The sequence below is a fragment of the Cynocephalus volans genome, chromosome 1 (genome assembly GCF_027409185.1).
Source record: "Cynocephalus volans isolate mCynVol1 chromosome 1, mCynVol1.pri, whole genome shotgun sequence".
Classification (NCBI taxonomy): Eukaryota; Metazoa; Chordata; class Mammalia; order Dermoptera; family Cynocephalidae; genus Cynocephalus; species Cynocephalus volans.
In genome coordinates this window covers 203,158,823-203,303,001 of record NC_084460.1, presented here as the reverse complement: position 1 = coordinate 203,303,001, position 144,179 = coordinate 203,158,823, and the positions used below count along the sequence as shown (strand labels likewise).

General features: G+C 37.5%; 1 protein-coding gene and 1 pseudogene across 2 annotated transcripts; one reads left to right on the top strand and one right to left on the bottom strand.

Annotated features, from left to right (window-relative positions):
- Window positions 1-27,918: 27,918 nt before the first annotated feature.
- ACTR3 (actin related protein 3) lies at window positions 27,919-94,125 on the top strand. Of its 2 annotated transcripts, XM_063091769.1 has the most exons (12): window positions 27,919-28,194; window positions 54,514-54,569; window positions 58,271-58,395; window positions 63,608-63,718; window positions 66,450-66,545; window positions 68,744-68,851; window positions 73,680-73,823; window positions 75,975-76,148; window positions 87,384-87,476; window positions 87,674-87,799; window positions 91,727-91,810; window positions 92,938-94,125. In XM_063091769.1, exons 1-12 carry the CDS (start codon window positions 28,151-28,153, stop codon window positions 93,031-93,033), a joined length of 1,257 nt encoding a protein of 418 aa, XP_062947839.1. In that variant the 5' UTR covers window positions 27,919-28,150; the 3' UTR covers window positions 93,034-94,125. The 2 variants fall into 2 exon arrangements, with proteins under 2 accessions (XP_062947839.1, XP_062947846.1); XM_063091776.1 differs by lacking the exon at window positions 54,514-54,569.
- On the bottom strand, window positions 48,830-54,272 carry LOC134387834 (chromobox protein homolog 5-like; annotated as a pseudogene).
- Window positions 94,126-144,179: the final 50,054 nt, after the last annotated feature.

Here is a 144,179-nt window from a genome sequence, read left to right as displayed (position 1 = left end):
TGGGGGGGAGCTGGTCACTTCAGGGATCTGAACTGAGCTAAACCTGACTCTGCTTTTTGTCTCTATGTATTTGTCATAGGCATGTTTTAAATCCAGTTGTACTGTAAGACCCTTCCTTATTTCATTTAACGATCTCTCAGAAACAAGCTTTCCATAAATGAATGGTCTTCAAAGTTTTGTATAAAGAAATCATTTCTAAACTGTTTGCAGAGGGCAAAAAATAAAAGAAATGAAACAGAAAGAAAAGAATAATTCCAGGATACCAGTGAAAAGATGAAGATGTAAATAATTTATTAGCAGACATGCAACATAGCTCAAGAGGTGAATAGTAACTTGGTCTATTATTGAAGACAGGGACATTTTCTTGGGTCTGATGATTACATTACCTTTAAAAAAATTATTTTTTTAAATCAAAGCAGTACTTGCACACATTTACAAAAAAGTCAGTGATGCTGAAGAGCTTATTGAAAAAAGGTAAGAATGCTTTGCTGTTGCGTCCTGCTCCCACCCCACCCCTCAGCCTTCCACTCACACCCCGGGACCAAGTCTAACTTCTTAACAGCTACAGTCTTTTAACTCTTGTGTGGTTACTTCCCTATCTCTAAATAGTAGTCGTATCGCCACTTCTTTATTTATCAAGCGGACAGACTTTATCTGTGGACTTCCTTCCAATTCTGACAGATGAGATTACTTCACTTACAGCCTCCTCACTCCCAAGATGAATGTCTCATTATTTTTAGTTCCTCTATTGTAATTTTAGGTAATTCACTTTAGTTCCTCTTTGTAACTTTCTTTCTTCTTCTTTTTTTTTAAAGAACAGACATTTATTTCTCGCAGTTCTAGAAGCTGAACTCCAGTGCTCAAAGTTGTAACTTTCTTAATATATGTACTTTTTTCCCCTGCTCTGTTAACTATAACCTGTGTCTCTCAACTCTGCACTCTATATAGGTCCCTTCCCCTTCTAAAATTCTCTCACTGCTGTTTTCTGGAAGATTTCAAGAGTATAGGTGAAAAAAGTTCAAATGACCAGCAGAATGGAATAATTTTTTTTTTTTTTTTTTTTTTTTTTTTTTGTGGCTGGCCAGTATGGGGATCTGAACCCTTGACCTTGATGATACAAGGCTGCTCTCCAATCAACTGAGTTAACTAGCCAGCCCTTTGGAACAAGTTTTAACAATGACATTTTTTAAAAATTGTGAAATAGTTGACTCACACAGGCAAGAATAGAAACTAATATAGCAACTTACACCATCAGCCTCTCAGCTTTTTCAAATCTTAACATTATATTTGTTCACCTTTAAAAAAAGAAAGCATTTCTGATCCATTGAGGGCCCATGTACTATTGACTGACTTTATTTCTCTTCCACTTCAGTGTTTATCGTTATATCAAAACCTCAGTCATTTACTCAGTATTTATCATTTTACCACATGATTTTATATTTTTGATACATACTTTGGCATCCATAAATATTATATATTAACAATGATATTTTCAAAAGTAAAATGGAAGCTACTGTGAATTGGGGAGCACTAATATATTTCTAAATTCTCACACATTTTTTGTAAATTTTACTGCAAAGCAAACAAAAAGTTCCTGGAGCATGACTCACAAAGCACAATGCCTACCATAAAAGGGCAGAAATGAATATCTTGGTGGCTAAAAGGGAATTATGGAATACACCAAAGGAGGAAATTGGAACAATTATTTTTAATCTATTTTAGATCCATGTGAAGAAATGCAGGGCTGAATTTTTTTCTTTTTCTTTGTTTTTGGCAGCTGGCTCAGATAAGGATCTGAACCCTTGACTTTGGTAGTACAAGGCTGAAACTGAGGAGGACGTTACCTAGCAGAGTCTCCTCTCCTCAATGATGGGATGGGTAAAAAGAGAGAATCAAGGAACGGGAGACAAGGCTGATCCTCACGGTCCTTAACAGTACAGATCACACTTTAGAGAAATAAAATTTAAAGAAGAAGGGACAATGATTTGCGTACTGATCCTGCTTTCAGCTTATGCAGAATTTATAGCTGGAATATATTGCAGAAGAAGCATAGCTACAAACACTTAACACTTGAGCACATGCTAGAGAAGCAGGAGCAAGACTCACAAAGCCCAGCACAAAGGTAAAAGAATGGGAGGAAAAGGAAAGCTCAATGACTTGAAGATATCGACCTAAAGCTAATCATTTTTCTTTATCAGTAAGTATACTTTAAATTTTTACGTGGGATTTTAAAGTCACCCACAACTCCCATAATACTGTACAATAATGTTCTGGTTCTTCATTTTCCTTCCCAATTTTATCCCCTTATATACACACACACAAACACACATATGTATAGTATATATTCAATGTTTATCTAATTTTAAGTATAGTACAATATACAACTTGATATGCCATATTTAAAATTTAACATTATTATTGACACAATTTCATTGATTAAGCTTACTATTCTCAATATTGTTTGATATTGTTCCTATCATTCCCAGTTGCCTACTGTGATAAATGATGCCACTGTAAGTACAGTGAGCATTCATAGCAAAAATGGGGGAGGGGATGCTAAGACAAATTAGAAAATAAAACACTTTTCTAAAAAAAAGGTAAATGTGGGAGATTTAGAGGTCACTTTTAGGAGCCATTGTTTCAACAGAATTGGGTCCTGTTTCTTGTACATTAATTATATGTTTTAGCCTCATCTAGTAGGTATGCAGTTATGCTCATGGACATTTTTTAAAATTTGGAGACATTTACAAATGAAGACAACCCTAGATGGTAATAAAAATACACATGCAGTGAAAATTAATCAATGTTCATCACATGCAGTCACATGGGTAGCCTCATAATGACACTAAGGAAAAACAGGACAAGTTAGTCCCAAAGTAGTTCACATAATTGGTGATAAAGGAACGAGGAATGAGTGTGATGTGCGCAGAAAGACTTTACTCTTTAATGAGTTGCTGTTTCTAACATAATTGCAATAATACCCTGTATTTGTATGAGGCACTATAGTTTGCAAAGTGCTTCTGTGGCCTATATAAGAGAGGGTATGTGAAGTAAGTTTCAATCAAGGCTGTTCTGCTAATCAGGAATGGGTATGAAATGGTTATAAAAATTAAATTACACATAGGGATTGTGCATGGCATTCAGCAAACACTCAGTGAGTGTTAGCTTACTCTTATCTACTATTTTGCTATAGGAAAAGGTGGGAATCATTTTTAAAAAGCAAGAATGCTAAAGTAGTCACCAATCTTTTCACATGGGGTCAAATCTAATGTATCAAGTGCTTGGCTTTCTGTCTTAAAAGTCTGAGCTACCTATGGGAAGGTCATCCTGTGGGTTAGTTAGGCACTCCTCCCGAACATATTTTGCAGTATGTGTGTTCACACCAGATACCACAAACACATGAGTCATGCCTTACACTGTGCCTTACAAATTCTTCCTATGTTCTGTTAAATAAAAAATAAAGACTATGAGAGACTTAAGATTGAGACCAAATGGAAAAGTTTTACTGCCAAGTGGGGAACCTGGCCCAGAGAGAGGCACAGGTCTAGAAGACCCTAAGATATGAGATTTAGGAGAACAGAAAAGGGGTAGGTTTCAAAGCCCAAACATCTCAGTGATGTTGATTGGCTGGCAATGTCTGTTGTTACATAATTCCAGGGCCGATTGGAAAAGGACGGCTGCGATGTCACTATGCGATTGGAATTTTTCAGCTCCATTACAATCTTATGTGGTTTGTTGTTGACCAGAACATAGTTATGCAACACGTGACTGTATACCATTAAGAGAAAATGCTCCTAAGGGTTAACAAGAGAGCAATGCTGGAAATAGAACATCTCTTCTGAGTAAAGACAGCAGAACTTTCTAAGGTGCAAACCTACGAGGATACCCTCATATTTTGAAGTTGCTGAATTACATCGAGTTTTGAAAACTAAGAGGGAGCTACATATAAGATAACACTGGGCCCCTCCTGTTCTCTCTTTTCCAGGGATCCTAGTACACTTTGCTGTTTCTCAGGCTGGTTGATACTGGCAAACTATAAGACAAGCATGGTGAAGAAAATACAGAGTGGAAAATAAAGATGGCGGTCTTAGAAAAGAAGAAAGAAAGGTATTTTTGGAATTAATGTCAAAGGAAGTACACACACACACACACACACACGCATGCACGCATGCACGCACGCACGCATATGGTCATCCCTCGGTATCCACAGGGGTTTAGTGCCAGTTCAGCATCCTCTCCACTGCAGATACCAAAATCTATGGATGCTCAAGTCTCTTATGGTGTAGTATTTGCATTAACCTACACACACGCTCCTGTATACTTTAAATCATCTCTAGATTGCTTTTAATACATAATACAATGTAAGTGCTATGTAAATAGTTGTTATACTGTATTGCTTTTTAAAATTAGTATTATTTTTATTATTTTTTTCCCAAATATTTTCAACTTGTGATGGGTTGAATCCACACATATGGAACCCATGGATACAGAGGACCACCTGTCCATATATATTGCTGCAGATTGGATGCCCCCAACCTCAATGAGGCTTGATCCCCACTGTAACTGTTGAAGTTGGGAAATCCTATTATGATAATACAAAGGTGGAGCCTTGAAGAGGTGATTAGATTCTGAGGACCATGCCTAGTGAATGGATTAAAAATGGTGGTCAGGGGTGTGATTCTGAGGGCTTTAAAAGAAGAGCACATGAGAGCTTCTCTCTCTGCTCCACCATTTTCTGCCATGTGAGACCCCAGGGTCACTGTTGCCACCACCAAGCCTTCACCAAATATGTTCCTTGGACTTTGGACTTCCCAGCCTCTGAAATTGTAAGCAATGAATTTTTTCTTACAAAGAACCCAGTTCCAGGTATTCTGTTATAAGCAACAGAAATGGACTAATATATATACTGTGTATGTGTGTATATATATATATATATATACTATGTGTATATGTGTATATATGAACATATATATAAGTATACTGATCCCAGTTTTAGCATATGCAGAAAAAATCAGCATTTATATCCACAATGTATAACAGAAGAAGCATAGCTTCAAGCATTTAAACACTTGAACACATGCTAGAGAAGCAGGAGCAAGATTCACAAAAGAAAGCACCGTATTTCTACTATATATGCACACTATATATGCACATATGTATGTATACATATGTCTGTATACATACATTCACACACATACATACACTTGTGAATATATACATATATACACATTTGTAAAACATACATTTGTATAGAAATTTAAAAGATCATTAAGAGAAAATTAAAGAATTAGGACAAACTTGAGATGTCAATAACCTCCATAACCTACTTTACTTTCACATAATAACGGCTGGCTAGAACCAAAATGAAGACCCTAATAAGTATCATTGTGTGAAGCCTTCTCTCTTACTCCCTAGTAAGAGTTGACCACGTCCCCTCTATGACAGCAAACTACTTTTCATTTTGGGGTCTTTTTAAGCTTTGACCACAATCACGATATGTCACATTGTATATTTCATTTGTCCTTCCCCACTAGGCTCTGAAATCCTCAGGATAAGGACCATGTTCTACTCATCTTCATATCTCTGCCATCCAATGCATTGTTTGGACAATGTAGGTACTTGGTACATCCTCACTGAAATGGAACCATTGTCAGTCATAGAGAGATTAGTTGTCCTGTTGAAGCAACTTCTTCCTACCTTCTTGTGCTGTTCTGGTAGATTTGTTCTCTCCTTTAAACAACAGCTATCATGTCAAGTTCAGAGGAGTTTTCTTTTATTTTCTCCCATAGTGGAAAAACTGCCATGCCTTTTCTGCCAAGGCTAAGAAGCGAATTCTTCCCATCTGCTGTTAAAGAAAAAATAAAGACTATTAGAAATTTAAGACGGTGACTGAATAGAAAGGATTTACTGCCAAGTGGGGAACCTGGCCCAGAGACAGGCACAGGTCTAGGAGATCCTAAGGTATGAGATTTAGGAGATCAGAAAAGGGTAGGTTTCAAAGCACAAACATCTCAGTGATATTGATTGGCTAGCAATGTCTGTTATTACATAATTACAGGGAATGATTGGGGTAGTCTGCTGTGTACCTCTGGGGCCATCTGGAGATTATGCCTCATGGCCTTCCCAAATGGGGACTATGTTGTCCACTTGGGTGTTAGCAGGTGCCCCTGTTTCAGCAGGCTTGGAGGCTGGTGAGAGTTCTATTGCATCAAGGAGCTCATACCCTAGCTCTTGTATCCTAAACTGTGGGCAACTCCTTTCCTTGGCAGTCCTCCTTTTATGAGGCAAGGGAGAGGAATGAACACTCATTTAATAATTATTATATGGCAGGAACTCTACTGCACATAGAAACTTTGCAAATGAGATTAAGGAGATACCACCGTCTACGGAGGATACCACAGAGCTACTGAATCATAAATTCAGGGCTCAAAGCCAGATTTAGTGTGGCTTTAAAAGTTTGGTTGAGGGGGCTGGCCAGTTAGCTCAGTTGGTTAGAGCGCAGTGTTATAATACTAAGATCAAGGGTTCAGATTCCTGTATTGGCCTGCTGCCAAAAACCCCCCAAAACCAACTTTGGGTGTAGCCCTGATGGCCCTATCAGCCTCAGTAGGCCACAGTGGCTCTCCCACTACCAATGGATAAATAACCTGGGCATCTCGCTGTGACACAGGGGGTCAGATATTTATTCTAACTAAACTTTTCCTAGGTCTTACGGGTCTTGTTTTACTTCGTGAGATGAAAGGCTAGCAACATGGCTGAGTCAAGAGAACTGACCATCAGCATAAAATGTACTCTAGTCAGGAGGAAGGAGAAAGGAAAAACTAAAGAGAAAACAGTGAATGGTTGAGAGTATTGAGGTTATAAGAAAGTAATTAACCATGTCTAACACTTTGATTTTGATAGTGGAAAAAGCAATATGTAAAAACACATGATGTAGAAAACGCCTTTTATGCTACAATTCACTGAAATTCAAACGAGATAATGCATCTGAAAGTATTTAAAAGTATAAAGTGCTATACAGCCATAAGGGATTATTTGTATAGAAAGCTTTTACAAGAAAAACTTGAAACATTGGTATTTTTGTATCTTAAGAAGTAGAATGGTTTTAAGAGTTATTTCTTGTTGAAGAAGCAACTCATGTCTATTTTCTCAGTTTGGCAGTATCAGGTAGAGAATAAAAATAGCCTTCAGGACAGCAGATTCTCTGGGACTAAATGAGGCTTTATAACCCTCCTCTGAACTGTAGCAAAGAGGTTGGGTAGAACTTTTTAGGGTATTTTTTAGAAAAATACATGGTTAAGTGTGATAAAGCTGTGTAATCTAAATTAAACATTAATAGTATGCCTAAAGACTTTGTACTAGTGAAATATTTTTACCTAAAAAGTCAATTTTTATTTTCTCTTGTAGACATTCAATCTACTTCCATCTCAGTTCTTTCTGCCGTCAAACCCTTCTCCCAGTCTTATTCTTTTTTCCCTCCAGCCTGACATCTCTCAGTGTACTACTTAGGAGAAATGTTATTTTACTATTTCATTCTCCTGGAACTGTTTCTTTGACTCTTTAAGGTCAATATATGATCAAATATTTTCCCTGTATATTTGAGAACACTGTGCTTTCTTCCTTTTATTCTCCCTCCTCCTTGTTCCTCTATCCTTACCCCTACCACCTTAGAACTTCAAGTTCCCACTACAATTTCAAATATAGAAAATTTTGCTGTTCCTCCCACTAAGAGCTTAAAATGCCTCTAATTACCCCGTTTTCCCTCCTCCTTCCTTTGCTTTGCAATTTAGATGTAGCACAGCAGTGCAGTTTGATGGAGTTCCATCTTACAAGAGTCTTGGTTAAAGAATGGCCCAGCACCCCATCTGTTTTTGGAAGAACTGCTTCACAGGCAAAACAAAAGGGCCACAGATCTAAACAGTGCCAGGCTGCTATTCAACTCTTGGTTGAAAAATACATTTTAGTTTCATTCGCCTAAAATATTTCCCTCTATTCTGTAAGATTGTAAGCTCTTAATTAAATTTGGACTTGTTCACAAATGTATATTAACACAACTGTATAAATTAGCCTGTGCCCATTGGTCCAGAGTAGTATTTTCCAAACAAAGCCAGGTCTGCGCATTTTAAGCAACTCCCCAGAACAATTTCTTGGACATCCTCAAGTCTGAGAACTATCTGAGAAGCTGAGTTGAGAAAAGAACAACAAATGTCTGTGCAGGGCAGTATTTTGAGCATTAGCTGTCGTTTTCCTCTCCTTCCACCTGTTATTTCTCATTAAACTTACCCCTCCCCTCATCTGCAATATTCAGGTAACTAGTTGTACTGCATTCATTGCCTCAAGAAAGGAACAGAAGATAACAGTTGATTCCCGATTTTTTTAAATTTAAAAATAGACTTTGAAACCAAAAACAGAGAAGAGTTTAAGAGAAGAGTCTTTCAAAGGCAAAAATTAAGCTTTTGATGTTTCAAAGTCAATGTCTTGAAGGAACTCAGGGCTTGGAGTACATACAGGGTGTCAGAGCCAGACTTTTCTCATTCCTGAGCCTAGGTAATGGTTTGGATTCCGGAGAGCCTTGGAGTTCTCAGAGAAAGTGGTCTGTGAGGCAGTCCTCCTGCCTGTGAGCAGCTGGGATGTGTGCTCCAAAGCTGAAGGAAGGCAGTGAGATCCCAGAGTTCCCAATATGTGCCAGCATCAGGCAGAAGCAGAAGGAATGTTTGGGGGAGAACAGGGCAGCTGGGCTCTGAGGCACCTCCCAGACAGGATCAGGAATGGGTGAGAAGTGGTGAGGGGTGAGAACCTTGACTTAACTTATATCAAGATTCTACCCCTTGGTGGCATTTAAGGTCACAAACTGGAAAAGAAAGTTATGCATTTATTATGATGCCAGAAATTCATACTCAGTGGAAAAAGGAGATCTGGATTCGGGTCAAATCTCTTTTACTAGTTGTGTGTGCCACTGGACAGTTGTTCAGCTTTTGTGAACCTTGGGTTCCTCATCATTAAAATGGGGATGTTAACATCAGGTTGAGCCTAAGAAATTACATTTCTTTTTGTTTTTTTGTTTTTGGCGGCTGGCTGGTAACAGGGATTAAACCCTGGACCTTGGTGTTATCCAACCATATTCTAACCAACTGAGCCAACTGGCCAGCCCCCAAATGAACATTTTTGTAGGTCAAAAATGGTTGACTATTGGCAATTTCATATGATTCAACCTAATACTTACTTCACAGGCATAAAGAAAAAAATAAACTGAATAATATACTAGCAACTGTCCCTGGCATTCAGTAAGTGAGTACATTAATAAGTAAATGATTTATAAAAAGATATGTAAATATGTAAACTCTTATGGTCTAATGGGCATAGTATAATGTGAACTTAAAATATCTGCCCCTCTGTAGCCTTGATCCTGGTGAAAAAAACCCACTTCCTGCTACCATACAGAACATGAAATGTCTATTAGAGGTTGTCTTCCTCTTCTTCCTCCTCCTCCTCTTCTTCTTCTTTCTTTTAAAGTTTAATTTTTTAAATAGTTCATACAGTCCCATGGTTCAAAAACAAAAGGATGTAAAAAGAAATAGAGTAAAAAACCTTCCATCTCATCACTCTCCTTTATGTGTCTACAGTACTATTTCTTATATATTTTCCTGATGTTTAAGCATATCTAAATGTGTTGTGTGAGTTTAAAAAAAAACCTGTGTGCATATATATATGTGCCTGTGTATATATATTTAAAATCTGTAGTCCAAGACTATTGGTTTATAAATAATAAGCTGAGGCCCACAGAAATCCAATCCTTTTGCCCAAGGTCACTCAGAGAATCCGTAGGAAGGCTGGCATATTAATCACACTTATCCAACACTCTTTGAGGTCTCACATTACAAATATAAACCTTAAATGTAAATAACCTATTTTGCTAGGCAAATAAAGCCCCTTTTTTTGGCTTCTGGGCAATTGAAGTCAGGCTCAAGTACAGTCAGTCCTCATTATTGATGGCTTCCATATTTGTGAATTTTCCTACTCATTAAAATTTATTTGTAACCCCAAAATCAATACTTAACAGCCCTTTTGTGATCATTTGCGGACATGTGCAGAGGGGCAAAAAATTTGAGTTGCTGATTGTACACATTCCTGAGTTCAAATGAGGTGACACTCTGCCTTCTTGTTTCAGACTTCATACTGTGTCCTTTTTCCATCTATTTAGTGCCACGTTTTTCACATTTTTGTTCTTTTTGGTGGTGATTTTGCTGTTTAAAATGGACCCTAAGCATAGTGCTCAGTACTCTCTAGTGATTCTAAGCACAAGACTGTTATATCTTATGAAGAAAATGTGTGTTAGATAAGCTTCGTTCAGGCATTAGTTTTAGTACTCTTAGCTGTGAGTTCAATGTTAATGAATCATCAGTATATATTAAATAAAGTATCTTTAAATAGAAACACACATAAAACAAGCTTATGTATTTGTTTGACAAAAATACTGTGACCAGAAGTTCACAGGAACATAACCTTGTATTTCCTCTAGGAGCAATGGTTCAGTATTTACTAATTCAGTGTTTGCAGCAACTTTATAGAATATAACTACACAAATAATGAAAATCAACGGTACTTTATTTATTTATTTATTTATTTTTGATGGCTGGCTGGTACAGGGATTGAACCCTGGACCTCGGTGTTACCAGGACCATGCTCTAACCAACTGAGCTAATTGGCCAGCCCTCAACTATATTTCAGATCACAAAACATGAAGTTAAGTTTTTCCATCTGTATTGGTCTGTTTTGTGTTTCTTATAACAAAATACATGGAACTGGGAATTTATAAGAAAACAAAATTTATTGCTTACAGTTTCTGAGGCTGGGAAGTCCAAAGTCCATCTGGTGTTGGTGACAGTGACCCAAGGGTCTCACATTACAAGATGGTGGAAGCAGAGAGCAAGAGAGACAGACTCTCTTCTTCTTTTAAAGCCCTCAGAACCATGCCCCTGACCACCATTTTTAATCCATTGACTACTGCACGGTTCTACAATCCAATCACCTCTTTAAGGCCCCACCTTACAATTACCATAATAGGATTTCCCACCCTCTTAACAATCACAGTGGGGGCAAAGTTTCTAATACATAAAATGTGGGGGATACAATTCAAGCTTCAATGAGTTTTGGGAGGACATAATTCAATCCACTTCATCATCACACTTTTTAGTTCTTATTGTCCATTTAAGTTTTTCTTAAATATAATAGTTGTGCTATCATTTCCCACATTCTGCAAATAAAAGTAGATCTTTTATGGGGTGCAAAAAGGCTCCTAAGTGCATTTTTGGAGGGGATGAATCTAAAAGGAAGCTGTTGTTAGTTTAAGCGGTTTAAATAATTTGCTAATTTCACCTCCTCTGAACTACTTATGAAACAATACTGATATGTCACTAGCTACCATGTTTACAGTTCCTTCAAGAATGTTTGCATCTTTTATTAGTGTTAAAGAAGAAATTTATAGTAATCATCAGTAGAGAATTATAACTGCTTATCACTGTATTGCCAACCTGGAACTCAACTTAAGTTGCCATTAATTTAAAAATGCAGTTTTTATGTTAACTGCAATGAAAATCAAAAGTTGCTTAGCAAGGTTTTACTCATAACCCCAAGTTTTGCTACCAGTTATGTTGTAATGAGAAATGGGTACAATTCCTTCTGATTTGTTAAAATGCAGATATTTCCAGGAGGGACAATATATTAAACTTCATCAGTTTCTTATCTTTGCTTTATATCCTTTTGGAGGACTGTATGTGATAGATAGATAAAGAGAGTTTTGACCACTTACACCTAAGTGTGAATGAGTTGGTCAGATGTTTTCCTGGCCACAGGTTCTGCCAAAAGACAAAGATGAAGAGAAATGGGTACGTTGGTATGAAAAGAGTTCAGAAAGAAATACTGAGCTAATTTGTATAAATGGCCTGTTATGATTGAATTGTGTCCCCCCCACCAAAAAAACAGACATGTTGGAGTTCTAACTTCACAGTATCTCAGAATGTGGCCTCATTTGGAGATAGAATCTTTACAAAGATAATCAAGTTAAAAATGAGATAATTAGGGTGGGCCCTAATCCAATATGACTGGAGTCCTTATAAAAAGGGGAAATTGGATGCAAATATAAACACACACAGGAAGAATGATGGGTGAAGATGAAGGCAGAGACTGGGGTGATACAGCAGAATGCCAGGAACGCCAAGTATTGCCAGCAAACCACCAAAAGCTGGAAAAGGAGCATGGAACAGATTTTCCTTTACAGTCCTCAGAAAAACTAACCCTACCTACACCTCGATTTTGGACTTCTAGATTCCAGAACTGTAAGACAATAAATTTCTGTCATTTAAGCCATTAAGTTTGTGGTACTATGTTACAGCAGCTCTAGCAAACATCATCTGTCACTGGTTAAAGAATAAAACTAAGCCCCCTAGTAGCTTGGAGTTCTGCTCCATTTTATCAAAACCAGAGAAGGGTTTGCTTAGAAACTAGACATGATGAACTGAATTCTGGCCTAAGGTCATGAAACCACAGCTTCAACTTTTCAGAGAACACAGAAGTCGATTTTTCAAAACGTGTCTTGGACACTTGTATGCGATAAGCTTGACTACTTTTGTGTCATTGTGTTACAGGGGCCACTCAGCTCCTAGCTGAGGCTCCCCAAAATTGTTACCAAACTCACAGGTCTGGCTGCCTACCCACAGACAAAAGCAAACCAATCAAAAGTCATATGTTGAAAAATGGAAGTCAGCTTTTATTTAGGAATACCAGTGACCTGAGGAGAGATGGTAGTCTAACCCATCTCTCTGGTAAATCTGAAGAATGGCTAAAGCCATCTTAAAGACTCAGGTTTACTGAAGGGTTTTTAAAGAGGGTGTTGAGGGAATGGAATGTGGGAAATGGAAAGCAGGAGAGAAGGAAATGTGAGCTACGAGGCATCTGTGTCTATGAGTCAGGTGTAAGGTCTTGCCAAGGCCTCTCCGGTTTCTGGTCCTGTCCTTATCTCAGGGTCTGGGTAGTATGTGCGAGTCTGCAGCTTCACGATGGCTGGAAAACAACTTTACATTCATGTAAATAATGTCATTTTACCCTTTAACCAAGATCAAAAATACCAAATAACCATGGGAAAAGAGGGAACTCAGAGAAATGCATGCAAAGAAAAAAAAAAAACTGTCTTTTAAAAATCTTTTAGAGCCCATGTAGTTTTAGGTCCCAACATGGCTTCAGTCTTGCTCACTCCAACAACAGGATGGTCAGATTAATGCAGAGAGAGAGAGAGAGAGAGATTGATTATGATGAGAGAGTAGCAGTTTCTTCAAAGGAACAGCAGTGTTGAATGGGTTTTGTTATCTACTCTGGGTGCTGATTACATCTTTCTTTCTTCTGTGTAGGCATATCCCCTTGGAGCTATTTTGGGCTCAGTGTGGGCATCATTCTTTGTTCACTCTTCTCAATTCCCCATGGTTTCCCTATTGATGGGAGATTGCTAAAACATGAAGATAAGAATTAAATAAAAGTGGCTTTAAATAAATGAAAATGACTCTGTTCCATTGTACTTGTATATAGTATATTTTCAGTAACATCTTCATTATTTATTTTACATCTCCACTGGACATTTTGGGATGTGAACCTTCTGATACCTACATGATTATGACAGTTGTTTTGCTTTTGGCCTAACAATTTGCCAGGTGTTGTCATCTCAGTGCGTGATATGGGGTCCAGTCGGAAATCAGAGCCCAAATCTGGTAGTTCAGTTAAGGAAATTTAATACCAAGAACTAGTTACAAAGGTGTTGAAAGACCTGGAAAGCCAGACTCAGGGAGGAGGGCACACCAGAGAGTAGCAATAACAGGAAGCCTCTTCCGTCCATCTCTAGGGCTGGAGAAACCAACAAAGCAGCTGGATTAACAGAGCCTTGGAGCCCCTGGCTCTGGCTGGAAGAACAGTAATTGCAGAGGAAATGTGGCCATTTTGGAGAAGCTGCCTGAATCAAAAAGGGGGATGATGGAGTTTGGATGTGCTGTCCCCTCTAAACTCATGAGGAAATTTGATCCCCAATGTGGCAGTGTTGGAAACTGATTGAGTCATGGGGGCGGATCCCTTATGAATGGATTAATGCTCTCCCTGCGGTGGGCGGGGGGGTAGTAATGAGTGAGTTCTCGCTCTATTAGTTCCTGCGAGAACTTATTGTTTATAGGTCCCTGGCATCTCCTCTCTCTCTCTTGCTTCCTCTCTCCATGAGATCTGCTTGTACTCACTGGCTGCCTGCCACTTTCTGCCATGAGTAGAAGCAGCCTGAGGCCCATGCCAGATGCAGCTGTCCCAGAATCGTAAGCCAAATAAACCTCTTTCCTTTATAAATTACCCAGTCTCAGGTGTTTCTGTTATAGCAACACAAAACGGACTAATACAGGGGAGAAATATGTTCCTTTCTCTTATTGTACCAGTGCTCCTACTTTATCTTTTTATCTTTCACTGTCCTAATTCCTTTTGGGAATGGGCAAATGAGCCTTGGAAATGGAGTTGGTAGGAATCAGCTTCCTGCGATATAGATGGAGCAAGAGAAGGGCAGAGAATGAATGCATCTGGGAGAAAGCAGGCGAAAAACCAGGACATTAAGGCTAGTGCAGTATGTTTTGGGTTTTGGGTAACAAAAGGTCAAAGCAGGTCAGAAAAGCCAAAACCAGGGATTGGCAAGGCAAGTGAGGTACAACAGGTATTACACACAGAATAAAAAGGAGTGGAGTCAATATCAGGGTTTAATACATTCACATCACAAATTATGAGTAGAGAATCATGAAACAGTCTTCTGAAGATCAGAGGAAACAGGAAGTTATAGATTTTCAGCATAATTAGTCTATATCAAGGAGAAAGAACATCAGCCCATACAGGGAATTAACACAGAGTCAACTGGCTTAGAGAAGTACAATTCGTTACCCATATGTAGGAATTCATTCACAATAACTAGTGTGAAATGTAGACATGACAATCCAAAAAAGATTTTTTCTTAGTTTTTGCCAATATCTTTGCTCTTTTACATTTTGGGGGGTTATCCAAAGTTAACTCTCACATCTGCTTGGAAACTGTATTTTGAAATTGCTGATGTTCAATGATAAGCTTGATCTTTTTCATGACGGGATTATAAAGAAAAGCTATATTTCAATGTTTTTCAATTTTCTGTTGATTTGAAATCTCTATAAATAGGACATTCATATTTGGTATTCAGAGGGTACTTACTTGCAAGGAAGGCAGAGATTATAAGGAATAAACAAAAAAAGGAATCATCCAATCCATGAATAGAATAAAAGCATGTAACTTACAAATTTGTCTTACATTTTCTTCCCTATATTATTTTTTTATCATTCATGGTAGTGACTCCTTTGGGCTTGAGCAAAGTCTCTCTTATTTATCCCATGTAGCATTGCATGAGCGAAAGACAAATAGACACTTTAGAAGTGATCATAACACTCTATCTAAAAATAATCTCTCTGGATCCATACAAGCTTACTTGGATAACTGAATTAAAAATTATTCCTTGTCTTTAATTAATTCAATTGAAAGTTTCTAAATATATATATATATATATATATAATTAATCAAGTACTTTTTGGTGGAGTCTAAATTAATACATGTAGGAGATGCCTGTTTTACTAATTACACAGGCATCTTACAATAATTAATGTCTGGAAAAAAGGAATGTATTTTGCTTACTCTCTTATCACAAAAATGTGTATTTTTGGAAAGTAATAATGGAAGCATGTAGAATTTCAGAAATACAAATTTATATAATTATCCCCAAGAATGAGGCTAAAGGACTATTCAGGCTGTTGTAGCTGTAATTATCTAGGTAATTAAAATTCATCCACCTAGAAATTGTTAGTGAGCATCAAATATGCACAGGCACTAGGCTAGGCTCTGAGAACATACAGATAAACCATAGGTTCTGGAATCAGGGAGTCATTCAGTCTAGAGAGAAAAATCTAACGATAGGGCTATGAGAGATGACTACTGGCAGGAAGCCACAGGTAGAACAACAGGGAAATGTACCCAGGTGAGGAGTGGTCAGCAAGTCTCCAGCCTCAAGGTTCCCAGATTTGAAGTTCTCTGGATCTTGGGATCCAGCCCCAAGCTTTGGCCTCCCACCCCTAACAAGCTCTAGCCAGGTCTCCCACCTTGATCTAACACCATGCTGTTCACAGCCACGCCTACTGCTTACCTCTCACTCTGTTTTCAAGGGTGCCCGTTACAAAATAGAATCCACCCCACTTTACTTCCCACATCAAACAGATCATCTAATCTTGTGGATTACATTTCTCAGAAATGTCTTTGAACATTCACCTCCTCTCCACCCCCACTGCCTCTACTACAGTACAGGTGCTTACCATTTCTGATTTGTTCTATCACAATGCTCTCCTATCAGGTTTCTCCATCTCCTGTTTTGACCTGCTCTAATGCAACTTTGCATTGGCAAAACAGCTCCTTCCAAACCATGTTATTCTCTTTGCCAGCACCCTATGATAGATCCTAATTGCTTACACACCGTGGTTGTCAAACTTGGATGTGGTCCAGAATCACGTAGGGAAATTTTTTTAAACACAGATTCCTCCTGAACCAAAATTTCTCCATAAGTGAGGCCTGGGCAATCTGTATGTTTAACAACTTCTCCAGATGGCTCTTTACTATCGGCCTAGTTCTAGTTGGGGACCAGGGATTTGGAACTACAAGGTAAAGTACAAACTTAGCACGACTGTACACACCCTATACCACAGCCAGAGTTGTAATCCATTTCTTAAACACCCAGGGTTCTTTTCAGCCTCTGTGTCATTGCCCATGTTATTTTCTCCAGAATTGCCTTTTGCCTCCTTTTCCACCCTGGAAGGCATTCCCTAAACCTTCTTCTTTGAAGTCTCCCCTGATTTCCCAGCTGAGAATCCTCCTCTGCTTCTAAAGCCCTGTGTAAATTCCTTCTCATGGTGTTCTTTAATTTTTACCTGTTTGTTTCTCTATCTGTACTTTGATTTCTTCAAGGGGTGTGGCTGCAAATTACTCATCTCTTTGTTCCTGGTTCATAACTGGCACATAACATAAATAAAATAAAGGGACAAATGAATGTGTAGAGTGCTAGTTACACCATGATAAAGAATTGGCTATGTATGAGGCCATTTCTCTTTATGAAATGAATAATTATTTGCCTTCCAATAAAATACTGTTAAGTGTAGCCAGCATAGGCTCATCAGCATTTCAGGTGAAATGGAAACCAAAAAAGTAAATGCTACTTCAAAAAATATAATAATTGCTTTTCTCAGTGCAGGATTAATGGAATCATTAAACATTTAGACTAATGTAATGTCTGGCAGGTGTCCAATGTTTTTATTTTTCATTTGCCTTTGTGTTCATTTATGAACTGACAACATAAACACAGAGTATGTCTTTTCTTTTTCAAAGTTAACCATTATTTTAGTGCATTTCTTTGTTTGCTTCTTTTACAGTATCCTCTTATGTTAGTAGTTTTTTGTTTTTGATGGCTGGCTGGTATAAGGATTGAATACTGGACCTTGCAGTTATCAGCACCATGTTCTAACCACCTGATCTAACTGGCCAGCCCTGTTTCGTTTTTGTTTTGTTTTTTAAATAAAAATGTCACGAACCCCCAACCACTATGTAAAAAATTAAGCCTTAGTTGTATTAGTTTACAGTTCAATGTAAATGTAAATGAAATTTTTAACAGACTTCTTTTGTTTTTGCTTGCCTTACATTCACTACCCCTCTGTGGGTAATACACACTTATTTTTCCCTTTGTGACCACTCCTTGACTTCTGTCTATGTGGTTCTTTTTGACGGGGCTGGAGGTAGAGATGGGGCATGTGACCCAAATTTAGCCAATCGGAGTCACATCATTGTGCTCAGGAAGGACACCTGATCCAAGTTAGCCAATGAGAAGTAGTTCCAGGATCTATGTTGGGACTGCTGAGAAAAATGTACTCTTTGCCCTGGGGTTGGTAATCTGTTAGAACATGAGACATTGTTGCCACTGTGTGAGTAAAGCTGCCTGAGAACGAAGCCAACACAGTGGCTAGCTAAGCCGAGAAAGAAAGAAGGGCAGATTCTGATGGTATTTTTGAGCCTCTGCATCCAGACATACCTGAATCCAATTTACCTTTGGAATTTACACTTAGCTGAGCTCTACTCACTACAAAGAAAAAAATTCCTTTTTATTCTTAACCTGGTTTGAATTTGGTTTCTCTCATTTACTACCAAAAGTGTCTTGACCAGGAGGACATTATGCCAGATTTTATAGCATTATCAAATTTGCTATTTTCCAGAAGAGTTGTGTGGATTTTCAATGTAGCTTTTACCCTCTATGAATCTCTAGAAATATATTTCAGTAGAAGTACTCTATTAGTTTGTTGTGAGATCTTAAATAAGTCACTCAACTTCTCTGGTACTCCAGTTTCCTCATTTGCTAAACTAGGGAGCTATAATGTCTGTTCTGCAAAATTATTACTGCGAAATATCCTAGAATATCAAATTGATACACTGTTAGAGCAACTGACTGCTATTTAAGGATCATAATTCCCTAGACATAAATGCTGTAATGGCACAGGGGCTGGGGTGGGGTAAGAAAGTAGGAGGAGAAAGTTTGATAATCTTCATTTTGGATAAACCAAAACAATCAAGTAATTTATAATCTATCATATTATCATTATTAGCTTCTACTATTATTGGGAAAGTTGTTTCAGAAATGTGAGAACTGTCACAAGTTGTCAAATTTACCAAAGGATGAAAATAGATGTATTAGAAAAAAATGTATTTACAATCCAGTTTCTTCTCAATAGACCGGAGCCAACGGCACAGTTTTAGACTGAGATGAGAAGTGTCAACTTTTTCAAATGTGTTTACAAGAGAATGGCAATGCCTGAGGTAGAGGTAGGTAAACGCAATAAATATTTAAGAATCTGAGCTACTCTAAAACTAGAACTAGTTTTAAAGTGAACCACCTGATGTGCTAGACTAAACGAAATGTATACATTGGGCCACACTGTAATCTCAAAGAAGAATGCACTTCTTTTCATCTTTTATTTAAAAAATAATCAAGGTACCATTTTCTGGAACATACTTTTCTTCAAACTGGCAAGGATACGTTTATAAATGACTTCTGGCTCATCCACACCTAATGAAAGTCACTGCAACTTACTGTTTGTGTTCTCCCTTTCACATCTGTGTTTTCTAGTTTTAGATATTAATTCATAAATTAATGGCCTACTCCTAAGACAGATCAAACTTGCTCATATTGAATTATCCTAGAAGTGTTCGAGTTTATGTTGTGGCATTTGCATTGGATTTTCAGTCTGCGTAACTTCTCAGCAATTTTCCCCCTACCTCATTAGATTTTTTTAAGTTACAAAATTCATGTACATGCATTTTAATAATACAGACAATACAGAGTTGTAATGAAAAAGTTAATAACTTCCCCCTCCAATCTTATTCCTCTATGTTTCCATTATTTGGTGCACAATCTTCCATATCATCTCTATGCTTATACCACATATAAATATACACATATTTTGGGCCCACTTTTCCTTTCTTTCTCCCACCCAACCCACCCTTTATTACATTTTCCCAAATATTAGATCATATCACAAATCAAAAGTCACAAACTGTTAGCTTGCTGTCTAGACACAGCTGAGAAAATGTTTTGTTTGCAGAATACTGGAGAAATTTAACATGAAAGATTGCAAGATCTCGATCTATGTGCCTACATGGCAATAATATTATTGATGTTCCTTGGGCTTTCCAATTCAACATGTCCTCTCCATTCTCTACTACAACATTTATATGTTCACTAATCCACCTCTCTATATTATCACCTATAAATGCATGAGTTTTTATCCTTCTGATATTACTAAGCGACTTGTTTTTTGCATTTAACATTATATCATGGCATTATGATTTAGATTTAGATTTAGTGTATATAACCCAAAATGCCAAATTACAGTGGTTTAAACACTAAGAGTTTATTTTTCTCTCATGTAAACTAAGGCTGGAGGTGGGAAGTTCAGGGCTAATATGACACCCCGGGGTCATGCAGACATTGGTCCTTAGGACATTGTTTCTAGTCTCAAGGTCAGCTATTCAGCCATAATGGTTGAGGAGCTCTAGTCACCTTATCTGTGTTTCAGGCAGGAAGAAAGGCAGAGGGCAAAAACCAAAATGGTGCCCCTCCTAGTTGAGTCAGACTTCTTTAAAGATATTTTATTTTATTTTTTTGTTCTTGTTTTTTCGTGACTGGCACTCAGCCAGTGAGTGCACGGGTCATTCCTATATAGGATCCGAACCCGCGGCGGGAGCGTCTCAGCGCTCCCAGCGCAGCACTCTACCGAGTGCGCCACAGGCTCGGCCTTTTAAAGGTATTTTAAAGAAGTTCTACTTAACTACTTCTTCTTCTATTGTATTGGCTATAATTTAATCACACAGCCACACCCGCAGCAAAGGAGATTGAGAAATATAGTGTTTTGGCTGGGCACACAGGCATCTGAATAAAATCTAGGTACTGTTACTAAGGAGGAAGCTAAGTATCAATTGCTGCTCCACAACCCTATAGGTTAATACAGACACATGGAAGAGATTGCTAGTTGTCCCTTAAGATCTAGCCATGCCTTCTGAGCTAAGAGAGTCCTTGAGATTTCCCTGGCCATATTAGCACTTGGAAAAAAGGATATATCTCTAAACCTTCTATTTTTTTAAATAATTCTTCATAATTATAAGCTTATCTCTCTCCAACACCAGTATTTTTATTTCGTTAGGGTTCACCAAAATGGGATTCCCAAGTCTAATACATACAAATTTAAAATTTTTTTTTTTCTTTTTTTTTCAAAAAAGATGACCGGTAAGGGGATCTCAACCCTTGGCTTGGTGTTGTCAACACCACGCTCAGCTAGTGAGCCAACCGGCCATCCCTATATAGGATCTGAACCCATGGCCTTGGTGTTATCAGCACCGCACTCTCCCGAGTGAGCCACGGGCCGGCCCTACAAATTTAAAATTTTAATAGATACCGCTGGATAACTTTCCAGGAGGGTGTGTTTGGCAGTGTTCGGCCTATCCATTTCCCCATACACTTACCAGCCTTGGATATTTTTTCTCCTTTTAAATACTTTCTTCTAATTTGATGGAGTTTGGATGTGTTGTCCCCTCCAAAACTCTTGTGGAAATTTGATCCCCAGTGTGGTAGTATTGGAAACTGAATGAGTCATGGGGGCGGATCCCTCACAAATGGATTAATGCTCTCCCTGGAGGAGGGGGGATTAATGAGTAAGTTCTCACTCTATTAGTTCCCAGGAGAGCTTGTTGTTTAAATGACCCTGGCATATCCCCCCTCTCTCTTGCTTCCTCTCACCATGTGATCTGCTTGTACTTGCCAGCTGCCTGCCACTTTCTGCCATGAGTAGAAGCAGCCTGAGGCCCATGCCAGATGCAGCTGTCCCAGAACTGTAAGCTAAATAAACCTCTTTTCCTTATAAATTACCCAGTCTCCGGTAATTCTGTTATAGCAACACAAAACGGACTAAAACATAATCTTTAACTTAAAAAAATACCTTAGACAGTAGAAATTTAAATGTTCATGTAGCCAAATCTTCCTATTAATGGCTATGGGTTTCTTCTTTTACTTCAAAAAATCTTCCCCACCTTGATATTATACAAATATTCTCCTCCGATACATTTAATAAATTATTTAATCCATTCATTCATTCAATAAATATTTGTTGAACACTTCTTCTATGCCAGGGTCTCTTCAAATTCTGGTGGGAATATTTTCTAGCTGGGAGAGAGAGACTACACACAAATGAACCAATAAATAAATAAGACATTTTCCCTAAGGAATTAAAACATGGTGACAAGGGAGAGAGGCAGGTCACCTCAGATTGGGTGGTCAGGAAAGGCTTCTCTGAGGAGGTAACTGATTCAGGAATAACTGATAATGAGGGGGGACGACCAGGGAGAAGATGCAGGTGGCAATGGCCTGGTGTGCATGAAGAGCAGCAAGAAGACTGATGTGGCTGATGAATCACGGGAGAAGAGAAGACAAGTTGGAGAGGGAGGTGGGCAGCAGAACAGGGAGGGTTTGCAGGCTGCAACAAGGAGTATGGATCTCATTATACACTGGAGATTTGCAATACATGTAGGATTTGTCTTTTTTACGTAACATGAGATGCATGTGTCTGTGTATGTGTGGTATAACTTTTATTTCTTTCAAATTAAGAGTCACATTTTAAATAAACTGTTCATTCTATGCAGGCAGTGAGAGGACTAGGGTGCTATATCCCACAGAATCTTACCTCATTTCAAACACTGTACAAATATTTTCATCCTATAAAACATATTTTCAATTGAAATTAAACATATAATGAGTAGTTTTATCCTAGTGCATTAGTCCATTTGGGCTGCTATTAACAAACTACTATAAGCTTATAAACAACAGATTTTTTTCACACAGCTCTGGAGCCTGGCAAGTCCAAGATCAAGGTGCAGGCAGATTCCATGTCTGATGAGGGCCTGCTTCCTGGTTCATAGACAGCTGTCTTCTTGTTGTGTACTTACATGGTGGAAAGGGCAAGAGAGTTCTTTGGGGTCTCTTTTGTAAGGGAACTAAACTCATTCATGAAGGCCATGCCCTCTTGACCTAATTACCTACCAAAGGCCCCGCCTTTTAATAACATCACCTTGCTGGTTAACATTTTAACATATGAACTTGGTGGGAGGGACACAAACATTCAGTCTACACCGTCCACGATGTGGATCTTGAATAAAATCTCTCTGGAACTTCATTTTAAAACCATGTTAAAAATCCCTGTACCAGCTAGCTGCCAAAAACAAAGAAACAAACAAAAAACTTAAAACCATGATAGAGGCAGTCTATAAGTCACATACGAAAACCAGTTTTTATTTATAGTCTCACAAAGCTTTTGATCAAAAAATATAGCCCTACATAATCAGCCATTTTATTCACTGGAGTTGGACTTGAAGAAATGACTTTTGGCCAATTCCAAAAATTAAATCTACCCACAAAGGGCCAAGATTTGTAACCAATGAAGATAATTAAAGGAATGGGCTGTAGGCTTCAAAGGTAAGTCTGAAGGAGAGCTTCTAAAAGTATTTTGTGCCATGATAGCATTAAAAGAGTAAGCACACAGACCCCAAGATAATGTCTTTGAAGAGGAAGATAAATTTTTGGATCTTTAAGTATGTATGTTTAAGTAATAAGTACAAAAGTGGTTACTTTATAATTAAACCATATTCCTCTTGATCTTTTTATAATAAGATCATTCTATAATTTATAATATGATTTTTTTAAAAAAATTCATGTTTTACAGTAACCCTATTGGTTAAGTATTCCTGCCAGTTCTACAGATGAAGAAACAGAGTTATACTCAACTCAAGTCTCTTGAATCCAAAATCAGTGCTTTCTCTACATGCTTAGTTGTCTAGGATTGTATAACTTCAGAAGGGAGAAGCCAGGATTCACAGCCTCTCCCTCTGACCAGGGCATGAACATCTTGATCTGTTATTTAGCTGCTCTTAATCAACACTCTGGTTTGACTGGTCTGCCAATTTGCAAATAGTCAGCCCTCTAGTAAGTATCCAGACTGATTTATTTTTTTTATTTTTTTTTATTTTAAAAAGATGACCGGTAAGGGGATCTTAACCCTTGACTTGGTGTTGTGAGCACCACGCTCAGCCAGTGAGCGAACCGGCCATCCGTATATGGGATCCGAACCCGGGGCCTTGGTGTTCTCAGCACCGCACTCTCCCGAGTGAGCCACGGGCCAGCCCCCAGACTGATTTTTTTAATAATAATATTTCTCATTTTAAAGTAGTGGTGATTGAGTGACATGTGAATTTCTTAGACACTTTTTAAAGTCCTAAAACATTTGCTAAATTGGTCTTAAAGCACAGGAATAATCTAGGAAATCTTATGATAATTGGTAATCATTGTATCAGTCAAAATAAAACAATGCTTGTGGCATTACAACTAAAGAGCCCTGGGTCAGAACTGGGTTTTGGTCAGGACTCTATTCCTTAGTTTCTTTAAGATATTGTGAAAATCACTTAAACTCTCTGGGCTTCTGTACCACTTAGGGTTCTTAATTTTTTTTCTGGGGGTTGGGGGGCAGCCTGCCTATATGGGGATCCAAATCCTCAACCTTGGTGAGGGTTCTTAAATTTGATGTTAAGTAATGGGAACTGGCTACAGCTAACTAAAGCCAAAGGGGATTTATTGGAAGGATACTTCAAGATTTACAAACACCTGAAGGGCTGGGAACCAGGCTTAGAAACTGACAAAAACCAAGTACCTTGATGACCTGAACTAAAAGGAAATTGGGGCGTTATCAGGGATAACGGAATGAACGCAGGGCAGTTCACCACTGCTTCCCTTTTCACTCCTAACGAGATAATCTCTAAGAGGTCTTCTAACTCTGACATCCTCTGCTTCTGTGTTTGGAGAAGAGTGAGCAGGAGGGGTGCATATGCAAACAGGGTTGTCAAAAATGCTTTAGCTGGATGTGTACCTAAAGGCTCTGGGCAGCTGAGGAAGGCTAAGCCACCATAGTAGCACAGAGGCTGACCAAATTGGCATGCAGCAAACAGGAAGCAGAAGAGGGATCTGAAGCAAGCAAAGTGTTTGGGCGGACAGATTATGAGGAACATGCACAAATGTCATTTCTAACAAGGACTGGAAGCTTCTAGGTGCTTCTAACAGTTACTGCCTTTACAAACACAGCACAATCTTGACTATATGAAAGAGACTGGTGACTATGAAAGAAGGTTTCCTCATGCCTATGAAAAGAGACATAGTACCTCGAACTGACTTGAGCTTCATATTTCAGGGTAACACACAACTAAGCCGTAGATAGCTTCTGAAATCAAAAGTTACAAACTGGCAGCCCATAGAAAAATGGGCTGGCCTACAGAGCAAAATTAGTTACTGTCTTAGTCCATTTTGTGCTGCTATAATAGAAAACCAAAGACTTGGTAATTTATAAAGAACAGAAATATATTTCTCACAGTTTTAGAGGCTAAGAAGTCCAAGATCTAGGGGCTGGCATCTGGTGAGAACCTTCTTGATGTGTCATAACATGGTGAAGGACATCATATGGGCAGAAGAGAGAGGGAAGGGAGCTAAAGACATCCTTCTATAAGAAACCCACTCCTTCTATAGCAATCTCACTCCTGCGATAACAGCATTATTCCTTTCATGAGGGCTGAGCCCTCATGGCCTAATCACCTCTTAAAGTCCCACCTCCTAACAATATTGCATTGGAGGTTAAGTTCCCAACACATGAACTTTGGGGGACACAATCAAACCACAGCAATTACCAAAGATAAAAATTCAGATTTCTCTTGGGCCGGTGGGGGGGAAACTCTGGCAACCCCAGCCCTGTATTCTCACATAACAACAGTTGTCTACTGCCTTCTGTTGGGGTGTGGGCTCTCCACGTTGCTATACCCTCCTTATGTCCCCCTTCATTTATAAAATTACTTGCCTGGACTTGGAAGCACTCGTTTCTGACCATTGATGTACGTACTTCCATGACAACGACACAAGGCCAGAGTGTGGGCTGCCCTGAGTGACCCGTTAAAGGCCCTAACCTCTGTCTTCGGGATCCCTTTGGGAAGATCCCTACCCTCCTGACTTACTAACTGTAACTGCTGGAAACAACTATCTCTTCTACCCCTACTAAGCCACATCTGTCTTTTCTGCCAGAGCCAATCCTCAAGCATATGCTTCTCCAAAGGATCCTAATTACCTGATAGTGGAAGTGGCAGGAAACCATCCCCATCTAGCATCTTCTTCTAAAATGCAGGGGAAAAGCTAACAATGATGTATCTGAAAGAAAACCCCTTTTGTTTGACTTCTTTGATTACAACCTCTGAGAAAAACCTTCCCTTAGGATTACTTATTTAGTTTGAATCGTTGTGGATATGCTGGACACTAATTGATGATGACGTTCCTTAGCGAATCTCCTCTGCACCTATATGATCCCATCTGGATGCTGGCCCTCACGTATTTCTATTCCTGAACTCCAGCATACAATGTATGATTCACTCTGTACTCTGCTGGGTCCATTCTCTACAAAGTGGCCACAACATTTTCTTATCTAAATCCCTTTGACGGCTTCAAGTTGCTTTTAGGATAAACTAAAATGCTTGGAGCAGTCTACAAATTCTTGAACTATTTGTTTCTTAGACTTCGCCTACCATTGCATCTTCCCTGAGTCACTACACTTGGACCACTTGGGTCTTCCCTTCAGTTGGTGGAGGATCCCATGCTTGTTCCACCTGACCTCCTTGACACTTGCTGTTGCCTCTTCCTGAGGGGACTCCCCTACCTCCCCACTCTTTCCCCCATCTCCTACCATCCTTCGGGCCTCAGCTTTTGAAAGCCACTTGGTCCGAGAAGCCTTCCCTATCTTCCACCTCCCTGTTCTCACTCCTTATCCTCATTTCTCATGCTTCTATTCCCTTCTTTCATTGTTCTTAACACAATTTTTTCTTTTTTTTTTTTTTTTTAAGATGACCGGTAAGGGGATCTTAACCCTTGACTTGGTGTGTCAGCACCACACTCTCCCAAGTGAGCCACGGGCCGGCCCCATTCTTAACACAATTTGTCTATTTCTCAACTAATCTGTAAATTCTGAGAGTAAACATTATCTATTTTGCACCACATTGATTATTCAGGGTCAGCACAGTCCCTGCCATAATACAGTAGGTGAGAAAGTTATTTGTCAAATGAATGAATGAAAAAACCTTATTCCATCCCTCAGGCCAGTTTAACGCCATGCTACGGCATCTTCTGGACTGAATAAGACATCCTTTCTTATAAGAAATATTTTTACTTCAGCCTCATGTAAGCAAACTCAGGATGGTTTATCATAAGATAAGCCTCGTGGAGAGGAAAGCTATTAACCTTCTGGTTCCTGAAGTGGGAACCTTAGAACTTGTTAGAAATGCGAATTCTCAGGCCTCACTCCAGACCAACTAATCAGTAAACGCTGGGGGGGTGTGGCCCAGAAATCTGTTTTAACAAGCTTTCCAGGTGATTCTGATGCACCCTAAATTTGAAACCGTTGCTTTAGGCTTTCCAGTTTTAACATTAAAAAAATTATTTTGGGGCCCTTAATCACTGGTATTATCACTCCAACGGGAAATCTCTGTCATCCAAAAACCCTGAATAAAAGCCTATTTGTGTACGGTATATTACGTAGAATATATTTCCTGGGAGGTTTGCCTTCCTTGAGGTCACGGACGTGCCTGTGAGGGGCCCATAATCTAAAGTCCTGTAACAACGCACGAGTGTAACTGAATAAAACCTTGGAACAAAGGTTCGGGCCTTCGTTCATTCGTTCCCGACTGCTCACCACGTTCTGATATCGCTCCTTTTCACCCATAAAAGCAGCCACTCAAGTTACAGGAATGTTTGCATGACGCTGACAACGTTTTCAATTAGGTCGTGCTCCCCCGGCACTAGAGAAGATATTCGTGGCTGCGGGAGGCGCTTCCATTCCTTGCTCGGAAGTAATCTAAACCGAAAGGCTGAACAGATAAGCTCCTTCCAGCTTCCGAAGGAGGACTGGAAGCTCAGGCTGACTTCTCCGCCTCTACCCTCCTGGAAAACCCGAAGTGGATTCGCTAACGTCGGGACGGGAGCCGCGCACGGCGGCCGTACCTCACTGCGCATGCTCCCTCCCCCTCCCGCTCGGAGGCGGAAGGGGGAGCGCTCGCGGCCTGGGCCTGGCCTGGCCGGGGCGTCGGCACCGGCGGCCATTTTGGCTTCCCGGGGACAGGCGGCGTGAAGGGAAGAAGTTGTAGGGTGGGGGCCGGCGTGAGGAGGAGGGAAGAGAGAGGGGGAGGAGGCCGCGGCGGGGCAGGGCGGGGACTGCCTGCCTGCCCGGGTTGCGGAAGTGGTAGCCGCTGACCGAGCTTGCTGCTTTCTTGCTACTGCTTCGGCTTCCCGGCTCCCCCACGGACGGAGAGGGCGGCCCGGCTGTGAATGGTCAGATAGCCCCCATCTTCCGACGCCAATCTCTGGCCCCTACCAGCACGGAGCAGACGGCGGCAGCAGCAGGCGAGGAGGAAGATGGCGGGACGGCTGCCGGCCTGTGTGGTGGACTGTGGCACGGGGTAATGGGGGTGACGGGCTGGGGTGGGGAAACTGAGGCGGGAGAAGGAAAATGGCGGGGGAGGGAAGAGGCCTGGAGATGAACGGTGTGGCGAGGTGCCGCCGCCGGCTGTCAGTGCTAGCCTCGCCGGCTTGCGAGGGGTGGGGCCCGGAGTCAGGGCCTCCCTCGACCGCTCGCTCCCCTCTCCTGGGACTGAGGCGGGGGCCGAGAAACCCTCCCGCCCCTCAGGAGCGGCTTCCTCCGCTCAACCCCTCCTGGCCCTTCCCCCACTGCGGTGGGCAGCGCAGCCCAAGGAGGGGTGGGGACCGTCTCCTCTCCCGGAGCCGCGGTGGCCGTGGGGGTGGTCGTCGAGCCTGGCCCACCCGGCTTACTTTCCCCCCGCGCCCCTTCTTGGCTGTGGGTTTGGGAACCCAGGGCATCGACCGCGGGGACTGACCTGGCAGAGAAGAGAGAAAAGAGAAGCTCTCCTTGTAGGTTTTGCAAGATTGCTGTGACAACACTCTGCCCAGGGTGTGGGTGGGGAAAGGGAAGAATTGGACTCTGAAAATGAGAACCCAGAACGGGGTTTTCGTTTGACCACCCACCTCCTTTTCCCGATTACTGGTCATTTCCATCTCTCACTGTGTTTTTACCGGCGAACCAAGTCTCATTTTAATTCAAGAGAAAAAGATGTCATGTGTTACTTCTCTTGCCTCAAAAAAGTCCCCTAGTGAGCAAGCGCGCAGCAACTTCCTTAGTTTTGTCAAAGCCGCTTCCTGCTTTCAGTCTTTTATACCCTTATAAGGTAGTTTTTCGTTTCCAACCTGAACACATCTTATTAGAACTTTTAAAATTAAGCAGGTTTCAAAGAGACTGAGTTACAGGTACTAGGTATCAACTGATGTGAACTTAAAGAAATGTACTTGTGTTGCACGGAGAGGGAAGAAGGGAAACACCGTGGAAAATAAAGTAATTTAAGTTGTTCATTCCGTGATATCTTGAAACAAGAGGGAAGGTATAGAGGTATAAAGGAAGGCGCTTAATTTGCTAGTAGTTTCGGATAGATCTGTAGAGTAGCTCACTAAAATATGGAATGACTTTATAAACTGGTCGTTCCTTTTGTATTAATAGACATTTTTAGAAAGTTATAGCAACTCTGTATACTTACGTAGAGATTAGACTGTATTTTAATGTAGAATGACTGCTTTATGTTGAGATATTGGAAGTGTTCTTCTTTGAGCTTGTGTTTGTTGCATCTCTTTAATCCCCTAAACATTCCGGTTTTTTTGAGGGGTGGATTGCCAGCCTTTTCCCCCCTTTTGTTATTCACCATACTGTTGTTACTTAAAATATGGTATGTCCCTCACTCTTTATTTTTTCTATGTAAAATTTCTCTAATCTTCGTTCTCATAGCTTTATGTTAGTGTGGTGGTTTCTAAAATTCCAGTCAGGCAGAAGGAAACAACCGAATTCTCAAGACTTTGCCTTGGAAATCTCTAGCCTAGGTTAGCCTTGAACTTCTATTTATTTTTTTGGTGGACACGTAATTAAAGTTAGTTTCTCCTTAATGCAGTCTCATTTTCCTGAACCAGTATTTTTTTTCTTTCTTTCTCCCTTCTTAGTATCACTGGTCAGTAGTTTTATGTTTAGGGTCAGTTTTAAAATTAAATTTGGCCTGAGTGAATAGGATTTTTCAAGTGTGTTTTGTTAAAGTGACAAATACTGCTACATAATTAATACTTTAATTCCTTAGAAATAACTGGGTAACATCTTAGGTAGGATGTTACTTTTTCTTTCTTTTGGGGAGGGGGGCTGGCCTTGGGGACATGAACCCTTGTCCTTGGTGTTACAAGGCTGCGCTCTAACCAACTGAGGTAACCAGGTAGCCCAGATGTTACTTTTTCTTTCTCCATTTTTCCCATTTTGAAGTATACTTTTGGTTATTTTTGAATTAGTAGACAACACTCGGCATCTCATTGAGGTTAACTGTCCTTAAGTGACCTGTTTTCTGAAAGGACAGCCTTGATTTAAAATGCATGCTGAGTGGCTAGGGGGAGTAGGGAGAGGGTTTCTATCTATACCTAAGATATTTCTGTTTTAATATTTCAATTATAATATTATTACATTTTTATGTTATTACATAGGTCTCATCTCATAAGGAGAGGTTGTTAACTGGACACTCATGATTTGAATGGAACTGATTAGGAGTCCCCTTATCCCCTCACTTTCTTACAGATGATTTTACCATCTGTCACAATCTTTAGAGTTTCATTTATTTTGGTCTTCAGAAGGTGTTTTGGTCTTTCCAGTTGTCTATTAAATGCAACTCCTGGAAGGCTACACCTTCAGCTTTGTTGTTAGCACATAGAGAGGATGAGTCCTTGTGATGGGACCTGATACAAACATCTGTTAAGTATGGCCTTAACAAGGGGTTTTATGTTCCAAAATACTGTGGTCCCCAAATGCATTCTGTGCACCTATAGTTTATGTATTCCTTTATCCTTTAGAGAATGTATTTATCTCTTAGGTCTCTAATTACAATTACCCACTTAGTGTAAGTGAAAAATTATAATCTGAATCAGGCTGCTCATTCCATTTCACTATGTAAATTAGGCAAAAGGTGGCCAAAAAAAGTAGCCATCTATGTAACTTGGTGGTCTTAGATAAGAAAAGCTGTAAGAGTTAAGAAACAAGAAACTTAATCCCAAAACTTAAATTTAGGGATCCTCCAGCAAAAATCAACATGAGAAACAGAATTACCTAGGCTCAGGTTATACAAGAAAATACTCACTTTGAAAAGAATTTAGAAAGAAATGCTTTTTTCATATTGATATATCTATACAAATTTTTGGTCTGTATTGGAAAGGCATTGTAGAATAAAATTTGGGCATGTGTATAAATTTCAATTGATGGAGCTGCTTGCTTAAATATTAAATTACAGAGTTCAAACCTGCTACTAGTGATGAAGAAAGCATTCTTTTTTTTTTCTAAAGCATTTTTAAAAACATTGTAACACTTGTAAAGGTAAGATTATCCTAAGGGTTTTTTTGGTTTTTGGTTTTGCCTGTTTTCACTCAAGTTTCTCCAACATTCAAGCCAAATGAGGGAACTCTTTATGACCTGCTATTATGTTGGAGCTTGGTTACAGAGTTTTGCATTGTAAATTTTCTTTTCTCTTTTGTTAGTGTCTTTTTTTCCTTGATAAATACAGCATTGGAAAATTGTTTCCTTTGATTATGATAGCTGAGGTTAATCTAGCCTTATTGTAGAAGTCCTGGATATATTTAGATACAGGCAAATTAAGAAATTTCTCTAATTGACTTAAACTTTAAATCAGTCTTAAAATGTAGGCATAAATATTTTGTTTGCATCAGTGAGTGAGGAGCTTATTTTATTCGTCGTGTGACCATGTTCCGAGAATTAGTACAGGTAAGGATGATCTTGTTTAAGAGCACTGGGAAAGAGCTCGGTGGATGAGGGAAGGCATATGTGGGAAATTCATGTTTCTTACATGAATTCTGTACATAGTGTTTAATAATAATCTACTTCTCTAGCCATTTTGAAGAACGGAAACATTCATATTATTTTGTTAACCAAAAAGCATTCATTAACATTCTTATTCCTTGATAGGTTATGTCGTGCATGCTGTTTGAAGTAAGTATGACAGACATGCCTCCTGTTGAGAAGTCAGATTCTTAGACTTAGTTAAAATCTTTCTACTTTCCTGCCTGCCAATTTTGTGTTGAATTATTGACTTTGAATTGCATATATATTGTATATAATGAACTTTCCAACCTTATTGTAAAACACAGTTCAAAATTTTATTTTTTATTTTTTATGGTGAATGGTTAGTTCAGGAATCCGAACCCTTGACCTTGGTCAACACAGAATTTTTATTTTTAAGCACAGAAGGGAAAGGTCCACCAGTGGAGGACATGATGGCCAAGCAGGCTTTTTATTTACTTTATTTAATCTGTGGCAACTATTTTTACCTCATTTTACAAATAAGAAAACAGGATTAGAGAATTTACTTTTTAAATGTTATCTAATTAGCAGGTGGTTCCAGCTGCTATTTGGACCCGAGTTCTTCTGTATTTAAGCCCTGTGTTCTTTCTTTTTCACTACAGGGCCTTCTGTTTCACTACTGAGCCTCTTTTCAGCGCTATGCATGTTGCTTTATTTTTGTCAGTAAAGTTAACTGTACTTATTCCTGTTTAAAGTAATCTTATAAAAAACCCTAGCCTTATGAATTTGATTCAATTAATTAGAAAATTCTTTCTGTGTAATCTTTCTGTCTTGATTTAGATTTTTTTTTTTTTCTGAATATGTGAGTTCCTAGACTATTTCCTTGTCACTTGGCTTAAATTTAATCCTTAGAAAAAATTTACTCTGTAGGTTTTGTGTCCTAGGAGATAATAAAAGCTAGCATTTATCCAGAATTATGTGTCAGGCCCTGTGCTAAGTGATTTATATTATCTCATTAACTTTTCACATCAACCTGAGAAATATTTATCTGCATTTTATAGACGAGAAAATTTAAGCTTAGAGTAGTTAAGCTACTTGCCCAAGGCATTGTAGCAGATGTATGGCAGAACCACTACACTATATCCTGCTTATGTAGAGGATGAACTTTTGACAATTTTGAATCATTTAGATATTTTTGATTTTGGGGGAAATTAATTAATGATGTTATAAAGGTACAAAGCAAGGTTAGTAACATAAGGATGACTTGCACAGTAGAAAATGTGGTATTGTCATATTAAGGCTTATTATATACTTAGCAGCAGGCCAGGAACTCGTGGAATTATAATGAAAATGAATAATACGAACTACTCTCAAGAATCTTAATCAGCCAAGAGCTAAAATTATTAAAAAGTGAGAGGATGGTAGGAAACTGCATTTAATATAATGTTAGGATATTACTTTTCAGACAGTTTTAGCTGTTCTCTAAATGATAAGAAAAGAAAGATTATTGTGGTCAGGAAGTCAAGCAAGTTTTAGTGAATGTCGGTCCCTTTAAAGATTGGGACCGATGCACAGGAGAGCATTTAAGGAAGGGGAAGGAAAAGCATATGCAGCTGAAATGGAAGAGTAGCTGCTGCTTATGTTTAGCTCTTGTATGTTATACCGTTCCCCTCCCTTATGAATTGAGGACTATGTAATATAATGTGAATTAGGATTATGTAATGAGAAAGGGAAGTAACATTTATTGAGCACTTACTGTGTACCAGTTGTTCATTATATGTCAGCAAAGCTTTGATTGCAAAAAAAAAATTTGATGGGGAATAAAAATCTTCCAGTAGAGGAGTGAAAAGTTGAAAATCAGGCTTTTAAAGTATTTTCAGAATGTAATGCAGTAGGATCAGATGTAGAAGAGATATGTGGGATGAGGTTATGGGGCTTGGTGGGACTCAAATCTTTGTTGAGTGAATAAATGAATGAATGAGTAAACAGAAATTAGGAGAATGGTTTAAAAAAAGCGGCATCAGAAACACCCCATACCCAGTGGCACAGAATCTCAAGGGTTGAGCCTAGGAAGAGTAATTTAAATACAGCTTTCTTTTTTTTTTGTGGCTGGCCTGTATGGGGATCTGAACCTTTGACTTTGGTCTTATAACACTGCTCTCTAACCAACTGAGCTAACTGGCCAGCCCTGGAATAGTAATTTAATAGAACTTAATAGGTAATTCTTAAGTAGCCCACTCAGCACTAGTTTTGCAGAAATTCGGAAATAGGGTATTGGCAGTGGGATGGAGCCCATTCAAGAGATGAATTTGGAAAAGATTGCTTCTTTTGTTCGTACATTTCTTCTGGCATTGATATTGTTTTGTATTGTTTATTTATGTTTAGCGAGGGCTTTGTAGTCAGCTCTTTTTGAGTTCAAGCTTTGCCACTTACTAATCGTATGGCTGTACACATGAAAATCTGCAGGTCTCCTTTTCTCCCCATCTGTAGTTTGGAGAGGTTTGGAGATCATAGTATCTACCTTGTGTTTTTTCTGAGATGATGCATAAAATTGTTAAGCACAGTGCCTGGCACATAGTAAGAACACAATACATTGTAATTATTATAATCATCAGCTCCCTCTTTTTATTTTAATTGAAGTTCTAAAGGAAAAGAACATAGTGTCTTATGCTTATTTTCTTTTCGCCTACAGGCCTTGGCCTGCCTACCATAGTTCTTCGCACAGTCAGAATGTTTTTGCTGATTTGAGAGATTGTGAAGGAGGTATAGCTAGACTTGGCAGTTAATTCTACTGGATTGTAAATAGGCATCAGTGAAGACTTCAGGATTGTAAGAGAGTTTTAAGAAACTGAATAAAAGTGGAATTTGTTGTTGAATTTGGAATGATATATAATTGAAAATGTCCTAGAAGAAGTTAAAGATACAGGAATGAACTCCAAGAATGAAGATGGAGATTTGGGAATCACTATTATAATTTATAGATTAAAGCTAATAAAATGAGATTATTCAGAGAAAAGAACAGAAAGATTGAATATCAGAGTTCGTTCTTTAATAAATTGTGTATATACGATCCAGCTTCTTGAGCATCACAGTGAGAAGAATGCGTAAGCAATGTGGCTTGTGGTGACTGATCAGCTGTGCTGACATTCAGTCTCCTTTTATCTCATCCCACTTTCTAAGAGGCAAAATCCTTAACCAGGAGGAAAGTTTAGCTGAAGATAGGGCTAATTTCCCTGTCCAGCATGTTCCCTCTCCCCCAAAATGTGGAAACAGCTAAATGTTTGGACTAGGGGCAGAAGTGTGGAATGGTTAAAATGTAGCTTCAAGCAGTGTATTTCCTGAAACAAAATTCCACTATAATAAGAGCATTCGAATGCTCCCTTGTAATTCTGTTGGAATTTGTAGTCCCCCCCCCCTTTTTTGACACTACCTATCTGTAATAGCCACTTGCATAAAGAAGCAAGAGTAAAGCAATTAAGAAATCATAATACTTCAAAATGTATACTATAGTTTACTAAGCACTTATAACATTTATGTATTTTTAGATGACAGTGAGAGATAAGGTGATGTTATTGGATTAATGTTTTAAGTATAATTCTTTAATATAGGATAGTGTTATTAATATTACTTGGTGTGCTGGTTTTATTACTTTATGTGGGCCTTTCTATCATAAGACATATAAAAGATACTTATATAATTGATTCATATCAGAGCAAAAAGACAAATGATATCCGTTTTTCTAAAGGACCATTTTGTGGAATTTTAATAATTTGTTTCAAAATCTAAAAGATCTTTTTCAAACTGTTGATTTAAAAACTTGTCATTCTTACATACTCCTTGCAACCAGGAAAGGAATAACCTTGAATTTGTTATATGTATTCTTTTACCCTTCTACTCCTTTCCTCCCTAACCCTAACATACACTCAGAAGAATATTCATGTTCTGATGCTCAGCATTCTATCTTTTTAAACATTGTGTCCTTGCTTTAAGGCTTCTTGTCCTTTGTGAAAATGCAGTACTCTTGAGAAGATGTCTTTATGCCTTTTTCAGTATTTGAAAAGTGAATGTGGCGTTGCTAAGAGGCGGATAAAAGTCCTAAAAGGAGAATTAAGGTGCAAAAGACCTTACAGTTTAGGGTTGGTTTGAAACTGTGTTTTTAGTATTGGTCTGTGATAGAACACAACTATTTGCTTACCTGAAGTTTTAGAGATTATTATAATTACAGTGTGCTTTTCTTCTGCTGTCATCATTTTTAAAACTCACTTTGAGGATGCAAACAGCGTTTAATGTGTATTTATGAAACTTGCTTTAGTGAATTAAGGGAAGTGCCTAATGACTCACATAGAATTATAGAGCTGAAAAAAGACCTTAAGAGATAATTTAATCTACTCTTTATTTATAAACGAAACAGGTTCAGAGTCGAAATGTCTTTCAGGAGTGTTCCCAGTTATTAATTGATAGTATGGTTGAATTCTCTTAAATTTTATTATGAATTCACATTTATGAGTTACAGAAGTTGAAATTTTTTCTTAGTAGTTGGAGCAATGTAATATATGTTATTTATAGTTGAAGAGTTTTGGTAGAGGTGTGGTGTAACACATGTATCAGAATCCTTTAGTGTTTTGTTGTAATGCAGAGGCAATGGTGTATGGCACAAATGAAAAACTATAATTTTATGTTCTCCAACATAACATTTTAAACCAAGTTTAGAAACTTGGTTTTAAAAAAAAAAGTTGCATTCTGAGATGCCAGGACAAATTACTTACACAAAATAAACACTCTTTTAAAAGAAACATGCTTTTTTTTATTGTTTCAGAAATTTAATTCTTTGGGTTTCAGTTATTTAAAGACTTGTTACATAGTATGTGTACAAATCAGCCATTTCAAGGCCCATTACAAGGTTTGTTTTTGAGATAATTAGTTATTATCTTTTCAGAAACCTATGAAATAGGTACTATTCTAATCTCCATTTTAAAGATGAGGAAACTGAGGTTAAGTAGAAGTCTAGAATTTGAGCCCTGAGACAGTCTCAATCCAGAGCCCACTGCTGTACTGCCCCCTAGTTGCAATGTATTCTTCAAGGGTGGTTAAATTGTTAACCCAGTTTTTAAGAATGTTCGTCTTAAGCATATGTACTTAAAAAGATAAGTTTCTACTTTTAGAACTACTCATTTTTAGTACAAATATGAAATATATAGGGAGGATTAAGTGATCAGTTTATTGATCTGATTAACGTGATTAACCCACGAAAGTTAAATCATATAGATTTATTGGCCATTTGAATATTACGAGGACATATATTGTGTCTAACATGATAAAACTGACCATTGCTGATTAATTCAGGACAGCTTAATTAAGAAAATGATGTCGGATTACATATAACTTCAGAATGAAGGCATGCATACTTCTGATGCTGCAATTTGAAAATTAATCTGTACTGATACATTAAAAAAGTAATTTCTCTAATTTCTCTAACCACACAAACACAGAAATGAAAGTCAAAAAATAGAAAAACGTAAGAAAATAGATTGCTTTGAAAAAGGAAACTTTTATTAGACTCAGAGGACTAATAGTTGGTATTTGACTCTGAAAATAATGATTATAAGGAAACATGTGGGTTACCAGACAGTAGATTTTTTTCTAAAATAGAATTAAAGAGATTATCTCTGGAGTATATGATAAGTTTGAATGTATTTTATCTAAAAAGCATACAAAGTTTTGGTAAAAGCTTGCATGTTTTCTGTTTGAATATCTGCTTTACAATTTGCTTATTAATAAAAAAGGTAGAGGTGACAGGGCAAAGGAAAGGGACTTTATTTGGGCTTTTTATTGTGCCTTTTCTTGGTTAATTTGTTATTTATATAAAAGATTAGTTGGGAATTTTATTGCTTCCAAAATGCCTTTCAAAGGGAGTATCAGCTGCTCTTTAGATTTTGGAAATTAGTCTTTTAATGAAAGAATTCTTTTTGTTTTTTAGCTATTACTGTTGTAACTGGGGGGTGGGGGGTAAAAGTATTCCCTGATTGCTGTCAATATGTGTGAATGGCCTAACTTGTTTCAGGTTGCCTTGCTGTCAGGAAAGTTATTTAAAAACCAAAACAAAACTATGATTTAAAAAAAAAAAAAAGTGAAACAGGTTTTAAAATGGATAGAAAGACTCTGAGAAGTAGAAATGAGAGAAATGTAACTTGTAGCCGTATAGAAATCTTGGATGCCAATAACATCGGCAAAATTAGTATAAGCCAAAAAAAAAAAAAATTTTTTTTTTGGAAGGATTTGGTAGAGATTACAGAATAGACAGGAAGGCTGGAGAACCAGGCTTAGAAAAGGAGCAGAGAATAAGGTAGGTCAAGGTAACCAGCAGTCTACCACTAAATTGTGCTGCAGGAAGTCTTCAGGATGCTGCAGCTAGACACTAGCTATATGAATTCTACACTGTCTCTTCATCTTGTAGTTATTTAATCAGGATTTAAAGTCTGACCTAAGCTCAGATTGCTGGCCATAGATCATCTGTCGTATAATAGCTGACAGGAGTGTGATGGGTTAGTATCAGTTAGTATTTATAAAGGACTGTGTGGTTTGCCTCCTACCAAGACTTAATCAGTGGTGGGTCCCTCAGAATAGGAATGGGAATTAGATTCTGGAAGAGAAAAATGAGTGTCCATTGCAGGGGAAAAGATGAGGTTGGGGAAATATGTTCCCTATTTTTCTTTATGTTGTCTAAAGTTTTTTATTTGAGTTTGATAACTGCTAGACCCATTACTAGTTATCAGTTTGAATTAACACATTCTTTTCCAAAAGTGCAAATACTCTCATAAGTTTCACAAAGTGTTTAATCTCAATATCTTAAAGAGCAATTATTTATTTATTTATTTATTTTTAAAGATGACTATAAGGGGATCTTAACCCTTGACTTGGTGTTGTCAGCACCATGCTCATCCAGTGAGCTAACCGGCCATACCTATATGGATCCAAACCCATGGCCTTGGTATTGTCAGCACCACACTCTCCATAGTGAGCCACGGGCTGGTCCGAGAGCAATTTTTTTAAAAAAGAATAATTGATGGTGGAAATAATATAGAATTTTTCATTAGGACACAGGTATAACAAGTAATTTTGGGATTATGGAATATTTTGGAAAGTAGGACCCACTTGATAATGCAGTGATATGACAGCTATTTTTAAAGTTTTTTTGCTTTTTTTGCAATGAGCCAGAATTATAATTTAAAGAATTTGAGCTGCATTCATACATCTTTTTTCAGAAGATAATGGGAGACACACACACACAGAAAGATGCTTCACAAAGTTCATGGAAAATAGGATTAAAAGATAATATAGATCTTTTCATGAACTTTGTTGTTTTTTTGTTTTGTTTTTTGTTTTGGCAGCTTAAAGCAATATCCATTATTTGCTCACAGTTCTGTAGTCCAGGGATGGCATGGCTGGGTTCTCTACTTTAAGAGAAACAAAAGGCTGAAATCAAGGTGTTGGCTGTGGCTGTGGTCTCGTCTGAGACTTGGGGTCTCTTCCAAGTTCATGTGGTTGCACGACTGAGGTCCCATTTCTTTGCTGGCTATTAGACAGGAGCCATTCTCAGCATCTAGAGGTTGCCTGCATTTCTTACCACATGACCCCCTTCATCATTAAAGCCACTAAAGGAGAGTATCTCTCATGTCAGATCCCTCTCATGCTTTGAATCCCCTTTGCCTGGAAGAGCCCAGATCCTTTTAAGAGCTCACTTGATTAGGCTAGGCCTGCTGAGGATCTCATGAACTTTTTGAAGTATCCTTGCATATATATGTATATATGTTACTAGAAGAGGAGGAAGTATCTTAGGCAACCAGTTTGTTTATAGTTGGTTGCTGTGAAGAATATAAAGATGTGTAGGAACTAGTATTTGCCCTTAGGAAGTTCAAATGTACACAGATAATTATAAGACAGTATGGTAAGTGCTCTGGCAAGTATGGTTGAAACTTTTCAGAATCATTTTCAGAGAAGATGAAAAAAGGCTTTATGGTGGAGATAACAATCAAAGTGGGCCTGTAAGGATGAGTAAAGTGTTGATGGGTAGGAATAAGACCAGCATACCAGGTAAGAGACGAGTGGGAAAGACAGTGAGGTGGGAAGAATAAAGGTTGCATTTGGGGATGCCAGGTGGTTCCATGACCGAAATGTTGGATATAGTACAGTGAAGTAGTGATAGACTCAGGTGGTGGGTGGTTAATAAGTGCTTCTTGAGTTGAATTAAAGAAATGTTTTGGTGCTAGATTATGGAGGTATGGAAGTCCTTGAATTCTGCCCTTACTTTGGTTATTTATGATGTAGACAGTAGGAAGCCGTGATCTGTCATAACAGGCTTATGATAGTAGGAAGAATATTTGTTGCTTCATTCTGGTGATTTATGATGATAAAAACAGTTTTATAGTGCATACCGTGTGCCAGGCACTGTTCTAATTGCTTTACGTATATTAGTTCATTTGATACCATATCCTGTATTTAGGGACTGTTGTCCCTTTTACAGGTAAGGAAACTGTGGCACAGAGTGTAAATTGCGTACCAGAGATCACATAGCTAGCATGATAAACTATACTGTCAGTTCTTTTCCTGGTTTAGTATTAGATGTAACCACTCATGCCTTAAGCAGACAGTACAAAAGAGCATTAACTTTGGAGGTTGGTAGATACTTGAGTTTGAATCTAGCTGAACTGTTTCTTTGAAGCAGTTATTTCTCTAAGTTGTAGTTTCCTGGTATGTAAACAGAGATAGAACATCCATTTTGCAGGGTTATCTGATGAAGATAAGAGGTAATATAAAGCTCGCAGCAAAATAATTAACATTTAAAAACAATTAATGGTAGCTACAGTTACTATTATGATATAGGAGTATTGAAAATAATCAAGTACTTATTTCACTCTCAGTTCTGTGCTGAACACTATTGCGTACAAGTATACTGAAAACTAAGGGATTTTATACTTGAGGCTTACAGTTTAGTTCCAGAGATGAAACTAATGCATGTGAAATAATTAAGGATGGCTTATTAGTATTCAGTTGTTTGGGGAGATTAATAAGGACTGTAGTATTTGGAGGATGGTTTATGAAGGAGCTGATCTTGATCAGATCCTTGCAAAAAGTATAAATAAGATATGATAGATGTAAGCAAAGGAATACTTTTTCAATTGAAGATATGTGAGCTATCCCCGTGCTGGCCAGCTGCCAAAAACAAATAAGATATATGAGCTAAATTGAAAGTTCCATGATGGCAGGAAATTGTGTCTTTTTTGTTCATTCTCTGTCCAAGAGAGAGCCTTGTGCGTAGTATTTAATAATGCCTGGTATGTTGGTTAATACCAAGGTCATGGGTTTGGATCACTAGCTGAAAAAAAAAAATGCCCAGTAAATATTTTATTGATGAAGGGAAGTCAGGAAGGAGTTTCATAATATTTGGGAGAGGGGTGAGTTAGAAAATTGCCCTACCTGGAATTGAAATATTTCTGTTGGGAGTTGTGGGACAGCGAGTACTTTATTTTATTTATTCGTATCTTGCCTAATTTCGGAAGGATTTTGAATGGGGCCAGAATGATTTGGAATTGATTTGATGGGCAAAAGTAAGTTGTGTAGATCATTAAGCAGAAGAGTGATAAAAGTTAAATTTATGCAGTATTAGTCTGGCTCTAATATTTTATTTTATTATATTTTAAACAGCTTTATTGAGATATAGTTTACATACCATAAAATTTACTCTTTAAAAGTGTATAATTGAGTGGTTTTTGGCATATTTGCGAGGTGAGCAACCATCTCCACAGTCAATTTTAGGACATTTTAATCACCCCAAAAAGGAACTCCATAACAAGTAGCATTCACTCTCCATGCCCTCTAACCTCAACCCTTTGCAAATACTAATTTACTTTCTGTCTTTATGGATTTGCCTATTTTGGCATTTCATGTAAATGGAATCATATAATTTGTGGCTTTTTATCACTGGCTTCTTTCGTGGGGCATATTGACTGTTGTAATCTATGATTTTAGTGGTGATAGTTGGACTGGTGTTGTAGCAAAAGGGTTGGGAAAACGTTCAGAATCTTTGAAAGGATAAGTTCAGGAATGGATAGAGGGATAAAAGGAGGACTGTGGATAAAGGAAAATCATCTGGGGAAGGAAATGTTTACTGAATACTGAGTGCCATCCACTGTTTTCTCCTTTAATCCTTATGACAACCTTGTGAATTTAGTTTTATTTCTTATGCATTAGAAATAAAGTCTATGATCACAGGATCACAGACTAGTAAAGTGTAACACACATTTCACTCACATCTTTTTGACTCTAACTCTTTTCTCTCCACTAGTGAAAAGGTGTTAGATTTTAAGTATTAGGCCATAAAGAACTGGGAGAGTGTTGTTTCTGTTGACACAAAGGAGTCCAGGTTCTCAACTTCAGGCCTGACTTCTTTTAACTTTGTGTCAGGTTAAACACTGACTTACATGTAATGAGAAAACATTGGAGGGAATTAGAAAAGCTTTTTAAACAATTGCTATTTACCTTTATAATTAATATTGTCTTATTCTGCTTGGCAAATTTCCCTGTGAATTAGCTACTACATTCTTGTTCTAAAAGTTTCTAACACCAGATTATCTTTTTTTTTTTTTTTTAGATTTTATTTTGTCGATATACATTGTGGCTGATTATTGCTCCCCATCACCAAAACCTCCCTCCCTTCTCCCTCCCCCCTCCCCCCCAACAATGTCCTTTCTGTTTGCTTGTCGTATCAACTTCAAGTAATTGTGGTTGTTATATCTTCTCCCCCCCTCCCCCGGTTTTGTGTGTGTGTGTGTGTGTGTGTGTGTGTGTGTGTGTGAATTTATATATTAATTTTTAGCTCCCACCAATAAGTGAGAACATGTGGTATTTCTCTTTCTGTGCCTGACTTGTTTCACTTAATATAATTCTCTCGAGATCCATCCATGTTGTTGCAAATGGCAGTATTTCATTCGTTTTTATAGCTGAGTAGTATTCCATTGTGTAGATGTACCACATTTTCCGTATCCACTCATCTGATGATGGACATTTGGGCTGGTTCCAACTCTTGGCTATTGTAAAGAGTGCTGCGATGAACATTGGGGAACAGGTATACCTTCGACTTGATGATTTCCATTCCTCTGGGTATATTCCCAACAGTGGGATAGCTGGGTCGTATGGGTAGATCTACAGATTATCTTTTTGAGTGAGCTTTGGTATAGTATGAGGAAAGCTATGGCTAAACTGAGAATTGAGATGTTGTGGAAATAAGCATGGGGATTAATTTGTAGACCTCCATTTTCATTTAAAATTTGGTAATTTTATGTTATGTAAAATTGTATACAATGTACTTTATTTTTATGATATGGTGAGGGTCGAAGCAGTTAATTTATATTGGGATAGAATTCTTTCAACTTTAAATCAGTAGTTGTCAGTGATAAGAAATTTTGGAAAATTGGTTACACTAGATCGTTAAGGTCTCATCTAAAAGTTTGAGGGTCTTATTCATTTTGTTATATGGTTTAAAATGGTTGAAGCATTGAAAGTTAAAATTCAAGTTCCATTTCTCCCTTATGTAGGCTGCAGGGTCATATGCTATATTCAGTGTAAAAACATGTTTGTTCTTTTCTGGCATGATTTTTATCATAGCTTTTTATTCCAATTCATTTTTTTTTTTTTTTTTGGAATGCAGTAATTTTTTTTTTTTTTTCCTAAAGATTCTGTTCCCATTTAGTGGCTCACTATTAATAATAACCTGTTGATATCTTCATATGGCTTCTTTGCTGTGGGATGTTTTTCAAGGCAAAAAGAAATATGAACCATTGTATTAAGTAAAAGTACGCTTTGTCAATTACATGCTTTTAATAAGTAAACATCTGAATTGGTAGAATTAAAAATAATATTCAACACAAGGGATGTTAATGCTTTTATGTTACAAGCATAACTGGTTTTACTACTTAAAAACATTCTTTCTATAAATGGATTTGTTCTTTTAGAAAAGTATAATGAATAATATAACAGATACCTATATTTATAAGAATTATTATCTGCTAACACTTTATCATATTTATATTATCTCTTTTTGTTTTTTAAGAACAAGAGAGCATTATTGATGACTATCCCCAAATCTACTTCCCCCTCCCCAGAGGCAATTACTACTGTGACAGACTCACCATTTCTTCTGTAAAACTCATCCATCTTTTGCTATATATTTCTATCAGTCCAGGCCTCTCCTCTCATCTAACCTTATTACATCTGCATTACTATTTTTCTAGTCACTAAGGCTTTGATAACTTCAGATGTACTTTTGAATTCTCTCCTCTACATTCCCTTCTCTTAGTTTCCAAGTCCTCCCCTGACCCCCAGCCCAAATCAGCATTGTAGATTTTTTTCATTGCTTCTGTAGTCTAGAGAGATTTTCCATGAATTTATCTTGCTACCCCAGGTCACAGAGGAACATTTTTGGTTTGGTTTTCCAAAATGTTACATTGCCCTTTTGAGTTTTGTAAAATTGGATAGGATAGCTTCGCCTTTTTCATTTTATGGTGTCTTGTTTTAAACCATTTAGAAAATGGTGCTTTCTTTTCTCAGTATAGGAAAATATAAAGAAATAAAAGTGGATTCATAATTTGCCCAGATAAACCTAATGGCATGTTTTAAATTAAAGTTTTATATATATATATATATATACACACACACACACACACACATACACATATATATGCATGTCTATTCATGAAATAGGACACATAAAAAACCTGATGGTTATTGGCTCTTTGGGGTGGCAGTTGGGTGGTTAGGGGATAGGCATGGTAGGGAAACTTATCCTTTAGTATTTTCTGTGTGTGTTATCTATTAAAGTTTTTATCATGATCATATGTTACTTATCCAAAAGCTCTTAATTAAAAAAAAGTAATATATGTGCATGGTTAGGACATTTAAGACAGAATAATGTAAATTTAAAAAGCAAAATTCTTCTCTTCATCCTGCTGTTTAGAGATAACTACAATTGTTTCTTGTGTTTCTCTTCCAGGAGAGAAAAACTATGCATATTCTAACACTATATAATAGAATTGTTCTTGATGTGTAGTGTTATATCTGCTGTATATACATATGTAAATTTCCCTGTTTATAATTGACACCAAAAATTTGATGTGAAAATATCTTTGAGATATTTCAAGGTATTCTCAAAATGTAATTTCCCTGTTTAGAGTTGACATTAAAAAACACTACGCTTGAAAGTATTTTTGAGATATATATATTTTTTTGGTGGCTGGCTTGTATGGGGATCTGAACCCTGACGTTGGTGCCATAACACTGCACTCTAACCAACTGAGCCAACTGGCTAGGCCCTATTTTTGAGATATTTTAAGGTAACACAAAAATGTAATTTAAGCAATATCGAACCCCCCCCATTTATTAAGGAATAGCAAGTTGGAAGGCATTAGGACTCAGCTAATTTTGCCAGGGAATCATACTATGAAAATTAAATGCATCTAAAACGAATGGTTTTTTCCTTTTATTTCTTATTGTGTATATTTTAAAGTATACGACATGGTGTTTTGATTATGTAAGTGTACCTTCTGTAGTAATTCCCACAATCAAGGTAATTAACATATCTATTACCTGACATGGTTACCATTTTTTTCCCACTATGGTGAGGACACTTAAGATCTACTCCTTTAGTGAATTTCAAGTATACAGTACATTATTATTAACTGTAGTTACCATACTATACCTCAGATCTCTAGTACTTACTCATATTATAACTGAGAGTTTGTATCTTTTGATCAACATTTATTTCCCCCACTTCGCAGTCCCTGGCAACCATCATTCTACTCTTTTTTTTCTCTAAGTTCGGCTATTTTAGATTCCACATACAAGTACCCGATTTCTTCTTTATCTTTGATTTACAGTGTTTTGACTGTGAGGTGCCTAGGTATTTTTTTTTAATATTTATTCTTGGATTTTACCGAGCCTCTTAAATCCATAAATTTCTGTCTTTCACTAAGATGGGAAAGTCTTCAGCCATTATTTCTTCAGAAAAGATTATTATTAACCTCTCTTCTCCTGGGATTTCAATATGTCACCTTTTTGATATCGTCCTCCAAGTCCCTGAGGCTCTGTTCTTTTCTCTTTCTCTCTCCCCCCCCCTTTTAGAATTTATAATTTCTACTGATCTACCTTCAAGTTCACTGATACTTTTCCTCTTTCACTTCCATTCTGCTGTTAAGCTCATCCAATGAATTTTTCTTATATCTGATACTGCCTTTTTTACTCATAAAATTTCCATTTGTTCTTTTTGTAATTTTTCTTTCTCTGGTGATATTTTCTATATTATCAAATATAAGTGTATTTTTCTTTATTTCATTGTAATAGTCATAACTGATTTCAGGCCTTTATCTGATAATTTCAACATTTGGGTCATTTTGGGATTGCCTTCTATTGAATGTCTTTTCTGGGAGAATGGTTTACATTTTCCTAGTTCTTTATATATGGACTAATTTTGGTTTGTATGAATATGCCACTCTTGTTTATCTATTCTTTTGTTAATAAACATTTGTTTTGCTCTAGTTTTAGGCCATTATGAATTATGTAGTTGTGAACATATGTTCACACATTTGTGTGGACATGTTTTTATTTTTATTAAGTGTATATTGAGAGGTAAAATTGCAGGGTCACATATAGTAAGTGAATGTTTCACTGTTTTTCAAAATGACTATATCATTTTGCATTCCAAATAAGAATGTATGAAAGTACATCAGTGTATTCTTAATTTGCATTTTTTTTTTTTATCCCATGGAGTTGAGCATCTTTTCATTTAATAGCTATTTCATTTTCTTTTTCTGTGAATGGTTAGGATCTTGCCTTTCCTTCTTACTTTCTTTTGTTCCTTCTCCCTCCCTGTTGTCATCAACTTATAGGTATCCTTTATATGAGGGTACTTGAAAAAGTTCATGGAAAGATTTGTATTATCTTCTATTTTCCATGAATTTTTTGAAGTACCCTTGAATATTAAGTAAATTAACTCTTTGTCTCTGAGTGCAGATAATTTTTCTCTGTTGGTCATTTCTCTTTTGGCTACTTTTGGTATGTTTTTGTAAGGAAGTTTTTGACTTTTACATAGTTGAAATATTAGTCTTTTTTAGTGTCTGGAATTTAAGTTATAGTTAGAAAGCCTCCCCCTTTCCAGGTTTATAATGTATCTAAAACTTATGTTTGATACATTTAGATTTATCCTGCTTTAACATGTGTAATATGTACCCAATTTTGATTTTTTCTACTTAACTACCAAGTTTATATACCTTTTTTATTATAAAATATACATAACATAAAATTTACTATTTTAACTGTTTGTGAGTGTTACAGTTCAGTGGCCTTAAGTACATTCACGTTGTTGTGTAACCATCACCGCCATCCATCTCCAGAACATTTTCATCTTCCCAAACTGGAACTCTGTACCCATTAAACAGTAACTCCCCTTTCTCTCCCCCCACCCTAAGGCCTTGGCAACCACCATTCTACTTTCTGTCTCCATAAATTTGACTTTTCTAGGTATCTCATATAAGTGGAATCATACAATAGTTGTCCTTTTTGTAACTGGTTTATTTCACTGCTTATAATGTCTTCAGGGTTCACCCATGTTGTAGCATGTATCATAATTTATTACCTTTTTAAGGCTGAATAATATTCCATTGGATGTGTATAACACATTTTGTTTACCCATACACCTGTCGATAGACACTTGTGTTGCTTCTAACTTTTGGCTATTGTGAATAATGCTGCTGTGAACATACATGTACAAATATCTGTTTTAAGTCCCTGCTTTGAATTCTTTTGGATATATACCTAGAAGTGGGATTGCTGGATCATGTGGTAATTCCATGTTTGATTTTTTTTGAGGAGCTTGCATACCGTTTTGCACTCCCACCAGCAATGCATAATGGTTTTTTTGATAATAGCCATCCTAATGGGTATGAAGTAGTATCTCATTGTGGTTTTGATTTGCATTTTCTAAATTATTAGTGATGTTGAGCATCTTTTCATGTGCTTATTGGCCATTTGTATTTTTTTACCCCTAGAAATATCTGTTTAAGTCCTTTGCTCATTTTTAAATTGGGCTTTGTTGTTGAGTTGTAGGAGTTCTTTATATCTCTTATCAGGTACAGAATTTGCAGATATTTTCTCCCGTTCCATAGGATGCCTTTGCACTGTGTCGTTAGTGTTCTTTGATGCATAAATGTTTTTAATTTTGATGGAATCTTTTTCTTTTGTTACCTGTGCATTTGGTGTCATATCCAAGAAATCATAGCCAAATCCATTATCATGAAGCTTTTCACTCTGTGTTTCCTTCTAAAAATTTTATAGTTTTACCTCTTATGTTTAGGTCTTTGATTCATTTTGAGTTAATTTTTGCATATGGTGTAAGGTGAAGGTCCAACTTCATTATTTTGCATATGGATATCCAGCTTTCCCAGCACCATTTGTTGAAAAGACTGTCCTTTCCCCATTTGAATGGTTATGGCACCCTTGTCAAAAATCATTTGATCATATATGTGAGGGTTTATTTCTGGGTTCTATATTCTATTTTATTAGTCTTAATGTCTGTCTTTTTGCCAGTACCACAATGTTTTAGTTACTGTAGCTTTGTAGTAAGTTTCAAAATCAGAAGTGTGAGATCTCCAACTTTGTTCTTTTTAAAGATTATTTTGGCTGTTTTGGGTCCTTTGAGATTCCATATGAATTTTAGGATAGATTTTTCCATTTCTGCAAAAACATCATTGGGATTTTGATGGGAATTGCATGAATAGATCAGTTTGGATTAATAGTTTTCAAATGTGCAAATTTGTCTCAAGTCTGAATTCTGTGCTAAATGCTGTTATCTAGATGGCAAATTTAAGAAAAATCCAAACCATTTAATATCATTTTTAAAGCTTAATAGGAGGAAATGAGATCGAAATATGTACTAGATGTCCAAAGTAAATTAATTTAGTTCATATATCAAATACCAATGAATTGTGAGAAAGGAGTTTCTTTTTAAATTTTTTCCTCATGTGGAAAACAGTGATAAGCACTTTTTTTATGGATGTGTTTAGGATAGAAGTGGGGGGTAGAAGGGAGAGAAGGCAAGGAGGAGAATGTATTATGTACAGAGAGAAATGACAGAGACCAGCCCCTCTTTAGCTCTTTGCTGTTTCTCTATTTTCCATATCCTCAGGACATGCGTGCCATATCAGTCTCTCTTCATAAAATGCTATCACAATTTGTGGACATTTCACATTAGCGTTTTTGCAAGAACCAGGTCTGCTTCATGTGTGTCTTCCATTTTGTTAGGAACGTCAAATCACTATGGGAAACTGTCACCCCAACAATCTTTCCTGGTTATAGTCCTCTCTCAAATCCCCGAGTGATATCATTGCTTTCTTTTTTGGGGACTTGATATCATCGGCACTGTTTAAGAAGATTTTCTCTTGTTACTTTCTGACGTCTTCTTGGGTTTGTTATTTTTTTAATTTTTTTAATTTTTTGTCATTTTTGTGACCGGCCGCACTGCGCTCAGCCAGTGAGCGCACTGGCCGTCCCTATATAGGATCTGAACCCGCAGTGGGAGCATTGCTGCGCTCCCAGCGCCGCACTCTACTGAGTGCGCCACGGGGTTGGCCCGGGTTTGTTATTTTTTTACCCTTCTTCATCTTCTTACACCTTTTCATAAATTCAGAAATTAGCTCAGGACAATCCAAATTTTTCTCAGGTTCCCAAGTATTGTGTTCCTAAGAAAAACCTTCACGCTTCAGAAGATATTCCACTTGTCCCTTAACTATGCACCTGTCTAGCACCTTCTCTGTGACATACTCTTTTTCATTCTCTGAAGAACTGTTAGCTTCCCATGTCGCACACTACTCTACCTGAAGGACTAAGGCCACCGGGTTCTGGATTTCCCCAGGTCTGTCTTTTTCTCTGGGCTAACAGGAGGCCCCCCACCCCCAACCCGGTCTCAGGAGTTTCTTTTAGTCAGAGAAAAAGTGAGAGAAACTCTTCTGCCATCTGCTTGTACAGTTTCTTCTCTATGGTAACTATCAAGAGTTTTGAGAATTCATAAAAATGTCTTAAGGATAATACACAGCTATTTCTTTTTCTTTTTTTTGGTGGCTGTCCATTAAGGGGATCCGAATCCTTGACCTTGTTAGGAGAACCGTGTTCAGCCCTATACACAGTTATTTCAAGTATAAAACTTTATAGAATTGTTAGGTTATTAGTGGAAGCTAGTCTCTGTTTGAAAAGTACTTTGCTCTCTCTTTGCTGGAGAAAATGTGACTTTTTAAAGGCTGAGCCTTCACAGTCTTTTCCAGATTTTAGGATAGGAGTTTCTCTAATTTTTATTTTGTTTTGTTTTGGCAATTGGCTGGTACAGGGATCCGAACCATTGACATCGGTGTTACCAACACCACGCTCTAAACAAGCAAGCTAACTGGCCAGGCTGTCTAATTTTTAGATTGTATTCTGTACCACAAACATTTTTCTTTAAGCTAGGAATCAAACTGGTTTGTAGAAGCTAAGAAACTTGTAAAGTTAACTAGGACATTTTTTCTCATGTTTCTTAGGAATTGATGAAAATATTGCTCTCCATGGTCATCAAATACTATAATTTAATGGTCTGTAAAACCAGTATGTACAGCCTTTACATGATTTTGTTCTTTGCGATATTATTTAAATTTAAAATCCAAGGTAGTGGAAAATATAATTTAATATATTTGGCTGTTGCTTCCCAAAATTTAGAAAATTATTTTGCTGTGGCATTTTAAATACATAGTGTTGCTTTGCGTTGCTTCGCCCCCCCACAGATTTGTCACCCCACTTCCCCTGGGTGACGGAGATGCAAAGGATTACTCAAAGCCCATCTCTAGTGAGCAGTGAGAGGCCCCGAAGGGGTTAATCTCCCCTTGGGATCCTCAAGAGAGAGGCATCCCTTCCTTAGGAAATTAATGCCGAATGGAGGTTCTCTTCCTGCATTTATTTTCCAGACCAGGAAGTTACAGGAAGAGAACAAAGGTGGGGTTATAGTTTAACAGTATAGGCTGGTAACTTTAAGTGAAACAAGCCAGATAGCATTCCAGTAAGGCAATTAAGTGGTCCTATCAACAACAGTTTGATCTTAGCAAACATTCCTTCTTAACAGCAATTTCTCAGTATCTTTACATAACAATCAGTAACTAGTCTGTCTTTGAGCCAGCAACCTGCTGTGCACAATCCTTATCTTGCAACAGAGACTTATACCCTGAGGGAGATTTCCAGTCTTCTGCAAGGTCAATATTTGAAACTGCAAGGCTTTGGAAAACCAGGCCCTGTGAAGGACATATGCTTTATAATATATTCCACACATAGGAAGGATTAAATAAGTTATGGAATATCCATGCACTTGACTACTATATGCATTTCTTTTGTATTTTGGGGAGGAACATATTTGTTTTGATTATGTATTGACTATTTTATATTAAGTTGATCAGATCCTTCTTTTGATGTTTGTTCTGAAAGTAATTGACTGCTGAATATGCTCAACCTTGGTAATTTGATTTTGGCCAGGAATGGAGTGTTAATCAGTCTGGTGAGCTGGTTAAATGGAGGTTTTTTAAAGAGAGTTTTTATTGAAATATGGTCTTTACTTCAAATATTTTACTGTCATATTTGGGAGATGGTATTTATACACATAAAAATAACAATTAGCTTGTATACATGTTCAGCAAGTAGTTGAAATAAAGAGTATTGAAAGAAAGGATGACTAGTAGTTAAAATGATCAGGAAAAACATCGTGTAGTGGTTTCAAGTTGCAGTGAAAGCTTTTTTGAGAGGGTGCAGTGTAAGCACAGATAATATGTGAGGAGGAAACAGGCAAGGTATGTTAGCGAAAAATGAGTAGCAAGTGCAGTGTACTTGGAGCTGGGTCCATGTAAGCAAGTGATAGAAGACGCTGATGGTGGAGAACCTTAGTATTCAGCTGAAGGAACCAGAGAATCGTATATTTTTTAAAATCTGGACTTTAGGAACTGTTTTACAATGAATAATTATGTAGAAATGGAAACAAGTGTCTACTTAATCTTATAGGCAATTGAGCATCATTTGAAGATTGAGTCAGGTGGTGATTTTTTGGGAGATTATTCTGTCCTTTGTAGGATTTCTAGAATTGGAAGCAAGATATCCTGTTTTAAGGTATTGTTGGGTATGGCAACTTGAAATGCTGTGGGGACAGTTGGAAATAAAAGTGGAAGGATCAGACCAAGGAATAATTAGGTATCAATCCACTAAGTACTGGTCAGACAGTAGACTTTTAGGGAAGGTGTTCTGATTCGGATAGTTTTAGACTTTTTAAGCAAGTCTTTATTCTGTTTTTTTTTTTTAAATTAATTTTATTCTTCCCTTCAAATTTTATTTAAAAAAATTTTTTTAAATGGAAAATAGCTGAAAGTATAGTATAATACACAGATGCCTTCAACTTTTATTTAACAATTGTTAAGATTTTACTTACTTATACTTATCTGTAAGTAAACATATGCATCAATTTTCTGTAAATATAAAAGTAAGTTGCAGATTTTATTTTTTTTCCTTTAAAAAATTTTTTTTAAAAATTCAGTTTTAAGCAAGTCTTTATTTTGGTATGGTGTATCCAGCTCCATGAATCCACTGGGGCACAAAGTATACTGTTGTCTCCTCTTCCTGTCAGTGCTACCGTAGCCTGTACTTTTTCGGGTACTGTTTTAAACTTGATTCTACACTTTTATTTCAGCTAGGTTACTGATAGTTTCAGTTAATTCAATGAGAACAGATGATTCACATCAGTCGAAGGTGGTTTTGTGAAGTTGAATAATTAGTTCTAATTTTTCTTTCATCAGACCAGTGAAGTGTGAGCTGTTCAATCATGCTGACTTCCATCTATTACAAGAGTTGTGGGGTTTTTTCCCCCAACACTGAAAGGCTTTACTTTAATAAGAGACTATGGATTGGGAGAACAAAATATTTGGTGATGGAAGGATGATAAAAGTATATCAGATACAAACTGCAGTCTGAGAATCTTCTACAGATTGACTTTGGTTTATGGGGAAAGGAATAATTTGTATCATAACTATAAGCATTTAAAAGTTTAGGTGTATGTTTGGCCTTTATGTGGTTTTGGAAGGAATGGAAAATTTGGAGAGACTGGATGAAAAGCGTAATTAGAGTTGACATTTATTGAGTGTGTACTCTGTATCAGGTGCTGTGCTACATGCTTTACCTTGTTATTTTATTTAATACTCTGAATAATCTTGAGATAACTTTTTCTTATTTTACAGATGAGGGAATCAAGATTCAGAAATTACTGTTTAATAATACTTATACTTACAAGGGCAGAGGTAGTCATCTATCTGGGAAGGTTATGAAAATATTTATATAGGCAGTTGATACTTAACCTGAATTTTGCAGGATGATTAAGAGTTTAGTAGTTGCATTCAGGGTTGGAAGGGGGAGAACAGCATCTCATGCAGTAGGAACAGTGTTAATAGTGGGTTGGTGGCATGAAATGAGTTGGGCTATTCAGAAACTGTCAGCAGTTTTTATGGCTAGGAGGTCTAATGCGGTGTCAGAGCAGCTGGCAGAGGTTGTTAGGCCAAATATTAAAGGGACTTTTTTGTATGTCTTGCAAAGAAGTTTTGTTTATTTTTAAAACATAGACAGTGAGGAACCTTTGAAGGAGTTTAGTCAGTAGAGCAATATCACATTTTGTACAGTTTATGGTTTCCTCTTATTTTTAGCAGTTCAATCTATTTGGTACACTTAGTTCTTGAACTTAGTTTTGGGGCTGAAACATCTCTAAAAGAGATTTTTTTCCTTTTGTATTAGATAAAAACTTTGCAGATATTATTAGAGTCCAAGAATGTCACAGCAATTTACCTGCCTATTATTTAGCAGAAGGTTTGAATGTGGAATACTATAAAATATTGCTGTTACTTTCTTTTGAAGTCTGCTCATAGTTAATAGCTTTTCCCACAGAGCCAAAAAATGTTAAGCTATCTCTTTAAGTAGCCCCCAACATGTTACTTGTCAAAGCTCAGCTTTTATAGTTTCTGATCATCATTGTTACTACTTTGTTATTGTACAAATATGGGCTGAATTTATTGGGGCAAAACATTTAAAAAATTCTATTTATTTTTGAATGGTAAGGTATTTGAATGGTATGAAACAATATGCAATAAAAAAATCTCCCACATCCCTGTCTATCACCTACCCAGTTCCCTTCACTGGAGACAACCAAAATTACTGATTTCTTGTCTGTTCTTCCATAGATATTTTGTGCCTATGTAATCAAATACATTTTATATGTTCTTACCCCTCCCCATTACTTTAATACAAATATAGCATACTTGACACATTGTTCTGTACCTTGTTTTGTTCGTTTAATATAATATTTTTAGATTGTTCTGCTTCAGCATAAAGAGCTTCCTCAGTCTCTTTTTTTAGCCCATAATATTAAATATTATAAATTTAGCATACTTAACTAGTTTCCCAGTTGATGGACATTTAGGTTATTTCCATTCTCTTGCTGTTATAAGCAAGATTGTAGCAAAGATACCTTGTCCTATATATTTCATACATGTACACATATCCCTGTAGGATCAATTTCTAGAAGTGGAATTTCTGTTCAGAAATCTGTGGACATTTATAATTTTGATATTACTTTAAAAGTAGAAATGTTAAATGAACTGAAACTGTGGAATTTTGTATATTATTTACCCACAATAGAATCTTACTTCACGACATATGGAAATCTAGGAATGAAATTTATAATTGCCTAAGATATCAGTGAAATCTTTATAAAATTCTTTTTGTTTTGCAGGTATACAAAACTAGGATATGCTGGAAATACAGAACCACAGTTTATTATCCCTTCCTGTAAGTATTTATTTTAAGCCACAAATGAGCTTACTTGAAGGTCTCTTTCTTGATAATTGAAGTAAAAGAAGTAATCTATCATGACATTCTGTAAGATTTAGTCCTTTAGAAACATGATTTGCTAACTGTGGCCTCATTTCTGCACTTTTGACCATTTATTTCAGTTCTCTGTTTAGTTCTCCATTTAACAAATCTACCAAATGTCTCTTTTTAAAGAAGAAAACGGCCGGCCTGTGGCTCACTTAGGAGAGTGTGGTGCTGATAACACCAAGGCCAAGGGTTCAGATCCCTATATAGGGATGGCCGGTTATCTCACTTGGGAGAGTATGATGCTGACAACACCAGGTCAAGGGTTAAGATCTCTTTACTGGTCATCTTTAAAAAAAAAAAAAGAAGAAAACAAATGAGCTGGTAATTAAACAATTTTCTGCTTAGACGATATTGGGATATTGCTGTTAATAGTGTGCGGGTGTAACTAATTATTAAGTAGCATATCCCTCATCATACACCTAACAAAAGCTGTCCTTTGGTTTGTGGACAGGACTCTTGTTTGCAGGGCCTGTGCCTGTTGACATCCCTGATGAGTGCCCGTGTTTCAAAATAAGGACGGCATCTTACCTTTAGATATGATGACTTCAACTGTTTTCAGCTGACTGAAAAATAGTTTTTCAAAGATACTTTTACATTTGGTTCATTAGAACTCTTGTTTGTTAGCATAGGGTTATGTGTCTGGTCCTTGATGGACGTGCTTTTCTACTTCTGACTTTCAAATAGTTTACCTTTTTTCTACATTCTATAGTAACACCTCTGATCACTTGTCCTTCTGCCAAATTAAGACTTTTGCACATCAGATAACAAACCTTTTGAGCCATTGCTTGGTGGTGCTAGCTCCTATACAGTTTAACTCTGGCAGCATCAATAATTTTTCACAGTAGTATATGTATGACTGAATACTTTTTGTGTCTTGTTATTTATTTTTGAAAATAAGAAGGAAATAGAAAAATGAACATGCAGAGAGTAGTAAAAGCGACTTAGGTTTCAAAATCAATGAAGTTGAGAATATGGTAGGAATTATTAGGCTTGCCAAAAACTGTAGATCTTTAGTCTCAGTTGGGCAGTCATTGGACATAAGCAGATCAACTGTTTTGTAATTTGTGTAGCAAGGACCATATTAAATGTATGAAATGTGAGAAACATACTGTTAAAATTGCACCTAAAATAGGTAATCTATTAAGTACTTTTGTATAGTTTTTTTTTTTTTTACTTTCTGGAAATAGACCTATTTGACTTTTGTACTTCTTATTTTTTGGTACACTTTTCTAGAAATTGATTCTGTAAGAATTTTTAGGCTACTTTGGTTAGAGTGTGGTGTTGGTAACCAAGATCGAGGGTTGGTATCCCTGTACTTGCCGGCTTCCAAAAGTAAGAAAAAAGAAAAAAAAGAAAGAACTTAGGTTATTACCTAAATATAATACTTTTAAAATACCTCTGCTAAAAATTAATATATAAATTCACACACACACACACACACACACACACACACACACACACACACACACACACACAAAACCGGGGGGGGGAGAAGATATAACAACCACAATTACTTGAAGTTGATACGACAAGCAAACAGAAAGGACATTGTTGGGGGGGAGGAGAAGGGAGGGAGGTTTTGGTGATGGGGAGCAATAATCAGCCACAATGTGTATCGACAAAATAAAATTAAAAAAAAAAAAAATTAATTATCTACCTTCTAATAAACCAGGAAGGCATCCAAAAAAATAAAAAATAAAATCAAGTAAATAAATAAATAAAATACCTCTATTGCTGACTAATGTAGAGGTACTTCTGTAAGCTAGTACTTAACTTTAGTTGTATTTGAGTTTAGTGTATGCTTGTATTAGTTTCCTAAGGCAGCTGTAACAAACTAGTGACAACTGGGTGGCTTAAAACAACAAAAATTTACAGTTCTGGAGTCTAAAAGTACAAAATCAGTGTGTCAGCCTAGCGATTCTCTTGTTGACAGCTCTAGGGGAGAAACTTTCCTTGCGTCTTCTAGCTTCTGATGTTTGCTGATCCTGGCATTCCTTGGCTGGTAGATGTATCACTCCAGTCACATGGCTGTCTTCTTTTGTCTTCACATCATCATCCTTCTGTGCATGTCTGTGTGTGTCCAGATTTCCATTTTTTATAAGGACACCAGCATATTGGATTAGGGACCACCCTAACAACCACATTTTAACTTGAAAGACCCTATTTCCAAACAAAGTCACATTCTGAGGTACTAGGGGTTAGGGCTTCAGTGTATCTTTTTTGCGGGACACTGTTCAACCCATAACCATGCTGATTATGTAATTTCTTAATTTGTAATCTTTTGTAAAGCATTGTGTTGTGATTAAGTGTTTATTTCAGGAGATTACTGAAGTGTTACTGCCATTATATGGAGGCCCTATAAGCTTGATCTTTTGAATCTTAGCATCTCATCACCATTAAATCCATTCTTTATTTCATCTCTGTGCCACAATATGCAGTCTTAGTTTTCATTGTCTTTCTTATGAGTATTGCAACATGTTAAAAATTCATTTGCCTACTTGCAAGAAGGTTTTTGATTTTTTTAGCTTTTTTTCCATAATGCTGCAGTTGCAGTATTTATAACCAGCAGACCACAGACATTGCCACTCTCTCTTACTGATGAGAATGGATATTTGATCTGGAAAGTCTATAGATAGGTTCAGAGTTGTTTTCGTGTATCTTTGTTTTCTGGAAAAATTGCAGTGAGCCATCTGGATGTCTATGTACATTATAAATAAATTGCGAGAGAGAATTTCTAACAATTACAAGGGGTAGACTGTGGATTTAAAATTTTTTTTCCTTCAGTTATTTTCTACCTACCTTCTTAAGGATATAACTGCTATTAAATGAAAGTAACAGTTGAATGACAGATCACCTTAAGTACATTAAGATAATTATTTTAAGTGAAGAACTCCTTTATCTTGAAGGATTCAGAAATTTATAACAATTAAAAAAATACATAACAAGTTTTAGCTCTAGAACTATACACTGGATTTCTGAAATTATTTAAGGGGGTTATTATGGGTATACCTAAATGAATTGAGATTTCCTTTTGTACACGTGTATACACATCCCTGTATATATTAAAGTGTAACGCACCCCTGTTAAACTTAAGTTACTAGACCATAATAGTGATTAGGGTAGAAATATAAAGAAAATTTGTTTTTTTAAATTCTTCTTGCAATTTTCTTTGGTAGTGTTTTCTTTTTTTCCCTGATTGTTCATCAAGCATATGTAACTTGGCGGGATTATAATTTTACTCAGAATCAAAATAGGTAGATCTTACATAGTTTTAAAAAATGTACATTCAGCCACCAAAAAGGAAAGAAAGAAAAAAAATATATATGTATATATAAACTGAAACATTCCCACAGCAGAGTACTTCTTTTTTTGTTTTTTGTTTTTTATTTTGCATTTGAGGCTTTGTCTCCAAGTAGAAGTTGAGATTTCATTGTGTAAAATGAATTTTGTCACCGGTTTTTTAGACCTTTGTGCATTAGTTTGACAATTTAAATATGCTAGGTGATGCTTTGTTTTGTAACACTTTATAATGGAAGAAGTATAAGTTAAACGTTTGTCTCGTTTGAAGCAGATGAATCTTTTGACATGTCTAAATAACTTTTATTTTAAAGGTATTGCTATTAAGGAGTCAGCAAAAGTGGGAGATCAAGCTCAAAGGAGGGTGATGAAAGGTGTTGATGACCTAGACTTCTTCATTGGGGATGAAGCAATAGAAAAACCTACATATGCAACAAAGGTATTTTTCCCTTTTTCTTTGAAGTCTCACAGGTTTTCTTTTGTTGTTGTTGTTGTTGTTTTCTGGTGGCTGGTAAGGAGATCCAAACCCTTGATTTTGGTGTTACCAGCACCATGCGCTAGCCAAGTGAGCTAAAAGGCCAGCCCATAACAAAGGTTTTTTTTTTTGATAATTTGTATAAATAAATAAATAACGTTTTCTTGAAAGAAATTAGTTTGTTCAATGATTGTGCCCTCTGAAATTTCACCATAATACAGACCTAATACTCTCATCAACCTCTTCACAATAGAAATTTCTTTTTCCCTGTGGTCCATCCCCCTGTTTCTTTACCTCTGTCCCCCCACCCCAACCCAAGAGGAAAATCATAGCCTGCTCAAATAAACACTGTTTACTTTTCTGCACCCACTGTGTCTCAGAGTCCTCAATGGGATCGGCTTTCTCTTACCCCCACATTGCCACATCTACAGACATTTTCCTTCCATCTTTATTCAGACCCATACCATTTCTCTCCTTTTGAAGCTTATGTCATCTGGAAATGCTGCTCTTTTTCCCTTTTTTCCCCTCCTTTCTTCTTTACACTTTTCCTTCCCTGTTTCTTTTCATTGAGGTATAACTTATGTACAGTAAAATATGTAAGTCTTAATTGTACAGTTTGAGGAATTTTTGTGATTGTAATCATAACAGTTCAAGATACAGAGAAAATCTAACAACACAGAAAGCTTTCCTTATGCCCACTCCCCACAGTCACCACCTCAACCCCACCAAAAGTAAACACTATTCTGACCTTTATCATCTTATTTTTTGACACTGAGTTTGCCTGATTTGCAAATTTCCTCCTTTGTACTTCTCTTCTTTCATAATTTATACATTAGTGAACAACTTTCATGTGTAAAAAACTTTGCTAAGCATTCAGAGTATAGTGGTAAATAAAAATAGCTTCTGTGACTTCAGGGCTATTATAATGTGGTAGAAATGAAACATAATGACATTTCAGATTAAAGTAACAGGAAGGATGTGGTATAGCTATGGTGTCTGAGAACCTGGAGGGATAGAATCCAGAGCACAGATGATTAAATTGATATGAGGAGTATTTCTTACATTATAATATAAACAAAAGAGAAGAAAGAGTAGGTATGGAATCAGTTTTATAGATTTCGTGAAGAGAAGTTAGATTCCTGACTCTTGGCTTCTGCTTTCTCTGTGAAATTCGTCATGACATCATCTGCTTCTCAGGGAATGGGGGCAGAAGGTGAAATCTGAGTGGGAGGAAGAACATTGAAAATCATCGTTGTGGAGAGTAAAGATGAACTAAGTAGAGTAACAAAAGCTGGCCAAAAAAGGTTAGGTCCATTTGAGAATGATAATTATGAATTCTTAGTTTTATCAACCCAGTTATGTATGTTTCTTCAGTACAATCAGCATCCTGGGTATAGGCAAGTTTATAGTAGGGTCATGCTTGGTTGGGTTTTGGTAGATGGAATGACATCAGTGGACTGAAAGTTTTTTGGCAGCCGACTGTATGGGGATCTTAACCCTTGACCTTGGTGTTATCAGCACCACACTCTCCCAGGTAAGCTAACTGGTCAGACCTCAAAGTCTTAATTGTGAAAAGGTTTATAGTGAGGTGGTAGAGTATGCTAGCATAATAAGAGGTTGTGATCAGAGAAGGGTATACCTGCATTTCAGAGATTCAGAGATGATAGTGCTGATAAGATCTAAATTGTAGCCAAAATGGAAAAAGAAATCTTTGAAGATGATAAAGTCAGTGAGCTGATAGGCTGGAGTTTTTCTCCACTGATACTGTTCTCTCATCTTAAATACATTTTTAAGTCTTTCAAGTGCTACAAACGGACCAAAACAACAAAAGTTCTCTCAGTCTTTATTCTTACCTTCTGTTCTCAGCAATTTAGCTATTGTTTATTTTCCTCTTTGCTTTTAAAACCAAACTTCTATTGAATGCCGTTATTTGATGCTCTTTGTTCAGTCCAGTTGTATGTAACAGTCTTCATCCTTCTTGATTTGTCTTTCTTTCACGGGATTACTTTTGGTTCTCTTCCTAACATGGACTATTTTTTTTTTTTTGTTACTGTTTTTTTTAATTATCACTGATTCCTCCTCCTTTGCTCACTACTTATATGTTAGTATTCCCCCAGTACCATCCTTGGTTCTCTTTTATTCTTTCATTAAAGACTTTCTCTAGGTGATCTCATCCACTCCTTTGTCTACAACCATAACCTAGATCTCTACTTGAAGTTCCTTGACCTCATTTCCATTTAAATTTCAGCTACCTACCTCCGGATCCAAAACAAAATTTGTTATATATACACTTCACTCTTGTTTACTCCAAGACAAAACAGAATACAGCTTTTGTATCTTACTTAATGCATCCTGCCCATCCTGGCTACAAAACTAGAAACCTGTTGATATCTCTGACTTTTTTCCTGTTCGTATCTGCTGAGAAATCTTGACCCTGTTCCAGCATCATTCATACCACAATTGAGATTCTTGTTCTGTCTCTTAAGTTCTTGGTTCTCTTTAAGATTCATTTCAGCTTTCCCAGTGCTGCTATAATAATCTTCCTAAAAATTAAAGCTGTTCTTATCATTTTCTGCTTAAAAATTTCTACCAATGCCTTCTTTCTTTTTTGGGTGGCTGGTGATGCTTTATTTCTTATAGAATAAAATCCAAGTGCTCCAAATCCAAGGCAAAGAATAGTTATGAAAAGAAAAAGAAAAAGGAAAAAAAAAAATCCAAATGTAAGACAAGTACAGATTTTGAGAATTGGTTCCTCTTGATCAAGAACTGGTATATCTCTTTACATCCTTTCCTCCAGCCCTTGTGCACATGTATTTTTCATTGATACCTTCAGTGCTTGTTTTTGTATGTTGTGTAGTATTTGTCTTTGTATATACCTTTTTTAATTTTCTATCTATGCATTCCTCCTTACCTTCTACCCTACCCCAAACCCCTCCCCTCCAAAACAAAAATAAAAACAAAACTGAGAAAATATTTCCTTTAAAACTCAGTTTAGATAAGACCACCTCAGTGCCGACTTCCTATTTTCCCTCACAAGCCAAGTTGTTCTCTAGGAACTTTACTTTTTAAAAAACCTATAATGGGGCTGGCCCATGGCTCACTTGGGAGAGTGCGGTGCTGATAACACCAAGGCCGCGGGTTCGGATTCTATATAGGGATGGCCGGTTTGCTCACTGGCTGAGCGTGGTGCTGACAACACCAAGCTGAGAGTTAAGATCCCCTTACCTGTCATCTTTTAAAAAAAAAAAAACAAAAAAACACCCCTACAATGTAGGGCCAGCCCATGGCTCACTTGGGAGAGTGCAGTGCTGATAACACCAAGGCCACGGGTTTGGATCTTATTTATAAAAAGAAACAACAAACCTACAATGTAATATTTTTTGTATATATTTCTTTCACTAGACTGAGTTTCTTGTCAAGATGTCCACGTCCTTAGCATTTGTGCTAATGCTTCACAGTAGGTGCACAATAATAATTGATGAATGAATAGCAGTTAGAGCATTTACATTTGTAAACTTCCAATAACGTTATAAAGTGAATGATATAGTAAAGTACATTTTTTTCCTTCCCTAAAGCAAACTAGGGAGTAGAAGTCATAAGTGTAATGCCTTAAAAAATATCAAGGAGGCTAGAGTGAGAAGTGAACGTTAGGGATTAATATTACAAGGCATTTATTTGTTCATTAATTCATTCAACCTTAGGTACTGAATGCATGCTAAGTTCATGGTACTGCAGTCATACCTGAGAGATATGTGGCCTCAGTTCTAGACCACTGCAATAAAGTGAATACCACAATAAAGCAAGACACACAAATTTCTTGGTTTCTCAGTGCATATGAAAGTAATGTCTATGCTATACTGCAGTCTTATGGCTAAAAAAAAAAGTACATACCTTAATTTAAAAATATTGCTAAAAAATGTGCATATTGTTGGAAAAATGGCCCCAATAAACTTGCTTGACACAGGATTGCAACAAACCTTCAATTCGTTAAAAATGCAATATCTGCAAAGTGCAGTAAAGCAAAGCACAATAAAATGAAGTATGCCTGTATATTCTGTTGCAGAGGCTCACAAACTTTCTGAGTGCCTTAGGTGTCTCAGTAACATTTTTCATAGTGCTACCTAGATTAAAGAAATATCTAGTCGTTCTGTTTATTAAATAGATAGGTCAATGCAACTTAGTAGCCATTTGAAAAAAAACAAGACACTTAAATTGGAAGGGAAATATTTTTATTTCATTGTTAAATAATCAAAATTATTATTAGGATACTTACGCCTGTTAGGCATTGCATAACTTCTCAAACCTGGAGTTACATTGGACATTGTCACCCTCATTCCTTGTTTCACGTAGATTTTGTTTTGTGTGGTACTTGTGGCTTTCTTTTTTTTTTTTTTATCTGTAGGAAACCCACTTTATGTGGTGCTTAGTTTATCACAGCAACTGCTGACAGCCCAGCTGTCGTGTCATTGAAAGGAATCTAGTAGGATCTAATATTGAAACTGAATTACCTCGAGCTGGTAGATTATGCAGTGTTCAACTAATGTTGAATATCACTGTACTTCCCTAGAAAATTTAAAATATTTGTGTCTTCCTTGTAAACTTGCTGTAGCACACTGGGGTGCCTTGGTGCAGTTTTGGAAGCATGGTTCTATACAAATATGAGTATATACAACTTTTCTTATAAAGTTTTACATGCTTGATTTTTATGGTTATTGTAGCTATATACTTACTAAGTGTATTTCTTATATTAGGGACACAACAAATATTTGTTAATGAACTAATAAATTAAAAATTAAGGAAACTATGATAAAGTATAATTTTCATAGGCTTGATTTTAATGGGCTGTTTTACCATTATTACAAGATTTTTAAAAATCTAGAAAGACTAGTACAATGATCTTCCATCTAGATTTAAGTTTTTAACATTTTGACATAATCACTTTGTGTTTTTAATTGAACCATCAGACAGTATGTTGTAGAATAATTTCATCTATCTCTAAGTAAGTGTGTATCTCCTAAGGATGAGCTACAGTATCATTATCACTTCTGAGAAAATGTATCTTCATCTGATATTTACTAATGATCTTATATTCCCTGGTTTGTTTGTTTTTTTGGTAGTTTTATTAATTTTTGATATTAATAAGATTTAATTTGTGTGTTTATTTTTGTTTTAATAGTGGCCAATCCGCCATGGTATAGTTGAAGATTGGGACTTGATGGAAAGGTTTATGGAGCAGGTGATCTTTAAATATTTAAGGGCAGAACCTGAAGACCATTATTTTCTTTTGGTAAGTACAAATTATAATTTCACTGAGGAAATTTTTGAAGAAACTTAGTGAGAACATTTTTGTCACACGTGTACTCATTAGGGCATACTTAATTGTTTATTAAATCATCATATGTCTAAAAGACTTTGTTATAAAGCTGTATCATCTTTAAGACCATCTAATTACTGGCTCCAGTAGAGTAGTACTATGTAACCAAAGTATAAGCACTTAACAAGTGCGTTTGATAATATGTAATCTTTATAATAGGAACAGTAAGTAATGTTCACAAAAAAGTTGGAAACCTGTGGCACTTTTCTTTTTATTTAAATAATAAGTCTGATTATCATTTCATTGGTAATTCTTGGTATCAAAATTACAATATAATTTAATTTTTAAACTGTTTTCTTTTTATCAAAGCAATGCATGTTCATAGCTTTAAAAAAGCAAATAAATACCTTTGTAATACTTAAAATAGAAAAATAGCACTTTATTTTCTTACCTCTTCCCATCCTTGATTTGTATTCCTTAAAGGCAAACACTTAATTTTTAAGAGTTTTCCCTGATAGTTATCTCATAAATTTAAATAACATGTTTCTTCTATTTCTTGTTTGTCTTGTAAAATATTAGATACTATCTACTAACTTCCTAATGAGGACTAGGAAAAATGAGATTTCTTTTTTTTTTCCTTTTACCTTCTCCTCAGCACAAAATGGGTTTCTGTCACAGCTGCTAAGTTCTGCTGTTGTAGCACAAAGGCAGCCATAGGTAATACTTGAATGAATGGGTATGGCTGTGTTTCAATAAAATTTTATTTACAAAAACAGGTGATGGGCCGGCTTTGGCCTACGAGATGCATGATGTGGTTTGCCCCACCTTTGGTTTTGACAGATGCATATGTCTGTGTAACCTAAACCTTTATCAAGATATTAAACATTACCATCAGCCTGGAAAGTTTTCTCATGCTCTTTCTTAGTTAATCTTTGCCCCCATGCTCAGAGGCAACCACTGTTCTGTCCCCCTTCCCCCCAGGTGAGATTAATTTTGCCTGTATTTGAATTTCATATATAAATGAAATCACAAAAGATGTATTCTTTGGTAAAACTTCTTTTACTCATAATCTTGAGATTCATCCATGTTGATATACTGATGATTTGTTGCCATTTGTGGGTGGAGAATGTTCCATTGTTTGAATATGCCTTGATTTAATCATTTTCTTATTGATAATTACCTGGGCTGTTTCTAGTTTTTGACTGTTGTTTGGCTATTGTGAATATTCTTGTACGAGTCTTTCTGTGGACATATATTTTTCATTTCTTTTGTCTAAATATGGAGATATGGAATTGCTGTGTCATAGGATAGGCGCATGATTGGTTTTGTAAGAAACTCAGAACTTTTTCCAAGGGGTTGTACCTTTTTATACTCTCACCAACAACGTATTAATGATCTGGTTGCTCTACATGTGTCCAGTAATTGGTGTGTTAGTCTTTAATTTTAGCCATTCTGGTGGTTTTAATTTGCATTTTCCTGTTGACTAATGATATTGGGCACTTTTTCATGTGCTGTTAATTAATTATTAGTAATTAATTGTCATTAGCTGTTTTATTTTCCTTTGTGAGGTCCTTTGATTATATTTTATTTTATGTAGATCTTCTATTTTTCTTGGAGTTTATAATTTAATTTCCTTGGCTTTTTAGGTTGTTTAATTTTATATGTATTTATTACTAAATTATTTCTCAACTTTTGAACATAGTTCCAGAACTCTTCGAAATAAGTTTAAACAGATCATGGAGTTTAGCTATTAAAGATTTTACATATTGAAAACATCTACTCCTACTCTTTTTACTTTCTTTATAGTGTCTTTTGAAATAAAAGGATTTAATTTGTAATGAATTAAAGTCCCTTTGTGATTTGTGCCCTTTAAATTTAAGGAATCATTCATTACCTCAAGGTCAAAAAGATAATTCTGTATTTCTTAAGTTTAAAAGTTTTGCCTTTCACATTTAAGTATTTGAGATACCACAAGGGATTGGATTGTTAAATCAGATGTTTAAGAATCAGAGGGCTTACTCGATATCAAGCTTTAATAATTTAACCGATTTAAGTGATCATGAGGCTTAGGTGAAACATGAAGTCCAGGGTTGCCAGTGCTTTTCCACAGGCCCTTTCTCGCCTCACTGGGATGTGTTCGGGCCTAGACTTAGCCTACGAGGTTTCTAAGTGATGTATGCAGTCACATAACTTAAGCAGAAGAGAGCTGTGTAAACATCTTCTTTTCCTCTTTTAATTACTTTATGCTCTTAACAGTTATATAACTTAACACAACATTTTCCAGGAAGCAATGCCGTTAAATCTGTAGAATCTTGGCTTATTTACTCTAATCCTAGACACACCGGGAACATCCTGCTAAAAGCATTACTTAGATGAGGATTCTTCTATTAGCAAACTTCCCTTTCTCCCTCCCTCATGCTCTCTCTCCTTATTCCTTCTCAATGTTCAGTCAGTATGAGTGATGTGATATAGGGATTCTGTTTCTTTTTTCTTTATGTGAATAACCATATTGGTTTCATATACATATAGGTCTGTTTGAATTCTCTATAGTTTTTCTTTGATCTTTGTGTCTATCTTTGTACCTATAAGTTTAATGTCTTTTAAATACAGTATTTGAAATAAATTATTTCTCATTTGAAAATTGTTTATAAAGTTATCAAAATAATATGATATTGTCTACTTAAAATGTTATTTAATTCAATAGACTGAACCTCCACTGAATACTCCAGAAAATAGGGAATATACTGCTGAAATAATGTTTGAGTCCTTCAATGTTCCAGGCTTGTACATTGCTGTGCAGGTAAGCATGTTTATTTAATCTTGACTCTTAATTTTTAATCTGGTTTAATTTGCTCCTACAGTATGTAATTTTTTTTCTTGCAAAGGATTAAAATAATTTCAATGCATATCTGATTTGATAATTTAGAAACAATATTATAGGAAATGGAGATATTTAGTTGGCAAAAGAAAAGTGGTAAAAAGAAGTGAGTTAATGGACTTCGGACATTTCAAGGGCTTTTATAGGCTAGAAATAAAAGAACTAACATTTATTGAATGCTTGCTTACTCCATGCTGGGAACGTTACATACATATTCATTTATCCTCTTAACAATTGTTGTGTTTTTTATCAGTCTTTTTTGATAGACTTATCTTTTGGTATATTTTACCACCCACTCTTTTGTGCCCCTCTGTATCCTGTATATCATAAATAGCTGTATATAGTTTGTATGTATATCTGTATGGAACAACTTCTCTCCCACCCCTCAGGATCAGGATTACCTCTTGTTTTTTTAATTCCATAGGAAATGCAATACGTGACATGTCACAAATGCTTTATAAGTATATGAATTCATTGTTTCTTCAATTATAGGTATTTTTATTTCTATTTTTTATAAAGAAAAAAATTAAAGTTTGAAGGCAACTTATTCAAAGTTAAATGGTTAGCTGTGATATGAGCTGAGGTCTATCTGACTTTGCTCTTTCTTGTGATCAGTCTGAGTTTTTGTAACTCCAGGGTGCACAAGACCAATAAATGATAATTATTGGGATGAATATTTTAGCTTGGATAGCAAAGACCTTTTTAATGTTTAATGCAATCCATAAATTTAATGAGCTTCCTGTTAAGCTTTCAATTGCTAAAAATATTTAGGGAGTTGTATGCACCTGTCAGGAACTTTATAGAAAGGAATTCAAGCTGAATTGGAGGCCCTTTTTAGTCCTTAGAATCTGAATAAAGCAAGGGGTTAGGAGGAATTCATCTTTTACTTGAGAGTCTTTGCTTCTCATCTTTATACTAAGTATAATAAACTTATGTTTAATAGTATTGTCAGACACCATTTATTTCATTCTTCTCAAGTTATAATTTGGTATCTCAGTGATTTCCTAGTGACCCCGAGTGCTCTTACTTCATCATTTAGTGTCTGTTCTGTTTTGTTGATGTTCAACTGTCAAAATTTTTGTACCATGATGTGCTGATGTATACCTATTCTAGTTTCTTAATTATTAACAAAGGACTTGTAAAAGTGATGAAAAGCAGTTCCTAGTTGTAAATGTTGGTTTTGAACTTATGTATAAAGGAAGGCTGTCTTATGATGAAGTCTAAAGAGTAATTTTTTTTTACTAGTGTCAATATGAAATTTCTAGAAATATTGTGTAGTTCTGTCAGCCTACAAAGATTAAGTGGTCATTGTGTTAAAATGATCTTATGTTAAAATATGAAGGTGGCCTAGATGTCTGTCTAGGACCCCTTTCAACTGTTATATTGGAAGTAGGTAAAATAAAGCCAAGTTTAGCTCTGTTTTAATTGTTAGTCATATACCTTGTTTTTGGCTGGGGTTGTAAGAAATTTAGTTTTTAAAAAATGAACTGTGTTAAATTCTTAATTTTTAAACTTTTTTAAAAAAGAATTGTGTTTTATTGGCTGTGCCAAGATTTTTTATAGAAAAATGTTATTTCTTCATCTTCCTAACTAAATCATAATAGTGTTTGGAAGTGTGCAGTGGCTTTTTCTGTGTGTCGCATAGTCCTGAGACATGCTACATTTAAAGAATTCGAAACTAATCTTTTTAAGAGTGATACTTGAATATAACCATCTATGTATCGAATAACTCTGGTAGTTGGGTGGTTGTATACTTTTACCTTACTTTGTGGTTTGTAACAGGCCAGTCCATGTGAACACAGTTTAAGTTCTAGCAATTTAGTACTGTACTATTTCATGTTAATATTCCATATGTTTTTGGCTTTAGGGCAAAATGGCCCTCACTAAAATATGTAAAACTTATAAATATGTTCCTAACAGTAAATACAAGCCTGTAAGTTTGTCTTAATAAAATGCAGGAAGTGAGCAATTTTATTGCATAATACAAAATTAATTTTATGTATTTTCTTTCCACAGATACTACATTTAAAATTGAAAAAAAAAGTACTCTAGTAAACAGTTTTTTTCTATTAACTGTTCATCTTTTAAAAAATTTTTTGCCTTTCCTCTCTTCGTTCAAGGCTGTTCTTGCCTTAGCTGCATCCTGGACCTCAAGACAAGTAGGAGAACGGACGTTGACTGGTACGGTAATAGACAGTGGAGATGGTGTCACTCATGTCATTCCTGTGGTAAGGATATTTTTGAATTACTGAACAGAACATGAAATAACACATTTGGCGAAGTTAAACTATATGAATTAATATCACTTTTTAAAAATTTTCAATACTTCACCTTAAAAATTTGCTGTAATTTGGTCATTTGTTCAGTTATAGCTATTTTTTGCTCAGCTTACTATTAAAATTTTATAAATAAATTTTAAAATGTTTCTTTTGCTATAGATTTATACTGCAGTTAGTAAAATTATGAATTGCAGTGTCCGGGATGAAAATATATTATGGCATTCTTTTCTTAAACATGGAATTCTGTTTTCCAGTTGGTTGCGTATGTTGTGTGTGTTAGTCAGTTGATGGCCTCTCTAATCCATAATTAACAGGTTTCAGACTATTGCACAGTTTAACTATATAGCATTTAGTTGTAAGCACATGAACTTTAATGGCTTTTGGGTATTTATTTTATTGGATGAAAAACTTAATGGTCATGCTTTGTGGTTTGTATTTAGTAAAGAAAGTTAAGAAAAATTCATCAGATTGGATTATTTATCAGAGAGAGCATTCTTCTGCCAAGGCCTTTGTGTTTTCAGTTCTTAGTGACAAATTGGGTTTTTTTTATTATGCCTAATGGATTCAAAATGACTGCTGGAATACATACTGATTATTATTAGATGGGTATATATAGAAAGGTTTATCTTTTAAAATCATTTTTATATTTTATATTTATATATTTTTATATTATATTGTATCATTTAAGGAATTAAATTATTTTGAACTTCTATTTCTTTATTATTCTCACTTCTATTTTTAATGCATCAGGCAATCTCTGTTGAGGATTAGAGTCCTGGTCCTCCTCTGTTGTCACCCTCCTGATGTGTCATAATAATTTTAGAAATAACTACCATTTTTAATAACAGCTTTTTTGAGATATAATTTACATCCCATACAATTTACCTATTTACATTGTACAATCATTGGTTTTTAGTATATCCATAGAGCACATTCATCACTGCAGTCAGTTTCAGAACATTTTCATCACCCTGAAAAGAAAGCCTGTATCTGTTAGCAGTTTCTCCCCAATACCCCAGCTTCTGGCAACCACTAATCTTTCTGTCTGTATAGATTTGCCTGTTCTGGCCATTTCATATGAATGGAAACATACGCTATGTGGTCTTTCGTGGCTGGCTGCTTTCACTTAGCCTAGTATTTTCAAGGTTCATCCATGTTGTAGCATGTATAGTAATTGATTTCTTTTTAGCCAAATAATGTTTTATTGCATGGATATACCACATTTTATTTAGCTGTTGTGGGATATTTTAATATCTTAAAAATTAGCACATGTCCAACATTTGATAGCTTTATATAATTTAATTGGCAGTTTATTTTTTTTCTTAGTGGTACATAAAATACATGTTCATCTTGAGATTCATTTAAACCTGGAAATTGGTCTCTGAAAATAGGTTTTATTATTCTTTGAATCCACAGTTTACCCATTAATAAAATGATAGAATGACTTACTTGCCTAAGGTAAATAATAGGTAGTGAGGCTTGGATTTTAGCTGGTTCTGCTTTAATCCATTCTTTTCTTAACATCTACACAAATAAGTGGTAATATTAGTATCTTGATAATTAAAATTAGAATAAGTAATTTGTAAATAGAAGTTATCAATACGAAAAATGAATTTTATTAAAGATATTAAGAATTTCAATATTCTCGTTTTCTTTTCTCACCTTTTTGAATTAATGGAGTATTTTTTATGATTTCTTTTTATCATCTTCATTGACTTATTAGCTATGCTGTACCTTTTTGCTGTTGTCATTTGTTTGTGTTTCTCTATAGTATATAGTGAACATCTTTAACTTACCAGCATCTAACTAGAAATAATATTCTACCACTCATAAATAAGAATTGTGCAACAGTGTACTTCCTTTCTAGTCTTTGTGCTAGCATTGCAATTTGTTTTACTTTCACACGTTATAAACTAAATAATATATTATTAATTTGTTTTATTGTAAGTAAAGTATTAGTTTGTTAGGACTGCCATAATAAGGTACCTCAGACCAGGTGTCTAAACAATAGAAATTTATTTTCTAACAGGTCTGGAGGCTAGGAGTCCAAGATCAAGGTGTTGGCAGGGTTGGTTTTTTCTGAGGACTCTCTCCTTGGCTTGTAGATGGCTATCTTCTTTTGGTGTCTTCACATGATCATCCCCTTGTATGTGTCTTTGTCCTAATCTCTTCTTTTAAGGACACCAGTCATATTTGATTAGTGGAAATGACCGTAGTGACTTCATTTTAACTTAATTACAGTTACCTCTTTTCAGACCCTGTCTTCAAATACAGTCTCATTGTGAGATACTGGGGATAAGGACTTCAATATATAAATTTGGTGGGGTGTAGTGGGGGATGGTGGAGAGCTGGAGACACAATTCTGCCTATAACAAGTAGTCAGTTATATTTAAAAGAGATTTTAGAACAGAGAAAATTCCTTTAGTGTTTACCTACTTACCATTTCTAGTGCTCTTTATTTCTTTGTGAAGGCCCAGGTTTCCATCTAGTATCATTTTCCTTCTGCCTGAGTGATATCCTTTAACATTTCTTATAGTGCTGGTCTGCTGTCTGTATGAATTCTTTCAACTTTTATAAATCCTTTGAAAAAGTCTTTATTTTCCCTTTATTAAAAGATATATTTGTGTGGTATAGATGTTTTAGGTTGACAGTTTTCCTTTCAGATGTCACTTTACTGTCTTTTGGCTTACATTGTTTCTGGAAGTAATTCGGTCGTCATTTCTGTGTTTGTTCCTTGGAATGTAATATTATTTGTCTGGCTCCCCTGAAGGTTTTTGCTTTATTTCTGGTTCACTGGTTTTTAGCAGTTTGATTGTGATGTACCTAAATGTAGTTTTCTTCATGTTTTTTCTCCTTGGGGTTCACTGAACTTGGATCTGTAGATAAGTAGTTTTCATCATATTTGGAAAGTTTTTGTTTATTATTTCTTCACATATTTTTTCTGACCTCCTTTCCTTCTAATATTTAGGGACTCCAGTTACATATCTATTTGGCTGCTTGATGTTATTTCACAGTTCACTGACGTTCTGTTAATTTTTTTTTTCCATTTTTTTTTTTTTTTTATCATTTGGATGGGTTTTATTTCAATGTCTTCAAATTCACTATCTTTTTCTTCATTGTCTACTCTGCTATAATCTCATCTAGTGTAATTTGTATATTAGATATTGCATTTTTTCTTAGAAGTGTTTTTTTTTTTTTTTTGGCCAGTTTTTTTTAAGAAGTTTCATTTGGGTCTTTTGATGTTTTCCATTTCTCTCTTCCTCATGCTCATTTCGTTGATCTCGATCATATGAGTATACAGTAGCTGTTTTAATGTCCTTGTCTACTAATTCTGTCATTTTTATCTTTTCTCTTTCTTTATTGATTGATTTTTCTCCTGGTCAACCGTTGTATTTTCCTGCTTCCTTTTATGCTTATAATTTTTGATTGGGTGCTATATATTCACGTAATTGTGTCCTGAAGTTTTGGAGTCCTTTAAATATTTCAGGTATTTTTCTTGGGACACAGTAAAGTTAATAGGAATCAGTTTGATTCTCTTAGGGGCTTCTTTTAAACGTTATTAAGCAGATCCAGAACAGGCTTTTGTCTAGGGCTTTTTTGTCCCCATGATTGAGGCAATACTCTTCTGAGGACTCTACTTGATATCCTATGTTTGAGAAAGTCTTTCATTTCTGGCTAGTGGGAACATGAAATATTCCTGGCCAAGTGTGAGCTCTGGAGGTTGTTCTGTCTACTCCTTTTCAGTGGTTCCTTCTCTGGCTTTGATGGTTTTCTCAAATGAATGTGCTGGCTAGTAGACAGCTAAAGTCTTCACATCTCCAGAGCTCTCTGTCTATGCAACTCTTTCCGCTCCAGTAGTCTGACCTATAAACTTTAGCCACCTTGGCTTCTCTGAACTGTAAATTCTGTATTCCTAACTTAATGAGACTACCAGGCTCTGTTTGGATTCTGCTTTGCATTGTTGCTGCCTGGGAATTCACCACAGGCAGTGAAATAGGGTGTGTGTAGCATTCACCTTGTTTGTTTCCCTTTTCTTAGGGAAACACTGCTCTGCCTCTTAACCAATGTCTGAAAACCTTTATATCATATAATTTTTCCAATTTTCTCTTTAAGTTGAAAGGATTAATCCAATCCCTAATATTTTGTCATGGCCAGAAGGAGACATTTCAAATAATCTTTCTCAATAAAATTTAATTTTGTTATGTTATTTGTAATACTTCTGACCCACATCAGCAAATTTATGAATTATGAGTCCATCTTACAGAATTTAGTTATTTGGCATTGCAATAGTACACGGAGTGCCACAGGCTTATTAAAATGTTACCTACTTCATTAGGAAAACTATAGCCATTTTGTGGGTTAATGATTAAATTTCCTACAATGTAATCTAAACTTTTTGCCAAAATTATAAAAGATTTAAAAATAATACCCTATCTGATATAAAGTCTGCTATCTAAACCATTTGATATTTATCTTCTAAAATTCATTATTACTATGTTGTTGAGTCATTTTAGTTATGGTTATAAACTGTCAATGGGAGAATAAATCTAAGTTGCTGGCCATTCTTGTTTATAATCTCTGTACAGTATTATAAATTCTATGATCAGTACAGTGTGAGGAATACAATTGAGGAGTAAAGGTGAATTCTCCTGGGATAAAGCAGTACTTGAGAATACAGGTATTTGAGAAATTGGTATTTAATGGGTTCATTTTTTAGGTTATATTACTTTTCAAAACACTGAAAGTAAATTTGACCCCTTTTCTTTTTCCCGTCTAGGCTGAAGGGTATGTGATTGGCAGTTGTATTAAACACATTCCAATTGCAGGACGAGATATAACATATTTTATTCAGCAGCTGCTGAGAGATCGAGAAGTAGGAATCCCTCCAGAACAATCCCTGGAAACTGCTAAGGCAGTAAAGGTAAAAAAATAGTGATAGAAATATAATTCAGTTAAAAATTAAAACCACATGTGTAATATTAGCATTAAAACTTCTTAAGTGAAGAACAAAATTTTCTTAGCCAGTTATAAATTATTACTCTTGGTTATATACACGAGTACTTCAGAAAGATCGTGGGAAAATAGAATTGAAAGATAGTATGAATCTTTCCATGAATATTTCGAAGTACCCTTGTATAAATTTTCTCTGTATTTTTTTCAAGGAAATTATTGAAGATTATCAACCCTTTGCTCTTTCTCTTCGTATTTCACATTTGAGAGGACTAACATATAAGAACATTTAATCAAATGACTTTAACATATATTTTTGTGATTATTTCCTTTATTAAAAATAAATATTTCACTATAGAGTCTTTGCATTTCAGTTGCTTTACAGAATTTTTCTTTTTATTCAAAATATTTTAACATTTACTTGTATGTGTTTGTGGAGTACAGTATGTTGTTTCAATACATGCAAATATTGCACGATGATTCACTTTGGGTAGATAGCATAGTTTTGTATCCAGTAGTCCACCCCGCCCCCCCACCTCTGGTAACTGTTATTCTACTCTCTACTTCTACGAGAACCATTTTCAAATTCTCTTTTTGATCCTCATAGTTTTCTGCTATAAAAATTAGTTTGATGTAATGGATTCATTGGGCTGTAGTGTAGAAGCGATGTTTAGCTCAAGTGATATGGCACATAGAAAAAAAGTGAAGGAAATCTAAGTTTATTTTATCAGTTTTCCTGCCACATAGGTCTATTATGTCAATGCTTCATGCAAACTATCAAAATACTTAGCATTGCTTTTCAAATTTACCATTTGCCAACATAACTAAGAAATTTCAGTAGCTCTCTCACGTTTTGAATATGTAAAAGCAAAACTGCCCTGGCAAAAATAACTTCATTTACTTGCCTCGCTGCATGTTTATAGGGTTTTCCTTGCTCTTCAAAGCTTAGGAGTAAAAATGAATTGACTACTTCCTAGGTAGTAAAGAAAGTACTAAATGGCTGCCAAAAATTACCCCAAGCTGTTGGCATAAAAATTAAAAATGTAAATTTGAATATGAACACTACTGTTTTAACATCTTTTTTTTTTTTTTTTTGCAACTTGCTGGTACGGGGATCTGAACCCTTGACGTTGGTGATATAACACCTTGCACTAACCAGCTGAGCTAACCAGCCAGCCCCTCAACATCTGTGGGAAATCTATGAAATAAAAATAAAACGAAACAAAAAGAATCAGGGATTTCTGTTCAGAGAAGACTGATGCTCAGTCTGTTAAGGAACATTATTTTCATGTAATTCTCACTTTCAATGTTTGGAGAAACAAGACCTTATATAACATAAACTGTCATTTGTTTTCTAGTATTCTTTCCCTTTATGTGTTTTAATTATCGGTAACAATATTTGCATCTCTCTTGGATAGTGTCCTTGATGTGTAAAAATATAGGAAATGTATGTTTTTTGTAAAAGAAGAAATATGCTAGCAGTAAGTAATCCATAAATTACAAATAGGATGTTATAACCTATAACATATTTTTGAATGATATTTTTGATGAAAATGTAATTCAAAAATATGTTATAGGTTATATTTACTTAGGACTATAAACTAAATATGCAACAATTCAGCCTTGCAAATAAGTAAAATAGAGCAGTTTATATTTTCAGCCTTTTTTTCTTTGCTCATTTAATCAGACCATACATAATCAGTTTTGTTCCAGATAGGTGTTAAAGATTTATATATATATATATATATATTAATTTGTGTGGATGTATCAACTATCATTTATTTTTAAGTTCTGTGTGTATTCCTTCTCCTTTTTATAACACAAGATTTATTCTTACTGAAACAAAACGTTAGATGATATTAATGAATATTATCAGGAAATAACATTAAAATAGTAGGAATTGACTCTTTAGTCTCTCAAATTTTAATTCTTTTTATTTATGAAGTCAAAAAATATGTGTAGGAGATGAGTTATTTATTTGTATTACACATATGGCAATATCCTAACATAAGATTTTCTTCCAGCTTATTTTCCTAATTTCTGAAGATATTTTTAAAATTTGATTTTTTATTTTCCCTAAAATGATAGAAAAAATATTAATTTTGTTTCTTTGTTTTTCTAGGAGCGCTATAGTTATGTCTGCCCAGACTTAGTAAAAGAATTTAACAAGTATGACACAGATGGGTCAAAGTGGATTAAACAGTATACTGGAATCAATGCTATCTCAAAGAAAGAATTTTCCATTGATGTTGGTTATGAGAGATTTTTGGGACCTGAAATCTTTTTTCATCCAGAGGTAAGTTTTATTTTGATGGAATTGTTTTGAAATATTCAGCAGAAAATATCAATTAAGAAGATACTTGGAGAGAATCTTGGAAACTTTCTTTAGTATACTAAAGTATTATAGTGAGTTATGTTTTTCAAGAAAAAAATTGCTGTTAAAACAGACTAAAATGTTCCTATTTTTTATATATTTAGGAAATAAAACTTCTGTCTCTTTAAAATTTGTGGCTTATGGGGGATAGTTATGAGAAGAGAGAAGCCGTTAAAATTTATTATTATTTACATAAAATATTTTGGGAAAGGGTCTAGAATGTCTCCCTATCCCCAACCACCCACTTGTATAAAATGACTAGTATACAAAGAACCTCCAATTGATTTTCATAAAATTCTTTAACTGGTAGCAAAAGTCTTCTGTCTCTATGAAATCTTAGTAACATAAAGGCTATATTAATGAAATATGTGCTTTTAATAATAAAAATTCTTCTGGTAACTTAGTATCAGAAATTTGACTTTATTAATAGAATTACTAACACTAAATGCTTACTCAGCATTAAGTTACTTTTCAGTATCATTTATTCACTCAGCAAATATTAAGTCGATATGGTCTCAGTTTAAGCATTGGATATTGAAAGATGAAAAATTGTGTTGTTCCTATCAAGCTCAAAGAATAAGAGAGATGAATATTTAAACAAGTATAGTTGCTTTAATGAGTGCATGTATCTATGATGGCATAGGAACAAAGAGCATCTAAGTCTCCTTGGGAGAACCAGGATAACATCTCAGGAGGTAACAGTTGAACTGCGACTTAAAGGATGAATGGCCGTTTGTCTGGCAAGTGAGTTAGGGGAGTATATTTTTGGCAGAGGAGATAAGCCGGACAGAGATCTGGGACATGAGCAAGCGGAATAATAAAAGTGTGAAGGAACAGAGTGGTAGGAGATGCATCCAAATAGTATTCACAGACCAGGTCATGAGGGACAATTATGCTGTGCAAGGGAGTTGCTGGATTCCATAGTCATGAAGAAATCTTCAGAATGGAAGTGATACAGATTTAAGTACCATATTAGAAAGGTTACTCTGGCAGCACTGGGTTGGATGGATTCAAACAGAGGTGTGAATTGTGTTGGAACTGGGTGAGTTCGTTGCAGTTTTTCAGATGAAAGATGAATAATGTCTTTAGGTCAATGAGAATGAGAAAAGAGATGAGAGAAAAAGAATAGAGTCAACATGACTTAGTAATTGCTTAGATATGAGGGGAGTAAGAGAATGAAGAATCTGACGATTCCCAGGTTTGTAACTTGAGCAACTAGAGGTGCCATCCACTGAAATTAGGAATACTGAAGAAGAGTAGGTGAGGTGTAAACAGATGAGTTTATGTACATCTTTAAAAAGGTTCAGAAACAAACACTTGGGTTCTAGGGGTTTTATACTGGGGTGGGTTTTTATCCTGGAGTGAGAATAGATGTGAAGTTGTTACCATATGCAGGGTGAAGGAAGACATTATTGGTCAGGGAGAAACATGCAAGTGGAAAGAAGGTGAAGAATTGGGCCCTCAAGCCCTAGTGAACATGAACAGTGTATGAACAGAGTAAGAGGAACCTGAAAAGAATACTGAAGGTTACAGAGACATAGAAGCCAAGCCAAAGGATTGTGGTTATAAAATTGAGAGAAGAGATTTTCTCAAGGATGGAGGTTAAATTATGCCAGTTGCTGCAATGAAGTAATGTTAGAGAAAACCTGAGAGGTACTCATGGGCTTTTCAGCATCCAAGTTATTGATTGTAGGGGAGCAATTCCAATGGAATAGTGTGATAGAGGCAGCTTGTTGTACCAGAGAGAGGTGACAGTTTGGGAATCTGCAGAGTGAGCATTCTGGGAGGTGGCTGTAAAGGAAAAGGATAGTGGCTACTGGGTACTGGTAAGAAGTCAATTGCAAGATTAGGGCTGAGGATAGGTTTAATTTTTAAGAGGGTTTACTTCAGTGGCAGGATGCAAGGAGTTAAGTACGGGTACAGAAAAATGTGGAACTGAGAAAGACAGAGGAGGAGGTAGATAGTTGAGGAAGCTCATCTTCATAGTTCATAGTTTTAGTTGTTTCAGGAAATGTAATCAAGCTGATGTGTTGGGAAAAGGGATTGGCATAAAGTTGAGGTCTTGGAGAGAATAATGACTTCCATAATTGCTATTGAGAGAGTGACTGGGGAGTGCATATAATAGTAGTGGGACACCCATTTTCTACTAATAGTAGTGAGGTTAGATACCCAAAACTTTTAGTTGTAAATTAGTGCCTTTTTCTCCATCTGTAGGGATGCAGGCAGGGATTGGAGGTAATAATGAAGTGGCATGTAATTGTAAATGGTAGCAAAGGAGTGAGCACCAGTAGGATAAGGAATTGTCGTAGAGTGGTATACTGGAGTTTTGAGGTTTTAGATGGAACATTTTCTTTGCAATTTCTTAAAGAATAAAAAATAAAAATTAATTTAAAGGACATATGCACATACTCATAGTTTTAAAGGTCAAGTAACACTGACAGGCTTAAAACAAAAGTGACAGCTCCTTACCCTTCACCCCATTTATGTGTGCAGAGCAATCACTAGCTCTTAGCCGTTGCTCTTGGAGATTACCTTCAGATTTTCAAATACTGTGCTTGTATTGCTGTTTGTTGAAATATCAGTGTTCATAGTTTATCTACTAACTTCCTTTTAGGTAAGTTAATTTTTTTCTGGACTGTCTCCTTACCTGTGCCTATATGCTAGGTTAAAGTAATTAGGTAAATCAATAGTGTTATATTAATTATAGTATTATACCTGTGGCTCTTCACTTTTGAGGCAAGTGGTGTAATGGGATTATTTTTTTCTCCTAAAATTCAGCTTTTCCTAAGCATTTGCCTTGTTTCTTCATTTGCTTATGTATTTATTTATTTTTGTTTATTCATTTATTCTTTACTGATTGGGGTTGGAATTAACCACTTGGTTATACATGGTCTGGAAGGGAACCTGGGTGTCTTAATCCGTATAGAGAATTTTAATAGTTTTTCTTTATTTAAATCCCTGTGTACCTTATGTGATTTCTTATACATTCAATTCCTGGGATTTAGGAAGATTTTGCAGGGTGAATTCATTCATTTCTTGCCAGTGTGCTCCTCTGATAGCATTTAGGATGTAATGTTCCTTTTTTGTTCTTGGATGTTTACCTTTACTTTTAATTCTCTTGCTGTCATTTTAGTGAGTATTCAAGAGGGTGAAGAGATAACCACATGTAGCTGGAAATTATGGCAAATTTGCCTGTGGAGCCATGTATGAGGGTACTTCAGAAAGTTCATGGAAAAATAGAATTGAAAGGTAATACAAGTTTTTCCATGAACTTTTGAAGTACCCGTGTAGTAGTGAGTGGATGAAGTAGAAGTGGATTAAAGGTCACTTGAGTTAAGGAGCATTAATTGTTTTGCAGTTAAAATGTGGGAGAAAGACATTAAGACCCCCAGTAGAGAACAGAAATTAGAGAATTGCAGAAGATCCTGAAAAAGAGTCATAGATGAATAGGATCATGACCAAAAGATAGATAATAGCATGGCAGATAGGTGAAAGCTGAGCTTCAAAGAAGGAAACATTTGAGTGGAATACTCGACAAATGAGCTTAGCTAATGTCTTGGCTGTCTTAAAAACCTTGAAACATTAGACATGTAAATAAAATGTGTTTTGGATGTGTCATATTGCTTAGGAAAGGGATAGTTGGCTGGATGAAAATTTATCTTGCTGCTAATGTTTCATATATCATTTTTTCCTATAGTTTAAATAACTTTTTTTTGTTTGATATACCAATTTTTTCATCAAATTTTGTAAACTTTAAAACATCTTTTACTTTATTTTCCTTGTAAGTAATTTCTTCTACGAGAAATCTGTTTTTTTATTTTTTTAAAGTTATTAACAATCAGTTATGTGTATGCACACCGATTCTACCAATTCTAACAAAAACTAGGAGTGCCCTTCATGTTTCTCTTCCTATTTTCTGTTCCTAGAGGTAACCACTTCAAACTCTTCTTTGTTGGTTCTTTAGGTGATTGCCTCTCCTAGCTATGAATGAATTGCTTGGTTATATTGCAACTTCAAATTTTTTTAGTCTTAGGTGTTTTGTATTGACTTCCAGCTGTGGAAGAAGAGGAATGCCTTTTCTCTTCTTTTATCACAAGCAGTACCTTTCTCCTCCAACAATTACTTTATAATTTCAGTTAAGTCAAAATTCAGTGGTTATATTTTTGTGGTTATAATTTTGAAATTTTGTTCAGATCTTTTTCTTTTCTTTTACTTTCTATAGAGTCATTTATAAGTTGTTTGCTTAGTTTTAAAAGGCATAATCCTATAATTATCATTAATTTACCTTCAAACTCTCTCCACTAGTTTTATAAATTTTTTCTCGGGGTATTCAGATGCATAGTTGTTGGTTTTTTTTAATCAATTTAATTTTCTGGAGCATCTGGTATGTCCCAGTCTGAAAATTGCCATAGTCCTTCACCATCATTCAGGGGATTCTCTTTGCCTCTCTCTTGTGTTGGATCCCTTTTTCTTGTATCCGATATCTTTTTCATTCTTACTGTCCACCTCTTTATTTTGGTGGTGGTCATCTGCCAATAGGGTTTCTGATAAAGTGTGCATGAGATATGAAAATTTAGGTAACTTTCATATCTGAAATGTATTTATTGTATCTTCACACTTGTTTGATAGTTTGGGTATATAACTCTAGTTTGACAATCATTTTCCTTCAGCATATTGAAGCCATTGCTTAATTGCTTTCCATTTATAACTTGAAGTAAAAAAATTCTGATTTCTCTGTATGGGGCCTGTTTTTTGTTGTTTGTTTTTTTAACAGATGAGTGTAGGATCTTCTCTTTGTCCCTTAGCATTCTGATGTGCTCTCTGTTTTGTCTTCTTTTTTTTTTTTTTCCCTAATCTTTACATGATTTCTTCAACTTTACTTACTGAGACTTCTGTTGAATTTTTTCTGGTAACATTTTTAATTTTCAGGAGCTCCCCCATCCCTGCTTTTGAATATTCTTTTTTAATGCTACTTTGTTCCTATTTAATGGTTGTATATGTTCTGGTTCTCTGAGGATATTAACGGTAGGATTTTTTTTGAAGTTTTTTTCTTTCTGCATAGTCTCTTTGTTCCAGATTGCTTTTTCCTCTTTCAATTCCCGTATTTTTCATGCTGGAGACTTTAGCAAGTCACTCATTTAAGAAGGGGACACAAAAAATCTTATTAGAAATCTGAGCTTTGTGGGTGAGGCTTGATGACTATGGCCTTTTCTTTGGGGGAATACCTTATGTGTTTCTTTAGGTCTTTTCAGATAGTCCAAGTTCCAGATAAGATTCCTGCCTGTAGGGTAATGGCTGGCAGCCAAGGGAAGAGGGCTAGTATGTGTGTGTCAGCAACAGACTGCGTCAGTTTATTTAAATCCCCTGCTTTCATTACTTTCATCTGTGTATAAGAGTTCTGGAAATTCTGTTTTCTTCTGTTTAGAGAACAAATTAACCAGTTCTCTCCTTGGATGAGGAAGAGGCATTCAGTGGGCTTCTTTGGAGAAGATCTGGGGCTTTAATGGCTTCTCAGAGAGACTTTCAACCAGACTTTCTCCCTGCTCTCCTTCCATCTGAAGTTCAGAGCTATCATGTGCATCCATTTCTTTGTGGGGGCTTCTGATATAAAACAGGTTGGTTCTTGACTTGTTTTATATCACTGATGACTTATTAAGTGCTTTGGAGGGTCTGCAAAGTATTGTTCATCTGCTTGCCAGCTTTCAGCTTACCAAATTTTGTTCCTGTTTTTCCCTTTTCTGTTTTCTTTGTACTTTTTGCATTATGTCTGTAAAAAAAGATTCTCTTTACTGCTGCCTTTAGTAGGTTTTTGGGAGAGAACAAAAATAGATATGTGTGTTTACCATGCTTTCCCAAAATGGACCTGTTTTTTGTATTATATAAACTGTGTCACCTCCCAAGTAAATTTTAAGACTCTTTTTCCTGTAATTTTAGATACTTCTGTGTCCTAGTTCCTCTGTCATTTGAAGGGTTCACTTGGTTTTTTGTTTTGGCTAGATGAAAGTGTGGGCATCTGAACTGTCCAGTACTTGAACACTGAAGATAAAATGAATGAAAAGAGTAAGGAATTTTATTTTCGAACTTCTGAGTTCATCATAAATACTAGAAGAACTGTTTTTAGAATAAGTGGGTTTGGGACTTTGATTTTTATTTTTAAAAGGAAATTAAATTTTTTTACAAAACCATCCTAAGTTTCAAACTTGTGTAATAAATTTCCAGGTATATGAAAGATTTGGACTACTATGTTTGGAGGAGTATATTCACTTCTCCCTACATTTTTTGGAGGAGAGTAAAAATATTTCCTTCCTCGACAGCCTCTTCTAATGTTCTCAGCAACACTAATCTTAAGACCTGTCAGAGAGCAGTTAGAGGCAGGACTGATTCTTTTGCTGAAAGTGAAAGAAAAGAAGTAAAAATATCAGCAGGGACCCCAGGTTGAACCTATTAGTATCGAAGTATTGAAACCTCCACCAGGGTCTAGGGTTCAATCCTTGTACTGACCAGCTGCCAAAAAAAATTAAAAATTGAGACTGCTAACAATTTATTAATTTGTTTATTGTTAATTCTTTTTTTCTTCATTTATTTATCAAATATTTATTGCTTGCTCTTTACTGCATATTATTCTACTGGTTCTCACTTGGGGTTCTATAGCACAACAGTCACTGAACTTTTCCCAAAGATATGCTCAAGTCAGACTTTATTTCTTTCTAAATCAGAATTTCTGTAGCTGGATCCAGGGTATGTGAATACTTAAAGGTTCTGTAAATTTTTTTCTTTTGTGCGTTTCTGATTAAAAACTACAATTAGGTCTGGCTGTTTAGCTTAGTTGTTTAGAGAGCGGTGTTATAACACTAAGGTCAAGAGCTTGGATCCCAATACCAGCCAGCTGCCAAAAAAATAAAAACAAACAAAAACTAACAAAGAAAAAGGGACATTGAAATAGACAGGAATTAATGACCCTGTTCCTGCTGTTTACTTACTTGTGGTACAGCAGATAAACTTTCGGTAAAGGTAGGGAAAGGATTATGGGAAAGTGTGTGTGTGTGTGTGTGTGTGTGTGTGTGTGTGTGTGTGTGTGTGTGTGTGTGTGTGTGTGTGTGTGTGTGTGTGTGTGTGTGTGTGTGTGTGTGTGTGTGTGTGTGTGTGTGTGTGTGTGTGTGTGTGTGTGTGTGTGTGTGTGTGTGTGTGTGTGTGTGTGTGTGTGTGTGTGTTTTAGGTAAATACCAAAGATTAACAAGTTGGTAAAATAATACTTTTTAAAAAGAGTATTATAGAATATATTTTCTGTTGAATTTTTAATATTCTCTGTCTAGATTTTGGGGAATTAAATCTCTTTTTAATAGTAAGAGCAATGACAGGTTCTCAGGTTAAAGTATCACTATGGGATCTGTTTTAGTCCGTTTTGTTTTGCTATAACAAAATACCCGAAACTGGGTAATTTATGAAGAAGAGAGGTTTATTTGGCTTACGATTCTGGGACATCTGCACCTGGCACAGGCCTCAGGCTGTTTCTACTCATGGTGGAAAAGTGGCAGGCAGCTGGCAGGTACAAGCAGATCACATGGCAAGGGGAAGCGAGAGAGAGAAGGTGCCAGGGTCTTTTTAAGCAACGAGCTCTCGTGGGAACTAATAGAGCGAGAACTCACTCATTAATCCCTCTTCCCCCAGGGAGAGCAGTAATCAATTCATGAGGAATCTGCCCCCACGACTCAATCACTTTCCAACACTACCACATTGGGGATCAAATTTCCACATGAGTTTTGGAGGGGACAACACATCCAAACTCCATCAGGATCATAAAAGCATCATGTTTTGAGAACGGAAGACTTTTTAGAGATTTCACAGTCTAAAGCTGAGGAAGGTTGTTTAAGATCACAGATGTAATCATGGGAGATAAAATTTTCAGTGTTTCAATTCTGCTACTCATTCCACTTAATCAGTAACTAAGACATTCTTTGCCTGCATATGAACTTGTCTTTAAATGACTTACAGAGTCAACTTAGTTGACCTATATTGCCCCATTATCCCTCATAATTCAATATGGGCTACTTCTAATGGATAAATCATACCCTATTCTGTAGATTGGACTCTCAAAACTCAGTATGAGCCACACTTCTACCCACTGTATATCCCTCTTAGAGTTCCTTATGTACACTCCTCGTCATGCTTCAAAAGGATAGATTTTGGCTGTCAGTTTATTATCTTTTATTATGGTAATAGAGGTCAGTAGAATCTTTGTTAGTGATATTTTACTTTATCTAAATTAAGATTTTGTATCATTATACTTCACTTCAGTAACATTAAATCTCTTCATTGTATGCCCAGCCTCTAAATGATTTAAAACTGATTTAAAAACTGGAGAAAAAATTTAAATATGCCCAATAATTATCAATCTGGTTATAGAATCAGTTTAATAAAAGAATGTGGTCTCTCCTATTAGGGCAGTCTACTTCTAAAAATGAGAGGCTGAGAGAAGTAGACAGTATTTAAAATTTTATGTATTTTAATAAAGCACCCTTGTTTATTTTTGACTAATTAGAGCTATATTTTGGCCTTTTATTTTAAAGCTGGGAAAAATCCCACTAGAATTTTCTTTTCAATGATCACTTTACATATACTTCCAAAAAGTTTTAGTAAAGTGAGATCTTTATTTCAGAATGTAAGTTTAATTTTCAGATCTAGCATTTAAAAACTTCGATGTTTTTCTTTTTCCTCTCAGGAAATGTACAGTATGGTTTAGGAGAGGCATAGGCATGCATATAAAAATAAATAGGAAGAAAGGAAGCCTTTCCTAATATTATTTCCTTGTGTGTAAGGCCTCCTTGTATATATTAATGTTGTCCATTAATTTTATTTTTAAAAATTTAAATTTATTATTTTTAAGCTCTTATTTACATTCCATAGTGATTTTAATTGTCGAAAAACTTTTCATCTCAAATCTACCCTACCTAAGCAGTCTGTTAAAAATAAAATTCTGAAAAGTATACTATGTTAACACACATGTACCTACCGCCTCAAATAAACACAAGCTAATATTTTTACATTTATCGTGTTGAGATTTTTTTTTTAAGAAATAAAATAGTACCTTCCCCATATCCTCTTTTCTTTCTCTACTTTCTTTTTATCTTTTCTCCTTCCAAGGAAGAAAAAAATTCACTAACATGAATATGACGTATATCCAGTCCGTATTTTTACATGTACATATATCTAAAAAACATAGTTTTAAAGATTAGCATATGTGGAATCATTCAAGCATTTTTATTTTAAGTTAGTTTTTGAGTGCCAGCTGTTTGGAAGTAGTTTATTTATTTTGGTTATGGTATATTATCATACGAATACATAGTTGATTCTTGTTATTCAAGATAGATGTTTCTTAAAGTTACTGGGAACACTGAATTAGTGAAACTGAACCATTGCTTCTAGAGGAAAATACAAGTTAGGTTCCTGTGAGCCTGTAGTCATGTTTTTAAAATTTTTTTTATATTTTATTTTTTTATTTTAACTTCTCAATATACATTGTAGTAGATTTTTGTGTCCCTTTACCCATTCTTCTTTCCTGCCTTCCTTCCCCCCGCCCCCCCAACTACATCATATCTGATCACTTGTTTTAATAAGTTCAAGGAATTATTGTGATTGTTGTGTCTTCTTCCCCCACCCTACTACCATTTATTTGTTTGTATATTTATTTATTTATTTATCTATTTTTAGCTCCCACAAATAAGTGAGAACGTGATATTTCTTTCTGTGCCTGACTTTTTTCACTTAATATAATTTTCTCTAAGTCCATCCATGTTGTTGCGAATGGTAGTATTCATTGTTCTTTATAGCAAAGTAGTATTTCATTGTGTAGATATATCACAGTTTCCTTATCCACTCATCTGATAATGGACATTTGGGCTGGTTCCAACTCTTGGCTAGTATAAATAGTGCTGCAGTAAGCATGGTAGTACAGGTATCCCTTTGGCACGATGATTTCCATTCTTCTACCTCATATGGTAGATCTATCTGTAATTGTTTGAGGAACCTCCATACCATTTTCCATAAAGGCTGCACCATTTTGCAGTCCCACCAACAGTGTTGTAGTCATGTTTTTGTTATCTCATTAATGCATAAACTTGTTTTATGTTTGTTTCTGTTCAAAGAAAATATGTATGTTTTAAAATATGTATTGTTCATGTATTAACATTGAACTAACAGCCAACAGCACTGTAACTGATTTTTGAACAAAGCTATCTAATTTGCATTTTCTTTCTAGGATATGTCACAGCCTTCTTGCACTTAGGAACACTAGACAGTACTTTATCATTATCCTTGGGGGCCATTTTAAACAGCAAAATCACCAACAAAAATATGAAAAATGTGACACTAAATAGACTGTGAAAAGGATACTTGTTTACTGTATGAGAGCTGAAACAAGAGGGCAGATCGTCACCTTGTTCAACCTCAACTGGAAATATGCACATTTAGACTCAGATTTTTGCTGTTTTATACATGAGAATGTCCATGAAAGTGCTATGCATATTGATTTTGGGGTTACAAATAAGTTTTAGCAAGTAGGCAAATTCACAGATATGGAAGAGCACATGTGTGGGAGTTCCTTCAGAGTTTGTTCTAAGAAGTGGAGTTACTAGTTATGTGCATTGAAAATTTTATTAGCTACTGCCGAATTGTTCTCTAAAGTGGTTACATTGCTGCGTTTTTTTTTGTTTTGTTTTGTTTTGTTTTTTGTCTTTTTTCGTGACCGGCACTCAGCCAGTGAGTGCACCGGCCATTCCCATATAGGATCCGAACCCGCGGTGGGAGCGTCGCTGCGCTCCCAGCGCCGGACTCTCCCGAGCGCGCCATGGGCTGCGTATTTTCATTAGCAGTGTACAAGAGTTCCCATTTACCCAGATGTTTGCCAGCTCATAGTATATATGTGTGACTTTACATGTTTGCTATTCTGATGGTATGGATTGGTATATCATCATTTTATTTGAATTTCTTCCGAATCCTCCAATATCAACATCTTTAATTTGAATTTCTTAGAGATGAGAATTTATAGTTTCTAAAAGTCTTTTTGTTTTTGAACTGAAAACTTTGATACTTAACTTTTTATTATGGTTTGTCAGTAGTGATTTGATCTCTCTCATATATCCAACTTGACTTATTTTTCAGTTTGCTAATCCAGACTTTACACAACCTATCTCAGAAGTTGTAGATGAAGTAATTCAGAATTGTCCTATTGATGTCAGACGTCCTCTCTACAAGGTCAGTATTTATAGCAAAATTGTTATTCAAGGTCATACTTTTAAAAAACTTCATTTATTTTTTGTTTGTTGTTTAGTATTAAATACTTCTCTTAAGAAGGATGTAATAGAATTTTAGTAACTGTTTATTATATCTAAATTTTTCTTTCTTTTTAAATACAGGTCATACTTATTTCTTTATTTTCTCCGTTAATATAGAATATTGTCCTCTCTGGAGGTTCAACCATGTTCAGGGACTTTGGACGTCGCTTGCAAAGAGATTTGAAAAGAACCGTAGATGCCAGGCTGAAATTAAGTGAGGAATTGAGTGGCGGTAGATTGAAGGTTGGTTTTCTCAGTTATTGGTGGGAAGGTTGAGGGTGTATTGATTATTATAGTAATGAGGGTGGGAATTGTTTTCAAACTTTTTCTCTTATTTAGCAACATAAGAGGAACCTATTGAGTATTCTAATGCAAAGTTGTTGATATTATAGATTTATGTCCATGATATTCTGGGTCACTTGGTTCTCTTAGGATATTGCCTGCATTTCTGGAAAACATTCTTAGTTCTGGCTGTGAGATTTTTTTTTTTTTTTTCTCACAGATAACTTATATAATAGATTTCTTTGCGTAATGCAATAAAATTCATAGGGATCCATAGATTTTTTAAATACCACTATAGCAGGAAACAAAGCAGATCTGAGAGAAATGTTGATGTTGAGTGGTCAAGCCTACTTTCACAAATTGACTCTAGCTCCCCACAGCTGCCTCATGGTGTGCAATCAAATTGGTGGCTCAGCAAAATAACTTTTCTCTTCCATGTCCTGGACATTTGGGCTTATGTCAGAACATCAAAATTAATTTTAAATTCTCAGATATCTATCTGCTTTCTATATTTATGAGACAAAAATTTTCAGTCCTTTTTTTTTGTATTTCTTTTTTTTTTTTTTTTTTTTTTGGTCGTTTTTTCATGACCGGCACTCAGCCAGTGAGTGCACCGAGCATTCCTATATAGGATCCGAACCCGCGGCGGGAGCGTCGCCGCGCTCCCAGCGCTGCACTCTACCGAGTGCGCCACGGGCTTGGCCCCAGTCCTTTTTTTTTTTTTTAATCCTTGTTAAATATTAAACGGAACATTGATTCACAAGATAAGCTGCTAAGTAAAACACATTTCATTCTATTTGGAAAATTACCAAGAACGAGGGCTCCGTCAGAGACTACCTCCTTCATACAAAATTACTTAAAAATAAAATACAACACTCTAGGGTTTGTTGCTTGTTGAGAAATTGCATGACAAGCTGACTGTTTTCTGCTCCTAAAGTTTGCTTATCTTAAATAAACTGATCCCTTGGAGTGCAGTAAAAAGTATATGTTTTGTGTGGAAAGCAAAATATTATTGAGCTCTGTCACTATAATGGCATTACTTCACATTAATGCAGTCTGCTTATGTAATAGATTTTCAAAATGTTGACTTTGTTTTTGTACCACTTTCCCAACCAACTCTGCCACCCACACAATCACCCACCCGCATTCCTATCCATCTACCTATCTACCTAAAAAAAGTCAATGATTTTTTTGAGTATAGTTTTAAATTCTCTGTACTGGGAATCATTAATCACATTGATTATGTGAACATGGTGCATGTGGCAAGTTTTTCTTCTGTAAGAATACCTAAAAGGTTGAAGTGAATTAATTGTCTTAATAATCAGGTTATGGATATATTAAGTAGTTTTTTAGTTTTTAATGACTCATTACAGATACATAAAATGAAAAAAGCAGTGCTGTATGTTTTTGAGTATAGTATTTCAATAAAATAAAAATGTTTAACATATTTTTAAGCTTCTTGTATGTTTGTAAATAAGAAATAAGGAATTTTTCCCCAGTGATGTCAGCACTGTATTGACATATCTAAAGATATAGGAAAAACCATGTATACTGGAGGACTCAGCCTTCTTCATTTTTATTTTACTTGACAGTAACTTTTATAGATCTTCATAACATGTCACTAAATATTTGTATCTATATCTGGCTTTCTTCTCTTTTAATTTGTACTTTTTAGTGGCAACCAAATAGCTTTTTTAAATTAATGTAAGCCATATCTTCTTATGAGATGTAAGTTTTAAAACTTTTTAGTTTGGAATAATTTTGTACTTAAATAGAAATGTTGCAAAACCTCGTACAGTGGTAGGAATTCTGTTCAGTTAGATTCCCCAAATGTTAGCCTTTTTACCACATTTGCTTTATCATTCTGTTTCTGTAAATACATGTATACACAAGACATGTACACACACACACACCCTAACACATGGAAAAATTATTTTTTCCTGAACTTTTCGAGATGAGTTGCAAATAGATGGCCCATTACCCCTAAATATTTTAGTGTATTTTGTAAAAACAAGGACGTTATAATGATCAAAATTACATAATTAACCTTGGTACAGTATAATTATCTAGCTAGAGACCCGATTCAGATTTTACCAGTTGTCTCAGTAATGTCCTTTATAGCAAAAGGACAACAAAATATTTTTTTTTCTGGTCCAGGATCCAATCAAGAATTGAATGTTTTATTTGGTTATTGTGCCCCTTCATCTATAACCATTACTCAGTGTTTTTTTTTTTGGTTTTTTTTGGTCTTTGATGACCTTAACATTTTTGAAGAGTATAGGCCATTTATTTTGTTGAATGTCCCTCTTGAGTTTGTCTGATGCTTCTCTACGATTAGGTTCAGATTATGCACTTTTAGCAGTAATACCACAGAAGTGATGTATCATTTTTAATGCATTATTTCAGTGGATATATGGTATGATTTGTCCCATGTGTAACTTTAATCACTTGGTTAAAGTTATGTCTGCCAGATTTTTCCACTATAAAGTTTTTTTTTTTTTTTTTTTTAATATTTAATAAGAATCTTAGGGGGAGACAATTTCAGACTGTGTTGCTATCCTGTTTCTCATCAAACTTTTAACCACTGGTTTTAGTATCCATTGCAGTTCTTTCCTAAAATAGTTATTACTGTAGTAGTTGCCAATGGTGTTTTGCAAATTCCATCATCTCTTCTGTGTTTTGTAGTCTCATTTAACTGTAAGAGTTTTTCCTTCTTCCTCCCTCATTCATTCTTTCAGTAATATCTGTATGAACTCCTGATTTCTCATATTTTTATGGGTTATATCATTAATATTGTGATATCATAATATCATTAATGCCATAATATCATTAATTTTGATGCTCAAATTTTCTCGGATTTGGCCAGCGGGAGCCATTATGTGGCTCCTATGTTCTTATGATGCAGACCCACCATTTTTTGCATACTTCCTGGCACAGCAAGATATTTCAGGCTGATCTTGTACATTCTCTTTTCTGGCCCTGAAATCATCCCCCCCCCCCCCTTTTTTTTTTTTTTTTTTACAAAGACAACATTGTACATTTTAGTGGAGAATGTTATTAAGAAACCGGTTTTTGAATACTAGGTCTGCTTTTTGCTGCTGGGGTGTCACTGCATTTAGGCTTTCTTCATGGTCAGAGGTGGGGTGTGTGTGTGTCTGTCTACACATCTATGTCTAGTTCTATATAAGTTAAAAAACTATGTATTTATACTGATGCCTTCCATTCTAGAATACCAGAGGGTTCATTCTAATTTTCTGTCTTTCCGTATTTGTAATGCCCTTCTCTGATGGTGAGAACTGGCCCCTATATCTGCAGTATGTTTGTTTTTGCTGAATCCTGGAATATATATATAAAAGTCTCAGAATTGTTAGTCTATGCTACTGTGAAAAATAGAGCTAACTAGAGTTTAGTATTTGCTTAGTTTTTATCTTTAGCCTGAGGGCATTAAGAGTCAGAATTCTGTGTTCACAATATACTTGGGTTAGTCACTTCTCTCACTTCAGTGTAGTTATGTTTTTAAAAAAATATAAGTAGTTTAATTTGTTTCTGTTGTACTCTGTTTTGTTCCATGTATGTCTCCTTTTACAGTTTTATTTATTTTTGAGTATGTGAAACATTAACATGGTCCTAAAAATCAGAACTGTATAAAATGTATACTCATTGCTATTTCTTCTCCATTCAGTTTGTCCTGTTCTCATCCCCATATCTTCCACAGTGTTCCCAATCCCCTCCTCTATGGCTAACCAATCTTGGTTGTTTCTGGTTTATAAAATGTCACTTGAATTTAGTATAAATATTATTTTTATGTATGTACATTTAAGGTTAAAATGATATAGAAATTGTTATTTGAATGTACTATTAAAATGATCTTACTGTGTCTTTTTTCAGCCAAAACCTATTGATGTACAAGTCATTACGCACCACATGCAGCGATACGCAGTTTGGTTTGGAGGATCGATGCTGGCTTCCACGGTGAGTATAATAGTTTACTTTTAAATTTTGATTTATTTTTTTAGATAGAAGAATCCATCAGTATTTATAGAAGAACAAAGTAAATTCCTTCCAATTGTAACTAAATATGACATAGGGAACTTTTAAAATTGTATACATATGTACACAGTATATTGGAAGTCACTTAAATTTGATGTACATATGTTTTTTTAGCTTGGTAGGCATTATGTTAGAGTGAGCATTTTATACTCTGTTTTAAAATTTATCTGTAGGGAAAATTCTTTTTAACCTGTGCTAATACAATTTTTGGAAGTCATTTTTTTTTTGGTGTAAATATTTATAAAATTAAGGTTAAAGTTATGTTTTATTGCATAGGAAGTATGATGTTCTAAACTGAGTCAAAGGGAATTGTTCTAAGAACCCTGTCCCCGAATCAATATGTCTTTAAAACTCCCTTAAAAGGTATTCTAATATCATTAGCATAGTAAGTATTGGTGCTTTGTCCCGGTAGTGCATGGAGTATTAAAATGAAGGAGCTTTATTTGAATTATTGAATAACTATATAATTTTGGGTTTAAAGCCATTTAAAAATGGGAAATAAAAGTTATTTTTCTTAATTTTAGTCTTCTTCAATTGTGCCATATACTCATATTATTGAGTTTCTAACTTTGTCATTTGAGAAATGAGGGAACACAGAGCATGGAATAGTCTATCTTTACCAGATCTTGAGTGAACTAGGCAGGATGATCTAGACATTTTTATCATAACAAGGAATGGTTTACCTCTACCTTAGGCTGATGCTGCTTCTTTAGAGTACTGGTTCAATGCTCTGTGTGGGAAAGCATCAGTAGAACAGACTGGACATTGGAGGATCAGCCTTCCATTTCAAAATTTCAAAGTCCTAGGAGGAACAGGTGTTGGAGAAGGGAATGGGGGAACATAAATTAAATGTTCCTTTGGTTTTGATAAAGATATATAGCTGATTTTAAGTCATGGTTGCTAGAATTTGTAAGATTTGTTCAAGTACCGTGGATGGACTAGTAATAAACCTTTTAGATTTAACATCTCTTTTAAAGCATCTCTTTTAAAAGCATATTGAAAGATGGTAGATTTTGGGTCTTTATAAAAATGCACGTTTTTCTTTTCAGCCTGAGTTCTACCAAGTATGCCACACCAAAAAGGATTATGAAGAAATCGGACCTAGCATTTGTCGTCACAATCCAGTGTTTGGAGTCATGTCGTAAAATTGACTTCATAGTTATTGGGGTTAGGGAGATGGGGAAGAGATGACTTTTCTGTTTTGTCTGGATGGCTGGTTTTGAGATTTTAAACCTGACTTGAAATAGTAAGACCAAACGTGATTATACAGGAATATTTTAATAAGTATATCAACATGCAGATGTAGAAGAGAGCCAAAATGATTAAGTGTTTTTCCTTAGATTGAATATTTGAATCTTATGTGTAACAAAAAGAAGTGGGTTTTAGTTCTTTCTGTGCCCTGATATTTTGTATATTAATGAATTATCCAAGATTTGATGGGATTTATCAGTGTGTAGATAGCTCTATAATGCTTGAATTGTGCACTTCTGAGTGTGCAATGCAAGAGCTTGTTTATATTTCATACTTTTTATACGTTTAGGAGAAAAAAGTCAAAGAAAAACTTGTATTTGAGGGGGAAAAAAATGGCCAAGTAAAGGATAAATTAAAAAATAGCCTTATGAGACTTGGAGTACACGTTCATGGGATTCCAGTTATTACGAATTGCTCTCCTCCACCCCACCAAAGGTTTTCTTTGCAAGTGCTTTTGGAACTAAGAAGCTAGTATCTTGGATTAACTGATGCCTGCTAGTGCTTTCTGATTACTTGCATTCTGTTTCTTGCTTTAAAAGAAAAGTAAAGACAAGACTGTTGGACCAATATTGCAGTTCGTTAGTGTCATTTCTTATTTAAAAAAAACCTCGACAATAATTTGATTACCAAAATTGGTATATATAAAGCCTAACATCATTCTAACAAAGGCACAAATTTCTTTTTAATACTTGTTTCAAGCTCTTTACTCTCTTTATAAATTAACTAATAAATCTATTTTCTTCAAACGTCTGCAATAGTTCTTTGAAATCACAATGGTTGGTTAGTAAGCTGACTTTTTTATGTGCTCTCTACAAACAATTGTGAACTTTTAATATGTTGAGTCCTTTCATTTTGATAACTGGATCTCCATTTGATATTTTTATTTGTATAACTCATTAGCAGTCTAAAAATTTTTTTTAGTGCCCGTCCCTGACATATCATGGAAAGTTAATTTTCTTTGCATTTTAAAATATCTGGATCATGAAGAAAAAGTGATGAAAATAAATTAAAATTGAATTACCTTTTCTAATGTTTTTTTTTTTTTTTTAAGCAGTGTAATGTTACTTTGTGTTTATGTATTTGATATGCTCTCTGATTCTGTTGCAATAACGAGTCATTGAAATCTCTGTAATGTGTATGGTAGAAACTTTCTTGTGAACTTAAAATTTTGCCAGTTATTTATAGAAGGGTAAAATGGGAGATGTATAGGCTTTTTATAACTTAAGCAGCAATGTCAGTGAACATTCAAACTCTGTTATTTATGAAAATAACACATACGATTAGAATACCTCTATTCAAAGGTTTAAGAACATTAAAGGTTTTTTAAAATTGTTTTTACTATTAAGATAGAATGGGGGGGGGGTAAGCCTTAGTTTTTATTTAGGAAATTAAAAATTTTATTAATCATTTATGTGAATCTTAATTCTTTGAGTATGGGAGTAAAAGACAGTAGTAGTAGTAGTCATTGTCGTCGTCGTCGTCGTCAGCATCAAAGATCTCTTTTTTTTTTAACTTGGAAAAAGTATTTCACGAACATTGTAAAAAAATATTTAACGGTACCAAAGAGTATTTCCCACCTTAGTCTGTCTCATTTTCTCATCATTACATATACTATTAGATGTCTGAAGTGTCCTTATAATTTTCTGTGCAAATAGAAATAAACATAGCTCCCTTATTTTATACAAATAGGGACTTACTGATGTACTGTTCTGCACTTTGCTCTTTCAAAGATCTTTTGAAACAGAACTACACTGATAAACAGTAAAGCTTTTATCCTCTTGGCTCAGTAAAGTATTGTTAATATTGTCACAGATATGTCTTTTCCACCTAGGATGGTTGAGTAGTAAATGAATAAGCTAGAAAAACATGTTTGCAAAGTCATTTGATTACAAGCTCAGGCATACTTGCCGGAAAATGTTAACTGTTTGGTACTAAAGCATGAAGGTCAAAAACTTTCCTATAACCTCCAAATTGTTTTCCAAAGTGGATGTACTAATTTACAGTCCCACCAACAGTGCAGTAGTGTTCCCTTCTGTCCATACCCTTGCCAGCATTTGTTATTCACCGTCTTTTTGATTATAGCCAGTCTAACTGGAGTGAGGTGGTATCTCAATGTGGTTTTAATTTGCATTTCCCTGATGACTAGTGATGTTGAGCATTTTTTTAATGTATCTGTTGGCCATTTGTATGTCTTCCTTTGAAAAATGTCTATTCAACTCCTTTGCCCATTTTTTAATTGGGTCATTTATTTTTTTACTGTATAATTGCTTGAGTTCTATGTATATTCTGAATATTAGTCCCTTGTCAGATGCATAGTTAGCAAAAATTTTCTCCCACTCTGTAGGTTGTCTTTTCACTCTGTTGATTGTTTCCTTTGGTGGGCAGAAGCTTTTTAGTTTGATATAGTCCCATTTGTTTATTTTTTCTTTTGCTGCTGGTGCTTTCAGGCTCATGTTCATAAAGCCTGTGCCCTGACCTAACTGCTGAAGTGTTTCACCTATGTTTTCCCTTAGTAATTTTACAGTTTCAGGTTTTATACCTGGGTCTTTAATCCATTTCGAGTTGATTTTAGTGTATAGTGAGAGATACTATCTAGTTTCATTCTTCTGCATATGGATATCCATTTTTCCTAGCATCACTTGTTGAAGAGGCAGTCTTTAACCCAATGTAGATTTTTGTTGCCTTTGTCAAATATCAGATGGCTATAAGCCTGAGGAGTGATTTCTGGGTTCTCTATTCTACTCCACTGGTCTGAATGTCTAATTTTATACCAGTACCATGCTGTTTTAGTTACAACAGCTTTGTAGTGTAATTTGAAGTCAGGCAGAGTTATACCTCTGGCTTTGTTTTTTTTTTGCTCAGGATTGCTTTGGCTATTCAGGGCCTTTTGTTTTTCCATATGAAAGGTAAGATAGTTTTTCCATTTCTGTCAAGAATGTCATTGGTATTTTGATGGAGATTGCATTGAGTCTGTAGATCACTTTGGGTAGTATAGACATTTTCACAATGTTAATTCTTCCAATCCAAGAGCATGGAATATCTTTCCATCTTTTTGTGTCTTCTTTAATTTCTTTCAGAAGTGGTTTGTAATTCTCATTGTAGAGGTCTTTTATATGATCCAGCAATCCCTCTTTTGGATATATATCCAGAGGAATGGAAATCATCATGTTGAAGAGACACCTGCACTCCCATGTTTACTGCAGCTCTTTTTACAGTAGCCAAGATATCGAACCAACCTAAATGTCCATCAGTAGATGATTGAATAAGGAAACTGTGGTATATATACACTATGGAATACTACTGTGCCATAAAAAGGAATGAAATACTCCCACTTGCAACAACATGGATGAACCTGGAGAAACTTATGTTGAGTGAAACAAGCAAAGCACAGAAAGATAAATACTACATGTGCTCATTCATATGTGGGAGTTAAGAGAGAAAGGAAGGCAAGAAAGAAAAACCACAGTAGTGCCGTGATCCAACAGAGGGAGAGAACATTCCTAGGGCTACAAATTGGAGTGGATGGGAGAGGGGGAGGGAGGTTGGGGGATAATTGGGAGGGGACAAAGGGTACAAAAGTAATTTCTGGTAATGGGTATGCCCCCAGTATGAAGCTGGCCCTCACTTCATGGGCAGGAGGGGAGACAGTCAGCTTTGTATCTCATGAATATTCATAATAAATAAATAAATGAACAAACTTTCCTTTAACCTTGTACTTATTTGGGAAAATAAGAAAACCACTGCCTTCTTGTATTTTTTCTGATATCCTATAATATGTTAGAAGCAGTACTCTGTTTCTTTATATCTGTCCTGTGATTGTATAACATTTCTTCAACTTACAGCAACTTCACTTGTAAATTCGTAAGAGCTCAGCCAAGATGAACTAAAATCTGTAACACTAATTCATTGTGAAGCAGCATGAGCATGGTATATTGGAAAAGCACCAAACTGAGGCCAGTGTTTGAAATTTTTATTCTAGTTCTGCTAATTGATAATGTAGCTCTTTCAATTTTTGTTTTTTGTTAGAACATGTAAAATATTTTTGTATGATTTTGTACAAATTCTTTGAACTCTTGAGCCTTAATTCAATTTATGTATAAGGTAGAGATATTATACTGGATTATACTGGGTTATTCTTATTATACTGGATTATTATATATATATAATTACATATAATATTATATAGATATTTTACTGTATTATACTGTATCATTCTTACAACTATAAGTTGTAAGAATATAATCTACCTTTTCCATTGATTCATTTGTAGTAGGAAAGTTGCTATTTAATGTCTCCTTTTTAATAGGGAAGGCTTTGATCAATTGGGAAATAGTAGTGTACAGAAAGAAAACAGATGATCATTATCTAACTTGATGCCTCTTTTTTAAAGAAGTATCTTCTTTTCTGTTAAGAGATTAAGCAGTTAACCTATTTAGGTCCCAAATACAGTTTTTGGTTTCTTTTCAAATCTACTTAAAGAGAGATCAAAATAACTGCTCTTGCATGTATTTCTAGAAATATTATCAGAATTAATAGGAAACATAGAGATAATGGGACATTATGCTTTTAATTCTTATTTTCTACAGGGAAGTCCTAAAGAATATATATATATATATATATATAAAATAGAAACTTTCATTTTCTTTTAAATAATATTAAAGATTGTGCCAGAGTATTTGTAAGTTATCAAGGAAGTTATTTGTATTGTAAAAGCTTATTTGTACTATTATAAAGAATGCTGTTCCTCTTCATACTGGGCTAATCTGTCATTAGTACGGTCCATTGTTTTCCTGCTTTTCTTACCAGCCCAACTTTGATTCCTGTGACCCCCTACTCCCTAATCTTTTGCAGTTTATGATCACCAGGCATGAGTATCTTGGATAGCCATCTCAAGTCTCTTCTTTAACTGTTAACACCCAGATTCCCAACTCAGGTCAATAAGCACTGAATATATTAGCAAGAATGCAACCTGAAATAAGCGCAAAATCTGGGAGTGAAATATTCTCCTACTCATATTGGAATCCTGTGTCTTAAAATATATTTCAGTGTCATAGCACCTAGTATATCCAGTTGGCCAGGGACAGAGTTGTTATTGGGAAGTTATTTGGAACTTTCACAACAGAACCTGACAGTATATGCTTTGTTTTTATATTAGGTCTGCATCACATCTGAGTTGACCTTTACCAAGAATTTTTAGATTTGCTGGAGGTCTGAGAAAGTTTTTAAGACTTCCGTGAAAAAGGATTTCTGGTACACATTGTCGATACCTCCTCAAAACTGTATAAATCTTCATCCATCTTCCACATAAATTGTTTTTTAGTATACCAGAACTTTTATTATAATTTGCCATGATCTTGATAGAATCTTAACAAAAATAAGTTAAAATCTGTGGATATCTTAGGTATTTTCCATGCCATAACCCAATTTAACTGATGCATTTGGAACTTGGTAGCTGAAATTAAATAAAACCTATTTGAGTTTAGGGTTGTATTAATGTTGCTCCAGTGGTCACAGGAGCATGCTGTGAAAAAGGAACAAAGCTAGAAATAAATGATTTAGGAATAAAGAACTGAAAAATAAAAAAACCTGAAAGAAGAAAATGAGAAGAAAAGTATTATTGTATTTATTTTGATTTAGCAGATGATGAATATTTTCTTCAGTGTTCCCTCATTTTTAGTGACTGACTTTTATACATTACATTAAAACTAAGATGCCGAATCAAAATAAAGTTTCACTTTTGTTCAAATACTAATAGTTACTTTTATAGACATATATTGCATCAAGTTTTTGGGACTCCAATCTCAGAGGCATTTATTGACTGTCTACGTATGGTTCAAGCACTGTGGATAAAAATGAATAAACAGGGCCAGCCCGTGGCTCACTCAGGCGAGTGTGGTACTGATAACACCAAGGCCATGGGTTCGGATTCCATATAGGGATGGCTGGTTAGCTCGCTGGGAGAGCGTGGTGCTGACAACACCAAATTAAGGGTTGAGATCCCCTTTCCGATCATCTTTTTTTTTAAAGAAAGAATAAACATTCTGTCCTGAGCTTAGAGGCTAATGTAATAGTAAAGGCACTCTTAGAGGAGGGAAGAATATTTGCCTAGATATGATTTGAGAGATGTCTTACCGGGCTTAGAATTTCTTTCCATAAATGGTGGTGGTTTAGAGGGAAAATACCATTTGGTATTTCCAGTGCTTTACATATTGCCCGGCACTTAGTAGTAGTTCAGTAGATGTGTTTGATGAATTGAATGAATTAATGAACAAAATCCATTTTTCATGTTTGAAGTTTTGAATTATGTGAATATACAACTTTTGTTCCTTGAAAATATCCAGATTTATCAAAAAAAGACTGAATTATTACATTGTTTTCTGTTCCACTAGTTTTTGCCTTAAAATGAAACAGTGACATTCTACATAAAATAGTGGGAGATTAAGTGATCATAACTTTTCTGAAGTGGGTCTTAATAGTTCTTTGTCTAGGTCTTCAGTCATTTTGAGATCTCTATTGTGTAAAGGATTGCATGCTTTAAATAAGAGCATTGTACAATGATAACTGAAATGCCCTGAAATGTTTTGTAACATTCAACATTAATAGTAGAAATGCTACTAATTTCTAGCATTTATTGATCAGTTTTGGTTCTCTTTTGTTGTCCAGATCCCATTTTAAACCAATTAACTTAGAGATGATGACTTAATTTGAAATTTCCTCCATTTTCAATGAATAACGTTCAATAGTGCAGGAGATCGTTAATCTTACTTGGAGTTATTATGTTAGAAAGTTGATATTAAAATTGGAATCATGCATTCTTTCTCTTCATGGGAGTACATGAGATCTTTACCAAACAAATTTTTAAGAATCCACTGTTCAGAGGGTTGGGCAATAAGAAAATCTGAGACTTGTTTTTTCGTGCCATATGCTTAGTTGAGATAGTATGTACATTCATGAGATGACCCAAGCACTTTACAGGGCAATTTCTACTGGAATAGACTGATTTCTCTTACCCCAAACCTTGAAAGATGAACATTTTGGTAGATGGAGAGTAGGTAGGTAAGATATTTTAGGTATGGAAGAAACAGTCTGAGATATACTTAGTAACCGGGGAAAGGTGAGCATGTTGTGATTGTAAACAAGTTAGCAGAAGACTCGGGGATAAGATTGGAGGATGTCTGCCACCTTCAAACATTGTTTGAAAACCTTAAAAATTGATGCAGTTGAGGTTGAGATAACACACGCATACAATTGATATCAGTAGCATTGTGGAATTTTCAGAGTTTGGTCTAGTTCAACTAACATTTTAAAGTTTAAGGAATACACTCAGGTATTTTGAGTGACTTGGCAAAGGCCGCATAAGTAGTAGCAGAATAGAACTTATTGGTAATGATTTTTTTTATGTTTTATTTATACTGAATAGCTATGGTTTATTAATTTGTTTTTCAAAATTATTTGACCACATTTCTTAGCCTCCCTGACGCATTCTATTGGAAGAACTGATAGCAGCATTATTGTGCTAGATGCTGCTGGAAAGAGATTTCAGATGACCAAATCATCCATGATGCTGTAGTTACCAGGTTAAAGTGCTGAACTAATAGCAAGCACCTATAACTCAGGGAGTCTGTTTGAAATTGGATCGGACTTTGAGGCAATGATCTCTTAGAAGACCCCCATAAGGACATTTTATGTACAGAACATCCATTGGAACTTCTAACTGCCTGATGTAACTAAGGGGCATATTTGAGCTCTTTCACATTTTGGCCATGTATCACCAAATTGATGCTAAATTTGTGTACCTCATTTCTGATCTCAGTATACTAAAAGTTTGACTTGCCAATGACAAGTGGATCTTTGTGAATTGAAAAGTACCTCAATTGGCTTTAAAGACTAGAAAAACATTTTAGGCTACAAATAAAAGTAAAATTTGTGATAAATGTTATGAAATACAATGCTTGGCATGTGGCAGATGCTCAAATATTTTTTGAATAAAGTTATCTAGATTAAAAAGGACTTGTGGAAATAGATGTTCCGATCAGATCCTATCATTGTCTTGATCCTGTAATTAAAAGGAATACTTAAATACATGCAAGGTGATGTCTGTTTTAAAATAGGTTACATATTTTGTACAAATTAAATCCTGTTTACACATCCTTTTGTAGATGTCTTAAAATTCATGCTTTTCAAGGTGGGCTGTCGAAAGAATGGATCTGCCCTTATATGTATGTATATATGTTTTAATAATCTCAAGATCAGGGGTCTGCTAGTGATCTCATGTTTGAATTACATTTGAATTCACCTGCCACTGGTATATCTCAAAAGAAATAAGGTTATTTGGTGTGAACAATACTATCTTTTCCTACTATTTATATTTGCAGAGGTCGCAACTCAACATAATTCATTGGGGAACTGGGAACATGAATGTAATGGTTTTAAGTACTTATTTTTCCTCAAGGAGAAAGACATGACTACTTAAACCCCAAGTAGAAGATTTTTCATTCAATCATTAGGATTCTAATATTATTACTGAAATTGAAGTAGCTACTTGCCTTTTACCTCTTTCACAAAGACAAGTAACTTTTTCAAAGACATTTAGTAAGGGATGGAAGGAATGACAGGCTTTTGAGCTTAGTCTGTCAGTCTGTCCACTAGATGTCTCTCTTTTCTCTCCTCATCCATAAAATGTATTTCAATTAGGTTTGGTGCTTTCAAAAGCAAATTGAATCTGGATTATGGAAAATAACACATTTTATTTTCCTATTTAAAGGATGCCATTTTCAGCAATATACCTATTAAGTAAAAACAAAGATGTTGTTGAGGCTGTTGAGTAATTCAGAATGGGATTTATTTATCAGCAAGACCGATTTGGAACATTCTATATGCCAAACACACTTCAAGGTGCTGGGGATATAGTAGTGAATAAAACTGACATGGTTTTTGTATCCTGGAATTTTAAACGTATACTCAAGCTACAGCAAAATATGTTAAAATTTCAGGATCAGAACCAAAATTGTTTACATTCTTGCATTAAGGAAAGCTGGGGGAGGTAAAGGATTGGGTAACATTGTAAGATTTTTTTCATCTCTAACATTGTTTTTACAGTAGTGACTAATGTTCTCTACATTTCTTTAAGGTTAGACTTTGTGCAGTTTTTCCAATAGAAAAAATGCAAAGTTAATTGTAAAGTCAACTAATATGAAAGATTTTCTTCTCTTGACATGAAATTGTATGGACATGAAATTACCTTTGAAAAACAAAAAAATTGCCATCAATTCATCATGCAGATTTGAGGCACCCATAAAATATGCCCCATGTCCTTCCATTGATAAAATATGTACTATATTAAGTAAAGGTTTCTTCCCTGGAAAAGGATGTTCAGAAATGACTTATTTCCTTATTTGCAACATGTGATCTATGAGTGATGGGTTTCACATGTATCAAACTGAATCTTAAGTGATAGCATGGATTGATATAGCCGATTGCTCTTATTATTGTAGCATAGAACTGACCACTGGTGTCCTGATCCCAAGATAAGTATGAGCTTAAGGTGAGCTTTAGCATGGAAGAGGATAGTGATTTCGATTTTATATTCTGAAATATATTTACTCGATGCCTCCTCTGTACCCTAATAATTTAAATTGGTTAGTTATTTCTCACAGAAAATCTCAGTAGCTTTTTTTTTTACTGATCAAAGTCATAAAATTATATTAAGATCTCAGAATTTATGGTGTTCTGAGACCCAGGCATTGTGTGTTCTGTGTTGCTTCCTTGGCTGGATCATTTCCTGTTCCCAAGCATCTCTCTTGCTTGAGCTCATTATAAACTCAAATGAGCAACAATAGCAGAAGGAAGTGGTTAAAGTTTCCTAAGTGAACATGGGCCATTTAAGCAAAGTAGCAAGCAAAGAAATGAGCTGAAATTACACTTTATCAAAAAAGCATGCATATTTCTTTCCTCCATCTGCTGTTACATTCTCCCAGAGTGTCCTTACAATAGAATCTGTAGAATGGACTTAAAATAGATTGTGAAAGCCTAAAGGTAACACTTAAAAAATGTCTTCATCCAAGTCTGTTATGAGTTTGGGGGATGGGACTTTATTTTGAGGTAAAAGCAGCTGTCTGAGGTTAAATACAAATGAGGGCTTGCAAGTATTTTTGAAAAAATGGAATAAATATGTTTTGTTCTGACAGTGCAAAAGTATTTTAGGTAGCCTTGAGTTATTTTATTTATTTTATTGAATTGATTATACATATTTTGGGGGTTCAGTGTTGACATATATTGACCAAATCAATAATACTAGTATATATATTGTTACAAATTATACTTATTCTTTATGCCCCTTGTCCAATCTCTCCCTATCCCTCTCTCCCTCCCACCTTCCACCACTGATAACCCTAGATTTCTTCTCTCCCTCTGAAAGAGTAATAGTTACTTTGTTGATTTGTTGCCTAGATGATCTGTCCAATGCTGAGAGGTGTGTTCAGGTCCCCCAGTATTGTCATAGAGCAAATGCTTCTTCTGTCACTCTGGAATGGGCTTTGTGGAGAGAGACATCCTCTTTTCTTTGGTCTCCGCTGGTGACTCTCCTTGTATCAGTGCACTCCAGGGGCTGGTGGACCATCTGTATGGTGGTTGTGGTGTCTTGCCACTTTTGCAGCAGCTGTGGTTAATGAGGTGGCTGTGGTGGGCCACCCACATAGAGGTGATGTTTTTGATATGTTCCTCAGCACTGGCAGTGTGCCTGGTTGTGGGGGGGGGTCTGGTCCCTGGCTTGATGCCTCAGGACCCCAGGTGGGTTGTGGGTGGGGGAGTGGGGGTCCAGTCCCCAGCTCCAAACCTTGGGTCCCCTGGTGTGCCCCAAGGTGTTGGTGGTGTGCCTGGGCTGGAACTAATTTTTTGTCCTTTGCTTACTTCTAAAATGGGGGAACTTCCTATGGGGACCAGTACTTGAGCTGCGTGGTTAAGCCAAATTGCTGCTTTGCTGCTGTTTCCCTAGGTAAGGCTTTTTGTGCAGCTCAGGGTTTAATGGTTGACCTTATAAGTACTTACGGCTCTCCAGAGACCCAGAGCACCTGGGTTGTATAGAAAGTCTGATCTGGGCTAGAGTCTTTTCATCAAACTGCACCCCATGCAATTCTATATTCCTGACCAGTCTCCTCTGAGTGGTCCTGTGCTGATTGGGGGGCAGATCAGCTGTTCTTGCTGTGTCCCAGTGTTCTCCTGGTGGGTCTGTCTCCCCAACTGCCTGTGGTGCAAACACTCCATGGGACAGGCCATGCTCTGGTCTCTTGTGATTACTCACCAGCCTCTGAATGTCTCTTTTTCTCAGTTGTGGCTCCTTGCTCCTGTGTGGGTCCACAGGAACCCTATTAGTGGTCTTGCTGTCCTGGGGGCCACCAAGTCCCCCTTCTCTCCTGCCACCTCCAAGCAACTCCATCTGAAGGGCACAGTTGCAGCTTCTGCTGGCTACTGCTCTGTGCGCTCAGCAGCTCCAGCCTTAAAGCAGCCACAGCCCAAAATGCTCTGAGCAGTTTTTTTCTTTCTCTCATTGTGGCTTCTCCTGCCTTCATGAACTCTGTAGGTCTCTCCTCCTCTTCGCCTGAGCTCTAACAGCCCCAGCTTGGCTGTTGTTGCTTTTTTATAGTTGTAAATTTGTAGGAGAGAGTGTTGCTGGGGACTGTCTATTCCGCCATCTTAACCAGAAGCCTACCTCCTTGAGTTATTTTAAAGTGAGAGAGCTTTCCCTCTGCTTCTCAAATTTCACCAAGTCTCTTGCTCTGAGGTGTCTTAGACCTCTGGCTCTGAGCTGAGTGGCAGCTGTAGTAATGCATGTGTGACTTCACTCCTGGCCTCAAGAGGGGATTCCACACATTGAGTGAAAACAAAGCAACCTTTTGTATGAATAGGCCCTGCTGACATTTGTTACCACTGCTGCCTTTGAACATGTGTCTTAAGTGTCATCCCTGTGATAAGGGCCAGTTCCACCAGAGGTGGCTGATAATAGGACATGGGTGAATATTTGCTAAGGAGTGCTCTTTAAGAGAGGTTTTCATGTAGTAATCTAAATTTTGTCTTTATTTTGTAATGTAAACGTTGACTGATGAACTTTTTATTACAATTTGGTGCAGAGTATAACTGCTTTATCAGATGGGAAGTTTTGTCTCATGTTCACTAAATCCCAATAAGTTTACCCTAGAATTATTAAATGCAGAGAGAGATTCTACTTTCATGTCTTTTAGTCTGGTGAATAACAGCTTTTTGTATTGTCTGTTCTCTGGTTCATACTCACCAGACCAATTTACAACCAACTCCTTGTAGTTTGTTAACCTTTCATGATGAGATGGAGTGGAGAGTGTTCCTATGACACAAAAGCCCTTTACTTAAGGGGTACTATGGGGTTAAGATCAGTTTTTCACTCCAAATAGTTTCATTATGTTCTCTATAAAGTTTGTGATTGTTTAATGATGACATTTGTGATGACTGAACATACATTATTTGAGCAATAAAAACTCGATAGACTGTAGGATAAGATAGAAAAGGCTGATTTTCAACATCCATATAAAGAGCAAAATCTAAAGGATGCAGATTGGAAAGTTTACATATTTTTTACACAAGTAGAATTTATAGGGAAGACTATCCTGTGTGCATAGCTGTCTGTTTCCTTTGAAAAGTTTCCTTTGTAGGAACAGCTTTCTTGAACGGATTCCTACTGAAATCCTGTTACAATAAAGTTTCTTCCAGCTGAGGAAGTGTGGCTTGCCTTCAGTTTTGCAAGTGGGGAGAGCTTTTTGTTGTAGAAGAGCTCCCTAACCTGCGTTTGATTTGTCGTAACCTCCTTAGTTTTTCTTGGGCCTCTTTGATGAACTTGAAATATTGCTTCTTCTTGGTAATCACATCAGATTCAGTTAAAAAAATTTTTCTGAGTATCTACCACACGAGAGACACTGTGCCAGCCCTTGGAGGGGATACAGAGCCCTTTGTGTTTATAGTCTAGCATGGAGACAGCTGTGACTACTTAACTAAAACACAAAGCAATGTGTATTTTGTGTTGTAATAGAGGTGAGAGAGTGAAAATTAGCTCAGACTGAGACTATAAATCTGCCTTGTCCTTTATCAGACACAGATAAAGCCAGGAAACAATATTTCTCCCAAGGACATGCTACAGCTATAACTTGTCATAACTCCCTTTAAGTGACTACTGCTTTCTTACAGAGAAACTTTGTTCTCTAAAATTATACACTATCAGAAATTTTACTGTTTGAAATTATACCAGTAAGAATGAAACATCCCACTTTTACATAATTCACCTTGACAGAGAAGTGGACTTGATTTCCGAAAGAAATGCAGAGCTTCGTTTGGATGAGGGGTTCTTGGGCATAGCATTACACATCTATAGGACCCGAGGTAACTTGCAGACCAGGCCTGATATTCAGTCTTTTATACACAGCCCTGCTTTGCTCTGAGCCCATGGAAATGTTGATTTATTTAAATTTCACCTTTCTCCCAAATCTTATAATTTCCACGTTCCTCCATGTGCAGTCTCTTTCATAGTAATGGGTCAATAACCTTGATTTTTTTCAGACTATAGGTTTGCTCCTGGAGGTCTTAGGCTGATTGGGCTGGGATAGAAGTATATTCCGAGCATAAAGTACAAAAGGATAGAGAAACTGATTTTAACAGTTTCCATGAATGCTTCAAGAGGGCAGTTGTATTAATAATTTATTAATTATTTGTTGTCACTGTTTTAACTGTATTTGGTATTTCAGATATGAGACTAAGTAAACTGTATTGATTTTTTTCCATTTTGATAATGCTCAGTTTAACATTAAATATATGTGTGTGTGTATACTTACATAATGTATATAACATATATTCCTGTATCTTGTTTTTTCACTTTTAGAGGTTTTGTGTGTAGACATCTTCCAAAAAGTAATATCAGTTCTTGGAGGTTGGAGTCCATGCTTAAAATTCTACCTGATTTTTTTCATTGTTTTGGCCAGGACTGGGCACACAGTATATGTTCAATAAGTACTTTCCACATTAAACCAAAGAAGCTTACCGTCTTGGCTATTTCCTAGGTTTGAAATCTACAAGATCATCTGTGGTATCCTTTTCATTACAACTCCACCTCTGCCTAATAAAGCACAAATTACCCTAGGCAGTGAGGCAATGTGCAATTGAAGCTTTTTACAGCTCCGTTTGTCTGCAGTCACCTAAATGTCAATGGATAGATGTGTTTGTCATAATGTGTGGTAAACACAAATAAGCTCCCCATTAGTAGTCTAATTAGAGATGAAATAGATTTACAGGAGCTACGACAGGTGATAAACTGTCAGGTTCTACTCTAAGGAAATACGGAATGTCATTTGTAGCTGAAAATGTGCAGAAGTAAATGCACAATTCTTCACCCCACTCTAATTTGTTACTCAAACCTTTGCATGTTTACATTTGTTCACCCATTACTTTGGTCAAGGCACAGTGAAATAAACCATTAATTAAAAATAGCTCAGGAAAACTACTGAAAAAATCAGTAGATCTGCATATAGCAGCATAGAAAAAGTAGCCTTGATTTACTAAATATGCCTTTAAGGTGGGCCATGCCCTTTATGTAGACAGTTGCTGGAGCAACAGAAATCTCTGCCTCTTAATGGCTGAAAGCAGGTCTACTTATACCAACAATGCCCTGAATGCACCATGTTAAACTAAAAATAACTAAGCTTCCCGGTCATAATTGTAAGTCCCAGTTTTGATCATTTTTCTGTAGGGTTTAAAAGTGATTAATAAAAGATGTTTCATTCTTACTGGTATAATTTCAAATTTTAATTTTAAATCAAATCTCATCTTTTGAAAGATTTATGCATATAATTATGTTTGGGTTAGATAAGAACTAAAATTTGTTTACTTTCACTGAACATTGGTCAAGATGTGTGGGGAGCCAGTATGGTCTTGAAGAGTGTAACTTCCTACCAACAGGAAAACAAGCATTTAAAACTTAATTCCTTCTATCCGGTCTTAATAGTCTTTTTAATGTAATGTCCCTTTACTCTATTCCCTACTGAGGAATGGTGGCAAATTGAGTTTGGGAAGGTAGACAGATAAAGGAAACCCTTGAATTTCAGGTTAAGGGATATAGATTTCATTTTATCTAAGGAATATGGAGTCATTGAAGGTGTTAGCCAGGGAGGGACATGACCAAAACTATGATTAGGAAGATTAATTTGCCAGAATTGGATGAAAGTATTAATTGAGAGAAAAAATAGAGGTGTTTACATTTGTAGGGGGTTTGATTCTCAGTCCACCATGTCTGGTATGCAAGAAATGTCCATTTCTTTATTTTCTTCAGGTTCTGTTTCAAGTTCCATTCCACTGAGCTTGTAGGAAGTTCAGAAGTTCAGTCTCAATCGTTTGGCACTCCTGCCTTTCCAAGGATGCTCTTGAATCTGGAAAGATTACTAGGTGCCTGGAAGGCTTGGGAAGAATCCCTAATCTCCACTCCCTCATGGTTACTGATGTCTTTGAAGCCTGGCAGCCTCCTGTGGCCTAGGGCATGGGAAACTTTGCAGGATAGGTCCAGGTTCTCTAGAGACACCACATAGCCATCTCCTCTGAAGTAGTGTTACCTTTCAGTATGGCTCAGGGGGTTGTTTCCCTCACCCTATCTCAACCTCTGACCTTTTTTTAAACTTTGCATTCAGTGAAATTTGTACATCTATGTGTAGACTTTGATATGTTTTGATAGTTGAATACTTGTATAAGCATACTTAGTCAAGACATGGAACATTCCTGTCACTTCATAAAGTTCCCCTGTGTCCCTTTCCAGTCAATCCTCTCCCTACCCCAAGGCAGCACTCTTCTGAATTCTGTATTCTTAGATTAATTTGCCTGTTCTCGAATTTCATATAAATAAAACCACTCAGTATATACTCTTTCGTGTCTGGCTTCTTTTACTCAACATTGTATTTGTGAGGCTTATCCATATTGTATAAATCAATAGTTTATCCATTTTGTTGTTTAGTGTTACTTTTTGGTGCTAAATAATATTCCACTTCTTTTATTTTTTTAAGTCTTTCCCACTTTCTCTTCCTCTTTTCTTTAAAGGCATCCTCTCCCTCCTTTTGTTGCTCTCAAAAGCACTAGGTGTGCTTTCTTCAATAAAAGCCAAGAAGCCTTTTCCTGAAGTCAAGGATGCACAGGGTGCTCGTCTCTCTTCATGGAAAAGAGGAGGCAAAAGGCAATACAAAAAGCACAAGTTAATATCTCAGTAAATTAGACTGCCATGTAATCAGAGAAGAGAGCATGCAAGCCCGAATTAGAGTGGGGCATGGGAACAGGGAGGAGGGGGTGGTTATAAGAAAGCAAGAAGCTAGTGCAGAGGTGGTACTGATGGAATTTAGTACATAGTTAGACCTGGGGACAGGCAGAACAGAAAGGACAATGCTGAGCTGTTTAGCTTGGATGGTGATGGAGGTGGCTGGGGTGGGGTTGGGGATGAATGTTGGTGCCAGAAGCTGAAATAGTAGAAGCAGCAGGCTTAGGAGGGAAAAAGATGAATTCAGTTTGGTACCTGTTGATTTTGAGGGGTGTATGGAAGATAATAATGGAAATGTCCATTAGACAGGTGGAAATGGATTGCTAACTCAATAGGATCTTCAAAACTGACAGTGAAGATTAAGAGTTATACATGAAGAGGTGAGTGCTGAAATCTTGGGAGAGGAGAGAAAGGTAATGGAGGGAAATGAGCCAAGGACAAGGTTTTAGAGAGTGCTATGCAGGGGGCCCAAGAAAGAAGAGGAGTCAAAGGAAGAAGGAGGGGGTAGTCGCTGCATTACGATAAGAATTGGAGGGAACGGAGCATCTGGGGAACCAGAAGAGCCAAGGATATTAAGAAATAGTTGGCAGAAATGCCAAAGGCTGCAGAGGGTTGATGATGAGAGTTGGAAGATGAAGACTGAATTAAAGGCCATTACGTTTCCCAACTGGAAGATCATTAATGGCATGTGGGGGATCAACTTCAGAAGGGAAATGGGAACCAAAGCAGACTGCAAGGAGCGGTGGAGTAAGAGAGGGTGATAAGACAGATCCAATCGTCGTATGTAACTTTTTTCAAGAAATGTGTCCTTAAAGAAGAACAGGAGCTCAATGGTAGCGTGAGGGTTGAAGGAAGGAAAGGTTGAAGAAAGGGTTGCCTGGATTTGTTTACCTGGAAAGCCTTGAACATGCCTGTGGGCTGAGGTGAAGCAGGCAGTAGTGTGAGGGGGTGGTTTTTTACTCAAGTTCCTGGAAGAGGTAAGAGTAGGTGGGATGGAAAGAGATAGAGGTGTTAACTCTGGAAAAGAGTGAAGGGTTGGTGCTCTTCTCAGAAAGCAATAGAGGAGGAGAGAATGGGGAAGACATTCCAGAGTGAAGAAGGAGCAGTCCAAGCTCTAGTTGTCCTCAGCTCCTGAAGAGATATTTTCTTTGCTATATTTACTCTGAATATATGAGGTTTATAAAATGTCTCCTTTAGGGACCAGTAGGCTGGATTTCAAAGCAGCATATATAGAGGAGGCTTTTCCTGTAACCACTCTATTGTATTTGTGGCAAGTGGCAACGAGTCCTAGGTTAGGAACCAAAGTATGGTGTGTTAACAAGAGACACTGGGCACATGTCCTTTGATCAGATTAATTAAGGACTGAACTACAGGGCATTAACAATTGAGATTAGCATTGGCTGGGTAGGTTGGCAAAGCGAAACTGGGAAATGCCAGACTTTGAATTCAGAAGCACTTCTTGTTTGCATTCATTTTTAGAGTTATATTTGTAGCACAAATGGGACTCCCAGCAGATTGAACTGGCTTCACAATTAATATGATGCTTGCGAGCATATGGTTTGCTCAGGTTAGAATTGTTCTGTGCTCCTTGAGTGAACTCCAGTTGTTGGTAAAGGGTGGTAGTGATGCCGTGATGTTTTTTTGCCTGACTTTTATGATCCTGATTGTGCTCTGGAGGGTTGATGTTACTAGATATCTGGCTACCTCTTAAAGGGACGTTACAGTTCTTGAAAATTCTAGCAAGTGTTCTCAGTACCCCCTTTGCAACGGGCACCGAATGAAACATATATGAATGTATTTGTTGACCTTCTAGGTAGAGGGCACTGGTCTGATGCTGCCCAAGTCATTCACATTATGGTGGCATCTTTATTTGATATTACAGATTTTATTATTGATACCTCTAGCAAAAATAATTGGCACTTCCTGCCTCCCTTTTCTACCCCTGTGGATCTTAAGAAGTTTTGTCAGTTCCTTCTCTTACCATGTTTAACCCCAAACTACTTGTAGTGGGTATGATAGGTGTTAACATAGAAAAGAATAAATATGTCTAGGAGGCTCTCTTCTTTCTGGAAGATTGCTGTACTCAAGGACATTAGTTTTTCTAAATGGTTAGAAATGTATTCCTAAAATTCTATCAATGCAAACCGGGTGGGGGTGATTCAGAAACTGGAGGCTGTAAGTTTGTGTCCTTCCAGCTTGTCTTCCTTCTCTCCTCCCACGATGATCCTGGTCTTTTTTTTGTATGTAGACTACCTCTGCCTGGGGATGGACGGGACACATTGCTAAGCCCCTGGGAGGAGAGGTGCTCTTGGCCTCTAGGAACTCATACTTTATGACAAATGGTGGCAAATTAAAATGGCAGTTGAAAAAGCCAGAGTGTTTCTGGGGCTTCTACTAGAGGAGTGATTGCAGAGGAGTAGAGTCTGGGAAGATGAATAGCAGGAAAGTGGCCAAAACCATTTCGTGCTCATCATTGGTTTGTTCAATAAGCACTTCCTGGATACCTATGTAGAAGAAGCTATTTCAGACCCTACTGGTGCACAAAAAGACAAAAGAGACCTACATTCTGCCCTATAATCTAGTAAGATTGACACCACACTAAGGGTAGCAAGGACAATTCCAGGCTAGACAGAAATGCAAACAAAGGCTTATATGAGAGTAAGCCCAAAACTATAGCAGCGTGCCATAGCGTGGGCATGTGTGTCAATGCGTGAGTCTTGAATGACCTGATGAGAGCAAGAGAACAGAATATTGGGGCTGGTGGGGACACTGGGGAAGATCTGGGCAATCGCCTCATTTTAAAGATAAGGAAACTGAGACCCCTCCCTGGCAAGTTGAAGTGTTTTGTCCAAGACCAAGGTTACTTAGGTATTTGGTACTCTGTGATTAATAGTGCAAATGATACTACCAATGGCTCAGATTATCAGGCACTTACTATGTGCTAGCCACTAATCTAAGTACCTTAGGTGTGTTAACCAGATGAATCTAGTTCAGGTTATGCTATTTTTCACTTCATTTGACAGATGGAGAAACTAATGCAGAAGAGGACAAGTGCCTTGCTCAAAGTCATAGAGCCAGTAATTGGTGGAATTTAGATTCACACAGGCGATCAAGCTCCAGGGCCTGGGCTCTGAGCTACACTGCCCTTTGAGTCCCTGACTCCTGGTCTACTGCTGCTTGTCCTTGAACTGGGCATGTAAGTGATTGAGGAGACACTTTATAGGCCAGCTATAAAGTGGACACACTGAACAGAGAAGACACTGCTTGATGCTTCTCATTGGTCCTAAGAGTATCTGTCAGTAAGTAGAGTCACATATTTAAGGGAATCAGCCCGTATAACTGTTGAGCTCTCAACATTCGATTCACCAGAGTAACATTTTCATCTGGAATTCTGATAGGAGAGCTGCCCTTTGGTGCTCATTTTCAAACACAGGACATGAGCAGTTTCACAACTATCCACCAGATGGTACCTTCCCACCAGAAATTAGGTTTCAAGTTGTGGAAATCCAAATTGTTTTTCGACTCCACAGACAAGCTATAGAATTAGATGCCTACCCTGGCTACGGTCAAAAGAAAGAAAACTGGTAAGAACAAATCCCAGGCACAAAACCTACGATGTTTTTATTCTCAAGAATATGAAACAGAACCTGAAGTGTCCTTTTTGTGGTGGGGGGGGCCACTTGCAGATGAGTGGAAGCGTTATGGAGAAGGCCATGTGTGAGGGAAAGACTCTGAGGTTATTTCCTGCGGGATTAGTTCTAAAAGTCCCTGGTCTTTGTCTTTTCCCACTAGTTGCCAAATACTTTTTGAGTCTGCACAGCACTGCTGGAATGATCTGTAATTGCATTACCTTGTAAAAAAAAAAAAAGGCTTTGCTAGAGAAACTTCCTCATTTGTTCAACCCTTTGGCTTTAAAATCCTCAGCCAAAATCTCCCCAGGTGGTTTAACCTCCTTGGACTGGGGAAGGTAACTAATGTTTATTGTAGAGTGAGCAACTTGTCCTGGTTTGACTGGTACTTTCCTAATTTTAGCACTGAAAGTAAAGCAAACCCAGTGATTGGTCATCCTGGCTAACTGAAATGAGCACACCGAGGACAATGCTAGGTCCTCATGCACAGTCAGTGAGCTGAGAAATTGGGGGCAGTGGGATACCATTTTCAAATTATTAATCATTTTATTCCTGGTATTTTCTAACAAGACCTCCTTGCCTCATTTTGCCAGGGAAGCATATGTCAACAAAAGTAAAGTTCTGGAGAAAGAGGTCTCTTCTTGGCTTTTGAGTTTCAGACATTCAGGTCTTACAGAGGCAGAAACCAATAGATTTGGGATAACATGTGATAACCAATCCAACTTTCCCATGTTGGGAGAGAGGAAAGAGTGGTGATGAGAGATTGGGAACTGCTGAACCTCTGAGCAGGGATCTCTTTACTCTGCCTCCAGCCAAGTTCCCTGGGGAGGGGCGGGTTTGTGGGATCTGGGGCAGAGGGACCTGAGCCCCCTTTACTGGATAGAGCAGGAAGGGTGTGAAGATCCCAGAGGGGAGAGGGCTGTTCCCTCGCCCCAGAACAGAGGTACAGAGAGATCCAGTTGCCTTGAGAGGCACAGAACCAGCAGGGGAAATCTGTGGGCTCGAAGGTACCTCTCAGACAGTGTACTGATAATGTGCTGAGTTGAATAATGTACCCACCCCCCAAATTCATGTCCACCTGGAACCTCAGGATGTGACCTGATTTGGAAATAGGGTCTTTGCAGATATAATCAAATTAAGATGAGGTTACACTGGATTAGGATGGGCCGTCATCCAGGGGCTAGTGTCCTTATAAGAGGAGGGAAATTTGGACACAGAGCTACATACACAGAGGAAGAAGGCCACGTGAAGATGGAGGCAGAGAGTGGAGCAATGCTGCCACAAGCCAAAGAACATCAAGAATTTTCAGCAACTACCAGAAGTTAGAAGAGGTGAGGAAGGATTCTAGCCTAGAGCCTTCACAAAAAAGCACACCTGATTTTGGACTTCTAGCCTCCATATCTGTGAGAGAATAAATTTTTATGTTAAGCCATGTAGTTTGTGGTTCTTTGGTAGGTCAGCCCTAGCAAACTAATACAGACAGGAATGAGTATGATGGAGGAGTGATCGGTGTGGGTTGTACCTGGGGGGGCAGATGGGGAGACAAGTGTCTCTGTAGATGCTGGTACAGAGAGAGGACCATTAAGGGCTGGATGGGCCTGCCTTGACAGGACCTCCTGCATCAGGAGTCCTGAACTCTATGAGATTGCATTCCCACTATTGAGGCAGAATGGTGCTTGAAACAGAAATTGAGTAATAAAAAAGTAAAAATTACATATTTTGTACCCTTGAGTTTGGACTAAAATTGAATACCACCTACACACCCATTCCCTTATTTAATTCTCTGAAAAGTAATGGCCATTATCACATTGGATGGTCAAGGGGCTGAGGCTTAGGAAGTCAACCAAGGCCACTGAGTGGTGCATTGTGGCAGGGGGATTCAGGCCCACCTTCTCTGCTGGCTGAGCCCTCTGCCTTTCATTGTTGTTTCTGCTCATTGCCCGCCACATGGCTGATATTTTGTCCAGGCTGAACTGGGCTCTGTGCCCCAAACATGACCCCATACTTCCTGTTGGGCCCTTAGATAAGGCTGTATCTTTGCCGAATAGGCTCTTCCTTTCGGCTTTGCCTGTCAGAAACCTACCCATTATTTCAACCCAGCTCATGGTGCCTTCCAAAGTCCCCCAACCAGTAGTCATCTCTTTTCCAACTTTGGTAGTTTGAGAGCATTTGTGAGAGATCTTTGCAGGCAGTGTCTTGTACTTCTTTGTGTCCCCCATAACACTAGTGTGGCAGCTTCCCATGGCAGGTCTCAGTACAGATCCACTGATTTGTATGGTATAATTATTGCTAAAAATTCCACAATGTACTTATAGACAGTATCCTCTGGTTTGTGACTGAAGTAGCCCCTTTATGCTTTGGGGTGACAGCTCTTACTGGGGCTGCACTGGTCTATCAGATGAAGGCTCTCTGTCATCAGTACTGAAATATCTCAGTGCTTGTGGGGGTGACCTGTGACTTTCCAGAAAAGTGAAGGAAGAATAAGCAGTTGGAGATGCTCTGTCTGAGGACCTTGTCCATTGTGTAGCAAGTGGCCCCCAGCCTCCCTAATGGAGCAGAGTGCGATCTGAGAGCCCCACATCATGAAGGCGGCATAATTGCAACACCTTGCTGACTGCCTTCTACTCTGGTGTCTTCCTCTGTCTGCTAATGTCTGAGATCTCTTGAACTGGCCACACAGGCCTGCACCCTGGAATCAGAGGTAAGACTTGGAAAGCAAGTTTTCTTGGGATGAGAAAGCAGTGATTTAAGTTCTCACTGAGGTTTAAGCTGCAGATAGCAGATTCTTTCTCAACTAGGAGTATGAGCTTGGGCAGGGAGAAAGTAGAAAGACACTGAGCTGACCAGTTGACCCAGAGAGGGGTGAGCAGGAAGGAGGGGGCAATGGGTGGCAAGAAAGCTGCCCTGGGCCATGTCTCATTCTGACACTCTACACTAATGGATCTCTGAATTTTGATTTCATGAGATTAAAAAGTAATTTTCTAAAAACATTCTGGAACAGCTGAACATTGCCATTATTTATTCGATTGCACAATAACATTAACAGCAAACAAATGAACGAAACAAAAGCCCTACCACATATAATTATCATCATGTATAAAAGCTTTTTTTTTTGGCATCTGGCCAGTGCAAGGAATTGAACCCTGGATGTTGGTGTTATCAGCACCACACTAACCAACTGAGCCAAACAGCCAGCCCTAAAAGAAAGGATGTTTTATTGACAAAAAAGTGGAACAGACAATTTTTGAATAAATAATATTCCTTTGAATTTTATAAATATAGCTTTATGGGGAAAAATAACTACTTTGTCCTATGTTCCTTTGCTGTGCCCCCATGAAAATGTGGGCAGCGACTGTCATCTCAGTACCACTTGTTTTTTGGGAACCACTACTCCCCACCTTCTCCCTTCTGAAACCCCCACCAGGTTATAGTTGGAGACACAATACTGCCCCCTGGTGGCCAAAAGGAGTTGCTGTCGCAGCAAAAGGGCCTTGGTCCATTGTACATTCTGTATTTATTGAACACCCACCCTGTGCTGAGCATGGAACTCTGATGGGGTGAGGACACATGAAGATGAAAGAGCAAGGCCCTTGCTATCAGGGAGCTTTTCTGTAACACTGATTTTTCAAGCAAAAGTTAGCAAAAATATTTGGGTTTGTGATTTGAAATGTTCCAGCCCTTCAACTCCTCAAGATGATTTCCTGTCACCTCATCACCACCACCTGCAGAGGCACTGACTTCGGGGTGATAGCATGCACCCAGCCTCTCCACCTCAGAGAAGTTCTGTGAACTTGGGTCTGCTGGCCACCTAGCACTTTATCTCCAGTTCTGCGGAGAAGCCTGTGCCTGTAAACTCTGACAAAGCCTGAAAATGGCCTCACAGACCAAACATGGTCATGTGTTTCCCCCTAGGTCAGGCTTTTCCTATGAAGTCCTTCCATGCCTGCTCCAAATCCACAGTGGCCTCTGTATCCTCAGGACTTCTCTCTTTATCATCATCTTTCTTTATTTTATTTTCCATGTAGAGATGGAGTTCCCTGCTGGCTGAAGCTGTGTTTTACCAGTTTTCTACCCATTCCTTCTTCCCAAATTATATCCCAGAGCTGCCAGGTTTCTCTTCTATTATGTTCAAGAACTACCTTCTTCCTTTCAAATATTGGGGCCACACTTAGGCCTCATCAAAATATTTTCTTATCACAGATGGGAAATAGTCAAGTCAGTATAGGGTGAGTTATTTGGCAATAGCAAACAATCCCCATATCTCCGTGGCTTAAAATAACAAAGGTTTATTTCTTCCTAATGTTACATGGCTACCGCGGATCACTGAAGGACAGAGTTGCCAGATTTAGCAAAGAGAAATACAAGACACTGAGTTAAATTTGAATTTCAGATAATCAGTGAATTGTTTTTAAGTATAAATGTCCCAAATATTGCATACTAAAAGATTATTTTTTTCTGAAATTCAAATGTACCTGGGCATCCTGTGTTTTATCTGACAACCCTATCTGGAGGCTCTGCTCCATCTTCCTACTCTGTACTGAGGCTAACAGCGCCTCTGCCATGTCGGTATCACAGAAAAGGGAAAGGGGTGTGGTAATTTGCACACTGGCTCTGGAAGGTTTTTTGGAAGTAATGTACATCACTTCCAAACACATTTCTTTGGTCGAAGCTAGTCATTTGGCTATTGCTGACCTCAAAGTGGTGGTGCAAGGAAATCTTACCCTGTGCTCGGAAGAAGAGAGTACCAGGCTATTTGTGAAGAGCCCACATCTCTATCACGGTTCAATATATTCTGGTAGCAACTGTTAAGAAAATGTTATTTCTCCGTCTTATTAAAATAAATTGTATTAAGCACAGTTTTTACCCTTGTAATTTCTATCTAATAGTTTACTATTGGTTTCTAGTAAGTAGGAAAACTTTCCATGCCCATTTAAATATGCAAAGATAACAATTGTTGCTCCCCTTTATCTTTTCTTCTCTGAATTAAGTACCTCCCCATTTTTTATCATGCTTTTCTTAGATGACATATTTTCCAGAACTTCTGTCATTGCTCATATATACTTACTTAATTGTAGCTGACTATATTCACTGTTAAGTGAATGCACTGGGAAAAAAAAATTAGAAAGTAGTTTCTGTTAAAGAGAAACCAAAGATGACTTTTTGCATAGCCCAGTGGGTTTCTTCATTGGCATCACCTATAGAAGGTCAGCAGTTTCTCGACCCTCAACTACAATAGAATCACTCGGAGAAATTAATCAGGGCTGTGTAGGTTTCTCTGCCAGAGTTTCTGATTCAATTGGCCTTGAGTGCACCTGGGTATCTGTATTATTTAAACGTTTTTTCACGATTATCTACTGTCCCGGCCTGCGGGACAGATAAGAACGCAGGCTCGAGGAGGACTACCTGTAGCTGGTGAAAAGGGGGAGGGACAGGAGACACGCAGAATGGAGGCAAGACAAAATTCTGATCAAGCCTCAAAATTTTATTGCTAGGCGATTGCTTATATGCATAGTGAAGAAGGGGTGGGCTGTCACAGAGTGTGGCAGCTTATGATAGGCGGAAAGGCAGGGGGGTGATAGTGGCGTGGTATGAGAAGAGGAGGTGGGGAGGAGTGTTGGCTTGTTATGATAGGCGGAAAGGCAGGGGGGTGATAGTGGCGTGGTATGAGAAGAGGAGGTGGGGAGGAGTGTTGGCTTGGCGAGCGCGGGGCTTTTCTGAGGAGGAGGAGAAAGCCTTACATAAAATGGCTGTTATTTGTTAAAAATGGCGGCTACTGTTAGATATGGCTCCCGACAATCTACAGCTGCATAGCAAAGTGACCCAAAAAAGGGGCTCAGAGCAAAAACAATCTATTATTATCTTTCATGGTTGTAGAGGCTGACTGGACTCAAACATATAAGAAACCAATTAACGTTTTGAAGAGAATTGTATGAACAGAAGAGCCACTGGCTGGAGTAAAAGAGATTGTACCTATCTGAGACTTTAAACATCCTTTGGAACCCGACATTTTATAGGTAATAAGAAGACCAAGAACCCTGCCCAGCCCCCCAAGGAGAGGATATTCTCTAATGCCCTTTTCAGATATGCTAAGGTCTTTAGTAAAAAGGAAGGCCCTTCTGTGGCAGAGCCTGGAGCCATCGAAAACAATGAACTGGGGAGTGTCTCCCCAGGAAAAGCGTCAGTGGGGACTAGTCAAGAAATAATCCCCACCCTTAGGAAAAGGGTCTGCTCCCACTGTCTACTTGGAGGGACTTTAAAATGACCTGGGTCAGTGACTGCTCTGTGCCTCCCTGCTTTATTTCCAAATGGGAGTGTTTATTGTGTCTCTGTCCCCAACTGCATAATGGGTGTGTGTGTGGGAGCAGATGACTTGCTTTGTTATTTCTTAGGTGTCCTCATCCAAAGGAGGCATGTCCACACCTGCTATAGAGATGCTCATGCCTTGGCAGATTCTGGAGTTTGAGCTCAAAGCAGTGCCTAAAAGGGAATTTGGGGTAGTCTTCCTAGGGCAGCCATAAGTGTGTTCTCATGTATAAAAGGGAGTGAACTGCATATTTGGTGACCAGAGCACAGACTAGGGTGGGTTATATTAATATTCACCAAATATTGGGGTGTCCTTCTCTGCATGGCCTTTGCCTGAGGTGGGAGGATTCTATAACCTTGCCCTGATTATTTCAGTGTGACCATTGACTTGCTTTAACCAGTGACACGAGTGTAAGTGACAGGTGTCACGTTTGAGCAGAAGGAATAAGAATCACTGTGTTCACTTTTTTCTCTGCTATGACAACTGGCAATTGTAAAGTTGCTGAGGAAGGAGACGCTAGCCAGGTACAGGAAGAAAAGAAGATTTTACTAGCAAGCAGCAAATGGACCTACTGTGCTGAGCTGAAAAATGGCGTCAGCGCTGAGAGGCAGTTGGGTGTGTTCTTTTACAGGGTTAAGATTGGCATCTGGCCTAGCCTAGACAGTCACAGTCTTCCACTCCATATACAGCCTGTTCATGGGAACAGAGACCTGGGGAGATAGAAACTTAGAGGAATGGAACTTAGAGAAATGAAACCGAAGGGTGGGGGCTTTCTAAAAGTCAGGTTTTCAGTTCCAGGGACCTAACAGCAATGTTCCAGACAGAAGCTGCTTTCTCAGTCTTGGTCCTGGAGTAAAGATGATGTGGAACAAAGTCTCAACTAAGTAACAGAGAATGCAGCACTTCTGTTGTTGTGAGCCCCCGGATGCTAGTTGTTATTGGAAAGGCCTTGGGGACTGTGAGAAACCTCACAAGCCTTGGGTCTCTCTTGCACAATAGCTGTCAACTAGCTATGTGAAAAGGACATAGGCTTTTCCATTGCCCAATTTCCCTGTACTTTCTGAGAAGACTGATTGGTGCTCCACATTACAGCAGGCTTGCCATCAGGAAAACAGTAGTTGAGAGAGAGCATTCTGGTAGGCACCAGCCTCTGGATAGCCTCCTGTCCACAGTACACGTCTCTGTGCGACAGAAACTGCGAGGAGCCTGTGGCTTTCTAGGTTCCAGGCTAAGGACACAGCCAGATAGTTTGAGATGGTGGCAAGTCAGGGGATCCTCTGAGACCTACCTGTTGCCCTAGTGACCTCTCACCCTTGGTTTTCTCTTTATGTAATGAAGACTTTTGTAATGACATTGGGAAGGTTGTATAGATGGAAGAGGTGGCACCCACAGATTGTTCTATAAAGCAGAACTGGGGCTCAGGTATTAAGGTAGATTAAAGATGGCCACAAATTTTTTGCTACTCATCCCATTGAGCAGTGAAGTCTTTTTACCCTCCTCTTGAATTAGGACCAGCCTTAATGACTTGCTTGACCATAAAATTTGGCAGAAATGACACTGCATGACTTCCATGGCTAGGTCAGAAGAAGCTTTGCAGCTCTTGCTTTGGTTACTTGAAACACTCTCTTCAAGCCCCAACTCACCGTAAGAAGTCTGACAACCCTGAGACCACCGTGTTGGCACTGTTGTGGGTAGATATTCCAGTAGACAGTTCCAGCTGAGCCTAGACCTCCAGGCATTCTCACCCCATAATCTAAGTGAAGCTGTCTTGGACCCTCCAGTCCACTAAACATCTAAATACCACAGACTGACCTCAGCTGCTACCTGGTGAACTGAACCATCACCCATCTAATCTCTGGGGTTGCCTAAATTCCAGATCCCAAATCATGAGAGGTAATAATATGGTTGTTGTCTTAAACCAGTATGATAATGGAACAGATACATATGAGGGTATTTCAAAAGGTCCATAGAAAAATTTCTATTATCTTCTAATTCCATTTTTCCATGGGATTTTTGAAGTACCCTCATGCGTCGCTTAACAAAGGGGATGTGTTCTGAGAAATGTGTCATTAGGTGATTGCATTGTTGTGCAAACATCATAGAGAGCACTTACACAAGCCTAGATGGTATAGCCTGCTACACACTGAGGCTACATGGCATAACCTATTTCTCCAACCACTGTCGTATATGAGGTCCATTGTTGACCAAAGTGTTGGCATGTACCATGTGACCATACGTTTGGCACTCACTCCTGGGTGCCTGCTTTTCCTTTCCCCTTTTCTTGTTGCATGCCTGGATGCTCTAGCCAGATTTCATGAGTAGGGAGGTTTGATTAGCCTGGGATATCCATCTTCAACAAGGAGGATCCAGATAAACTATTAATTCAGCCAGGGTTTGGGCTGCACTGCAGGTCCAATTTTGTTCTCAGCATAAATGCAACAGGTAGTCAACTGAGTGTTTAGTCAGCACCTCCATGAGGGAGAGAACTGTGTCAGATGGTGATGTAAGAGACTCTATAAATGAGACAGCTTATTGCAGTTGAACAATTGCAGTCACATGCTCAGTTAAATTGTTTCTTACGGTTGCTTTGTGTGGCAGGTATTGTATCCATTATACAGACAAGTAGACTGAGGCCAGCCACATAAGCAGTAAGTGCCAGAGATGGGATTTAAACCCAGGCTACCGTGATCTTAAAGCCTAAATAGACAGACCCAAACCTTCATTTTACAAATGAGAAGATTGAGGACCAGGGAGATGAAGTAGCACCACTGCTGTGCTCCTTTACTAACCAAGAACCTCTGGCCAGTAGACTCCAACCTGTCTCAAGGATCTCTGGGTTCAAGGCCAAAGCCAGGCTGCCTGAGTGTCTTCAGAGCTGTTGTTGCCTGAGGGAGGGAAATAGAAGAGATGATACTGTACTGAACATACATTTCTTGTATGTTCCCAGAGAAAGCAAGCCCTGGGTCACCCTGCTGTTTTGCTCCTGGCAGAAGGATGGGGGCTGTGAACAGTTTGTGGGCCAGAGTTCTAGAATGGCATCAGGTGCTTTTCTCTGATGAGAGCATTCTCCTGTGAAAACATCTATCCCTGTGGCTGGCATACGTCACAAAAATAGTTCCATCTTTGCTTCAGAGCATGGAAAATAGGGGAAACAGCAAATCAGTGGGGCTGTTCTGGAGTCATAAATTACTCCGAAGACCATTCCTGGCTTGTCTGGATCTCTCGATTTGCCTGCATGACAAGATCAGAGTCAGCATCCACTAGCAGTAGGGGGAGCTGTGAAGAGGCCAGTGTGCAACATTAAATATTGACAAATAGAACAGGGACTCGGTGTGACTTGGATAAAGAGACATCCAGATGGAGTCAGACATTCTAAGTTAAAGTCACTCTGGAGATTCAGTATTCATGAAGCACTTTGTACCCACGAAATGAATTTCAATCATTTATTATGAAACCTCACACTGTCACAGTAACATATAAGTATCTGTGGTATGGCTAGAACTCAAATTTGAACTACTGCCTGTAAGAAAGGAAGTGTTTCCATGCACTTGGATCCTAGTTTTAATGCTATTGTAAATCAGGATCAAGAATTTAAAAACTAAATACCCAAGTCTTGATCCAGACCCATCGTTCCTGTGCAACCCTGTAATTCTCTCTTATGGCACTTTTAAAGTGCTGGCTCTCCTGTCATCAGGCAGCAGCAGAAGGCAGGTTGTTTCTGATGAAACCCTAATAACTCTTTCCTCTTTATCCCGCAACATTATGATGTGCCTTTCTGTAAATTTTTGTGTTCTGAGATGACCAGGTGACAGATTGGGATGTTGGTGATTTTTAATATGTGTATGGCTGAAAAGACCACACCAATTGGTTTTCATGGAATTCAAGGTGAATATTGCTGTGGGTAATGGCCGTTGAGGCTGTTTGCAAAACCAGGGGCTGATTGTGGCTGTGTTGGTTGCCAAGAAACTTCTAAGAAGCCATAGCTACATGGTATTTCTCTGACTGTTCAAATGATCCCCTTTACATAAAGACTCCTTTATTTAATCTACCCTATCTTTCCATTGCCTAAAACCCTACTTCACTTTTTTGTTAGAATTGTTGACCATAAGATCTAAAATAAATTTTATAAGTCCTTCGATCCAACTCTCTTTTTTTTTCCTGCTGAGGAAGCCTAGATTCAAAAAGATTAAAAAGAGACTAGAATCCAAGTATTCCAAGTATTCCTTCAAACTTGTGATGTTTGATGTGGTTAAACATGTATCCCATAGCTACATTGCATGCTCTGTACCTCAAATTCTTCTCCACCCCAGCATGCCTCGCTCAGGGCTCACCTATAGCACAGAAATGTCCAGAAATGGCAGTTGACCTGAAATGGCTGCCCGAAGGGCTGTGTTCAGGAGAAGTCAGTGGGGTAGATCTTCTCATGGCTGACCGCTTCTCACTGGACAAGTTTTTCCCCAAATGTGACCTCTGCTGAGAGGACTTTGACCACCCTAGCTAAAAAGTGTCCTTCCTGCCTCTTTCCCTCAGGCACACTCTATCCCCTTTCCTTATCTAATTGTCTTTCTAGGACAGCTCAGTATCTGAAATGTCCTCCTGTGTGTTGCCATCTTCCCTCACTAGAAGGCAAGTTCCAAGAGGGCAGGGACTGTGTTGATCTCGTCACTGCAGTGTCTGCTGTGCTTATTAGAGTGCTGACATGTAGGAAACACTCAGCGAATATTTGTGGAATAGATGTCCAAATACTGCAATCAATCAGTGACGTCTGCCATGGGCAATGGAGGGACAAGTCAGTGCCGAGGGAATCAGTGCCGAGGTTTTGTCACTGGCTGTCATGGCCAACCAGTCCTGGATGCAAAACTGGTTTCCTCTTGACATTCAATTCAATTCTGGGCCATCATGTGATAAGTTTGGAAAGAAGAATTTCCCTGAAGCACCAATTAAGCAACTTGAAAAAGGCACATTTTCTGCTATCTCTTTTCCTCAGTGTCTTACTCCTTGTGAAATTTCTACAGTGTAGCATAATTCTTAGCATATAGTAGGTGCACAATAAATATTTATTCACTAACGATTTATGCTTTTTCAATAATATTTCAATGGCTTTTTGTTTGTATGTTTTTGTTTTTTTTACTTCACTGCCAATCTGGAATAGCTGCACCATACTACACAGTGTATTGTACACAGTACACAGTACATGGTATGCACTGGTGTGACTAACTGAGACTCAGGTGTACAAAGTCATGAATGAGGTTTGGGTAAATACCCAAATTAAACTGTTCTAAAGTAGGGTGAGCAAAATCTATTACCTTAACCTGAATATTGGCTGTTCTTACCCATCTTCTCCTTGAAGTCAATATTTGAAATAGGCTCAGCTGAGGCAGGAGAGACTTAAGAAAAATTAGAGACCAAAGAGAGATTTAGTGCTTAAATGTATTTATGAATTTATCTCAATTTCTCTTTATTATTTTTTTTTTTAAAGAATGTGTTATATATGGAAACATTTATAGCAGGTACAGGTTTTTGGAAATGGCTCATTTTTAACTCAATTGATATGTCTCTTGTCAAAAGCAAGATCTGATTCAGTGTTCTGATGAATCTGATTTAATATTCTCTAGGACTCTGGGGTTGTATACCATCTATATGTTCCAAAATTTGATGATGTCAATATGACCTGACATTTAATTATTTGCATAGCCTATTTAAAATTAAAATAGCAACAGGTTCTGCAGTCTCTTCAAGCTTGATACACTTTCCTTATAAAAATATATTTTTCATAAATTACTCTGCTGTCTGGCAGGCCGTCACATTCTTCAGTTCCTGTAATAAAAGGGAATGGTGTGATGCGGGTATGAAATGCAGAGGAGAGCACCGGGGTTGAATAAAAGTGGACACTGATCAAGTCCATTAATCAAAGTGCCTTTTAAATCTCTGCAAGTTAAGAACTGGAGCATCCAGGGACTTGATTAAAGAGGAAATATAAAGTGGCAGAAGAGGCCTAGTAGCTGCCTGGGCAGGTCACATTTCAGAGCCTCTAATTAATGGAACGTTGCTTTCGGTGGGATTTGTTTTCCCTGGATCATCTTTTGGAGATTATTTGCTAAGAAAAGGTGCATTTGAGCTGCAGTATCTCCTTGTGGCTATTGAAAAAACACCAAATCAATATCAATATGACAGAAACTTGCAAATCTTTTCAGGCTAGCACCTTATACTTTTTCCTATTTGGATTACCCCGACTCTCCTAATTTCCGTGTAATACAAATACCTTCATGAGGCTAACTTCACAGCCCAATTTCAGTGTTCCATATCCAAGGCCACAAAGATTCCTAGGCACTTTTGAAGAATGTTTTCACTCTAGAGGTCATGGGTCTTGTCATTGGTGCCATTTAGCCATTTTTTGGTTTGTTCATTATTTTATTAATCAACTTATTCAGAAATACTTATCGAACATTTATGTCTAAGCCCAAAACTACATATCAGAAGAAAGGTGAAAAGGTAGCTTTCCTCTAAGTGCTTTCAATATAGTGGAGAGAGAGGTCAGCAAACATCTCCTACAAAACATGGAGAGTTCTGGCTACCCTGGAGGCTGTGCCCTGGAAGTCTAATGGGAGCAAGTAGACAGGACCTCTGAAATCTCAGGGGTGGTATTGGGGAGTGTTCCCAGGGGAGTTCTCCAGCAGGAGAGGAGCTGGGAGGTTGGGCAGGGGGAGAGCCAGGGTGAGTGAAGGCTCCTGCTTTGAGGGGAGGGGCCCGAGCATAGGGTGCTTGGGAATGACAGATGTGGCAAAGTGAAGAGAATGCAGGTGTGGAGGTGTGGATGGGCCAGCAGGAGCCAGGTGGTAAAGGACTCCTATTCCAGGGGAAAATGGGGAGCCATCCCAGGATTTTCCATGGGAGAAATGCATCAGGTATGTATGCTGGATACATGTCTCCTGAGACAGTGTTGAGAATATCTGCGAGTCAGGAGGGATTTGATTGAGGGAGAAAACTAGAAACTGAGGCCTAATTAGGGACAGAAATGGCTAGAGCATGAGTTAATAAGGGAGGTGGGAAAAGGAAATTTGAGACATCTTTGAGACATCTACAGAACCAATGTTGAGGTAAGCCAAATCTGGTGAGAAATAGGACATCAACTTGTTTCAAGATTGCTTTTACTTTGGTTTGCTTAGAAAACCTCACATTACCAGATGAAATGCCATTTGTGAGATTACAACAAAGGCCTCCCACCGCCTCCCTTGTTTCTTGAGGTGTCCCATACTTTGCTGGTTGTGTCAATCCTCTTAAGTGAGTTGTCCCCAGGTCAGAGAGGCAAGGACTGTGGGATTTATGGGCTTGTCCACATCAAAACCTAGAATCACTGATAGTTCCATGTAAGGCAGGCTGCACCCCTCACACTAAAGTCTGAATTCTGGGTCTTGAGATTCTGGATTGAGCAATTTCTCCTCTTCTGTCTTTGTGCTTCTTATCTACTTTGTTGTCTTTCTATGAGTAGGACTGGCCAAGGCTTATCACACAATGAATGATTAGCCAATGAGGGTAAAAGAAAAGAGTCTAGGCTGCCTTCCAGGTTTCTGGTCAAGGAGAATGGATAGATGCCCCAAGGCACTGGCACAGTGATCCTGGTTGTGGGAGGTGAGTCCAGTCTACTTCTCCATGACTTGGGTCCCAAGGCAGGCCCCAAGGCACTGGCATTATGTGCCTGGTTGTGGGAGGGGGGCCTGGTCCCCTTCTCGATGCCTGAGCCCCCAGTCAGGGTCCTGAGGTACAGGCTGTGTGCCTGGTTGTGGGCAGCGGGTCTGGTCCCCAGCTACATGTCCCAGGCCCTGAGGTGCTGGCAGTATGCTTGGATGTGGGAGTGGGGTCCAGTGTCTGGATCCATGCCTTGGGTCCCTGGGCAGGCCCCAAGGTGCTGGCATGGTTTTCCTGGTTGTGGGAAGGGGGTCTGGTGTCCAGCTCCATAACTGGAATCCCCAGGTGGGCCCCGAGGTGCTGGCATGGTTTTCCTGGTCATGGGAGTGGGCTCTGGTCTCCTTCTCCATGTTCAGGCCCCTGGGCGGGACCCCGAGGTGCTGGCTGTTTGCCTGGATGTGGGAGTGGGATCCAGTTCTTGGCTCCCAGCCTCGTGTTCCCAGGTGGGCCCCAAGGCACTGATGGTGTGAGTGGTTGTGGGTGGGGGTCCTGCCTCAGCTCCATACCTCATGTCCCCTGGCAGGCCCCAAGGTGCTGGTAGTGTGCCTGGGCCAGAACTAATTTTTTGTCCTTTGCTTACTTCCAAAATGGGGGAAATTCCTGTGGGAACCAGTACTTGAGCTGTGTGGTTTAGCTAAAGTGCTGCTTTGCTGCTGTTTCCCTAGGGAAGACTTTTTGAGCAGCTCAGGGTTTAATGGTTGACCTTACAGGTACTTCTGGCTCTGCAGAGATCTGGTGCACCTGGATTGTATAGAAACTCTAATCTGGGACTGAGTTTTTTCATCAAACTGCACCACATGCAATTTTGCATTCCCAACCATTCTCCTCTGAGTAGTCCTGTGCTGATTGGGGGGCAGATTGGCTGTCCTTGCTGTTTCCCAGTGTTCTCCTGGTGGATCTGTCTCCCCCACTTCCTGTGCTCCAAACACTTCCCATGGGACAGACCCTGCACTGGTCCCGTGTGATGACTCACAGGCCTCTGAATGGCTCCCCTTTTTCAGCTGTTCTGGCTCCTTGCTCCTGTGTGGGTCCATAGGAAACCTATTAGTGGTCTTGCTGTCCTAGGGGCCACCAAAGCCCTCTTCTCCCCTCCCGCTTCCAAGTAACTCCATCTGAAGGGCACAGCTGCAGCTTCTGCCGGCTCCTGCTCCACGTGCTCAGCAGCTCAAGCCTTAAAACAGCTGCAGCCCAAAACACTCAGAGGAGTTTTTTCTTTCTCTCATCATAGCTTCTCCCACATTCGTGAACTTCGTAGGTCTCTCCTCCTCTTCCCCTGAGCTCCAGCGGCCCCAGCTTGGCTGATGTTACAATTTTATAGTTGTAAATTGGTTGATTTATGGGAGAGAGTGACGCTGGGGACCGTCTATTCCACCATTTTGACTGGAAATCTGTGTCCTCCTAAATTCATATGTTGAAACCCTAACTTCCAGTGCAATGGTATTTGGAGATGGGGGCTTTGGGAAGTGATTAGGGTTAGGTTAGGTCATAAGGGTGGGTCCTTCGTGATGTGATTAGTGATATTATAAGAAGAGGAAGAGAGAAAGAGCGAGATCTCCCTCTCTGCATGCATGCACTGAGGACAGGTATGTAAGGACACAGTGGGAAGGCAGCCGTCTGCAAGCCAGGAAGAGAGCTCTCACCAGGAATCAAATCAGCTGGCACCTTTGTCTTGGACTTCTTAGCCTTTAGAACTGTGGGAAACAAATTCTGCTGTTTATGCCATTCAGTCTATTGTATTTTGTTATGGCAGTCCAAGCAGATGAAAAAAGAGGAGCCTGGGAAAGAGAATAAAACGTCTGATGAGAGGACTAAGGGGAGAACCAGAGCTTAGTGGCTTCTCAGAGGCTAAAGAATTTGACTGGTGTAAGAAGAAATGGGCGTCCAAGTGTGCTAAGAAAGATCCAACCTGAAGGTATCCACTGGACTCTATCAGTCTATCTTGGGCTTAAAGGGATGTGTTGTCATCCATGTGTTATGATGTGCAGCACTTTCAGGTGGAATAAACTGATTACGAAATACTGTGAAAAGTGTTTCTTACTTGATTGTGCTCATTCTGATCACCAACATAGTTTGATTAAAATTTAATAGCTTTTTTCATATTGTAGTGATTTTAACTAGTTATTATAGGAAAAAAAGAAAATTTAGATTAGGATAAAGAAAAACAAAATGTGTGTGTGTGTGTGTGTGTGTGTGTGTGTATGGTATTACTATCCAGAGAAAAAAACTACTTTTAAAATCTCAATTTAGCTCATGTTCTTTCTTGCCCTTTTATTTTTTCCTCTTACTTTTACTGAATATATATATATATATACACACACATATACACATACGCATACTGTTTTACATATATATACACACACACTGTAATATAGGATATGTCTATCGATATACCTAAAATATATTGAGGTCATGTTCCTCTGTAACCTACTGTTTCAACCTAATGAACTCATTCTATGCCTATAAATATTTATCCACAGAATAATTTTTTAAATGACTATAACCAATTTCCTATTGTTGGACATTTAAGTTGCTATTATAAATAACATTGTAATGACCATCCTTACAGCCAAGAATTAATTCATATTCTTAATTAGTTCCTTAGCTTGATTTCCTCAAAGAAGAATTGTAGGATCAAAAAGCATTCCCATTTTTAAGAAAGCACAGTTAGTGTTCATCTGCTTGTGTGCTATATATATAAAATACTGAGAGAGATTCTTTAAGTCAGGATTTGCTGAAAGCAACTAATTTATTACCATTTTATTGAGACTTATATACGGTTCACCATGCATACTTATGTAACATGAATACTAAAGATTTAAAGCAAATTCTGATGGCAACTTTTATTTCTTTCACACCAAGGAAGTGACTAGAACCCATAGCCAGTGGGGCCAAGAGAATCATCTCTCTTACAGACTATTTCAGATATTCTTCTGCTTTTTGCATGCACTTATCTGTGCTAAGTTCTTAGTATTTACTTGTGGACTTGTTCAAAGTTCTGTCTTCAGGTACCAATTTTTTCTCAACTAATTTCTTTGGAAGATTTTACTGCTTGCTACTTGCCAGCTCTTCTATTGAGAGAAATGGCTCTGTGAAGTGTGTCTTCTGCCTCTCTTGGTAGAAGTTCTGTGTTCCCTGAGGTGATGAGTACTGCTGAGTACCATAGTGGTTCAGGTGCATTTAAAATCTATTCTGGTGTGAAGAGTTCCAAGTAGGTGGTAGTCTGAGCTGAAAATGGATCCTTCATTGAGTAGTATTGCAGTGGTTCCCGTGGAGAGCTCAGCACATGACTGTTTAACCACTTCATTTATTCACTCGGTAAATACTAAAAAAGAATCTGCTGTTTTTTGTGCACTGTTCAATGGCACTTGTGAGCAAAACAGGCAACACCTCTGACTGTGTGGGTCTTCGATTCTTGTAGTGTACTCAGAATAAAAAATAATAGAAATAATACTACATGATTATAAATGTCATGGCCACAATGGAACATATTAATATCATAGGTGTGGCAGGAGTAACGGTGGGGTATAATACATCATTGGATTGGGTGAGGAGGTGATGTCAGAGCTGAGAATTGAATGATGAGAGGGAGCCAGAGGGAAGAGTGCTTAATGGAGAAGAACATAAGTGCAAGACCCCTGAAGAGGACCAAGTCAGGTATGTTTAAGCCATAGAAAGAGGGCCAAGAAGTTTGGGGCATAGTGAGTGCACAGAGGGTGGTCAGAGATGAACAGAAGGCAGGCGGGGACAGATCACGTGGAGTCTTGTGAGCCATCGTAAGGAAACTGGAGACACAATTGTGATGAGAAGCTTTAGTGCATTTTAAGCATGAAAGTGACATGTCTGTTTCACATTTACAAAAGACTGTGGGAAATGAATTCCAAGGTAGCAGGGAGGTCTCTTGTCACAGGATCAGTAAGGAATTTCTAGAAAGAGGGAACACTAAACTGTGCTGAGTTCTTCTGAGAGGCTGAGTAAGATGAGGACAGAAGGTCATCCTTTGGGATTAGGAAGATAGAGACCACTGAGGACATGGACAAGAAGGTCTTTATTGCAAAAGCCATGATGATGAGCTGATTAGATTGAAGAGAGAATTGTACACTGGGAAGAGACCAAGATGGAGAAGCTCTGAGCTTGGGGACAGCCACACAGCTCAAGATGGAAGTAAGGTAAGGAGATTAAAGAATGGATCAAAGGAATCTGTACATACTGAGTGGGGTGACTCTAGCCCCCTTGACTTTCTCAGCAATTCAAATGCTGGCAGCCATGACAATGTGTGCAGGGAAGGGGTTGCAGGACTTTGGGCTGGAGAAACTGTCTAGTATAAGACAAAAGAACTCTAGACACTGACATTTGAGGAACCAAAACAGAGGAGTTAGATACCCACTCCATGACTGTACAAGATGCTCACCAGTTTGCATACTGCAGTATCACACACATAGCTTGTAGTTATGTTTTAGTGTCTTACTTTTAAACACGGAACAGAGCATATATCTCAAGTGTCCTCTGTCATGAAATACAGAAACCGAAACTAACAAATGGTGGTGGGAGCAGGTTGGGGGGTGGGGGAAGAACCCGGAGAAAACAGACCATGCAAAAATCAGACAAACACTTCAAAAACCCATAAATACTATCTTCAGAGACATGAAAGAATCTTACATACATGAAAAAGGTACCATAACAAAGAAACATTCAGAGAAAAATATAGAGGGTTGGAAATTTAAAATGATAGAAGAATTAGTGTATAAAGTTGAAGAAATCTTCCAGAATATAGAACACAACAACAAAAAGATTGACAAGGAAGAAAAAAGTTATATTTTTTTGATAAAATAAAAATTGAAAGATAAAGAAAGCTTAGTTTGTCAAGACCTGAGATTTCAAAATAACATAAACCAGAATTTTATTTTTTTTTTAAAGATGACCAGTCAGGGGATCTTAACCCTTGACTTGGTGTTGTCAGCACCATACTCTCCCAAGTGAGCCACGGTCCGGCCCTAAAAGAGAAAATTTTTAATGCTGGGTATTAAATGAAATGAAAAGGAAGCATATTCATTGACATATATAGTTATAATCAATTAAGTGAAAGAATGCAGGTTACAGAATATTGGTTACTTTTTAAAGTTATATTTATGCAAATCAAAGCATGGAGTATATACATCAAAATAAGCATACAATTGGATTGTAAGATCATGGCTTGTATTATTCAGGATAGGCTGAACTGTTATAACAAATAGGCCTCAATATTCAATGGCTCAAGCATTTTTCCAACAGCTTTATTGAGATGTAATTCACATACCATACAGTTGCCCTATGTAAAGTGCACGATTCAATGTTTTTCAGCATGTTCACAGATATTTGCAACCATCACCACGGTCAATTTTAGAGCATCTTTGCCACCTGAAAAGAAACCGTGTGTCCTTTAGCTATCATCCCTATGTTACTCCATTGCCCTCCCAACCGTAAGCAACCTCTGATCTACTTTCTGTCTCTGTAGATTTCCCTATTGTGGACATTTTATATTAATGAAATAATATAGTACATAGTCTTTTGTGATTAAATTCTTTCACTTAGTATAATGTTTTCAAATTTTATCCATGTAGTGGCATATATCAGAACATTCCTTTTTAGGGCTGGAGAATATTTCATTGTATGGATATAGCAAATTTTGTTTATCCATTCATCAGCTATGGACACTTGAGTTGTTTCCACCTTTTAGCTATTACAATGCTGCTAAAAACATTCATGTGCAAGTTTTGTGTGGACATATGTTTTCATTTTAGGAGTGGAATTGGTGACTCATAATGTAACTCTTCTATTTGATTGTTTAAAGAATTGCCAGACTGTTTTCCAAAGTGGCTGCACCATTTTACATTCCCATAGGATTCTGATTTTTCCACATCTTCACCAACACTTCTTGTTATATAACTTTTTAATTTTAGCTCTCTATATTAGTCAGCATTCTCTAGAGAAATAGAACCATTAGGATATCTATCTATCTATCTATCTATCTATCTATCTATCTATCTATCTATCTATCTATCTATCATCTATCTATCTATCTGAGAGGGGATTTATTAGGGAAATTGGCTTGTGATTATGGAGGCTTACAGGTCCCACAATATGCCATCTGCGAGCTGGAGAATCAGGGAAGCTGGTAGCATGGCTTAGTCCAAATCTGAAGGTCTGAGAACCAGAGAAGCCAACAGAGTGATTCTTAGTCCAAGGCCGAAGGCCTGAGAAACTAGGAGACCACTGGTAAAAGTTCCGGAGTCTGAAGGCTGGAAAACCTGGAGTTCTGATGTCCAAAGGCAGCAGAAGATGGCCGTCCCAGCCCCAGAAGAGGGAGAGTGAAATGCACTTTTCCTCTGCCTTTTTGCTTTTTCCAGGCCCTCAGCCAACAGGATGGTGCCAACCCACATTGGATGAGGGCAGATCTTCTTTACTCAGTCCACTGATTCAACTCTTTTAGAAACAACCTTACAAACATAACCAGAAATAATGCTTTACCAGCTGTCTAGGTATCCTTTAACCCAGTCAAGTTGACATCTAAAATTAACCATCACAAGTCCCCTTGTCAATTTGGCATCCATACACATTTCCTTAAATCATATTAATCTCCACATAAAGACAATGACAAGGTCATTGCTCCACCAAACATGATATAACCATCTTATGTACAACTGAATCTGCACTATGCCTTCCTTTCCTAGAAGAGGAGGTCAAGTCCTTGAGTGATGTTTACTCTTCTGATATCCCATAACTTAAGTACTATGATGCAAAATTAACAATGCTTTACTGGTGTAATGTCAATAAGTCTTATGTTATGTGTTAAAGGAATAAGAGAGGAAAGAAAACAAAGGTATTGGATTAATATATGCATATATTCACAGAAATATTCTTAACAAAATAGGGAGAAAATACATATGACAACTATAGTCCTTGTTTCTGTAACTGGTTACATGGTCATAGCTGGTATGTATAACTATCTCCTTCTGCTATCCAATCTGTATTCCTGTTGTCATCTGCAAGCACCTCAGCCAGTCATGGTTTTTCACCTAGCAGTGTGACCCAAACCTTCATTCCTAAAGGGTCTGTGCCATTTGCAGTCCTGCCTGGATTGGGGGCTGTTATAGTTTCCAATTAATGTTAATCACTTGGTGTTGTAACACGAAGAAATACTCCAAGGGAGCTCCTGTATATCAGACACACTCTTCTGTACCTACATTGTAGAGAAGCACTCCAGTTTCCCCATGGTAGTCTGCGTCAGTCAACCCAACCAACACCATAACTCCCTTCTTAGCCTATTGACTCAGAGGCATGAGGAACCCACAGTGGCTGGAAAGCAGTCTTCTAGTTCAATAGAATCATTGCTGTGTCTCCTGGTGGAAGCATTCCTCCCCCTGGAACTAAGACCTCTATGGCAGCAGAGCATAAAGTTGTGAGAACAGGGAGCAAAAATTTTGCTAGGGAGTCACTAGGAGTAACGGTGAGTGGTGCCACTTCCATTTCCACCCTTTAATTCACAGAACTGCGAATCCTGGCTATGGGAGAAACAATGCCATATATCGAATGCTGATTCAGTATTATCACCTAGCTAGTGCTGTAACTTGTCTTCAAAAGGCCATTCCACAGTTCTAGAAAGCCAGCTGCTTCAGGATGGTGGAAAACATGATAAGAACAGTGGATTCCATGAGCATGAGCCCATTGCCACCCTTCTTTAGCTATGAAATGAGTTCCCATGCTCCTTTTGCCCTGCAAGGGGAATTGATGGCTGAGGGGATTCTCCTAGACACCAGGGTTTGGGGCGAGAGTTTAGCAGTGGGGCTTGTAGTGCAGGTGCATGTGCAGTGGTGACATCACTGGGTTTATTTAGTGTGTGGATGTGCATGAAGTGGTGTTAGGGCCAGATGGGGAGATGTGGCTGCTCTGGCTCCAGGATGGGCACAGCAGCAGCTCCTGCACTTGGGGAGGGGGTGTGGACTCTGGGTAGCTCCGTTGCTGGGGGAAGCTTTGGCAAAGACTGTGGGAGCCCTTGGTGATAAAAGCTGTGGGTGTTGGTGGTAGTGGCAAGTTATGCTGGGGTCCTGGTGGCACTGCAGATCGGTGCCTGGCTAAGAGATGGAGTGATTCAGGTAAAACGCTTCTTATGCTTTTCTGTGTGTTCATTCTCAGTTTTTTGCTGCACTGGGTTGCTGCGGCTTCATTGTATTCTGGAGCTCTCCCAGAAATATTTCTGTTTGTGGGTTGTTTTTAGATTATTGTATTTGTAGGGGGATGTGGCCTGGGACCTCTTAGTCTAGCATTTTCACTCTATAGAAATAGTTTCTGAGGTTAATGTTTGGTATTTATTCTGACCCCATGAGGGCTCCTCCCAGCTGCCTTATTCCCCACTTCACTCCTGCAGACTACACAGCTTAAGGTCTAGGCTATGTCTTTATTAGATCCATGAATCTCTTCCCACACCCTCCATTGTTCTTGAGAGTGCCCTTAGACTTGAACTTCTATGCCTTGCAAGTGAAGTCAGTTCCTTTGGGAAAAAAATTAGAAGCTATCTGTTTGATGGCCTGCTACTCCCCCAGGCAAATATCACTGAGTCAGAACTCTAGAGCTGCGGGCAGGACAATGGCAAGCCTCTCTTAGTGACTCTCCTACTCTAGGAGCTGAACATTTGGTGGAGGGAGGGGCAGCAGGGTGGAACCCTCTGACCTTGCCTCTTCTGGTGGGGAGTCACTGCCATATAAGTCATGGCAAGGGCCAACAGGGCCCCAGTATTCTCCGTGTGCCAAAGCTATGGTGGAGCCTCCATTCTATGGGTGGGGACTGGAAGAAGGAGATTCCCACATCGTGACTGCACTCACCCAAGACTTGGCCTTGGCGAAAAGGTGCTAAGGGCTGGATAAGAAATGCTGAAGTCCTGCCCTGTGTTCTTGGTTATAGTAGTCTGGGTGGAGCCTCTACATCACTGAACTGGTGGAGTGGAAGATGAAATAAGTAGTCTTGGTTCAAATACCACAGACGCTCATATTTATTACTGAATTTTAATAGATTTTCTTGAATAGAATAGATGATTCTTCATTGGCTGTTAATCTTCAGGACCATTTCCAGAGGTCATTCATGGACCAAGACTAATATTGGCTATGCCATTTTCAAAACATCATTTCCAAGGTTGCTCTAGTCTGTGCCATTCAATCTTGCAGGAAGAAGAAAGAGTACAGTGGAATGTACATGGATGCATCATTACCACTTGCATTTCATTGGTGGGTAGAAATGCTGTGTCTCGCTCACCAATAGAATGCATGTGTTCCCCGTAATGGCAAGGGAAGCTGGGAAGTGTAGTTTACCATATGCTTAGCAGTTTTCCCACATGGTACTTTAAATCTTTTCTTAGCTTATCTGTATTTTCTAAGTTTCTACAATGAATCAATATTTCTAATGTGATATAAATAGAAATTTAACTTAAAAATAGAGAATAGGCAGTGGGAAAGTAAAGATAGGGAGTATATAGACAATTGCTTCTACTAAGTTTTGCTGGTGCCATTTCTGGAGTGGGGAGCAAGGTTAAGAGAAGGTTACTAAATATGAAGATTTTAGCATATTCTTCTAAGCTGATAAGAATTATCCAGGAGAAAGGAAACAATTGATAATAAGTCCTTGAGTTGGCACACCTTAAAAACTATGTAGTCTCTCATGTGAGAGAGAAGAGGAAATAAAGAGAGAAGCATTTCAAAACACCTGTGCTATTTCCATTCACTGTGAGAGTAAGGTTCAGGATTTCAAAGCTTTCCCTGAAAAATTTCTAAGCAGAAAAAAAAAGTGCTTATTGAGCTTGACAAAGTAACAAATTGTAGAAATTTCCAAAGGTAATTATTGTTGTTTTTCTAAAAAGTTCTTTTGATATGCTAAGAGTTTTAATTGGGGTCATTAAATACAGAAACCTAAGGTTGCAAAGAACACAGGAACGAGCCACTGATGTGCTGAGTACAGGTGGATTTTTATTTACTAGTGGAACTTAACTGTGGCCCATAAAATGAGCCTATCGTGTAAGGGAGATGCCTTCACAAACTTAGATGAAATTAACTCCAATACCAGACAACGTTTTGGAACATTTTATGATAGATAAAAAGGAGGTATTAAGGGAACTTACAAAGAGAAGAGTTAATTCTTGCTGAGGGAAAAGGGATCAGCTTCAGAGAGGAGGTGACATTTGAGCAAATTCTGGAAGGCCAGTAGGATTTTAACAGGGGACCTCGGAGAGAAGGCATCATAGGTTGGGAGTGACAATATGCTGGAAAGGATTGGACAGATTATAGGAGGAGCTAGGAAGTGGCTTGATGGTGGCAGGTGAACACACAGAAGCACAGTGGGTGATCAGTTCAGTGAGGGAGGTGACACACATGGCATGGAGGGTGAAGGGTCCCGAGTGCCAGCTTTGGGAGTCATGCTTTTTACTCTTGGTTTTGATCATTTTTTATTTTATTGAAACCTATTTTTAAAGGAATTTATTTTTTAATTGAAACATATTGATGGTATATATTTACGGGGTACAGAGTTATATTTCAATACATGTATACAATGTATGAGGATCAAATAAAGGTAACTAGCAAATTCAACATTCCAAAACTTTATCATTTCTTTGTTTTTTTTATTTTATTTTATTTTTTATTATTATTATTTTTTTAATTTTTATTTTGTCGATATACATTGTGGCTGATTATTGCTCCCCATCACCAAAACCTCCCTCCCTCCTCCCTCCCCCCTCCCCCCCAACAATGTCTTTTCTGTTTGCTTGTCGTATCAACTTCAAATAATTGTGGTTGTTATATCTTCTTCCCCCCCCCCGGTTTGTGTGTGTGTGTGTGTGTGTATGTGTGTGTGTGTGTGTGTGTGTGTGTGAGTGAATTTATATATTAATTCTTAGCTCCCACCAATAAGTGAGAACATGTGGTATTTCTCTTTCTGTGCCTGACTTGTTTCACTTAATATAATTCTCTCAAGGTCCATCCATGTTGTTGCAAATGGCAGTATTTCATTCGTTTTTATAGCTGAGTAGTATTCCATTGTGTAGATATACCACATTTTCCGTATCCACTCATCCGATGATGGACATTTGGGCTGGTTCCAACTCTTGGCTATTGTAAAGAGTGCTGCGATGAACATTGGGGAACAGGTATACCTTCGACTTGATGATTTCCATTCCTCTGGGTATATTCCCAACAGTGGGATAGCTGGGTCGTATGGTAGATCTATCTGCAATTGTTTGAGGAAACTCCATACCATTTTCCATAGAGGCTGCACCATTTTGCAGTCCCACCAACAATGTATGAGAGTTCCTTTTTCTCCGCAACCTCGCCAGCATTTATCGTTCAGGGTCTTTTGGATTTTAGCCATCCTGACTGGGGTTAGATGGTATCTCAGTGTGGTTTTGATTTACATTTCCCGGATGCTGAGTGATGTTGAGCATTTTTTCATATGTCTGTTGGCCATTTGTATATCTTCCTTAGAGAAATACCTACTTAGCTCTTTTGCCCATTTTTTAATTGGGTTGCTTGTTTTCTTCTTGTAAAGTTGTTTGAGTTCCTTATATATTCTGGATATTAATCCTTTGTCAGATGTATATTTTGCAAATATTTTCTCCCACTCTGTTGGTTGTCTTTTAACTCTGTTTTGTTTCTTTTGCTGTGCAGAAGCTTTTTAGTTTGATATAATCCCATTTGTTTATTTTTCGTTTGGTTGCCCGTGCTTTTGGGGTCGTATTCATGAAGTCTGTGTCCAGTCCTATTTCCTGAAGTGTTTCTCCTATGTTTTCTTTAAGAAGTTTTATTGTTTCAGGGTGTATATTTAAATCCTTAATCCATTTTGAGTTGATTTTAGTATACGGTGAGAGGTATGGATCTAGTTTCATTCTCCTGCGTATGGATATCCAGTTATCCCAGCACCATTTGTGGAAAAGGCAGTCCCTTCCCCAGTGAATAGGCTTGGTGCCTTTGTCAAAGATCAGATGGAAGTAAGTGTGTGGGTTGATTTCTGGATTCTCTATTCTATTCCATTGGTCTGTGTGTCTGTTTTTATGCCAGTACCATACTGTTTTGGTTATTATAGCTTTGTAGTATAGCTTAAAGTCAGGTAGTGCTATGCCTCCAGCTTTATTTTTTTTGCTCAGCATTGCTTTGGCTATGCATGGTCTTTTATTGTTCCATATAAATATCTGGATAGTTTTTTCCATTTCTGAGAAAAATGTCTTTGGAATTTTGATGGGGATTGCATTGAATTTGTATATCACTTTGGGTAGTATGGACATTTTCACTATGTTGATTCTTCCAATCCAAGAGCATGGGATATCTTTCCATCTTCTTGTATCCTCTCTAATTTCTCTCAGCAGTGGTTTGTAGTTCTCATTATAGAGATTTTTCACCTCCTTGGTTAACTCAATTCCTAAGTATTTTATTTTTTTGGTGGCTATTGTAAATGGGCAGGCTTTCTTGATTTCTCCTTCTGCATGTTCACTATTGGAGAAAAGAAATGCTACTGATTTTTGTGTGTTGATTTTGTATCCAGCTACTGTGCTGAAATCATTTATCAATTCCAGCAGTTTTTTTGTAGAGGTTTAAGGCTGTTCGATTTATAGGATCATGTCATCTGCAAACAGGGACAGTTTGACTTCATCTTTTCCAATCTGGATGCCCTTTATTTCCTTCTCTTCTCTGATTGCTCTGGCTAGTACTTCCAACCCTATGTTGAATAGGAGTGGTGAGAGTGGGCATCCTTGTCTAGTTCCTGTTCTTAAAGGAGAGGCTTTCAGCTTTTCCCCATTCAGGATGATATTGGCAGTGGGTTTGGCATATATGGCTTTAATTATGTTGAGATACTTTCCCTCTATACCTAACTTATAGAGGGTCTTTGTCATGAATGAGTGCTGAACTTTATCAAATGCTTTTTCAGCATCTATAGAGATGATCATATGGTCCTTGTGTTTGAGTTTATTAATATGGTGTATCACATTTATTGATTTGCGTATGTTGAACCAACCTTGCATCCCTGGGATGAATCGCACTTGATCGTGGTGAATAATTTTACGTATGTGTTGCTGTATTCTGTTTGCTAGTATTTTAGTGAGGATTTTTGCATCTATATTCATCAAGGATATCGGCCTGTAGTTTTCTTTTTTGGTTATATCTTTACCTGGTTTTGGTATCAGGATGATGTTTGCTTCATAGAATGAGTTTGGGAGATTTGCATCTGTTTCAATCTTTTGGAATAGTTTGTAAATAATCGGTGTCAATTCCTCTTTGAATGTTTGGTAAAATTCTGCTGTGAATCCATCTGGTCCTGGGCTTTTCTTTGTTGGGAGCCTTCTGATAACAGCTTCAATCTCCTTTAATGTTATTGGTCTGTTCAAATTTTCTACGTCTTCATGGTTCCGTTTTGGGAGCTTGTGTGTGTCCAGAAATTTATCCATTTCCTCCAGATTTTCAAATTTGTTGGCGTATAGTTGTTTATAGTAGTCTCGAATGATTCCTTGTATTTCAGATGAATCAGTTGTAATATCGCCTTTTTCATTTCTAATTTTTGTTATTTGAGTCTTCTCTCTTCTTTTTTTTGTTAGCCATGCTAATGGTTTGTCAATTTTATTTATCTTTTCAAAAAACCAACTTTTTGATTCGTTGATCTTTTGAATTGTTTTTTGGTTTTCAATTTCATTCAGTTCTGCTCTGATCTTAATGATTTCTTTCCGTCTGCTAACTTCAGGTTTGGTTTGCTGTTGTTTTTCTAGTTCTTTAAGGTGAAGTGTTAGGTTGTTCACTTGCCATCTTTCCATTCTTCTGAAGTGAGCATTTAATGCAATAAATTTCCCCCTTAATACTGCTTTTGCAGTATCCCACAGGTTTTGGTATGCAGTATCATTGTTTTCATTAGTTTCAGTAAATTTTTTGATTTCCTGCTTGATTTCTTCTTGGACCCATATGTCATTATGTAGAATGCTGTTTAATTTCCATGTGTTTGTATAGTTTCCAGAGTTTCATTTGTTATTAATTTCTAGTTTTAATCCATTGTGGTCTGAGAAGATACATGGGATAATTCCAATTTCTTTGAATTTATTGAGACTTGATTTGTGACCTAATATGTGATCTATCCTGGAGAATGATCCATGTGCTGATGAGAAGAATGAATATTCTGAGGTTGTTGGGTGGAATGTTCTGTAGATATTTGCCAATTCCAATTGGTCTAGAGTCTTGTTTAGATCTTGTGTTTCTCTACTGATTCTTTGCCTAGATGATCTGTCTAATATTGACAGTGGGGTGTTCAGGTCCCCTGCTATTATGGTATTAGTGTCTATTTCCTTCTTTAGGTATAATAGAGTTTGTTTTATAAATCTGGCTGCTCCAACATTGGGTGCATACATATTTATGATTGTTATGTCTTCTTGATGGATCAGTCCTTTTATCATTAAGTAGTGTCCCTCATTGTCTCTTTTTATGGTTTTTAGTTTAAAGTCTATTTTGTCAGATATAAGAATAGCTACTCCAGCTCGTTTTTCTTTTCTGCTTGCATGGTAAATCTTTTTCCATCCTTTCACTCTTTGTCTATGTGAATGTTTATGGGTGAGGTGGGTCTCTTGTAGGCAGCATATAGTTGGGTCCTCCTTTAGATCCAGTCAGCCAGTCTGTGTCTTTTAATTGGGGAATTTAAGCCTTTTACATTAAGAGTTGTTATTGAAAGGTGTTGATTTATTCCTAGCATTTTATTGGTTGTTTGGTTGTCTTAGGTGTCTTTTGTTCCTTGCTTTCTGATTTACTGGTTGGTTTCTGTGTTTGTTGGTTCCTTAGGTTGTAGATAGCATTTTTGTTTGCTTGTTTTCTCTTCATGAATGCCATTTTTATTATACTAGTGGGTTTTGATTTTTCTTGGGTTTTTAGTGCAGTGGTAGCTATTTTTCAGGAACCAAACCCAGTACTCCCTTGAGGATTTCTTGTAAGGGTGGTCGTGTGGTAGTGAATTCCCGCAGTTTTTGTTTGTCTGAGAAATATACTATTTGCCCTTCATTTCGGAAGGATAGCCTTGCAGGGTAGAGTATTCTTGGCTGGCAATCTTTGTCTTTTAGTATTTTGAAAATATCATTCCATTCCTTTCTAGCTTTTAGGGTTTGTGATGAAAAGTCTGATGTTAGCCTGATTGGGGCTCCCTTATAGGTGATTTGACGCCTCTCTCTTGCAGCTTTTAAGATTCTCTCTTTGTCTCTGAGTTTTGCCAATTTGACTATGACATGTCTTGGAGAATGCCTTTTTGGGTTGAATACGTTTGGAGATCGGTGAGCTTCCTGGATCTGAAGATCTGTGATTTTTCCTATACCTGGGAAGTTTTCTGCTACTATTTTTTTGAATATATTTTCAATGGAATCTCCATTTTCCTCCCCTTCTGGAATACCCATGACTCGGATATTTGAGTGCTTAAGGTTGTCTGATATCTCTCTCAGATTTTCTTCCATGTCCTTGATTCTTTTTTCTTTCTTTTTGTCTGCTTGTGTTATTTCAAACAGCCCATCTTCAAGTTCAGAGGTTCTCTCTTCAACTTCGACAAGCCTGCTGGTTAAACTCTACGTTGTGGTTTTTATTTCGCTGAATAACTTCTTCAGTTCAGCAAGATCTGCTACATTTTTTTTCAGGACATTGATTTCCTTGTACATTTCCTCTTTCAGGTCCTGTATACTTTTCATCATTTCATCATGATGTCTAGCTGTGTTTTCTTGTATCTCATTCAGTTTCCTTAGAATTATCACTCGAAATTCCTTGTCAGTCATTTCAAGGGCTTCTTGTTCTATAGGATCTAGAGTTTGAGATTTATTAACTTTTGGTGGTGTACTTTCTTGACCTTTTGTATTTCTGGTATCTTTTTTTTTGATGTTTATTCATTGTGGCAGGGGGTTTCACAGTCCACCGGTTTGAGACTAATGACTAACTAAGATGTTGCTGTGGTTGCCAATTTCATATGGCTACCTCCATGACTTCTCAGTTGGCCTCTAGTGGCTTGTTGTATGGTTGCCTCGGGTCTTGGGCCTCTCCGGGGAGCCACCTTTCTGGTCAGCTTGGACTCTGCTGGGCTGGTGGATCATGTACCACAGGGTGTGTGATCTCTGTTGAGCTTTCACTTTCTGTGCAGGACTTCTCCCTGTTCCGTGTGCTCTGGCCCAGGCTGTTGGATCGCGCAGTGGCGACCCCACAGGGTGTGTGGTTTCTGTCGAGTCTCCACTTCCCTGGCTGCACGTCTCCCCACTCTGTGCGCACTGTGCTGGGCTGGGACGTGTCTTCTGCAACCCTCGTCTATCAGCTGGGCCTTCAAAACCATGCTTGGCACCGCCTCGCCCAGGAAGTCTACCGGGTTTCTGTTAGGCACAGACGACCAGTCACTCTGGGTGCCTTTGTAGCACTGTGTAGATATTTCTTGGGACTTGTTCACCTTTGTATCCCCCCGGCATGGACCGAATCTAGCGCCCACCTGCAGCCAGCTCTCCAGCAGGTTCAAGCAGACCTGGGAACTCTCCTACCACACTATTCCCAACCAGAAATTGGTTAGGCGTTTTTCTGAACTGGTGGCCGCAGAGATGGTATCTGCCTCCCAGTAACAGGAAGTTTACCGGGGGCCGGAGTCCAGGGTGTGGTGGAGTGACAGTCGGCCCCACCCATACTTCCTTTCCCTCCAGACACTGGCCGGGGACGCCCCACACCACCAGCCCTGTCAGTGAACCGCGGAGGGAGTGGGAGGGGAGGCCAGCCCACAGGCTCCAGAAAGCCCCACGCCAGGGCAAGTGAGTGGGAAGGCTCAGTGAGGGGCCGAGCTGGGCGGAGCTGCCAGCACCTGGGAAAATGGAGGCAGCCCTGGGGCGGTGAGTGACGCAGTGATGGAGGCAGAAGCCGGGTGGGCGTCAGCCCCCCGAGCAGGGCTGGGCCAGGGGTCACTCACAGGGCTGTGCCAGGTCGGGTGCTCACTCTCTGGCTCTGGTTTGTCACCTTCCCCATTCTCGGCCGCTGCTGCCTCGGGCTGTTCAGTCGGTCCCACGGCGTGGCTCGGGCGCTCCCAGGAATCTTCTTTAATGCCGGCCTGAAACCTCGAATCCTGAATAGG

Excerpts from the sequence above, each read along its gene's own strand:
- ACTR3 (XM_063091769.1), top strand. The coding sequence starts at position 28,151 with ATGGCGGGACGGCTGCCGGCCTGTGTGGTGGACTGTGGCACGGG. Across the intron at positions 76,149-87,383 it reads AAATCTTTTTTCATCCAGAG|TTTGCTAATCCAGACTTTAC; the intron begins GTAAGTTTTATT and ends CTTATTTTTCAG. Across the intron at positions 87,800-91,726 it reads TGAGTGGCGGTAGATTGAAG|CCAAAACCTATTGATGTACA; the intron begins GTTGGTTTTCTC and ends GTCTTTTTTCAG.